Here is a 142,515-nt window from a genome sequence, read left to right on the forward strand (position 1 = left end):
AATATTAAAAATCTTCAACTTACAACTGGAACTGATCTTGGTAAATCAACGAAAGGTTAAAACATATACTGGGAAAAGATATATAAATTAGATTAGTGATTTTAATCATCAATCCATATGTTTTTTAATGGTGTTGCCAAATAAATGGCGAACAACTATAGGTGCCCAAATTCACAATCATTATACTAATGCTATTTTATGGTGGAGCAGTGGAAGACATATCACAGGTGGATAATCTGTTATGATAATCTGATCAATTCAAAACTGTGAGTTCATTTCTGCCATTAAATGAAAATGTAAAACTGATTACTACCCAAATATCACTGGTCAAAAAAGAGAGTTAAAAACAGAGGGAAAGAAAAATGTGGTGTAAGGATCATGGTCCCCTTATATCTTGTGTGTAGATATAGCCTGTATGATCAACCATGGACCTTCTAATCAAACACTCTTCGCTTTCTAACGCAGAGCACGATCCATCATTGTTTATGCTTGGCTCCTACTGCGAAAACAGAAACAAAGACATTAACTTGCAATCTTCCATAGTAATAAGTCAAATTTACTTTTTTCTTCTTATGAGAGACTAGAAATACAAACTCACTGGTGATGATCCCATCGGAATGTATGAAAATGGTTCTTATGGTATAAATTCTGGTCTGGTGGTGGCTGAAATAGGCCAGGATTTTTGCAAATGAGAGTTGAGGAAATAGCACTATCATAAAGAAAGTAAGCTTCTTTGCTATTTTCTTGCTCAAGACAGGAAGAACTTGTGAAGATAAATAGAGGTGATGGAAAGGTTTGCTACCTGTCGTATGTAATTGTAGCAGTATATTGAGAAGTGAGACTGGCTTGGGATAGAGAGTAAATCTCCATAAATGAGCATTGAAATCATGCAGCGAAAAGTCAAAGCATTACGTTGCCATTTGCCGATGACCACCTGGGGTCAATGCTTTCTATTTCTTTTTCCTCCCTAGGGAACATCGCAATTTAGAGACATCGCTGAGGACTATGTTTTCCTCGTCCTTTCCTCTTTCTTTTCTGATGATGCGGTCAAGGGGTTGCCAAAGTGTGATGAGAAGCTAGTTAGCTAGCTGTACTTGCTGTGTCTGATAAGGATCATATGTTCCCTTACCTGTGATAGACACCTATCAATCTGGGGCATGGTTATCTAGCTGTGTTTGATAAGGGTCATATGTTCCTTTATCCGAACAACAATGCTCTCTTTATCTCCGGATCAGCCTATCTAATAATAGACAATCCTAATGATTTCAGGTGTTGGGCCAGTAGGTGTATGCTTATAGTCTGTTTTCTGAAGTCTTGTCAATGCATGCCGAGTACTCCGTTTTTACCTCTGAAATCTTGAATCATCTTAGGGAGTGAAGGAGTCGGCAACAGTTACTGCGTACAAGGGGCACAACTCGAATTTCCAAGCTATTCTGTGAAATGTTGCTGACATTTGAACAAGGACTAGCCAGCGACCAGTAGCTGTATGGATTATCGTTTTTTTTCACATGAGCAGTGCCTGGTTGCAAATTTGGATTGAAAGAGAAGAGGCACTCCGTCAACGGAGTAATTTTCACCGAGATAAGGTTGTTGTGCAGTTCTACTCGCTTTTTGAAAAGAATGAATTGACAACATTGTGGCACAGAGTAGAGGGGAGGAGGGGCAACTGGCAAGAGAGAAATGGCCGATGTTACATCCAATGAACCAAACACACACTACAGTAGCTTCATTTCATATACTGTGAGCTTGCGGTTTTTGCTTTGTATGTATAAACGTTGTACAAATGCACATGTGCTTGTGATTTGAGCAATGCTCCGATGAGTAACATTGTTTTTTATGGCTGTTAACAGAATGAGATCATTTCTTGAGTTTTATGGGATCGTTGAAAAACCAGAAGGAATCATGGCCATCTTTATATTCTAAATCAAATATTATTCTCCAAGCAGAAATTAACCAGGGTCATCTTTAGTTATGCAACAGCCTAAAATATTCTAAATACCCTATAACCCAATCCGATGCCAGAATTATTGCTAACAACTAACAAAAGGAAGCACAAAAACATTTGCAGTTTGAAAGTTTTGTTATGGGAACTAAACATTTATGATCAAAATGTGCTGCAAATTCCTTAGAGAGAGGGAGAGAAGAAGAAGTTGGATAGAGATAGTGTTTATCTGTGCGTCTAGAATGTGTTTTTAAAATTTTTAAATTTTTTTATTTTAAATTAATATTTTTTATGTTATGGTTTTAACATGTTTATATTAAAAATAAAAAATATATATTTTTAATATATTTTTAAATAAAAAGATTACTTTAAGAAACTAATCCATACCACAATTTAAAAAAAAAAAAAAAGCTTAGAGCTTGCATCAATGCCATAAATTTGGTCAAGAAGATGGATGGAGGAGGTAATAAGCCCTGGGAAATAATGGAGTGCACAGAGGACAGAAGTGACATTATCACTGTGGATGAGGAGACATGTTCCATCCTCCGAGTTCCTAGAAAATGTGTCTAAAGATTTTATCTCCTGATAATAAGATACCAAGTAACCACCAAACATCTGCTGCGGGATATGTTCTGATTGTCTTGCAGCTTTCATTGGTTCTACGGGTATTTGATATTTGATAGTGTGGTTAAAATATATTTTTTTAATTTAAAATTTTATTTATTTTAAATTGTTTTTTTTAGTTTTTTTAGATTATTTTATACTATTAATATAAAAAATAAATTTTAAAAATATTACTTTAATATATTTTCAAACAACAAATTTCAAAACTTTCAAACATATTTCGTTGACTCATTATCCAAAGTTTTTTTTTAAAAAAAACCCTATTTTAGTGGTAAATCCTGGTTTTTTAAATTTCCTTTCCTTTGCCATCATGGTGGGGCACTATCACGGCTATATATTGTTCGTTTTTTGCATGTGTGCGAGAAAGTTGTTCTTATTTCCTTGCCGTCGTGATATTGTTTCTTTTTTTTATATAATTAATTAGGGTATGTTTGTAATTATAATAATATTTGTGATTTAAAATATTTTTTATTTAAAAATATATTAAAATAATATTTTTTTATTTTTAAAAATTATTTTTAATATTAACACATTAAAACAATTTGAAAATATAAAATTTAAGAGAATATAGTTTCTATAGTATTTCTAAACAGATTCTTACACTGTTGAGATATGAAATGAGAGTAATAAAAGATTCAAAGCTATAATTTTACAAATTTTAGTGCTTTCCAATTTGTTTTTATTATTGGAGTTTCTATGTCTCCATTGTTTTCTTAATTAATTATCTCTATTTTTATTTTTATTTTTATTTTTATTTTTATTTTTATTTTTTATTTTGAGTGTTCTTTTTTCAATTAAGTATTTAAATTATTAATTTTTTTATTATCCGTATGAGAGAAATGGAAACATATCATATTTATTAATTACTACGAAACCTACCACTCACAAAAATGAGTAAAAATGAAAAAAAAAAGAAATTTTTTTTTTTTGGGAGGAGAAACGACCATAATTCCAGGTTGATTCTGGAAAGAAAAAAAATGATACTTAAAAAAAAAAAACTTTGTTGTCAAGAAAAAAAAAAGAAATAAAAGAAAACCTTTCAGCTCCAAACTCCAAAAATAAGAGAAACAAGGCCCAAATGGATCCATATGAGACCCGTAGATAATTCATTCAAAAAGGGCCAACACTGCCACTACACTACAGACTGCATCGGGCCCTTCTTCTTCAAAAATCTGGATTGAGTCACGCATCATCATCATCATCATGTGTCAAAAACTTTCGCAATTCCCAAAAAAAAAAAGCGTTTCCTTTTATAAATTGGATACAGATCTCAGTTTCTTTTACGAAATTCATTCAACCATTTCCCTCATTTTTCTCGGGGTTCTTTGCAAAGTAGACGAATACTACTGAAGACAGAGAAGAAGATGGTGCTGCCGATGGGATTGAGTGTGCAGTGCATAATGGATTTGGTGGTGGCAGGGATTTCCTTGGTGATTGGTTTGGGTTTTTTCGCTTTCATTGCTTCCATTCTTTGTTCTGCTGTTTTCATTTACAACGTCAAGCATGTCTCTTGATTCGTCTCTCCACCATCCAATGGTACTATTACCCCCACCCCCACCCCCACCTCTCTGTTCATCCATTAGGGCTTTTCCTTTTCTCAATTCCTCTGGGTTTTAGACTTCTAATTTCATGGATTTTATTACTTTATTTTGTTCCAATCACATCATGCAAGATAAATAAATAAACCCAGATGGCAGATAGCATAGCACTGCACTTTAATTTAGTTAAAAGCCATAGAATTAGCAGTAGTTAGCATCCTGAGGATTATCGTCCTCGGTTACACAACTCCAAATAATCTAAAATTAGGCTGCCTAAGCATAAGAGAAGACTGGAGTGGGAGATCCTGATTTTTGGGGTTTGTTATTAATAATATTTCAAGTTTAATTTGTTATTTATTTCTTGATTTCTTGAGTTTGGGTTGCATTCATTTTCAAAAATGTTATTTTCATTTATTCTATATGGGACAAACTATATAAGCCCCCTTCCTTCTCTCTCTCTCTCTGTTTTTTTTTTTTTTTCCCGAGATCACCTTTTACGTACATTTTTTCCTAACAGCATAATTTTAAACATATTGATGAAAATAAATTACTTAAATTTTTTACCTTCTATTGTTTAGGTGTTTCTACTTTCTAATGAAGCGTTGCGGATACAATGTTGATGACTTGTTTCTTGCTGAAGCTGCTGCTTTGTGACTGTTGTAGGCATGAGCGGCACAGCGACAGAGTGCAGTTGTGTTCTTGCCTTGACGCACTTGTATTTATCAAAGATTTCTGTAATTCCTCGTGTTTAATAATAAAGGATAAATTTGGTTAATTCCCTCTTCAACTGTTGTGTTCATCTTGTTTACTGCCAATTTGTTTGGTATATGCATTTTCTGCCCAGCATGTTCTTGAAAACGGAAGGGCATAGCTGTGCTTTTTGCATGGATCAGACTTGTGATCTGATTTTTATTTTTATTTTTTTGAACTCCCTACTTTAATGGCTTGTCTTATGCTCAAACCATGTCAAAACACTTTTCATTATAAATAATACGGTCTCTGGCCAAATTACCTTATCTCTTCTGTTAAGATATAGGGTTACAATTTCATGTATCATATATGATATACCCTCAACCCCAGAAGAAAAGGGATCAGGTTTGGTCGATCAAGAATCAAAGTCAAGCAGATTGCAATCTCAAAGACAAGCTAAGCTAGCATAACCTGAGCTAAGCATAACTCACCTGGACTTGCCTCGTTTCTGATTTTTGCTTTACCTTGTCCAGCAGTGTTATGACGAACCGCGTTTATTTCAACCCCAGCATTGACTGTTCCTTCCTTTGCCTTCAGTTCAAATTTTGTGATTAATAGCAAAAGGCAGTGAAAATCTGGAATTGCGCTATTGACTACATGAATTCACATCCATAGACAAACTCTGCACTGACTCCTTTATGTTCAGTCACAGGTTGTTCTACTTATAAGCTGAGGATTTGGTCCAAATTTGAGCTTTGAGATTTCTCTTTCCAGAACAATCATCGTATATATGCCTCTCCACTATAGGGAGATGTAATACTAGCAAAACCTTCAACTCAAAATGGAACACAGATCATCATCACTATCACCAGAACAAAATCAACCCAAAAAATAAACACTCTAGAACGACAATAGCAAAGTGAATTGAATTAAAATTATCTCTTGCTATTCTTTTTTCTTGAGTACACCATCCCTTTAATCCCATCAGGATCTGCCACAAACCCCAAAGGCCTGTAAAACCCGAGAACCCGAGGCTCCGAATACAAAGCGATATTAATAATACCCTTCTCTAACAACTCCTCCATCAACCTCTCCATTACAGCTTTCCCTAACCCAATCCCTTGAAAAGATGGGTCAACCACAACATCCCAAATAATAGCATTGAAAACACCATCACCGGTTGCTCTAGCAAATGCAACTGGCTTCTGGGTCTTCTTGTACTCCACCCACAAAAGAGAGTTTGTGTTCTCCAACGCCAGCCTGATCTTTTGCGGGTCCCGTCTGGGGAATCCAACCGCTACGAAGACCTTGTTGAGGTGGTCCAAATTGAGGTCTGCAATCTTGCGGTGGAGGTTGAAGCCTCGGGATTCCAGGTCCTCGTCGGAGATGGAGAATTTGTTGGTTATGGCGGTTGAAATGGTGGCATTTAGTGGAGGGAGGGGATGGGAGGTTTTGAGATGGAGAGGAGGGAGTGGAGTGGAGGTTAGGCCCCGTAAAGGAAACATTTTATTTCTTTCTTTTGTTTCAATTTGGAGTATTCTTTCGAGATTTTGCAGCTCAGGGAGGGTTTCTCCGGCTTCCGTTTTTTATTAAAAGGATGTTGAATTTTGGTGTGTTGGGTGGAATATGTGGTTGTTATTGACCGTTATCTTCCTAGTAGTTTGCGCGGGATAATATCGTCAGTCCGGTGCGGTAAAATCTTAACGGGTGAGGTTTAACCCAAAAGTGCTTTGGGCTTTGAAGAAGTTCGGAGCCTAATCCTATATCACCTTGAGCCCAAGTATACTCCTGAAGTTCACAGCTGTCTCTTTCTGAAGAAAAACATTTTAAGCAAAATGCATTCTCTTGGTTTATATAGTTAGTTGAGGATGGAACTTTCTCCACTGCAAGATAGAGGAAGTTAACCTTCATATCTATTCTTTTTTTAAAAATAATTGTACATATTATTTTAATCTATTTTTAAATAAAAAATACTTTAAAAAATAACCGCAACCACATTTCCAAACACGCATATCCTAAAATAATAATTAGTAAACTAAATTTTAGCGGGTATTTAAGAGTAAGGTAGTGATTATTTTTCAGAGTGTTTTTCATTCGGAAATATATCAAAATGATATTTTTTTATTTTTAATATTAAAATATTAAAATAATTTAAAAAAATAATTTTAAATCTTAATTTTTGCCCTACCCGTTTGTCTGAAACGCAATACCAAAGATTAGTCAGTGGAAAGTCGAAGGTTAAGAAGCATCGTTTTTTTCGCCCAACCATCTCAACTACCAATCGGTTGTCTCTAATATGCTTGACGACACACACCTGCTCTCTGTGATGGTTTTGTGTGGAATGAAAATATTATATAATATGATTGCTAATGTGACAAACTATAGTATAAAGTATCTACCAAGAAAAACACTTATATTCTATAGCATAAAGTGGTGTGCTCAGAAGTTGGAAGTGTGTTTAGTATTGCGGTTCCTATTGTGGTTGTGGTTTGAAAAAAATTATTTTATAAAAAGTATTTTTAGTTGAAGTTGATTTGAAAAAATATATATTTGGTTAAAACTGTGGTTGAAATTGAGGTTGAGTAAAAAGTAATTTTAATGTGTTTGATTAATAATATTTTTGAAATTAAAGTTATAAAATAATTTTAAAAATATATATATCAATATTGATGGTTTTTAATTTAAATATTGTAGATTTAACTATTCTTATTACATCATGAAATAAATAATATTTTATATAAAATATTTTTTATTATTCCATTAAACTATCTACAATTCCATTACGTATGAAATACATCCGACAAGAACTACAGTTTCCATGATTTTTTGAGCGTGCAATAAAATTAGGTAAAATATTATCAGGAATAAAATTGAGATTACAGTACGAGTAAATTTAATTCACCTTAAACTAATTTTTTAAAAAAACAAAAAAAAATATTGTTCACGTTCATGTGAACAGTGCGAGTGAAATCAATTAACTGCATTGGTTTTTCGGAAAAAAAAACTATTCACGTGAATAGTGCGAGTGAATTAAATTCACTCGTACTGTTCACTTTAATGAACAGTGCGACAGTAGAGCATTGCTCCACTGTTCAGTGGTTCTCCCCTACGAGAAGCAGCAAAATGTTGTTTCTACAAAACCTGCAGCACAACTGCAAAATTGATGGATCCTACCATCATAAATCACTTTTTTTAAACCAAATAATAATATATATGGCTACATTTGAACTTCAATCACAATCACACTACCAAACAACCTCGTTTGCCAAAACTACTTATCGTTCTAGCAATATTTGCCTATTTCGTCACATTATTTCTAGGTTCTAACATGTTTGCATTCGTAACCTCGTATGTCACTGACATTGAGTTATAAAGGACATAACACAACAACAAACGTGTTAATAATCATGGGTTATTCTTTATGTTATAATTTTTATGTGATCATGTACCATTAATTTTCCAAGAAGAAAGAAATTGTTTCATGTTCAAGAATTTATTCCCCAATCAATCTTTAATTGATTGATATTTGAGATCAAACATTAGTTCTTCGTGCTTAATATTCGATTAAATTGGACTAATAAAAAAATGGTTTCTTAGAAACTTTCTGAAACACCACCATACATTTCTTTCATTAAATGCTTGCAACATCAAATGGGTTCCCCTCATAGACAATAAGTATTTATTTTTGTATCAAGTTGAGCATAAAAATGGAAAGCTCATCACACTCGAAGCAAGACCAAGATGTACAAAACAAAGAAACTGAGGAGGTTAAATGCAAATATGAAAGAGTTCATCCATTTGAAAATCAAGCCAACTAACCAGTCCACCCCACAGGTAAGAAAGACCGAACCGAAGCCTCCATGCTAGGAGCTATAAGAATTAAGAAAGATACCCAAATTTGATCCAATTCTTTCGTTTGGTGCTTCCAAACAAACAGCCGCGCTCCATTTTTCTGGGTTTCTTCTTGTCATTTTCAAGGTATATTTACTCCCACTTCTGAAAGTTTTCTTTCTGTAATTTATTTATCTTCGGATTTGATCATATCCATCTGGGTTTTCTTTCTTATGCCTTGCTGCTTTCTTCTTCTTTTTTTAATTGCCCTGTGTAGTTTTGCGAGATGTAACATCCTTCTTGTTGAATCTGTTTTATGCACTCACTCAACATTAATTGCCCATGTTGTTGTGCGAGACTTAGTTTTCGACCGTTGCATGTGTTGTTATGCAAAACTTGTTGAAATCTGGTTGGCTTCATTTAGGTTGCAAGTTCATGAGTAAGTTTACATTTATCTGGCTGAACTTCGTGGAGTAGCGGTCTTTTTAGTAATATCCGAAGGCACAAAGTTTTTTTTATTTTGTTGTTACTAAAGGTATAATTTTGAGAATGTAGGTAGTTGTCCTTTTTAATAATCGCATTTAGCCTTTTACCATCAATTTTTTATATGTTTTCTTCTAAGCTTTCTGGATATTTTTTCTTATGCAAACCAATTTTGAAAGTATGATTAAAGGTTTCCATCTGCCGAAACTGAATCCAATGTTTGAGCAGGAAACTTGATATGGCTCCCCTGACCAGAATTGGCCTAGCTGGCCTTGCTGTCATGGGTCAAAATCTTGCCCTCAATATTGCTGAGAAAGGATTTCCTATTTCTGTGTATAATCGGACCACCTTAAAAGTTGATGAGACAGTTGAACGAGCCAAGCAGGAGGGAGATCTTCCCTTATATGGTTTCCATGATCCTGAATCCTTTGTTAAGTCAATCCAAAAACCTCGTGTGATAATCATACTTGTTAAGGCCGGTGCCCCTGTCGACCAAACCATCAAAACACTGTCAGTTTACATGGAGAAAGGGGATTGTATCATAGATGGTGGTAATGAATGGTATGAGAACACTGAGAGGAGGGAGAAAGCCTTGGCTGAATTAGGTTTGCTTTATCTTGGAATGGGAGTTTCAGGTGGTGAAGATGGTGCTCGGCATGGACCATCTTTAATGCCAGGTGGTTCCTTTGAGGCCTACAAACACATAGAAGATATCCTTCTTAAGGTGGCTGCTCAAGTTCCTGATAGTGGTCCTTGTGTCACTTATATTGGCAAAGGAGGATCTGGCAATTTTGTTAAGATGGTTCACAATGGGATAGAATATGGTGATATGCAGCTGATTGCAGAGGCCTATGATGTTCTGAAATCAGTTGGGAAGCTCACCAACGAGGAACTATGCCAGGTTTTCTCTGAATGGAACAAGGGGGAGCTGCTGAGTTTCTTGATTGAGATCACTGCAGATATATTTGGAATTAAGGATGACAAGGGAGAAGGATATTTGGTCGACAAGGTATTGGATAAAACTGGCATGAAGGGTACTGGTAAGTGGACGGTTCAGCAAGCTGCTGAGTTGTCAGTTGCTGCTCCCACTATAGCGTCATCCTTGGATGGAAGATTCCTCAGTGGCCTGAAGGAAGAAAGAGTTGAAGCTGCAAAAGTCTTCAAATCAAGCGGCATCATAGACATGCTAGCTGACCAAGTCGTGGATAAGGAAAAATTGATCTATGATGTGAGACAAGCACTATATGTGTCCAAAATATGCAGCTATGCCCAGGGTATGAACTTGATACGTGCAAAGAGTGCTGAAAAGGGATGGGATTTGAAACTGGGGCAGTTAACAAGGATTTGGAAGGGTGGTTGCATTATCCGTGCTGTCTTCTTGGACCGTATTAAGAAGGCTTATGATAGAAACCCAAACCTGCCTAATCTTCTTGTGGATCCAGAATTTGCAAAAGAAATTATTGAGAGACAATCTGCTTGGAGAAGAGTTGTATCCATTGCTATCAACTCTGGTATCAGCACCCCTGGTATGTCTTCTAGCCTTGCGTATTTTGACACATACAGGAGGTCCAGGCTGCCTGCTAATTTAGTCCAAGCTCAACGAGATTATTTTGGAGCACATACATATGAGAGGATTGATATAGATGGATCCTTCCATACTGAGTGGTTTAAAATTGCTAAACAGTCAAAGATCTAAGTTTAGTTTTCTCTCAGTGGTAATGTAGTAATATGCCTTGGTGACTTGTTGTCATAAAACCTAATAATATTGCCTTTGTGGCTTAAAATGAGTATGTTTATTTTGTTGTCTTGCACCGATATTGTTTGGAACTCGGCTAGCAGGTTCAGCAGCCTTCCTGATTATTTTTTAAAGGATTCAACCTTCTACATAGATGACACTTCTGCAATATAATAAGATCATTCTATTTTCCTTTGGCTTCAAAATAGCTGTATTCCATTTGAATTATATGGTACATATCGCAGAATGCAAGCCTATACCAATTCATACACCTTGTGTCGATGCTTTTTCATTGATCATCCTTTTCTTTTAAAAAAGTTTAACTAAAATCGGTAGACCTTTGTATTTCTCTACGTTCTCAAAACACACAGGATTTTCTATATGTTCTGTCACTTGCGTCCTAGTAATGCAATTATGTCACAGCTGGGTTACTATGTCCTAGATGCCCTTAAAGTCCATTGGGTTAAAATACTGACTTTTGATTAGATTCATAGCTGCTACAAAGAGTGGTGAATTCCAGGGTGCACCCGCTCTTTCTTAAACCCAACGTAGATAGAGTACTACTCATACAATAATGGGTGGATTTTCATGAGACTACTGGTTTGTTGGCTTTAGGTGGCATTGTTTGCGACAGATTCCCTCGTGATATTTTTCATTGAGGTCTGAGGATTGCCACTTACCCCTTTGCCAAAAAAAAGCTTGTGAAAGGAGGAATTGAATCTAGTATCCTTCGATGCTTGGCAAATATTGTCAGCCATGTCATTCATTTGTCTGGCTATTTCGATTATCAATCATGAAGTACTAACTTAACTTCCTCCGGGAAGAATTTCTCTACGTCATTAAATCTTTTGGGTCGGAAGGTGGGGGTCACTGTTCTACTTTGTTTTCTTTACTTCTTCCCCTTGAAAAATAAAATAAAAAAATACATCGTGTTTGCTCATTTCTCGCCTCACAGGTTTTAAATCTGGAACTTCCTTTTTGTTGGCATTCCTTTTCTCCATTTCGTTATTTTAAGGATTAAATTCTTCTTTATTCTCAGTTCTTTTACCTCTAGTCTTGGTATGGAATCATGACACCCTCAATACTTGAACCAGTCTTGGTAAAACTATGTCTTAGTTTTACAACATGAACTTTCCTTTTCGTTATGCTATAAATAGAGTTAAATTTAATCTTTTTATTATTATTATTAACATGAATGTCTGGGTCGGCTTGCACGCACCTCAACCAATTCCACGGACCCTGAAGTTAACGACCATGTAAGCCTCCAGTAACCCTGAGGTTTGTGGGATTCGAACTGGTGACCTCTTGGGAGCAAACCTAGAGCCTAACCAGTTGAGCTATACCCCTCATGATTTAAATTTAATCTATTTTTGCAAATATTGCTTGTGGTTGCAATTCCATAGGGGGGTAGATTTTTGGTTCTTATGTTCCGGGGAGCTAAACTCGAACTTTCTGTTTGGGAACCGTTACATGTAGATATGGTAAGAGTTTTTGTGGGAACCATGTTCTTTGATCCCTAGGATCAGTAAGGGCTCCCTGCTGCTCTGTTACTATGTATACTACACCCAGAGAGAGACACGGCCGCACTCGGCACTTAGGCTGTGTGCGTGCCCTGAATCTTATTCTTCCTGGAGGAAGAAGTGAGTAATAAAGTCTTCGTGCATATATGTTACCCACGCAACAACACATTTGCATATTTCTAAAATCTACCTCAGCTTTGTAAACACCATTTACATTTCCAAGAGTCGAAGTTCACCTTTCTAGGAAAAGGGAGAGGGAGGGAGAGAGACCAACTTCACAGTGGAATTCTGGAATTCCGAAACAAAGTTAAAAAAGCATGGAGCGTGCTTTACTTGTAGCCATCTGAAGAACATCAGCGCATAAAAATTTGCTACATTTCTTGGAAAAATAAAAGACAGACACACACACGGGGAGAGAAAGAGAGGAAAACTAGAGTATATCTCTTATTCTAATGGTTCAAGTAGTTGATTTTCTTACCTTGGTTCCACTTTGCACATGATCATGACTAGCAGCACTGTTTGCCTTCAGCACTGATACTTCCTTTTTTACTGTGGTCCTTGCTCCATCTCTTCGCTTCACTTGCCTGTGAAGTTTTTCTTTCGATGAATATTTGGTAGTTGCATTCTTAAAAGGACCTTTGTTAATGCTTCCCTCGTTGATCCTGCATGGAAGTTCAGGATGACTTGGACCAGAAGAGGCATCTGAGGCCATAGAGTCATCACTCTCATAATTACCTTCTCTGCAATCACCTTGTTTATTCTTGCTATCATCATTATCATCATCGAAGTTGTTTTCTTTGATGGGGGAGGCAATATAGCTTGTCCACCCAGACTCACTGCCACTAGTCCCACTACACTCCTCTTCGCGTCCTAGGGTTTGGGAAAACTCCATTAGTATAGCTATCTGGAGGAGTAGAATGGAAAAGAATAGCACAACACAACAAACTTTGAAGAAGAGGTTGCAAGCAAGTGGCTAGAGAAGTGGTTATCGCATTCAATAACCAATATCACTTGGAAAATCACTTATATCTTTATCTCTCTGGCCCATAAACGATCAACCAAACGCAGCTTTCCACGCATAGAACAAAAGAGATCCCTCTCACAGGTACATCAAACCTTCATTGTTGAATTGTCAAGCAACTTTCACCACCTGTCAATCCTAGCATCATTATTTCTCTGCCTTGAATTACTAGAATACAGGTTAGGGAGATAAACAATGGGAATCAGTCTGATAAAATAGAGCAAAAATCCAAGTTCTTAAATTGATGAAGTGGGCAGGACTCTTGCTTATCAGACCTTTCTCCTGAGAAAATACCCCTTCCTTGTTTCCCTGACCATTTCATAAATAAAGAGCAGCTCTCAAGCTGGGCAATATAGATGTGCCCCACTCCACAAACACAAAGAGTGAATATGAGACCCATTTTAATAAATAGGCTATAACAGTCCCTGTTACTATGCCTATAAGTTCCACAACTTCAATCCTATGTCTTGTCATAGGCAACGAGGAGCAGCCTTTTCTTGTGTAAAATGCAGAGAACCCAACTATGTTTCGGCAGTTTGTATCAAGATGGATGGGATCAGGTTGGCAAAAGGTCTTTTTGATTTAGCTTCTCCTATCCTTATATTGCCATCACCAGTCTCTGCAAAAGTAGATTTATGTCTCTTGTCTTACTGGCTGACAATCCTAGGAGAATGTGACAGTAATTATTCTACTATGATTTGAGCATTGGTTTCGCCGATGGTCATCGAGCCTCTCGATTTGAATAATAAAAAAAAAAAAAGCAAATCAAACGGCCCTGATGACTATCGTTGTATCGATTCTAAAGTATCAGCATTGTAGCGACCACATGATGTACAGTGACATGGAAAGAAGCACAAGCAACAGCAGTCCTGCTAGTTGAAGAGTGCCTATTACTGTTTTGATTGACCCTGTTCCCTTCCCTTTGTCATTTTCGCAATTTCACCTTCCTGAATATGTGGCTGATGTAAGACACGCTATGGTTTTTCACTCTTGTTTCTCTCCTGTGTAATTATACTGATTAAGTGTGGCCGGCCCCTGCGTTATTTTCTCGTTGCTTCTCTTTATGGGGATTGCAATTTGACTCCTTCTGATTTTCGGGTTCCATGTGATAATATATACTTGGAAGTTTTCTTTGTAATAACAAGACAACATGGCTTTAGAGATTCATCCCTTTATCTGCATCATCTTTACTTGCACTGAAATACACTTCCGAGATTCCTATGAGACAAGGGTAGATAATGTATGGTTTATAACTTGCTCTGTGGTTTTGCTATCCTGGGATCATCATCTTGAATTCACAATTTTCTTGCTGGGCATTAAATGTATCGAGTTTAAGATTTCTTAACCTGTGGTGTTGGTTCTGATAGTGATTTAGGGAGAGGAGCAAGATCAATATGCTGCTGCGGTAGAAATGAGAATATTAGATTAGTAATTTCTCAGAAAATAACATTACTTGATATTCTGAGAGTGTATTCTACTTGAGGATGCTATTTCTGAAAAAGAAAAGGAAAACAATCCCTGCGTGTAATTTCTATCTAGCACATCATGCCTGGTGGACTTGATTTAACACAACGTTGAATCTAGAAATTTTGTCGGAGAAAACAAGTGCTGAGTTCAATTATAATCACATGATATGCTCCATGCTTTTATTATGAAATGCCAACTATCCGCGACCTGAAAATAATGTGTCTTCCATTTCATTTTAAAGCAGATTTGACATTTCTTTTCAATATGTTACATGATGTGATTCATCTTTGGGAAAACTGCCAGAACGGATTGTCAGACGTGGTTTTGATCGAAACAACCTATGATTGAATAGGATAGCAAGGATTAGACAAGCATTAATAGTTCAGACATAAAGTAGGTATTGTTTACAATGGTTTTGGAATCGCTTTTTAAAATGTATTTTGTTTAAGAATGTTTTAAAAAAATTATTTTTAAAAATTATTTTTAATATTAAAATGATTAATTATAAAATTTTAATTTTTTAAAAAATTAAAAATATTTTTTAAATGAAAAAAACAAACATATTTTTATATGATGATGAGTGTGATAAGGAGAGGAGTACCATCATCTTTCTTTCTTTCTTTCTTTTATTTTTGTATCGGAGAAATGAGATTTTTATTTAGTTTCGGACTAGTTTATTTGTCTGTGCTTTGTCACAAACCAAATCTTATTTTTTAAAAAAATTTATTAAAAGCACGAAGATTTTTTTGCAATGCTATAAACCCAAGCAATAAAATAAATCTTTTATCTTGGATCTTTCCCTGGTGTGAGTTTCCAATAAAATATATAAGAGAAACTTAAATGATCATTTTTTATTTAAAAAAAACTAATGTTGAACGATAAAATAAAAAAAATAAGGCAAAAAATAAAAGAGAATGTCAAGTCATGTAAACTTTTCAAACCAGTAACTCGGGATATGAGATCGAAAATATCATACATGAAAAAGCAGTGAAACTCAATTCTTAACAAATCTGACATTGAATGATGAATTATCACTATTATTATTCTCATCGTTATTATGATCGCCGCTACTAGTGTCACTATCATTACAACTATCATCATCACTACTATTATCAATAAGTAATATTATCATTATTATTATTATTATCATTAGTAGTAGTACTATTATCGTGATCACTATCATTATCATTATTACCATGATTATTATTATTATTATTATTATTATTATTATTATTATTATTATTGCTAATATTATTGTTATAGTTATTATTAGCACCACAACAACTAATATTATCGTTATTTTTATTCTTATCATTATTATTATTACTGTTACAACTATAATTAATATTATTGTTGTTGTTGTTGCTGCTATTGTTATCACTATCACAATCACTATTATTATTATTATTATTATTACTATTGCTATTAATAACATTAATATTATTATTATTATTACTATTACTATTATTGTTGTTATTACCTTTAATATCATTATTATTAATATTATTATCACAATTATTATTATCATCACCACAATTATTGATATCGTAACCACTACAACTATCATAATAAACTAACAGCATTACTATTATTATCATTAATATCATTCCTATTATTATTATTACTATTATTATTAAAACTATTATTATTATTATTATTGAAATAAAAAAATCATAAACTTGATTTGAAGGTTAAAATTAAAAACCATAAAAATTTTGACAAAAGAAAAAATGAAACAAATAAAAAATCAAAAGAAAAGGGATCAAACTGAAATAAATATTATAATATTATAAAAAAAAATCATAAATTTGATTTGAAGGGTAAAATTAAAAACTATAAAACCTTTGACAAAAAAATCAAGTGAAAAAATAAGAAATCAAAAGTAGAATGATTGAATTGAAAAACATCATATAAATCAAAATTGAAGGACTAAATTGAAAAGAAAAAAAAATAAGAATGAAACAAGAAATTAAAAGTATGGGACTCGAATGAAAAAAATAAAGCATATGAGAAATTATAATTGAAGGACTAAATTGAAAAAAAACTTCTATAAAAAGAATAAGAATGAAATAAGACTTAAAATGATGAGGACTAAAATTGAATATCAAACAACAAAGAGGACAATGATGTACTTCAGTTGTCAAGAGAGAGAGAAAAAAGAAAAACAAAAACAAATAACCACCGACGATAATCCGATCACCACACGGCTACACGTGCCACTCACGTAGAAGAGGAGACGGTTGTGCATCCAATGAGATGGCAGATGATCAAATTAGGTCACCGAGTGACGTTACACATGCCACCTGAATGACGCGAACGCTCCAAACTCACTAGCTCGTTTGGAAGATGCGCCAACAGATCTCTAAATAAACAGTTGAAAAGAAACGTAAAAATACCAAAACACCCCTTATGAACCCGCTAGTTACACAAAATACTAGTGTGAAAAATACTAAAATACTCCCAAAGACAAAGCTTTTTTTTTTTTTTTAATCTTTTCTAATGTTAAAAACGTGCTTTCACTGTGCATGAATCATGAAAAAACCATAAACACCCTTGCCTAGTAGCTCAATGAATTTTTGATTTCGATGACAAAGAAGTATTTTTACTGTTAAAAAACTTTTGAAAGTCAAGAACGCCTTTGGTGAATAGTTATAAATTTTGTTGATTATGAAAGTAAGAAAATATTTTTACTGTATAAAAAACAGAAAAGATATATACATCTCTAAATAATTTTTTAATGATTAATTAGCCAATAGAAAAGACGAACAACCCTCTGTTTCAAGACATCAATGTTTTTTTAGAAAATAAAAAATTAATTTTACTTTAGCAATACACACTGAAACTATGTGTATAGTTACTGCGAAACTCCCACGCCGGTTTTCTTTTAATCCAACTGTGGAGAGACCTGCTCAGGCAAGGCAGCATCCGTGTTATGTTTTTCATGTCCTGTCAGCTTGATTTGTTATTCTCGCCGCCATAACAGTTTTTTTTCGTTTTTCTTTTATTAGAGTTTAACATATGTAAGACTCCAGCATGAGATAATTTGACAGAGTTATAAGTTCACTGGTATGCTGTTTTGTGCTTGATTAGTTTTTCTTTATTTCAATGCTTGGAAACCCCAGAATCCCTAATTAATTCTGGTTTGGCTCCATGTAAAATCCTCAAAGTGCATCACCCGCCTAGGCGGGCAATTCACCTATTGATGCAAGTTTATGAACTGGGAATGAATGGAGTCAAGAGATTTGTTAAGAACAGCCGATTGGGGTCAAGGATTCTTCTGAAAGGATTAATCAGAAAGCGGGGGTTTGTGCCTAATTGCAGTTCATAATTTGAATTTCTTGGAGATATAATATCCTGTTTGTTTTTGCGTTTTAAAAATGCTTTTGAAAAAAATTATTTTTATTTTTATTTTTTTTTGTTTCAAATTAATATATTTTGATGTTTTTAGATCATTTTAATGCACTAATATCAAAAATAATTTTTTAAAAATAAAAAAATATATTATTTTAATATATTTCTGAGTAAAAAATACTTTAAAAAATAATCATAATCACACTCCCAAACATATTCTTCTTGAATTGGGGTTGTCTTCTTGCTTGATTCTTTGTTTCTGTTCTTTTCTCTCTCTCTCTCTACATGCTTAGTCACCTTTTTTTTTTCCCCTTTTTTTTTTGGTTATGAATCAACCAAATAAATGATTTTTAGGTTTCATTTGGATTTTGATAATGAAAAACGTGACTTTCCCGTGTTTTTTTTCACAGATTTTCTACATGTATTTGGACACGATACCTTTAAGGAAAAGACTAGTTACATGCCCCGCGCGATGTCGCGGGTCAATTATTTTTTGCATTTCATAAAAATTTAAGATTTAAAAGTATTAGGTTTTTTTGCAAAGTTATACCCAAGAGTTTTAGGTTTAGTTGCAACGCCTAATCCAATAGTAATATTTATAATATTAATAATAACATTAAACTTGCATGGTCTAAATGTAAGTGGGTTTGACTGTAATACTAGACCCAATAGCATTGGATGTGGGTCTAGCTGCAAGGTCGTGTAATAAATGTGTGATAATTAAATAGATTAGTTAAAAAAAAAACAAAGAAAAAAAACCAACAGGAAAATAAAAACTAATGAAGAAAAATAAAAAAAAAATATGAATTAACTGGGTTAACCCTTCAAACCAGGTTAACCCGTCATACCTTGAATTCGCATCGTGAAAGTTTGATAATTAAGAAGGAAAAAAAAAACAAACTAATGGGTTAACCCAGAATTAACTGGGCTAACTCGTCAAATCAGGTTAACCTGTCAAACCCGGAATCCGTGTCATGAAAGTTTGATAACTAAATAGAAAAAAAATTAATATTAACAATTTAAATTAAACAAAAAAAATTAATTAAAAAAAACAAAAGGATGAGCCTTTTCACTGTGGACTGCACTGTGCAGTCCACAATCAAATGCATAAAAACAACAACAAAAAAAACTTAAGGCATCAGCCGAGAACTAATTAGAAAAAAAATTTAATATTAATAAACTAAATTAATTAAAAAGAAAAAAAAACCTCTAAGAAGAAAAAAAACTAAATAGAAAGAAATTTAACATTAACAAACTAAACTAAACGAAAAAAAATAATTAAAAAGAAAAAAAAAAGCAAAAAAAAAAAATTCAGGTTAACTCGTCAAACCAGGTTAACCCGTTAAACCCGGGATCCGTGTCGTGAATGTCTGGTAACTAAATAAAAAAAAGTGAACATTAACAAACTAAACTAAACAAAAAAAATTAATCAAAAAAAATTAAAAAAAAATCCGGGTTAACTCGTCAAACCATATTAACCCGTTAAACCTAGGATCTGTGTCATGAAAATCTGATAACTAAATAAAAAAAATTTAAAATTAACAAACTAAATTAATCAAAAAAAAATTATGAAAATAAAAAACAAAAAAAAAATTGACGGGTCAACTCAGAATTAACTGGGTTCACCCGTGAAACCAGGTTAACCCGTGAAACTCGAGATATGTGTCATGAAAGTTTGATAACTAAATAGAAAGAAATTTAATATTAACAAACTAAACTAAATGAAAAAAATTAATTAAAAATAAAAAAAAGCAAAAAAAATATATTTCTGGGTTAACTTGTCAAATCAGGTTAACCCGTTAAATCCGGAAAACGTGTCATGAAAGTCTGATAACTAAATAAAAAAAATTAAACATTAATAAACCAAATTAAACAAAAAACTTTTGTTAGAAGAAAAAAAATAAAGAAAGAAGCAAAAAAAAATCCCGAAAGGTATAAAAAACAGCTAAAAAAATAAGACAACTTAAAAAAAAAACCAAAAACGGATCAGTCCACAGTAAAACACTGATCCGTTTTAGTATATGTTACAATTAATTAAAAAGAAAAGAAAAAAAAATCGGGTTAACTCGTCAAATCAGGTTAACCCGTTAAACCCGGGATCCGTGTTATGAAAAGTTGATAACTAAATAAAAAAATTAACATTAACAAACTAAATTAAACAAAAAAATTCATTAAAAGAAAAATACAAAGAAAAAAGCAAAAAAAAAAACCCATAAAAGCTATAGAAAACCAAAAAAAAAATAAAAACAGAAAAAAATAAAAAATAAAAACAGAAAAACAGAAAAAAATGGGAAAAAAATAAAAACAGAAAAAAAAGAAAAAGAAGAAGACAAAAAAAATGGAAAAAAATAAAAACAGAAAAAAAAAGAAAAAAAAAAAGAGAGGACTGCTCAACGTTTCACTGTGGACTTGCATAGTGAAATACTGAGCAGTTTTAGTTTTTTTTTTAATTTATAAATTTAAATTTTTAATATAAAAAAAGGTCTTTCTGACCTTGTCTTAACCTTCATTTTCATTGAAGTTAATTTTTAACCCTCCGGTGTTTTCTCTTCATTTAATATAATAGCGTGTTAGGTTTTTTTTTTTTTCTTTTGAGTTTTTTAAGCTATCTCACTCTTCAATAATTAATTTGAACAAAATAAATAGATAAATAGACAAAAGTTCGTATTTAATTGTTTAAATTTTAATGATAACAGCATGCTCGAGTGGGTTTCTTCTATATACTAAAAAAAATTGACGGGTCAACCCATAATTAACTGGGTTCACCCGTGAAACCAGGTTAACCCGTGAAACTCAAGATATGTGTCATGAAAGTCTGATAACTAAATAGAAAGAAATTTAATATTAACAAACTAAACTAAATGAAAAAATTAATTAAAAAGAAAAAAAGCAAAAAAAATATATTTCTGGGTTAACTTGTCAAATCAGGTTAACCCGTTAAATCCGGAAAACGTGTCATGAAAGTCTGATAACTAAATAAAAAAATTAAACATTAATAAACCAAATTAAACAAAAAACTTTTGTTAGAAGAAAAAAAAATAAAGAAAGAAGCAAAAAAAATCCCGAAAGGCATAAAAAACAGCTAAAAAAATAAGACAACTTAAAAAAAAAAACCAAAAACGGATCAGTGTTTTACTGTGGATTGCACTGTGCAGTCCACAGTAAAACATTGATCCGTTTTAGTATATGTTACAATTAATTAAAAAGAAAAGAAAAAAAATTCGGGTTAACTCGTCAAATCAGGTTAACCCATCAAACCCGGGATCCGTGTTATGAAAAGTTGATAACTAAATAAAAAAATTAACATTAACAAACTAAATTAAACAAAAAAATTCATTAAAAGAAAAATACAAAGAAAAAAGCAAAAAAAAACCCATAAAAGCAATAGAAAACCAAAAAAAAATAAAAAATAAAAACAGAAAAAAATGGGAAAAAATAAAAAAGAAAAAGAAAAAAAAGAAGACAAAAAAAATGGGAAAAAAATAAAAACAGAAAAAAATGAGAAAAAAAAAGAGGAGAGGACTGCTCAGCGTTTCACTGTGGACTTGCATAGTAAAACACTGAGCAGTTTTAGTTTTTTTTTAATTTATAAATTTAAATTTTTAATATAAAAAAAGAGGCCTTTCTGACCTTCGTCTTAACCTTCATTTTCATTGAAGTTAATTTTTAACCCTCCGGTGTTTTCTCTTCATTTAATATAATAGCGTGTTAGGTTTTTTTTTTTTCTTTTGAGTTTTTTAAGCTATCTCACTCTTCAATAATTAATTTGAACAAAATAAATAGATAAATAGACAAAAGTTCGTATTTAATTGTTTAAATTTTAATGATAACAGCATGCTCGAGTGGGTTTCTTCTATATACTAATAATAAATCCTTAAGCAAAACATCAATATCTGAGTAAATATATTCAAATTAAAATAAACTTTCCCCATCATTCTCTAATTATCAACTAACTAGTTAATAATATTAATACCCACCAAAGCAATTCGAGAAAGAGAGAGTCAACGTCAAGGTCAGGTGACTAACAAAAACCGGGCTCAGAGTTTCTCTCTTCTTTTTTGGTTCCTTTGATTTTTTATACTTTAGTTCCTCAATTTATTTTTCTTCTTATCTAGTCCTCTTAACATATCTTTGGTTTGCGATTGGTTCTGGTGAATTATTTTTCATACTTATGGGATATGAGGTTATCGATGAAATGTTTCATCGCTTAGTTAATTTTATTTTTTTCTAATTTTATTTTGTGTTGTTTCATTTTGATAAGATAACTCAGACACGAGTTAGGTTTTTTATGTTATTTTTTTTAATTTTATCTCTTAATATTTGATTTGTTGGGAATCGAGTTTCATATATTTTTTTATTTTGCTTTTTAAGAGTTTATCACATTTTTATTTAATTTTTGTTTTATTATCAGATAAGATCATAAAGATTTTTTAGGAATACCAAGAGAATATTCATCTATAATATTAGCAAACTTTCATTTAGTACACTTAATCATTATTATTATTTTTTTGTTTAATTTATTTATTATCATTATTTTTTTAAATCATGTTATTAAATTAATTAAATTTATTCTGAGCTAATAATCCAAGTCTCTTTTATTTTATTAAAAAAAAAACCTAGGATTGTATGAATTTCTTTACGTTGAAAAAAAGGCTACTAATAGGGGTGAGCAAAAAAACCGGAAAACCGATTAAACCGAGAAAACCGGAAAAAAAATAACCGAAAAAACCGAACAAAAAAAAAACCGATTAAACCGATTAAATTTTTGAAAAAACCGGCTGGTCGGTTCGGTTTCGGTTTTATAACCAAAAAACCGAAAAAACCGAACCGAACCGAAACCAACAAAAAACCGGAAAAAACCGAGCCAAACCGAGCCAAAACCGGAAAAACCGAGAAAACCGAGCCAAAACTGGAAAAACCGAGCCAAACCGGTTTGAACCGGTTTTACCTTAAAAAACCGAACCGAAACCGGTCGGTTTGACTCGGTTTCGGTTTTTTTTTTCAAAAAAAAAATTCGGTTTGGTTACTTTTTTTAATAAAAACCGAACCGAACCGAAAATGATCACCCCTAGCTACTAATCAAGTGAGGCAGACTATATATCGTCGTAGATCGATTTCAAGAGATGAGCATATCAGCAATTTATGTGCATATTGCATAGGTTATGACATTTTAGTGTACTAACAAGTAACAACTACTATACAAAAGTAGCAACTACCGGATTTTACATGCTCGGCAAAGGCGAAGTACACTGTTCAAAACTTGTGCCTACGATGCCTTCTGGTATATCCTGTGGTCCTCGGCTTAAAAAGATGCTGCATTTACTTACAGACACACGAAATTTAATTTAAAGATTGGAATGTTGGGGATATAATTGGCTAGGTTTTATTAATGTCTCTTGCCACCTTGAATGAACTGACGTTTCACCCTGCACTTTTTTTTCCTGCTTCATTTAACCATAAACCCTCTAATGAAAAGTTTTAGGCCAATCATTGTCAATAAATCTTACATTATGCTGAAGTAATTATAGGAGAGATTTACTTTAATGAGAGACAAAGAGAAGTACAAGTATGCAAAGAATATTATAATATGTTTTATTAAAAATAATATGATATTTTCATGTAGGATTGAATGTCAAAAAATCATATCTAATCGAAAATAAATATGGACAGTCACCTCCGGGATCACATGCACCCTGCTGTTTCCCGACTAAACCATGTCGAACTTCTATCCAACCAAACGGTCACTTTCCTCGAATTAAAGCCGACAAATCCAACACTCTCGAGGGTAATTTCGTCCAACGAAATCAAAACCATGTCCATTTTAGAGAGTACAGTAAAATATAAGGACCAAAATGAAACCCCAAATCGCCAACTTGTAGGATATAATTATATAACCTAAATTGATTGTTTTGGGGGACTTATATGAGGTTGCCTCTATTCTAGAAAGAAACCGAATAGGAGGAGGACACCGAGAAATAAACAAGGATAGAAAAAAAAAAGTCCTTTGCCTTACTGGCGTTTTTGTGCATGTGATTTACTAAAAGCTAAGAAAAATCCTATCTTGGATCAATCGAAGGGAAGAAAAGGAAAAAAAAATCTGAGATGGGTTTCATGGAATACGTGAAATCAATAGAATGGGAACATGAATCTTATCCAGGTTATGAAGATTGCATTGTCCTTCCTCTTTTTGCTCTCTTTTTCCCCTTTGTTCGATTCTTTCTTGACAGATTTGTCTTCCAGGTACTTTGTTTGAAACATTCTTCCATTGTTTTTGTTTCCTTTTAGTTGGTTTAGTTCAAGTCTTGGTCTTCACTGGTTCGGTTTGTTTGATTGTTAGCTTGTGTCCCCCCCCCCCCCCACTTTTTTTTTAGTTACTTGATTGAATCATATTGGATTTAAGTTCTTCTTTAGTGGGTTGTATATAGTTTGGTGAGGTGTTTTGTTTTTTGTGAATAATTGAATTTTGCAATCATTTATTGATCAAAGAGAGAATTTGAGTGAAAATGATAACGATAACTACAACGTTTTAAATTTTGGCGATTTATATAATTGCACGACTTCTGAGAAACAGTTAGCTGATCGAATGTTTTATAGAACTCCATGTTTCCCACTCCTCGAATTTATCTTTTCTTTTTTTGTTTCAATTTGTAATCCTGGGTTTTGAACCAGTAAAAAACGCTATATGAGACATAGGTCTCTATACATTGACAAGCCTTTATGTAAAGCCTTTGAAGTTTTATTTGACAATATGCATTTTTCATTGAAACTTGAAAATTCATCTTGTTTTCTTTAATGGCTGTCCACTTCGGGCCAAGCTTGAACAAAGCTTAGCTTGCATCCTGGAGTTTATCGAACTTTGAAGCTTGGTTTAGTGTAAGTGGCTACTTCTGTCCATTCCAAACTCTTATACCTTGCATGACATTCAGTGTTCTCGGGAAATTCATGACTCTTGTCACTGTTTCTTGAGTAGCATGATAGGATCGGAAAAGTCTTTTATAGAGTGGTTTATATAGCTGCTGCTGGAAAGAACATGTCACTGGATGCCAAGATGATCCAGTTGCATAATTATCCTGGCATAAGTTATTGTTGATGGAGCTTACTCCCAGTTCTATCGCTTGTTCATTTCTTATAAATCATGCTTCCAAACACCTGGATTCCAGAGAACTTTAGAAATCTTTTCAGGTGTTGGGGGTTCTTCTGAGTTGTAAACATTTCTCCCTAATGTCCACCTCTTCCTTTAATACCACAGTGGCATTGTATGACAAATTACTCATGAAAATAGCAATATCTGGTAGTGTTGCCAGGTTCTACCTCATTTACTAATACAACTTAGAAACGCAAACCTGAGCTACTTTTCCATTTGGAAATTGCCCTTTTCTCTTACTTGCATTACCAATATTGTGCTGTGTTCCCAGCTCTTTGTTTCTCCTTGTTCACCTAAGTATTTTGTTAGCTTAGGCTGAAGTGAATGTGCATGTTGCAGAAAGTAGCACAAGACTTGATTTTTGGAAAGGAGCATCAGACGCTGGATGTTCAATCAGATGAGAGAAGGAAGAAGATAAGAAAATTCAAGGAGTCAGCTTGGAAATGCATATATTTTCTTTCATCTGAAATTCTTGTTTTGTGTGTTACTTATGATGAGCCTTGGTTAGTTAATACAAAATATTTTTGGGTAGGGCCAGGAAGCCAGGCCTGGCCAGACCAAAAAATGAAGTAAGATTTGTGAACTATCTTAGTCAGTTATTTGTTGGCCCAAACTTTTGTTTATAGATTTGTACTTTGAGTGGGATAAAGATGGCAGCTTAATGAACTAAAATGATGATTTTTATATGAATTTCAGGTTAAAATTGAAAGCAGTATATATGTATGCTGCTGGATTTTATACTTACTCCATATTTGCTCTGATTTTTTGGGAGACAAGGCGCTCGGATTTTGGTGTGTCTATGAGTCATCATGTCGCCACTGTCATTCTTATTGTGCTGTCCTACATATTAAGGTATTGTGGTCCAGGTTTAATTGTAGTTCGGTAAGATTTTGTTAATTACAATTCACCGAGGAACTTCTGCGAGTCATTTTTCTAGAAAAAATTGTGAAAGTCATAACTGTGTTGCCCATATACAAGTATGATACTTGTGCAGAAGCTGCATGGAACCCAGTGGTCGCAATGACACCGTCAAAGGTTCATAAAGTTTTCTCATTTCTGTTCCAATTTTTCTGTTCCTTGCAGGTTTGGCCGTGTTGGCTCAGTTGTTTTAGCTATTCATGATGCTAGTGATGTATTTTTGGAGGTGGGAAAGATGTCCAAATACAGCGGCGCAGAAGGGGTTGCTAGCTTTGCATTTATTCTTTTTGTTTTGTCTTGGATCTTGCTGCGGCTCATTTACTATCCATTCTGGGTGCTTTGGAGTACAAGGTTGGTATAGATTGATTCCTTAGTTATATCAACTGCTGAATTTTCTTAGTCCTACTTTCACGCTTATCTTTTTGTGGGGTCATAATGCTGAACAATTGTGCAATGAATGTGCTGCTTCTGGAAGTATTTCATATTACTGGTCATTGGCTTCATAATTCAGGCCTGTAAACCACGAGTCATTCCATAGATTAGTCTACTTTATGGACAACTTTGCTTATCATGAAAGAACAATGATTTTGCGTTCATCTCCAGAGAATAAAGACCAACATATAAATTCATGTTAATAGTATATCTACATGTATGGCTAGTGTTTTGAAGAATTATTTTCCACCATCTTCTTCTTTATCAACGGTCTTTGTTTGTTGTTTGTTAATTTATTGGTATATGTAAACTTTTTAATACTTAACAGAAGAATTCATGTATTTTCTTCCTTTGATACAGCTATGAAGTTCTCCTGATCTTGGACAAGGAAAAACACCCGGTGGATGGTCCAATCTATTATTATGTGTTCAATACTCTCCTTTACTGCTTACTTTTTCTTCATGTATATTGGTGGGTCTTGATATATCAGATGCTTGCTAAGCAAATCCAAGCAAGGGGTCATCTTAGTGATGATGTTCGATCTGGTATGGAAGAAAAACATGTCGATTGCATGGTTTTGTATTATAATGTGTGTATGTCTATAGTTGCACCATAAAAATGGGAATGAGGAAACACATTTAATGTAATTTTTTGGCGAGGAATATATTATCCAGCATGAGAATTTGGCCAAGAAAATTCAGAGCCCATGTCACTAATCAATGATGTGTAGGACTTTGCAAATCATTTTAGGATGACCTATTTTAAGGAAATTTTTTATTTTACTTTTCTACTTGGCCTCTTTATTTTGGTGGTTTGTCTTGAATTGCTTCTCCCACCATCATGCAGATTCTGAGGGCGAAGATGAACATGAAGATTGATCAAACAGTAAACCAGTGATACTTAGAAATAGTCTGGTAAGCTCTCTCTCTTGCCTTCTCTTGGGAAAGTGTAATGTATTGGTATAATTCATTCCCATGGGTTCCAAATCCAAAGGCACATAAAATTCAACTGTGCCTTGTCTAGTTTTTTTCTAACCAAAAGTGAGAGGGAATATCAATTTCTGGCTTTTGTTTTTCCGCAGATGAAGCACAACCGTGGTTTCATATGCTGGAGTTCTTTTCCAGAGATGGAACGTGATAAATAAAAAATTTCTCCCAATCAAGGGTCTGTATAGATTTGAGATTAGATGTCAAAGCAGAAGGGAAATATAGGGTAGGAAAATAGTTTCGATTATTCATTTGCCACCTCTGATTTGATTTTTCTCGCCAATGATTTATTGTAAGAGAACTTGCTGCAATTTCATACCGGTGGTGCCATGGCTGCAAGACTCGAGCCTGCTGCCATTTTTCAAGGTTTATTGTTGATCTTTGTATTCTGTCCATGTAAGTTTAGATTCTGATGGAGTCGTTGTTATGCGGCATTAACCAGAATCCGAGTTCCCTAAACCCCCCCCCCCCCCCCCCCCCCCCCCTCCTGAATTCATATAGAAATCAGCCGTTGCGACGTATGCCTTGATGGGCGACATTCGGACCCTGCTCTTTTGCACACAAAAAATCTGATCTTCAGCGTAACCTTCTTGTTTTATGTGGTCAGTGAAAAGACATGGGAGAATAAATTTGGAGTCCCAAACGAACAGTTTGAGCAAGGCAATGCCATTGAACTGGATTGGCTGCAATTCAACAAGCTTGTAAGAGTATTTACAGGTGTCATTTGTCAATGACCCGTATTCTGTATACGCTGTCGGGCCAGAACAAGACTATATATAATAGTAAAAGAAAAAAAAGTTGACGAGGCATGTTAATTGTTGCTGTAGACTGCAGTCTCTTCTTACATGGGGTCCAATTTGTTGCTTAACTGTTCTCGGATCCCGGATCACTCATTTGGATCATGATGCTGCAGTCTTTGTAAAATACTTCAATTAAAAGCTCTTTTTTTCCTCATGCAAGGACCTTAATCATTTGGTAGGGTTAAAATTTGTGACAGAAACTTTAAAAAGACATGGAATAAAATCGAAATTTTTAATAGAGAAATCCGACTCATCTCAAATCTCATATGGGTAAATCGAAATTAATTTTTAAAATTTTGATAAAGAAATAAAGCTCAAACCTAAGACCTCACCCTACCCAATCACACCACGCAAGAATACACTATTTCATTGACATGGGGTTGATGATAAATTAATCTTAGTATTATCTATAATGTTATAAAATTACTTCATCTTAGTGGAGTTTATAACCTGAATTGTGGGGTTAACATGTTGATTAAATATCACTGAAAGAATTTGATAGAGATTTTTCAAGTTTAAATTATTGTACCGAGTTTAATGATAATATCAAAAAGTTTTAGACGATCTAACCATGTTTTTTTTATGTTTTAAAAAACTTATCTTTGACGCGCAACGAAAACATAGACAAATAAACTAGTATAGTCTAAATGGATGGCATGGATTGATTTTTCTTAATAAAGGGTAAAAATTCATCAAATATTTTTCTACTAGTTTATTTAACTGGTACAAACATAAAGGCTATGTTGAGGGTTTTTCCGGTTGAGAGAAACGAGCGGACTGCATGGTGCGTGTATATAAAAAAAAAAAAAACATATACTGTATAGTGTATACTGTATACACACCAAAATGCTCCTGGAGTGGAAGAGAGGCTGGAATATCAACAACCTTTTATTACGAGCTGGGCCTTATTTCCAATTGGGCCTTTCAGAAACTGATTGAGGGGGGGTATACAAGTACGGGCCTCTCGTGCAGTATACGCGCTCTTATTAGTTGTAAAATATAGGCCCATCTAGCCTAATTTTGGATCAGCGTCGAAACCCCGCTCTACTCTGGAGAGGCGTGGGAGTTACGCTGGGATTGTCCAAGTAACGGCTATAAAAATATATGGGAAAAGTCCTTCCAGATTGTTGGATCCAAGGATAGCAAATAAAGAAAGAAAAGACAACAAGAAGAGGGGAGGTCATAAACCTGAATAGTCCTACAAGTATGTGATGTGCTTCTAGGCTCATTCATAAGCTCTCATGTCATGAATTTTGGGTCATCTTTGTAATTAATTCCAGCAATATCTTCTTTTTGAGACGGGATAATCTTATAGAATGCAAACCGAAACAAATTATAAAGTCTAATTCATAATTAAACCAATATGAAATAATGAAATTGAGAAAAAAAACAGAGTCATTTAGATAATAAGGGAAAAAAACTCGAGTTGGCTCGTCAAGATCACGATTTGAGTAATGACATTAAGATAACTTCATAAAAAGTAAGTTGAAAAAAATTATGAAACTCAATTCCCAATAAATTTAATGTTGAAGGATGAAATTGAAATTAAAAAATCTATTAAAAAAAAATATAAAAAATTAACTTGAGTCAACTCGTAACATGAGTCATGAGATGTGGATATCCTCATAAAAAGCAAAACGAAACAAATCACGAAGCCTAATTAATAATTATCTCAATATTGAAGGATGAAATTTTAAAAAAAATCAATTAAAAAAAAAGAAAAAAATCGAGCCAACCGATTTATTAACCCGTCAAACCTGCGAGCCGAGTCATAAATTTAAGATAACCTCATAAAAAAATAAATTATAAGAAAATTTATGAAAGTCAATTCTCAATAAATTTAATATTGAGAGATAAAATTAAAATTTTAAAAAAAAACATAAATTATATAAAAAAAAGAAAAAATCAACATTATTCTAGCTAATAGTATTTTATGAGGAGATTTACAGCAAAATCTTCTCTTCCTTTAGTTTTTTATTAATTTTTATTTATATGATTTATAATTATAATTTCAATAAGACACTGAAACATGAAAACCTATTGACGGGGGGAATTTACAGCAAATCTTGGAATTCTGGTTCTTCTTCTTCTTCTTCTTGTAAGTATTTGTGTGAAAATTGGATGGTACGGTATTAAAGAGCTTCTGGAGCTCTGTATCCCTAAATTGTCATTCTCGTCCAGTCCACTGTCTTTCAACGCCCATCGTTCTTTCTACACATTATCTTGTACCTCTTTTTTTTAACCATGTTTTTCTCTTACATTTTTTATGCAGCAGCTATATATCCCCAAAGAAGACCTCGAAGATGGTGAAATCAATGGCATCAACTTTAGAGCCAGAGACTGCAGAAAGAGTGTTCCTTGGTTTTGTTTCACTCTTCGTCTGTCCATAACCCTGCACCAAAAATCTTTAGGAATGCCTATGAACATGGCCCTTTGTTATTACAACTGTTGGGTACTCGTTCATCCTCAATTATATTGCCATCCCTTCTGAAGGTTTTAATCAATGATTTTATTTCAATCATTTTTTTAAATCAAGAGGAGAGGCGTGACCTCAGAGGAATTGAAGAGGAATAAAAGGATGGAAACGATTAACGAGGTCATGCTGCGTAGAAACAATCATAAGTGGATATGCAACGCAAGGTCGTCCATGGATGAGTAGGCCTAGTTTCAAATACAAAGTTTTATTTCTCTAACGCAAGTGCCTTACATTCAGATGCATCAATGGCCCTTGATCAGTAAGATAGGGTTTTTGTTACACAATATTGAATTAAAAGCTAAAACGTACTGAAATTAGATAGCATGGGACTAACTATATATTAACTTATTCACCCCACAGCTGATGCATTTGACAATTAGCTTAGTGCTTTCCTGATTTGTTTCGTTTTCCCTGCACAGAACTCAACTTGTGTCATTAAGTAATTAACTACAACGAATACAAAGAGAGAGGATTCCTGTACTCTTAGTCTATTACCAGCTTCTTCTTGGCTTCTTGAGGCTTTTGTGCAGCCTTCTTGGAGGCCGGCTTTGATGCCGTTGTTTTGGAGGTGCTGTCATTAAGCTTGGCAGGCTCTTTCTTGGCCTGCCCGGAGAGCTGATCAGTGCCAATAGATTTCTCAGCCTTCAATGATGCCATTAATCTGTAATGCTTCACTGACTGATGGGGAGATAGAATGTTTATGTCTCGGTAAGCTGGCCTCTACGACCTGCCATTTTCTCTTATATATACGGCGGAGTACGCATGCATGTTGAAGAGGAATGAGAATCACAAAGGCAAAGTTAACAATAAAAGATGACAAGGGGATGGTGGAAATCGGAAAGAATTGGAATAATTGATTTGGATAGCACTCGAAGGATATATACGCAGAGCATTTGATCCTCTGTTTATTTTTTAAAGTTTTTTTTATTTAAAAATATATTAAAATAATATATTTTTTATTTTAAAAAAATTATTTTTAACATAGCATATAAAAAATCCAGAAATATCAAAAAAATATTAATTTTAAAAAAAATATTTTTAAAACACAAACAAATAAATCTTTAGACTCTACTATGATATTCTGGGTGTCCAGTTGCACATATATATATATATATATATATATATTTTAGTTTAACGTGGGTGTCCGGGCCAGCTTGCGCGCACCTCGACTAATTCCACGGGCCCTGAAGTTAACGACCATGTAAGTCTCCAGTGGCCATCATATGAGCAATCACAGGACTCGAACCTGAAATCATAAAGGGAGCAAGTATATCTTTAATATTTGTGATGGGTGCTAAATTTAATCTTCTATATATTCGAAGGTACTCTTTATGAAGAAAAAACTGAAAAGCATGAACAAGTTCTAATTCGGCACGATTGCATGTCATGGATGCTGCCATCCCATCAATATCAATTCAGAAATTCCTCGCCATGTCTTCTTTGATAGCTTTATTAGAATAGTGGCAAAATGAATGTACTCGTCGTCATCGAATTTGTTAATATGATATTTCAATATTAGTCAAAATATTTAAATTGCTGATTATCATGTATGAGACTCGACAATATCGATATGCTGACGTGTCTGGTATTGATATTGTTTTATTACAACGATCGTTAGCCATTTTAATTATTAACTTTCAAGAATAAATAAAAATAACTTATAGAAATTTATAAAATATAAAATAAGCTCTGGAAAGGGAACTTTTAAATATTGGTTGTTTAAACAATATATTTATATTGTAAATAATATTGTCTAAATAAATATTAAAATAAATACGTACAATCAATTTATATGTACAATTGTTTAATTACGCACCGTCCTCAAGTATAGTAAAATTAAAATTATGAACTATCCTGGATTATTGATACTTGTAAATAAATAATCTCAAATTATAATATGTTAACTTTTTATTAGTTTATTTTTTTTTTAATCAGTTGCCTTATCTCTCTGTGTACTGAAAATGGAGGACAAGAACACGATGATAGTTTATTTGAGTTTCATGTAGGATTGTATACCCTCCAGTGACGTTTATTTACGGTCATTAATACATTTATTTGTATATAGATACAACTTACAAGAGAATTGAACATAAATTTTAAAAGGAAAAAAGTGTCTTGAATCTAGCTAGGGCATTAATAAATCCAATTTAACTTGAAAGATAATTTCAACATTGTATGTGGATGCAACTTAGTACAAATTTGAACATGAACTTTTAAATTAATTAATAAATTTTCTGTATATTAAAAGTTTCTTGATTCTAGCATCATATGAAAGAATAACCTGGATTTGTTGGATTCCCAGAGGGTTTAATTACTTGCAAGGTACTTCCTTATACTTTCAATTACAGCTGCAAGCCTTCTAGGATACTTGCTGATAAATCTGAAGTGGAGCACCAAGTTTTTTCTTTCCAACAAAACAGCTTGTCTTTGTGGAGTACCTATGTGTGTTTTCTTCTCATGCAATCGCATGTTTACACTAACAAAATGCTGTTCAACAGGTACCTCACTAGCTCTTTCAATTCCATGCACACGATTTAGTTTAATCACAAATGTCATTGATGGAATAGTCGAGTTCTAGTATTACTAATTGTCTGCAGGCATAATGCTGTCTAAGACGTGATATTCGAACAAATATTATGCCCTTCAACGGATTTATTTCTTGATTTCTCAAAATCTTTCACAATAATATGAGCAAATTAATGGAAAGAAAAATCCAGCAACGGCAAACAAGTCCTCTAATTAATATGTATTTTATTTATTAGGCGAAAAGCCTGAAAGAGGCACATGGATGGGAGAGAGAAATAATGGAGATATCACCATGAATATACATATAACTATTTCATGGGGTTCTTCACATGCCTTCCTACTTGTTTTTCTTATCCTCATTTAGCTGTTGGTTTACAGCTGGATCCGGATGCCTGTAATAACCGATAAAAAACTTCAATTAGACAACGCACGCGATTAGCAATTTCATGATGAATATGTTGAGACCATTTTGTATAATATGTTTATGACAACCTTATAATGCATTAAGGTTACAAGTGGATAATTATGAACCCGTTTGGTATAACGATCAGTGCAGTGAAGATGCAAAATGCATTAATTTGGTGTTTTTTTTTTAAACTCAACCATATCTTCAACCTTATTATCAAACACCTACATGATATAAGGAAAGTTTTGCGTACCTTCTTTTTAGGCTCCCGGGGCTTCTGCTCAACCTTTTTAGGGGCTGGTTTTGATGCCGGAGTTTTGGGTGCACTGCTGCTGGGTTTAGCTGCAGGCTCTTTCTTGACAGGCTCGATTGGCTTAGTGCCAACAGGTTTCATTGCTTTGAGTGATGCCATTCTTCTTCGGTACCCTGTCGAATTAAGAGGTTGCACAAACACTTGCTGGCCTGAGTAATACGTCCTTCAGATAGTCCTATTTATAGCCAGGTTGCTTAATTATAACATGGAATCCGAAGAAGTAATCACATCAGATGAATGGATAGATAGGTGTGGCTGTTTGAAGGAATAGAATAACTTGAAATGGAGGCCTTTTGAGGGATACTGCATCGGATGCTTGGGCATATTTTAACGACATTATTGGATGCTTATTCTAATATAGAGGCAGTTATTTTTCAGGGAATAAGCTTGAATGCAAGTGCATTCAATGAGCTACAGATAAATCCGATGTTTAATTATCTTGATTAATAGTCAGATCATGTCACCCTTGTAGTTACAATTAGACTAATTGCGATTAATTTGAAAGGATTTTCTATAATGACAAGGACCACATGTATTCAATGCATACTTCCTAGTTATGATAAAACAAGAGCTTTTATCTACAAAATAGCATTCTGCAGAATTTGCAGATATCTGTTTCTGTTTCGGCCACTGATCTACGCAATCTCATGGAACTGATGCCAAATACTTGACTGTAGTTCACATTGAAAAGATGTAGGATTTCAAAATAAGAGTAAATTTACATCACAAAACTCTCTGCAGAACAGACCTCTACTTGCCTGGTAGAGATAAGAGGGACGGCAGTAGATGAAGTGGAGGATGAAAGGATGAAGTCAGGAATTTATATACTATTATAAAGCTAGTGAAATCGTTCAGTATAAGCTTTCCCTTTCCCTCCCAGAAGATTTGTTATGCAGTTCTGTTAGTATAATTATTGTAGCAATACCAAAATGAAAAAACCAGCTTGATTACCTGGCCTTCCATGATAAATTGGCCTTGTAACAGAGAATTTCAAAGTCTATTATAACATCTTGGTACAGGAAACTGAAAACAAATTCCTAACTCATTCTTTTAAATAAGGCAGAACTTCTTTGGATAATCTCTTCGGCATATATTTGATTTTCGTGCTCTCTTGTTATTCCAGACAAAAGTCTTCATCACCATATTTGGACTGGAACTACTACACAAATACTGAAGGGAATTTTTATAAATCATAATTAGCCTCCTGTCTGGTCACAGGTTGATGTAATTGGATAACACATGATGTTGCTGGTGTGCGGCGTCGTGACGATCATCTTTCTAGATCAGGATGGTTGGGAATTATATAGGTGGAAAACACAAAGAATTCTTGTCCTTTATCAGCAGAAAAAGAAAAAAAAATGGAGAGTCGCTACCTAGTAGTTTAGTCACTAAGAACCTTAATTGGTTTCAAAATCTAGAAAAGAGAACTGAGTGCGTAAAGAGAAGGTATTAACACTTCTAATACGTCTTATTTGAGGTAAGCTTCATTGTTTATTTGTTGATATAAACAAAGAAAAAGTTGTGTTTCTTTTTTCTTTTTTCTTTTTTTTCAGCCTCTATTCTTGATTTTGAAGAGGTATTTATAGGATTTTATTAGGATTTTGGGATGTCTTGAATCTATTTATGACCTCTTAATCTTGAGGAGAGTGTTGTGAACCCTTGATAAGAACCTATTGAGAAGCTTTTGTGTATGAATACTCGAAAACCCTTGATAAAAATCCATATTTAAAATAAAAAAATTACTAGAAAAACATTAGCAACGTCTAGATGTTTCTTTTATATGTTAAAAAAAAAATTGATCCAATACACAATGTAACATAGGTCAATAATCTAGTATACACTAAAAATGTTTGGCTTTTCACTACAATAATAAACAGTGAAAAGCTAAGCACTTTATCACTTTGATCCTCAAAATTTTTTAGGACATTTTTTTCTTTTTTTTTTTCAATCTAATCCTCCAACATTGGGTTTACTGGGTATAAAGCTTTATAATTTATTTCAATTTACTTTCTATGTTACTCCGGTCTTATGATCCAGGTCACGAATTTTATGAGTTAACCGTGTTAACTTAAATTATCTGTCTATTTTTTAATTTTTTTTAATTCCATCCTTCAATATTTGGTTGATTGGGAATCAGAATTTATAAAAAAAAAATTATTTAATTTCTATGGAGTTATCTCGAGCTCATGACCTGGGTTGCTAGTTTTGCGGGTTAGCTGTGTTAACTCATGTTATTTTTTTTTGTTTATTTTTTAATTAATTTTTTTCAATTTCTTCCTTCAACATTGAGTTTATTGGGAATCAAACTTCATAATTTTTTTCTATTAGTTTTCTATGGAGTTATTTTGGTCTTCTGACCCGGGTTTTTCAAGTTAACCCAATTTGACTCGTATTATTTTTTTGTCCTTTTTTTATTTGATTTTTTTTTCAATTTAGTCCTTTAAAATTGGGTTGATTGAGAATTGAGATTTTTATATTTTTTAAATTTTTATGATGTTATCACAGTTTTATAGCTTAAGTCGTGGATTAGGTCGATTGACTTGGGTTTTTTTTTTTGTCTTTTTAGTTTATTTTTTTAATATCATCCTTCAATATTAGATTGGTTGAAAATTATGTTTCATAATTATTTCGGTTTGCATTTTATGAAATTATCATAATCTCATGACTCGAGTCACGAGTTTGGTAGGTTGACTCATGTGGTTTTGTGTTCTTTTTTAAATTTCACCATTCAATATTAGGTTGATTTGAGTTTTGTGATTTGTTTTAACTTGCTTTTCAAGGGATTATCTCAGTCTTGTAAGCTATATTTGACAGATTAACCGAAGTTGACTTGACTTGTTTATTTAGTTGAATTTTATTTTCAATTTTATCATTCAACATTAGGTTGATCGAGAATTAAGTCTAATATTTTTTTATTTGTTTTTATATGATTATTAGGGTCTCTTGACTTGGTTAATGGATTTAACAAATTAATTCAAGTTGATATAATATATTATCATTTCAATATTAAAAAAAATATATTGTTTTAATTTTTTTTTAAGTCAAAACTATATTTTTATACGTTGTTCGGGTTGTCTTTAAAGTCGATTAGGTCAAATAAGTTCAATCTCCATATAATTTAACTTTAAAAAATATATATTAATAATATCTAAATATTTTTTTATATTAAAAAAATTAATCGGACCGGTATTAATAATTTAGTTTCATGCTAAAATTAAATAAGAAAGTAAATGGTGAACACATCTAAAATTCAATTTAAAACGAACCTCGATGTTTGCAGCATCCAGGTTGCTGAAATAAATAAATATCAAGCTGTTCGGGAAAAAAAGCAAATATATGTTTTTTTTAATTATTATTGTTCCTTCTCTCTTTATTCAGAATCCTTTGTCTTGAAGGTGAACTTCCTTCTTCTTCTATTCCTTGTAATTTCTAAATCTAACCTAAAAACGTCTCCTTGCTAAAAAGAGAGTTGCTCCCGTGAAACTCCTACAAAAAAAAACTCTAGCACGCAATATTTTTTTTTTTATTATTTTTATATAATAAAATTTATGATATATTGAATTTTTTTTTCTTTTAATTTGTTAGTTTTAATTTCTTACTGGTGGTTGTCTTTTACTTTCTTGAAACCAAGGGTTGCACAGCAAAACAAAGCCAGCCCAGATATGGCCCAGAACCTGTCTTTTTAAGCCCAATGACAGATCTCTCCCTCCTCCTCCTCCTAATAGTTCTTCTCCTTTCAGATCTCTCCGTCCTCTCCTTCTCCAAGGAGTAAGATCTGACCCAGCTACGCTAGTCTGGCAGAGTTTATTGATGAACAAGAAGACAATTGCAAGTGAGCATACAAAGTTTGAGTCATTTCCATAATTTACAAAATCGGTCGAAAGAGAATTAAGTGATTTGCATTTCAAGAAACGAAATCCACTTAATTGTATTATTATTATCCGCATTAACATTTCATAAGAACTTCATCTCTTAGACGGATACCATACTCCCAACCAGGCCATCAAATGATAGCCCTAAAAAGTAAAAAAGAAGAGAACAGGGAAAAGAAGAGAACATAGGAAAAGCCATAATATAATTGGCCGAGTTGTAAAATCATAAAGCTGCAAAGATTTTTGTCAGCCCGTGTTCCTCATACCAGCAGCAATACCATTTATAGTAATAAGCAGTGCATCTCTGAGTTTATGATTGTCATCATCGCTTCTCAACCTCTTTAGAATCTCAACCTGCAACATATTAATTGGATTGAGATAAGGGAGCCTGCTCTCAATGAGCCTCCTCAAGCTCCGGTTGTTTTCTGATAGCCTCTCATGCCCACTAACCACCAATACAAACTTCTCCGTTGTTAAGAGTTCTCTTCTTAGTGCAGCACCAAGTTCTCTCCTGCTCTTATCAGATACAAGGACTTCATCGTAGTGCTTCGCTATAGGAACGTCTGCCTTCCCCAAAACCATCTCTATAAGATCTATAGTAGATTGGAAGAAAGGCCATTCTTTGTACATTGCTTTCAAATCTTGGGTGTGTCCCTTCTCACAAACACCCTTCAAACCTGCCCCAACTCCAAGCCATGCTGGAAGAACAAATCTTGTTTGGGTCCAGGCAAATACCCATGGAATGGCACGAAGATGTCCAATTCCCGTTGAGCTCTTTCTTCTTGTGGGTCGGCTTCCTATGTTAAGGAAACCAAGCTCCGCTTGTGGAGTAGCCTCATGAAAGTAGGCAAGAAACTCTGGGTTTTCATATACCGTGCTCCGGTAACTTTGGCAGCTGATTTTTGAAATCTCGTCCATGAGATTACGCCATTTTTCTTCTCGAGGTCGTTCTGGGGGTTTTAACGTTGCAAGTAGAACTGCAGTTGTGTATATCTCCAACTGTCTGACAGCCGTGTGTGGCAGCCCAAATTTGGCTTGCACCATTTCTCCTTGCTCAGTAGACCTAAGAGTACCCTGCCGATTGAAAGGACATCGGACGTTAAACATCAGAAGCCTAAACACTTAAAACAGTCTACAAGTTCAGATATGAGAATTGGTTATACGTGTTCTGGTCTTAAAAGATGGAGCATAGCAATATCAACATTTACAAATTTCAACAGAAAAAAGAAGATAGAATGGGAAAATAGAATATGTTATGAGACCAAACTTACTGATTACTGGCATCCAGGATGCACAGATAGGTAACTTACCATTACTGAACCTGGTGGCTGGGATTGAATGGCAAGATATGTTGGTCCACCACCACGGCCAATACTCCCTCCTCGTCCATGGAATAGAGTTACTTTAATCTGATTATCTTTGCATGCTGCCACAACATCCTCTTGGGCTTTGTAAAGTTCCCATGCAGCAGTGAAGCGTCCAGCATCTTTACCAGAATCAGAATATCCAACCATCACCTGTTCATGGGAAGTATACGAGCGATTAGAGTTTCATTAAGAATCTACTAAAATCAATTTGAAAATGGCTTTTAAAATGAATACCTCCTGATGCCCGCTATGGTTCTTTATAATGTGCTCTGAGTACCAATCAATTGATAATAATTTCCTGATAACCAAACCAGCCCCTCTAAGATCTTTCACAGTTTCAAACAAAGGAACCACCCGCAGCCTATTCCAAGACAAGTGTAGATCTTGTGAGAATGTTTATTGTCAATACTGTGTAAACTTTTTATTTCATTACCCAAAGTACCATGCCAAAAGGGTCACAGAACTCTCTATTTCCTACTTCCTATAAACTCAGTGGATTATGAAATGAGAATTGAGTGATCTACCCTCAGGTCAAACATAGAACTTAACCAAATAGTCAAACCTCAGGTCCAGGAAAATATTAGCAGGCTCGCAGAATCAGCAACAAAAAGATCAAAGCACAAAGGAAGCTGTTTAGGAAAAACTGGTGTATGTGACTGAGAAATTATCTCAAATACTCTCAAAAGAACATACTTGGAAAAAAATTTGTTGTACCAGCAATGGACAAACACTTATGTCACTAAATCACAATTGCAAATGACACCGTTATATAATAACAGGACATCACTTTATTCTAAGAATCAAAACTGTAAATAAACATGTTGCACAAATTCAATTGTTTAGGTAAATAAAAGAATGCCTTCTTCTTAGCGAGCATGCTAGCATTTACACATTACCATATCAAATAAATTAAATGAAACAATATAATATAAAAAAATTGCTGATCTTGTTTCCATGCTGTAACCATACATTCATATGAACAAATGACAGAATAAACAAGGAAATGCATTTTACAGAGCAATATATGAACATATAAGAAGCATAAACTCACGTTCCTCCAGGACATGGTTTCCCTAGCTCACCACTAACAGCAAGACGGGCATCTTTTTGTAAAAGCTCCACAGCAAGGACATCGCTGGCCTGTCAAGAAAAAAAATGCAAGACAATGTTAATGTTTATTCGCATATTCTGCTATTAAACCCAAATATGACAGTAATATTATCTTAGAATGTATATAAAAATAAATGATTGGGTAGCAGCAGTTTTTCATACATTGGATGCCATAGAGATCACATATGCTCCAAGCGAATCACTCCCTAGCTCAGCAGCAACGCGGAATGTATCCAAAACTTCTTTGACATCAGGAGTGACCTGCCAAAAACCAAAAGATAGACAAACGGAGCGTGCATAAAATGCATCCATTGCAAGGCTTTCTGAAAAGAAAATATCATATTCTCAACTCAACAAAAGGCCATGAATTCTATGGTAATTTCAATTACTTAACAAATGCTTTATACAATCCAACCACACTGACAGGCTAATGCAAAAATAATCCAAAAGAGTTAGTTCAAAATTATCGAGGATCAAAAAGATACTTTCACTTAATATTTGTACAGAAAATGACAAAGCTGAAATACAAGAATACATCATTTTCACAAAGAAATAAGTTGCATTGCATTTTTCCCATACACCTTTTAAGATCATGATATTTCACCAAAAGAATTTAATATCAACGCAGTAATCAATTTGGAAATTAATGTTTGTTCACAAGAGCAAATTTAGGAATTTCCTCCACAGCTTTTTAGGGCTTAACCCTGTCAAATGCATTTGTCTGGTGAATGTACATGTTTGTACAGGGTAGATCTATTTTTACATTAACATCTTTTATCACTTGTATGCTCCATTAAATTATACCTGCAGAATTTATGAACAAAGGTTATGCTAGTCTTAAGCAGGGATGCATTTGTAAGTCTCTTCACAAATTTGTTTCTAAGAGATTCACAATTGTTTCGAATTTATATTATTTTTAACTTTTGACATCGGACTTGACAGATTTCACTTTGATTGTGCTGGAAAACATTACACATTAAATAGATAAAAAAAGATGATTTCCCCTACCTGAAAAAAGACATGAACAACAAATGCAAGCGTGTTATGTTTAGCCCCTGTTTGGAAGTGCGGCCCAGATATAGGTTTGCTGAAATTCAAATTGTTTTTTGCTTCTTTTTTTGTGTTTTCAAATCGTTTTGATATGTTGATATCAAATTGAATTTTAAAAAATAAAAACATTATTTTGATGCATTTCTCAGCGAAAAGCACTTTGAAAAGCAACCATAATTACACTCTCAAACACCCCCCTTAGTTACCTGTAAAGAAATCAAAAGGCTGAATGTGGTTACTCGAAAAGATTTGAAGAAGAAAGTAATGCAAACAGTAGTCAACGAATGTCATACAATTCCAAACTTTCATCCTGCTCAGCCACATTATTGATCCCAAAAAAGATTGCACAATTTGCAAAATTACCACCTTGGGTAACCCGCACTCACCTCCAAAAAAATAGAAATAAAAATATCTCCATGCTACTTTTATACCTCAAAACTAATGTGGTATAAAGCGATTGAACTATACATAATTCCAAAAATTAAAACCAATGAAAAACATTGTTTATTCAATTCTTGTCATCATTTCTTTTTCCAATAGAGAAGTTTAAATAGATAAGCTTTCCTCATCACAATATTATTAGAAAACTTTCAAAAAGACCATTATTCAATTATGGTCCCATCAAAATAGGATCCTAGAGAACAAAAGACACCCTTCTGAGTTTGCATAAAGTGGCTACTCACAGGCCTCAAGCTGACGACCTATTGGTTAAGCCCAATAGACCTGCCATTGCACTTTTGCAGTAGATTATGCCCATTAAAATTATTGCTCAGGTTTTAATGCTATCATGATATTTAAACACGTTACCTGGATGGTGGAAGGAACTAGTGGCCTCTTGCTTTTGAGCTCTCTTGTTAGGAATTCCAGTTTCTTTTCTTCATCCCACTCACTATACGTTCCCATATCCAAATATTTGGTGATTGCATCCAGTGCTTCAGAATGTCTACCAGATTCCTGTTGCATTCCAAAAGTCCAGTTAAATCACATTACATGAGCACATTGTTACCTTGCTACCTATAACCTGAATCAAATCCCACCTGTCGCAAGTCAAGCTTCATTAATACCATTCCAAAAGTCGCAACTCTTCTTATCAGGTCAGCCAGCCTGCCATCTGCTAGCACCCCAGCTCCACAAGATTGCTGCAAAAATCAGTAAATGAAGAATAAAGTAAAGTAAAGCCGGTGATATTTTCATTCTTTTCAGTTATAACTCAAAAAGAGAGGAACTAGAATGGTATAATAATGCAGAAGTTATTACCAGAGACTCGTAGCATAGAAGCAGTGGTTCTAACAATTGGTCTGTTGTCTCATAGTAATCCCAAGGCTCATATTCACAGGGAAGATCCTCGAGAAGAAGTTCCAGCCGTCTTCTAGTCTTCGTAAGCTGAGATCACCACACATAGTATACCGATGTTTATAATGATATAGCATGACTGAAATTTTTAAAAAACTGAAGCCTTGCTCAGTTAAAAATGGGTAAAAGACCTTAGCAGATTAAAGAGAATCACCGCCAAAGTCATTGGAAAATAAAAATAAACCCATGAATATGTTGATTAGTAACCATTATGACACTTCCTTTATCCATAAGCTCTTTCTTAAATGAATGGTATATTGATTAGCAGCTATTTCATACTGACCCCACAATATTAATTCACCCAACGCTAGAAGTCGCATCAGATATCAAAAACACAATTAGGATGCCGAATTGTCAATCTACTCATCAATCCCTACATTTAAGAATTTGAGAAATAGCTACTCATCAATCCCTATCTCATATTTTAACAATTTGAGAAACTCCGTCCGAGAAGGAAGCTTAATGAAGCATGAGTTATTCAGTAAAGTTTATGCTATTGATTTCACAAGGTTAACTCAGAGTAATCATAAAAAAGTATCTGCTTAACAAAATAATTGTTTGGCTGAGAATATCTTCATTGATCTACTTCTTTATGAATTAACAAATGCAAATATCTTGAAAACTCAGGGCCCAATCAAATTCTATTGACTTAAAATCAATACAACTACACCTGTATTTTATATCCCCTCCTCCATACCCTCTTATGTTGATTATTCAAAAAAATTGACTCCAAGCTATTGACTGCTTAGAGAACATGTGGGGTGTTGCCTAAAAATAACTCCATTAAGCTCAAATCACAGTTTGTTTGTATTTTTCCCTTTTTTCTTCATCTGAAATTTAAGGGGAAAGAAATAATCATATTAACTTTGAACTCCTGAACTGAAATTGCAGTAATCAGACTGCACCTTTTGAAAGTCTGCCATTCACTTCATTCAACAAGACACTGGATTTTCGATATTTGTTATAACATTTACAGATATTATGTGTTTTACGGTTTTACATGTACTACACTTCAAGTATTTGACAAATTTGAAGCTGCAGAAAGTAATAATACCTTATCTTTCACATGACCAAGAACAATTCTATAAGGAGCGATTCCAGGACGTTGAGGCAGACTTGGCTCTAGAAGCTTCTGGAAGCTGGATCTTACTATCTTAGATTCCGCGAGAAGTTTTCTCTGAGCAAGGAGTTGACTGGAGGTGAAAGATCCTCGTGGGCTTGGAGCTGATTGATGGCTGTCAGAATTAGCAGTACTTCCATTTGTAATTGATTTGCAACAGCCATGGCTAGAATCTTGGAATGAAGATTCTGAGTTTGAAGAATCCTGAACATCCTGAAAAAAAAAAAAAAAAAAAAAACAAGAAAAGAAAAGGAAACATACTATTTTAGTTCAAAATACTATTGAAAATGATAAAGGAGAAATATCTATACAAAATCGCTACCAGATAGGTGAGTTTACCTGACAATTCAACGGCAAGTAATCAGTCCCTGGAAGTTGTAGTTTGGGATACTGTGATCCACCATTATTGCCACATTCTACATGAAGAGATAAATTGAAGTTATGAACCTTTGTTATTGATAGTTGAAATTACAATACATGACTTGACTAAGTTTGGTTATCACTCTAAAAAAAGAAGCAATGATAGTGATTCTAATGAATAAAAAGGGACTTGGCATAAGATATCACTATTAATGAAAATTGCAGGGAAAGCATGACTATAAATGATTAGTGAGACAGCTTTTCTTTACCAGTGCAGGAGGGAAGATCAGCTGTAGCTGGAAGTTGCGTAGGAAGTGATGGAGTTTGTTGGCCATGATGCTTTGTTTGGTTTCTGCTCATCAGTTGATTCCAACCCTCATGCCGATCCTCTGGAGAAGTTTCTGCATGCAATATTCACCAACCATCAGAAATTATAACTGGAACAAAACACCTGATGATTGCCATAAAAATCATGTGACATGAACCATACATGATTGACATGGAAGACTTGTTTTTATCAATCTTGAATTTAACTCTCTCTCTCTCTCACACACACACACTCAAATATAAACAGTATTTATTACTAATCTTGAACCTGGAACAAATCCCTCAACCACAAAGGAACTACTCTGTATCAAGTTTCTGTTAAAACTTTTAGAAACTTTACCACCGAGCATGACCGGTGACTTTAAAAAACCAAGAGTCATTTTCCAGGTGTATTTACCCTCTCACGGATAGGCATTGAGCCAAAGAGATACTGAAAAACACAAATTTTCATTGCAAAAGCTAACAGTTCAATGAAACCAAAAAATCAAGTTCTATGTGAATTGAAGATAACCACAGAAAGGCAGAAAATTTTCCATGAGCCATCATCCCTGATAACCTTATCATGAGAAAAGGACCAGTGATGGAATAAAAATTTTCAAAGTTGACAACGTAGCATTGGCAACAAATAGAATCTAATATAGAAAAATATCATAGGAAGAAATGAAAGGAAAGACACCGAGCAACTTGACAATTTGTCTTTCTGCACAAGGAACAACACCAACTTTAACTCAGATGAACAATTCTTTTACCATGAAAAATTTCTAGCAGTCATAATTGAAATAGAGAAGGCATCAACAAATGTTAGCATGGAACCATCATTCATGCTGACCATCCTCAGTAAATATCCTCTGTCACATAACAATTCTCTCAAGTATAATTTCTATTGAACAGCTTCTGTTACTCATTGAAACTCAAGAGGTGATTCAGTTGAGTATTGTCTCTCACTTCACATATTAAGTCTTAATAACAAACATTCAAGATAAAATATTCTCAAATCAAGCTAAATTATCGCTATTTTATATCTTTAGAAACTGAACAGTGCACCTAACAATTACATGTCAAGCTATCAGGGCAGGCCCCTTTTTTTTATCTAATTAGACAGTTACTTGTCAGATTGTCCACAGAGGAAATTTTTTACATAATTTAAGTAAATTTCCAGTGAATTGAACCTTGTTCTAGAATGTCATGTGCCTCTCTTGACAACTTATCACTGCAGCGAGACATGGATAGTTCAAATCTGAGACTATCAGCTTCTCTAATGTAAAGGTCAATAGCCATCCACCTTGATAAAAGAGAGACATCTCGTGTGACCTGGAACAATAAAAACAAAATCTATTAACAACTTTATATACCTGATAGAAACGGTACAGTATAACAGGAAAAGATTAGGAATTCTTCTACTAGCACTCCAGCGTGTGTGGAACCCCACTTTCTCCCGTTATAAAGGTGAAGTGCCACTATGAATTGGTAGAGTGCTAATAGCCACATCGAAAATCAGTCCTTGTCAATTACTAAGCTTTTCCCATGAAATGATGCAATGGTTGACTACACAAACACACAATCTGGCAACAAACAACAAAGTATCCCAACTATAAAGTCTTCTGGGGCACAGAAAAATATTGCAACCCTTCAATTTTAAGAGCATGTCTGCTGATGCAAGGGTCATTTCAATATGTGGATATGTCATGCGATAGTTTAAATCAAGAACTGAACTCTGAAGTGCAGATGCTAATAAACAACAAGGACAGTGATAATATGCAAAATAAACACAAGATAACTTTAATGGCACAAAAATGCCATAGGTTTTAAAGCAAAGCCATGATATTGTCACTCAATAACCTTGGATCTTAGGCATTCATCAGGACATTTAATTGTAACTAGAAAGAAGCAGCAAGCAACTTCCTTTTTCATTTTTGTTCTAAGGAAAACAGATGGATTTCCTAAATAGACATTACCATACTACAACATGATTAAAGGGATCATTCTTTGCACGTGCCTGTTAGATAAATTAATGAACCAACTTCTGTCATACACAACCCATGAGTGGGAATATTTTCTTCAATTAAATTAGTTTCTTCCCAGATAAATACCAGAGAACCCAATCATGAATTTGAAAGGCTCACCTTTGCTGTTACATTTGGATTTCCATCTCTATCACCCCCCATCCAAGACCCAAACTTTATTGGCGTGCAGGTTAATGGAAGTGGCTTTCCTGTATGCTAAGGGGAAAAGAAACGCAGCGATCAAATCCACATACAAGAACAAGAAGTCAACCAACTTCTCACAATCATTTGAAAGAAAACACTATCATGTGACAGCAAACCTTCTTCAGCGCAGTGCTGACACGACGTAAATAATGAGGTACTGCTTTCCATAGAGACTGCTCCACAATGTGCAAGCCTGAGTTTATCAAAATATGATCCCATCAGGCATCACCAAGTAACAGAAACTTCCAAAGAACCAAAGGTAAGTTATTTCAATCAGATTTAGAAGTAACTTGGCTTACCAGACCTGGCTTCATCTGCTGGCGTGGGTTTGTGGCGCCTAAGCTCGTCTGTCTGCCATATTGAAGTAATCTCTCTTACCTACAAAAGCAAAAATAATATAAACCACCAAAAAAAAAAAGAAGAAAGAGATAATTTGACACCGGATCATTATGCTCTAACTGTAACGTTGATTGTGACTCTTAAGCAGAATTATTGAGGTTTGAGACTATACCAGATCTTCGATAAGCATTTCTCTATCTTCCTGTGTAAGATCAGGTCGATCGTTGTAATCTAAAAGATGCTGCAAATAGAGCAAGTTCACATCCAAAATGTTACACTTGACATTGTTGCAATATCTAATATTATCATATATAACATAACAATCGGTGTCCAAGCCATTAACAACTTACAGCAATTCTAACGTGCTTATATTGCAAGGTACGACGATTAATTTGAGTAGGATGTGCAGTAAGAACGATTTCAACCTCCTGCATGAACAAGATTTGGACAAGAACATGATATAAGAACTGTTAGCAACTACTTAGCAGGATCGCATTTAAAATTTGCAATTATATAATACTGATATGCTCCATTTAGTAGCTAAGATATTCAGGGAAATAAAAGAATTCGTAGTCATGGTAGTAGTTATTAGTCCTTATAGATCATGCAAAAAAAGTTCCACTGAATGAAGCCGGTAAAATTCTTTAGGCTGATCGAGTTGATGCGTCCCCTAAACTTGTAAGAATTTCCAAAAACACAAATTGCGATTTGAAAACTTCTTCTGCTTTCTTAATTGTCAGTTTCAGTGACCAACCCAACTGTCAGAGAAAACTCGAAAGAAAAATACCAGTACAGACAAACCTGCTTGCAAACAGAGTCATAAAGTTCGTCAGCCGATGTTCCACCCTGCAACAGCTGATTAAAGACTTCATCACAAGATTTTGATAGATGCGCCAAATCCCGTGTCTTACGTACCCTGCATGAAAGGAATACATTATGCAGTGTCAACATGCTCAATTTCAAAAGTTATCTGAAACTTGTACGTACCTGTGATGGGTCTCAGCAATTCCCATCAAATTAAGATAATGGCTGAAAGCACGAGCAAGTGTCAATGCTTCCTCTAATGTCATCTTTGATATCTCTGATGCCAGCTGCTTCTCCAGCAACTCAGCTGTGTCTTCTATCCCCGCCAATCTCAAATTACAAGCACTCTATACACGCGTACACACACCCAAAATATATATATATAACTTCCCTTAATATTTTCTCCCAATAAATGAATATTACTCGATGAAAATGCAGGAAAAATATCCCAGTAAAAAATAATAAATAAATAACTGATTCTTCTTGTCATCACAATCTGCAAGACTGCAACAGCTTTGAGGCTAAACGAAGTAAAACAGTATAAAATAAATGCTATTTCAAAAAAATAAAATTTACCTTTAATTAGCAAATATATAATAAAAGAACATAATTTTTTTAGCTTTTTTTTTTCTTTGATTGCAGCTATTACTTCTTAGTATAACATGCAAAATTAAAAAAAAAATAGAAAAACACATAAGACGTAGTAAGAAAAAATAAGTAATCACCGAAAGAATATTTATCAAAAAGCTAGCAATCACAAAAATAAACAAACAAGTAAATAATAATAATAATAATGTTAATACTAACTAATTTTGCTTCCACTGTTTTCACCTCAACAAAACAAAACCATGCAAAAACACAATACGCGAAACTAGCAAAAACAATGATGACAACATCCGCACACCAAAAAATATCCAATGAACACCAAAAAAAATAATCAAGACCAGTTTAAAGTTACGATCATCGATCACAGTAACTTCTCTCTAAGAAAAAGAAGGAGAAGTAGAAGAAAAAAGAAGAAGACCTGAGCGAGAGTGCGATTGCGTTCAAGTTTCTCGACGAAATCAGTACCAACTTCTCTCTGCAACACATCGTTTAATAAATTCTTAAGCAGTTTGCAGTAATCATCAAAGCCTTGAAAGGAGATTTCCTCTGCTATATCATCTGTTGTGTCCGTCATTTTCAGCAAGAACAAAAATAGATCTGTATCAAGAGATGAGAAGGGAGAGAAAGAGATATTTGAAGATGTACAGAGTGAAGATAGACTGTGTGAAGTAGAGGAGGAAGGGAATGGTGGAGAGTTTTTAGAGAGGGAGAGGGAGGGAGAGGGAGTCCTTGATTTGTTTTCGGTGGGGCCTTTTATTAGTTTATTTATTTATTTATTTACAGATGGTGGGACCTGAGCTTGATGACGTGCCGGTGAATTATTTTTTTTTTATCTGGGTAAACCTTAAATCAGTGTCCAGCGAAGACTTCCAAACTTATTTGTTTTTTTTTTTCTTTAATTAGGTCTTGAATGCCTTAAAAAACGAAAACTTGTATCAAGATTTTAAAGAGTTTTCCATGTAAATTAACTGCTTTTTGTAATAACTTGTTGAGATAATTAAAAAGTTTCCTGTCGAGATTTTACATTGATTTCAGACAGAAGCACTTGACTGAATTTTTTCATAGGATGGGGATTCTAGACCAGTTGAGAGATGGATTAGTAGGTTCGGTACTGCATGTTTGTTTCTGTGTTTTAAAAGTGTTCCTGATAAAATTTAAAAAAATTTATTTTTTTATTAACTTCAAATTAATATGTTTTTAGTGTTTTCAAATTATTTTGATGTGCTGATGTCAAAAATAATTTTAAAAAAATAAAAAATATCATTAATATATATTTTAACATAAAAATTATTTAAAAAACAACTGCAATCACACTGTCAAATAAACTCATACATGAGATTACCACATTTAATCTTGCAACTCGTGTAATTCAAATAAAAAATCCCATAAAAATCGTTGGCCTTTTTTTTTTCTTAATTAGCTTTTTAGGTCTTAGATTTATAGGGAATCATTCTCGGTAGATTCCTTGGACAAAACGGACAGGTTCCGATCTTTTTTTACTGTTTGAGTCTTATTGTTAAAAAGCGATGCCCGGCGGCTCTACCTGCTTTTGAAGATTTGTACTATTGAAGTGATTATCTCTACAAAATAAAATGGGATGCGGGCTATGCTATCAAATATCAATGATGTATTGCACTTGAGGGTATGTGGTAAACAGGTGAGGTTTGTCTTGCCCTCATCCCGAGTTTAGTTTTTTATATGCATGTTTGTTACTCTTGTGATACTTTATTTATTTATTGGGCTTGCAGGATGTTCAATAGACCCGGAAAATAATCGTGGTACGCGCAAGCTGGTCCGGACACCCCGAATTATCAAAAAATATATATATATATCAATGATGAATTATTTTGATTTATATAGCTTGTCATTTCAATATATATGTGTGTGTGTGACAACCAATGTAAGCCGTGTGGACATTTACATGAAAAGATAAAGGATATTAATTCTCGTTGCCATTTAAATCAATGGCCACAAAAAAAATAAAGAATTAAACTTCAAAGTTTTCTTCACCTGTGTTCTCGTGGCAAATTAAGAAAAATCGTTATTATTTTTGTAATATGCCGTTTTATTTAGCTTGATGTCTTACTCGGTGTTTTAGCAATACTTTGTTGTGTAGAATAAGCGAGCGGTGGTTATTTAGGGTTTTTAAATTGCGATAATGGTTGTTTTTTTTTTAAATGTATTAAAATAATATTTTTTTTATTTTTAAAAATTATTTTTAAAAACAGTACATAAAAAAAATCTAAAAATATAAAAAAAAACAATTTTTAATAAAAAAAGTTAAAATTTATAAAAATATAATTCCAACCCAGTTTCCAAACAGAGCTCTTGATAAGCTGGATGCAGTTGCGCAGGAGATTTTGCGACTCAACTCCTAGTGTCTGTCTGTGTGGTGGAGTCATCATACCCGTGAAGGAAGAGGGTCCCTTGTGACCTCGATTGCCTTTTTTTTTTTTATGGACTTGGCTAAGGGGTGCTTGGAAATTTTATATTTTTTAAATAAATTATTTAAAAATATTTTTAAAAAAATATTTCTAATTTCAGTATACCAAAAGAATTAAAAAAACTAAAGAAATTAATTTAAAATTAAAAAAATAAAATTTTTATAAAAAATAAATTTAACCGCAACTCCAAAAACAAAAACACTAATATCGACTCATTGTCGTAGTTTTTAACGCAGATACAAGTGTATTTGTAAAGGTATATTACGGTTGAAAGATGATTGATTTAACGGGGGTTTTTATTTTGATATATTTATATTGATATCATTCAATGCAAAGGCATAATCAACCGTCGCTTTAATATTTTATTGTCGAAGAAGGGGTTGTTTTAGAGTGCTATGTTATTTTTTAAAATAATTTTTATTTAAAATATATTAAAACAATATTTTAAAAAAAAAATATTTTTAATATAAACATATTAAAATAATAAATAAATAAAATAAAATTTTACCTAATATTTTTTTGAAACACAGTACAAAAAATGCCAAAGATGTAGCATGCTTAGAGCATCTGCAAGTGTGCTAAATGAAAAACTAAATATCTCTTTTATGTTTATTTTGCACACTCCAAAGGAAGTGTTAAACAAAATTCTAAAATGTTTTTTCTCTTACACAAATGTTATTTCTATATATCTCTCAAAAAAACCAAAACCAATAAAATGGAGCCACTAAAAAAATAAACCAATTAAATATAATCATGTGGAAAAAAAATATCAAACTTATTAAGAAATAATAAAACATTTGTTTCTTTCACTCCAATATAATTGGCTTTTCACTCCAATATAATTGACTCTTCAAATAGTTTTTTTTTCATTGGAGTGAATATGGTAAAAAAATCATATTCATACTATTTAAAATATCTTTTTATTAATTTAGCTATTCAAAATTTTTTTTTTTTTTCAAGAGATAATCTTACACGACTCTTTGTACACAACTGCTTCTTTGCTGATAAAAAAAAAATAGTGGTTCTTCGTTAACATTTTAGGACATGCTCGATATAATAAACTGTCAATGATTGATCATGCCACTCAAGAATTGGTCAAGTGGCAAATGATATAATAAGATGTATTTGTTTTTGTGTTTTTTAAAAGTATTTTTTAAAAATATATAAATTTATTTTTTTATTTTAAATTAATATTTTTTTTATATTTTTGAATCATTTTAATTTACTAATTTTAAAAAAAATATTATTTTAATATATTTTTAAATATAATATACTTTAAAAAATAATCATATTTATACTCTCAATCACGCGGTAAAGAAGAGGAATGGAAGCAGGGAGCGTTCAATTTCTCCGGAGCCTCACTCTTGAATTATCAAAATACGAAAATTAATGGCATGGTAATCGTGTATTCGCTTATTCGTGGCTGAGCTAACTGATCATGTCCTGGTGAATTTTCTTCAGAGAATACCATTTCCTATTCCTCCACGTAAGCAGAAAAAAAATGGTCTAAGTAGCTTAGAGTTGGAAAGATGTACGGCAAAAATATCTAGATAGAAAGAAGTCCAGCAGACAGTGTCCCTATAAAAAAAAATTTCAGAACACGTGAAATGATTTTATATTGTTATTAAAGTTGACGAATCATATTAATCTTGCAATTTATTAAAATACTTCCTTGTTAAATCTGAATTTAAAATTAATACGTTTGAATTTAAAATTATTATACCTGTGAGTTGTCCTGAGCATTTGTGGGAGCCTAGTTACAAATATTTTTCACTCGAAAATATATTAAAATGATATTTTTTTATTTTTAAAAAATTATTTTTGATATCAACACATCGAAATGATATGAAAATATCAAAAAAAATATTAATTTGAAGCGAAGCGAAGAAAAAAATAAAAAATTTTAATTAATTTTAAAAACGTTTTTTAAATGTAAAAACAAACAGGGATACAAAGCAGTTGACCCATGCTCTATGGCTAAATTTGCTAAATCCCCTATACTCACGACATATATCATGTATTCTATTGAGTTTGATAATTTTATTTTTTAAATTTTTTTTAACTTAATGATATTATTACAAAAATAAACACTCGTAGAATGAAAATCAATAAAAAATTAAGATATTTGTTAGAGACTGCGGTAACCTCATAAAAAACAAATCGAAATAAATTATGGATACAGGTTCAAAATCAACTAAATATTGAATGATGAAATTGAAAAAAATATATAAAAAAGACTCTCTCTGGATAAAATTTTTGAAGAGGGATTTTTTTTTTAAAAAAAATAATCAACCCAGTAGGTCACCCTTAAAACTTCTCGACCTAGCTCATTTCTTAGCCTGAGTTTAAAATTAACTTGCTTGGGAGTTGTCATTGCATGATTTAGTCGACTTGACAAAACTAAAAGAAAAGTAGATAGCCATTAAAATACATGCTTTTAGCTTTAAAGAAAATTTCAAAATATTTTTTTTTAATATTGAGATTTTGATATGCTAGATCATTTCGGACATCACGATTTAACCCACCAAACTCACGATCCAGAACATGAACTTTACTAGGTTTAAAGACTTTTTTTGTTAACTATTTTTTACAGTGACATAACAATAAAAATAGACACTCGTGAAATTAAGTATCGACTAATATCAAGATATTTATCTGATACTATGATAACCTCGTAAAAAACATATAAAAATTAAATTAAAATCAATATAAGTTGAAAGATAGGATAAAAAAAACTTAAAATATCCAATAAAAATAATAGAAGATGGAATTTTCTTAAAAAAATATAGGCAACTCCTTCGGTATTCATATAAACAATATGAGGTTTTACCCCAATTCTTTTAGCATAGTAGATAATTTACCCAAATCAAGCTACGTGTTACAAAATGCAGCCCAGCATGAACAAAATATCACAGCATCTTGTACGTGTGTGTAAAAGAAGGCTAGACTGGATCTTGCATCACCTGGCTGGAAACAAAATCAATGATCTTGGGTTTTACACGGCGGCGTTGAATAATAATTCACCTCGAGAAATCATAATTAACAGAGAACTACAAGCTTGGTGAATTCATTTTGCTAGGATCGATATGTAACAATGCATTACAGGCTACTATAAATACAAGGATGCATAAGGATATGTGACGATAAATAACAAGCAATAAAAACACTGTGCAAAACCCATGCAATAACACAAAAATGGTACACGAAAAATACTTTGTATTTATACAAATGATTATTCATATATTTAGTTAAATACTTGATTTTTCAATATAAACTTTAATAATTATCAATTTATTTAGCATGTATACTCATTTTTTTTTAAAAAATAACCACAACATAGCATGAGTTGACAGTGTTTGACACTACGGTTGGAAAGTATTTTTGAAAAAATTTAAATTTATTTTATTTTAAATTAATATATTTTTAGATTATTTTAATGTGTTAATATTTAAAATATTTTTTTAATATATTTTAAAATAAAAAATATTTTAAAAATCAACGAGTACGTTACTTTCAATACATGAAAGACCAGTCTCTTCGTGAAATAGCGTTGCTGTTGCAAATTATGTGACCTTGCATACTAGTAAAGCCATCTTGACAAATGGCATCCCACGGGTAACTTCTCTAAATTTTCTAGTAGGCAATCCTCTCGATGCTGTCTGTCACATCAAGGTTCAAGACCCAAAAGCCAATCATATGTCGCCAGCTTCCACCCTTTTATTTTGTTCCTTTATGCACATTACAGTATAAAAGTAACAAAAACAGTGTATTTTTTTGGACAGACATTATAAGATTAGACCCAAAATTGTACATTTTAACATGGACCACGTAAGCAGTCCGAGATTAATCTAGAAGCGGGGTCCATTAGGTTTATGATTCGCCGGGAACATTTCGTTCTCACCATAATATTCATGTCTTCTATATCGGTCCTTGCATAATACGGATGTGATGTGATTGGTTCTGGATGCTGGCTTTAGGCTTGCATGTAGAGCCGTTTTATATGACTCGCCCTTCCTCAGCAAGGCTAGTAGCTTATCTTCACTAGCCCCTTTTTTTTTTTTTTAATTAATTCATCTACACAAAATTAGCACCGGATTGGTTATAGATTTTTATTTTTTAAACTCTCTCAGTCTTTTGTGAAGAAATAACCAATCACTTGAAATGATTTCACAGACATTATCTATTATATTCCTTGGAATCTAAGAAAATCAGAATATAATTATCTTGAAAAAGGGTGATGGGTAGTTTTTACTTTTTACTCGCGCGTTTGTCATTTATTGACGTCATTAATGCAGTGAGAGTATATTCCAAAAGAATATGTGAACAATCCACCCAACATCAAATCGAATCTTATCGCGAAAAAGTAAGGATGTTTGTATGACTCGGAAAGCACTGCCTAGCTACTAGCTAGATATTAAAAATTATTAACGCTTGCAGTTTGCACTGCCACTTCTTTATGTGGTCATCGTTAAATACGAGCTCATATGTTGCATGATTTATGTCGCATGGAGGAGCATATGTTTGTACGTGATTTTTTTAATTAGAATTTATTTGTTTTTGTATTTTTAAAGTATTTTTTTAAATGATTTTTTTTTAATTTTTTAATTTCAAATTTTTTTTATGTTTTTATATTATTGTAATGTATTGATATAAAAATAAATTTTAAAAAATAAAAAAATATATGTTTAATTTAAAAATATTTTTTTAAAAAAGTCACTATCATAAATAATTAGTGAAGAGGAAAATATTGCAGGCAGCCCATGGAGATCGAGTAGAGTGGCCTACATCTTGTTTTTGGGATCAATTTTCACCTAACGAAGCGAATCCCTTCCCATTGCGATTACACGGCAATCAGATCCCAGGAAAAAAAAAGAAACTCATCAGTATACCGCTATCTAATTCAATCGCGAGCTTAATCAGATTCTCTGTTATGAAGATATACTTATCTTATTTAATATGGATGTTTAAACATATACTTTTCAATCACCCCCTCTGTACGGTGGTTCGTTTTTATTTTCTCCCATTATATTAAGAAAAATATAAATATACTTAAAATATAATAATAATAATAAAAAATCCAGAACTGTTGTAATAATATTTACTACAAATATAAGGTTTTACCGTATTTATCTGCAATATTACAGCGGCTCTGTGAAAATATAAATAATGAACATACACGTTCACTGTAAAATGGGTATGTGTTGTCTATATAAATGAGGTTTCATCTTAATAAATATCTAGATTTTTAGAGATTTTTTTTGTCGTGCATACTAAATATAAAAGCTTTTCGTTCAGTTCTATTTTTTCTTCATTGAGCCTGTGTTCAGCAATTGAAATAAAAAATAGCACAAGTATTATTGTAGATACTATTGTAGTTTTTTTTAAAAAAAAGTTGTTTTTTTTTGGAAAACAAATTCATAAAAAATAAATTATTTTTCAATATTGGAAAATATTATGAAAAATAAATTGAAAAACACTTTTCAGTTTTTTGTTATGTCATAAAAAATGAGCTGAAAAATAAATTGTTAATATTGTTTTTCAAGTTTATTAAAATAATGAGGAATAAATCTTACAAATTAAAAAGCTGAATGAGAATAAAATAAAAAAAATATTTCATAAATTATTTCAAATAAAATAAATAACAATCAAATTAATAAAGATCAAATCTAACAGATAAAAAAGTTAAAATATAATGAAATTAAAAAAAATTACAATTTCATAGATTATTTCAAATAAAATAAATAACAATCAAAAGAATAAGGATCAAAATTGATAGATAAAAAATTTTAAGTTGAAAAATAATAAAAGAAAAGCAAATAACAATTATAAAAATTAAAATTAAAATTGATATAAAAATCAAATTAAATTAAATTTTAAAGGAAGAAATTGAAAAAAAAATTCAAAATAAATTATATTTCAATTAAAAATTTAAAGACTAAATTTAATATAATAAAAAATAACATGATATTTTTAAATATTTTATTTAGTGATATAATCACGGCATTGAGATAGATTAGATAAAGATAAACTAAATAAAAAAGATATATTTTCATATAATTATTCTAAAAATAAATTTACCTTTCACCTTTATCTATTCAACCACATATATTTGTATGATTGTATAAGTTGTTTTGGAGGGAGAGGCAATAATGTTCTTGACCACATGGAATATGGTCCGAGCTCAGTGCTCGCGGCCCAAGCACAGATAAGCTTTACAAACAACAAAAGGAACCAGAAAAGAAAAGCAGAGAATACAAATCTCGGCATGCCACGCCACCAGGAAGCCAGATTTGCCCCGGCCAATCCCTCCCCACAAAAGAATTATATTGTCACTTCAACCCCATTTGAATGGCGTGGCTCAATCTCATTTGATAGATAATTAATCGGCCATCCATACCAGAAGCAGCATATTAATCCCCTCTTTCCGGGGCGGGAAAAACTTAGAAAAAGCAGCAATTGCGAAGTGGCCAAAACGGCTCCGCTGCCCTCCATTATAAAAATGAAAAAGGCGATTTCCATCCTCTTTGACCACTACTAGAAAATGGAACAAAACGCAGCGAAACCACCGGCGCCTAGAGTGGCCGTGGTATTGTTCTTGTTGAAGGACGAATCCGTCTTGCTGGGGCGGCGCTGTTCCTCCGTCGGTGACTCCACGTTCGCCCTGCCCGGTGGCCACCTAGAGTTCGGTAAGTAATAATAATAATAATAATAATAATAAAATTACCCCTAATTCTAGAACTAAAATACTATAGCTAATTACAAACCATCAATTTGTTTGCTCTTTAGGGGAAAGTTTCGAGGAGTGTGCGGCAAGGGAATTGAAGGAGGAAACGGGTCTGGAGATTAACAAAACGGAGCTCCTAACAGTTACAAATAATGTCTTTCTCGAGGAACCAAAGCCGTGCCACTATGTTACTGTTTTTCTTCGAGCAAATTTGGCCGATCCAGAGCAGGTGCCGCAAAATCTCGAGCCTGAGAAATGTTATGGTTGGGATTGGTATGCTTGGGATAATCTGCCAAACCCGTTGTTTTTGCCCTTGGAGAAGATGGTAAAAAGTGGGTTCAACCCATTTCCAGATCACTAGATTTCTTTCTGCTCATGTTTATGTATCCTGTTATAATTAGTTTTACGTGCATCATATTAACTATTAAGAAGTCAGATGTTAGCAATTACAAGTATATGTACTGTTGCCTGATGGTGCCTTTCGAGTTTAATTATCGCTGGAAACGAATTAACCCACCTGCCTCCTCTCTTTCTTCTTCTTCTTTATGATCTTAGTAGTTTTATGTATAAATTGTATCCTAGTTAGATCATCAGATTTGAACCTGATTATTCAATTAAAATCTAATTCGCATTTTATTCATCTTATCCGTACAAATATTCTTAGACTCGGCCTCTGTTAAAATCCCGAGGTGTTGGGCCATTGAGTTTATTGCCCGGAACTTGCGTTGAAGTTTTCAATGCCAAGCTCTTGCACAGTCCAGATGTCTAAACTCTCAAAAGCCTTGTAAAGTCGAGTCCCGAGAATTGTAATGGGCTCAGGCCTTTTTTAAATGCAATAGATACCATTCCCATTTCAGAAAATGAAGAAAAAGCATTGAATGCAAGCATAGACTTAGGGGCAACAACAACTTGGCGGTCCTGCAGTGAACATAACAGACTTTTTTGGGGTGCGTGAGAATATCATAATGTTTTTTTGTTTGCAGATTTATAAAAATAATATATTTTTTTTAAAAAATATTTTAATGTTAGTACTTCAAAGTGAAAACATAAAAAAATTTCAAAATTTACCCAGCTAAAACGCCAAGTATCTACTGTACCAAACCAGGATTGAGTACAGTTTTGGTGAAAGCAACCTTGTAACCATCGGTTTTACACGTGACAGTATGGTTTTTGTACGCCAGTGGCCTAACTTTTGTCGCACAGTTTTTTGTGTTTAAAGTTCTAAACATGGTATAGCATGTTTTTCTTGAGAACAAAAAAATTATAGATTGCAGCAGTGAAGCTCTTTTGCGCGTCGTTCATTTGAACACTTCTAATCTTTCGATTACTGGGAAGCTTGGGCTAACAAATCAAATGGCCTCCATTTTCCATGGGCTGGGGGGTCAAAGATCCTTAACAACATCAAACAAGTTTCAGTTCCCATCTTGCAAAACCCTGTCAGCTGGTTCTGCACTATCCTTTTCTCAATTGTCTTCAATACTTCATCCTCCAACAAGCTTTGGTGACCGAAATATTTTCAAGAAACAAGTGAACGGAGAAAGCAAGAGGGTCGGTCATTTGAGACCTGTAATTTGCGGCGTGGAAAAGGAGGCTGGACGTGTGGAGGCACCAGTGCCAAGAGTTGGGGTAGTGGTGTTCGTTTTGAAGGGAAAATCTGTGCTCTTGGGCTGGCGGCGCGCCACCATTTGCAACTCTGCTTTCGCTCTCCCTGGTGGCCACCTCGAGTTTGGTTTGTCTTTCCATGAGTTGCAGATTTCTTTAAATTTGTCTTGTTGAATCTTGATTAATTGTTTTACTTCTTCATATAAATCATATGCTATCACTTAAAAATAAATTAGATGACCAAGGAGAAAGATAAACCTTTAAAAAAAAAAACAAAAAGAAAAAAGAAAATGTAATACTGGTTATTTTTTTTTAATATTTGTTTTTGCTTACCTACCCCCACTAGGTTTTTTTCTTCCCTTACCTACCCCGAATGGGGTGAGTGGTTGCGAGAGCAGATTGGTTGCAAGGGGAAAATTACAGGGTTATGTCATTGAAAACTAGCAAGTTAATTCACAAATAATCAGTGAAAATCACCCAGTCAGCTCATCTTTTGGGTCATATGGAAATACTTTTAGTTTTTCATACTGTAATCGACCCGCAAATCCATTTTCTTTTAGAATATCAATGCGTGGAATTTTTTAGTAATAGAATCTTTTACACTACCAATTCGTATGGTTTTCAGGTGAGAGCTTTGAAGCTTGTGCTGCAAGAGAAGTGAAGGAGGAAACGGGTCTGGACATTGACAACATAGAGGTCCTTAAAGTTACCAACAACCTCTTCCATGAGGGAGCAGAGCCATCCCATTATATTATGATCCTTTTGCGAGCAGTCCTGGCCAATCCTAACCAGCTGCCTCAAAATCTCGAGCCTGACAAGTGTGATGGCTGGGATTGGTACGAGTGGGACAGCCTCCCAAGGCCATTGTTTTGGCCATTAGAAAAGCTGTTGCAAGATGGCTTCCATCCATTTCTGATCGTGTAGTTGCTGCTAGAGACTTTCTGCTTGCTATACATTGTTTACTTTCTCAAATGATTGGCTAAGAGATCTAGACTTGAATCCGTCATCGCGTATTATTATTTTTGTTAAATCTTTTGAAAGACCGCGTGTCATTCGAGAGATCGACACAGTAGATGGATTCAAGATGGTCGTTTAGATGTTTAATTGTTGAATTTGAGTGCCACCCGTTAAGCACCAGTTGGACTTGAATCTGCTCGTTGCACTACCTTGTAGTTGTTGCAAAACACCAAAACAATAAAATAAAAAATGGGGTTAGATTGATCTCTATATTTGTACACAATCCGAGTTGTTGTATGGTTTTATAATCTCTGGGTTGTTTTGAATTTTGACCTAATCGACGATTAAAGTAATTATTGGTTTCCATGATTATGCGCATGCATCGATAAAAGTTTCAATTCTTAAGAATTACGTAGATCAATTAATGAATCACAGTTATTTCATCGATTTTAAACTTGATGTATGTGATCGTTTGTTCAAACAATTAATTGTGAATAAATAAAGCAGAAAATCACTTTGATCTTCACAAACACTATTTTGTTGTTCTTTTTCCTAGTTTAAAAAATTATGTTTTACTTTATATACACTACAGAATAAGACTGGCACGAAATCAGTCAATAAAAATGTTTAAATTTTCTTTAAAAATTATCATTATAATTAATCTAATGTTTAGAGTACCCTTATAAGTGATTTAATATCTGAAAAAACTAGTCCAATTCACGGTGTATTGTGTCTGTGCAGACAATGTTTTCCTGGGTTTTTTTTTTTTTGTTAATATTAATGCTGTATGTGTCTCCTGTCTCATACTGGGAAAAGCTAAGTTTCAAGCTATGTTACTTGGTTCGGTTCTTCTCCCTATACATAATGTTTAATCAGATCTGGAAGACAGGATTTAATTAAAAGATGGGAACCAAATTAACCTTCTGGGATCAAGATACGCACTGATGGAATACCTGCAGGAGACCAGAACAGGACATCTATTAAATGACACGCCCTAATACGCATTCATTCCAGACAATCCTCTGATGAACAAATCAACAAGCAAGTCAACTTGATCCTAAGCAGTTTTCACCTCAGGCCACTAATATGAGCAAGAGTGTTCAAGGGAGGGTAATAATTAAATGGAACATGGAAATGGTGGGTCGCCAGATTACGGAAAACTAAGTTTGTCCCGCCGTGATTGATTACTCGCACAGACCAACACGTAAAATTCCAACACCAGGCAGCACGAGTTTTGAAAGGTCTCTTCCTGATAAATTGAGTGGTCCTTCATGATGCACAGAGTTTTCCTTTTCATGGTTATCATGGCTTTAAGCCATGCTCACGTTTTCTTTCATTCGTTGTAGTTCTATTGAAGCCGCTAGCGAAGCCTGGATCTGTGAAAATCCAAAATTGTTCGAGTGAACTGTTATTCAGTCCCCTCCTCTAAACTAAATAATTAGCTAACCCCTTTCTATTTAAAACCTCACATTGTGTCTCTATATTAGTATATTTTTATTTTTTTCTAGCAAGTTTTTCCAAACCTACCCACTACAAATAAAACTAGAAGGGCATTTTGAAAGGGTGGGCATGGGAGTTCTGAAAAAAGATTGATGATCAGTTTCAATCAATGACTGATTTGTGATCTTCGAAATAAAAAATACCAGCATGCTAGATAATAAAAAAATACAGGGACTAAATTATAATTTGCTCCAAATTATTCAAGCGAGCACGGACACAGACTAAACCACCAGTGGGATAGCATCTCACCAGTTTACGACACAAGTAGTCGTTCAGTTCTTACCACAATTCCATCTGAATTTGGTATAATTGATACATATAGAATATTTGATCAAAAAAAGTCAAGAACTATCCAATCAGAATGAACTATGGACATTTGTCTCAGTAGCGTTTTGGTGGTTTAGCTATTTCTTTCACTCAAGTCCATCTTGTGGCGACCAAACCCTCCTTTTTTTTTTGTTTTATTCCATGATGAGGTCCTTTTTCGAGTGATAGCTAGATAGTTGTCCAAGGAAATTGTGACTAAGTATCTAAATCTGGACCGCATTAAAGTTGTTGGGTTATAGATCATAGTTAGTTGATCCGTGGTTTGGTCGGTACCATGGAATCAAACAAAAGAAAGGGTTAGATTTTACTAAATGAAACCATGAATTTGAAGGTTCATGAGTAAGGTTATTTTTTATTTTAAAAAAAAACAGAAGATTCGAGGTCTAATGTTATTTATCCAGTAAATAAATAAATAATCAAGGCACTGTGGCATCTGTCTCTGCAACATGTTTCATGTGGATGATCGGTGGACTAATAATGCAAACAGAAAATTTATCAAGATTGGACTTTGAAGATACTGTCCATCACATGTAGAACATATAATTCAAGCATGTGAGACAAAATTCTCAGATGTCTTTATGCAGCACCTAGGGATCTTTTCTTTTTACTCCCTGAAATTCAACACAGGAAGATAATCATGGAAGCCACCCTATCTAGCCATCACATCCTTTTCTAGTAAATACTGACCACGTAAAAAAAAATTTGGATAAAAAAATAAAGAGTAAATATATCAATTTTTTAAATTTATTTTTTAAAAAATTCTAATTAAAAATTAAAAATTCTATAAGAACTATTTGTGTTAATAAATACAAAAAAAACAAAGTGTTAATGCATCTATTCAACACGTCTAACTGCAGGTTGAATAATTTTTTTTTTCAACACAAAAAAATAATGTATAGTTGTTATTAACTCGTTTTTTTCATCAAGTAAAATATATAACCATGAATCATAAAGTTGGCGCTTATATGTAATAAAATATAATAAAGATAATATGTATTAATAAAAATATATGAGATCTGAAATTAATTTTTAACGTAGCTGAAAAAATAAACAATGTTGCAATTATTTTATTAAAACACAATTTTCTTAGTCTGCGTAGAATAAATTTTTAAAAACAAAAGTGTAAAGGAAAAAAAACATTAAAAAATTACAAAAGAATATAAAAAAAATGAACACATCATAAAAATATAATAAATGGACACCTGCTAATATGATGGAAACATATAAAAAAAGATAAAAAAAAAACCTCTAGTGAACTCGGCAGCTAACCCGGGTGACAAATCAAACACATGACCTAGGACATGAAATTGAGATGACCCCATAAATAGCAAAGCAAAAACAATTACCAGCAAAAAAAATATTTGAAAAAAAAATGCTTTAAAAATAAACCAAAGTCGACCCGAACTAATCTTTAAGATGTATGATCCGGGTCATGAGGTTAAAGTGGCCTTATTAAATGCAGGCTTGAAAAAATAAAAAAACAAGATTTATAATCAAATAAAATATTGAGTGATGAAATTGAAAGAAAAAAATCAATATAAAATAAAATAAATAGCAATTAAAAGAATTATAAATAAATTTAATATAGAAACCAATTGAAATTAAATGTTAGAAAAAAATTTAAATGAAGCTAAATGTTTAGGGATGTAAACAAATTAATTGAAAAAATAATAATTCGTACAGAACTTGCCATGAAAATTCAAAATGATGGAACGGAAGAAAAACAAATAAATCTAGCTCCTGGTGATGACAGGATCACTTTGACAATGATACTTAATAACGCAAGCTCCTGGTGAGTGGACTCATAATCATCAACATCATGTGAAGGTTCTCGGTAGATTCTTTTTGGATTTTTTTTTTTTAACTCGGGGTGTCTGGGTTAACTTACGCGCACCATAACTAATTTCCGGATCCACTGAACACTCTGCAAACCCAGTAAGCTGGTAAAACACTGTGAGGATATCAGACGTACATATTAAGGCCCGAACTCAAGTGACAAAGATAAGGAAATCTTATTTCTGACGCTCGGCCATAAACCTTGATGCTTCTTTTTGGATCTTATCATGAAGTCTGTGCGCATAAAAAGCTGAATTTGTGATTTATTTATGTTACCTTCTTCCGTCTCCAGTATTTGTCAATTATCTACAGAACACATGTGAGCTATCATTGACTCATCTGCAGTTTTGCAGATAATGTAGAATTAAATCTTCCAGATTATCTAATCTTTTTCTTAAAAAGAAAAAGAAAAAGAAAAGTATGGGCTGAAATGGTAGAATTAGAGTTCTGACATTGTTGTTTCATTGGTTTCCAAACTTGCAAAATCAAACGTGTTTGGTGATATGTTTCTGGTGCTACTGTGAGTGATTTTTCAAAATATTCTTGTATTGAAGAATATTTTTTTAAAAATTATGTGAAGTTATTTAAAAATACATGATAAACATGAATTTAACTGAAAAGCACTTATTTAGCATTGAAAACATAATGTCAAAGCAATATTACCAGGGCGAGTAAATTAACCAACTATCTGAAATATTCCTTAAAATTAATTTGATTTTTTTTATTTGAATGATCTACTGAGTTTTTTTTATAATTTTAATTAATGTTTTAAAAAATAATTTGGTTTTTTTTTTTAAAAATACAAACATGAACCAAACTAAACTGAGAAAATCCATTGTAAATTAAAAACTCATTTACCTATACAAAGTAATAGAACTGAAAAACTCACAAATTAAATTAAATTAAATCTTTTCAATGAGGTTGAATTTTTCACCTTTCGAACCGCTGATCACCTTATCCCTGAATATGGCTGCACATGCCAGTACTCCTTGGTTTTATAGGCAGTATTCAAGAGAATTGATATCAGCGTAGGAAGATCATAGGCTTTATGACACCTTAGAAACTCTTGTTACAACTACACATCGGGATAATAATCATTCCCGCAGCACGAAAAGTAAGAGTTCTTTGGGATTCTAACATAATAAAAAAAATTAATAAGATAATATTCTGTAAAAAATATTTTAAAAATAAACAGTATAAAAAGTAGCATAAGACATATGATTATTGCTTTGACACTATGTGAGAGAGGTAAGAGAAGAAAACAGAGAAAAAAAGGAAAAAAAATTGGAGACATCCGAACTCTAATGATAATACTGTGATATTGATGAAAAGATTTTGATAAGATAAATTTAATAATATCAAAGAAGATTTTTATAGGTGATTAGAGTAGGTTACACGAGCACCATGAAAGAAATCGAGTTTAGATATTTTTTGACGACTTGTGTGGTCCATTCTGTTCAATGTTTGTAATATATTTTAGTATTATTGGATTCATCTTGTCAAGATCTTTCCAACGACATCAATGATGTCGTCATCAGAGCTTTGATGTGCCTTCGAAGTCATTTTTTTCTTTGTTTTCTCTCTTCTTCCCCTTGTAATTTGTGAAGAAACAAGAGAGAAAATAAAATAAAATAACTCAAAAGACACACAAAAACTTTAGAATTTCTTTTACATGAGCACATCAAAAGTTTTGAGGATTGCTTTCCTTTTGGCCGCTCGTGTAGCTCATTTCAATCATTGTTGATAATTTTTTTTGATATTGTTGGATCTGTCTCGTCAAAATCTTCTCAATGATACCAATAATATTTTCATTGAAGTTTTGGTATGTTTATGATTTTTTTTTTCTATCTTACTATTTTTTTTATTGAATCTTATATATGTCCATAAATGTTACCATTTAATAGAATAGCATATAACAATTATAACTCACGAATCATAAACATCTTCTATAACTCAATAAATCGTCTTATTTCCTTGAATATTTTTTTAAATTGGGTTATTTTATCTTCTTTTTTTTTACTATTCTATAATTCCGATGCTGGCTCTCATGGGTACATGTGCATCGTGCTTTGGAGCGAGTTGTAGGAGGATGAAAGCACTACAAGCCCCCATGGTTGGGACCTGGGATGGCCATGGTGGGTACGGTTGGTGTCGCTTTACCTTGTCCTTAAAACTGTTTCCAATGCAAGTCAGAGTAATCAGTCAAGCGACTCAAGCCTCCCTCTCTTTCTATCCCACACCCCCGACTTATCTCTAGCTTCAACATCCACGCATTGAAGAAGTAACACCACCCATCGTCTCCATAAGGCTCCACTATCCCCCCCCACCAATTAAAAAAATCTCCTCTTATGTCTATTTCCACCTTCCTTTTCTCCCTGTTCTTGTCTCCATTCTCTACCAATTCTTTCTTTCCTGTTCTAGTTAGGTGGGGCTGTTCACCTTCCTTTTGTCAGGATTCTCTTCTCTCTAGTCCCGCAAGGCTGACAAAAATAAAGAAATAGAAGTAAACAATAAGAGAACTCACCCTACATAACCACTAGATAAAAGCAAATATGCTAAAATCTGTTCTCTATCATTTTATCTTGATTACCTCTTTCTCTCCATAGTATTCTTCCGTTGTTCTTTAGCTTTTCTTTCCCATATGAAGACAATAATGGCCAAGAATCCTCATGACTCTTCTTTCTCTTTCTCCAGGAGATACTTCAACAGGGGAAAGAAAGTTGTCGAGGATGAAGAAGATGATGATGAGGAAATCTTGACTTTCAACTCCTTCTCACATTGTTCGGAAGAGTTGAAAGATGATCAGGAGCTTAGAATCACATTGCCTGCTGGTGCAATTCAACCTGCTCCAAGGAAAAAAACCCTTCCGATTGTGGCAGTTTCTAAGCTCAGATCAGCTCTTACTGTTTTGAGTGGCCGGTCAGGCTATCACTCAGGTACCAGAGTGATAGGTACCCTTTTCGGGTATCGTCGTGGACATGTTCATTTTTCATTTCAAGAAGATGCAAAACAGAATCCAGCTTTCTTGATTGAGCTTGCAACACCAACAAGTATACTAGTCCGAGAAATGGCTTCTGGGTTAGTTAGAATTGCACTAGAGTGTGAAAAGAAGGCAGGTAAAAAAGCAGGGAAGTTGCTAGAGGAGCCTTTATGGAGGACTTACTGTAATGGTAAGAAATGTGGGCATGCAACGAGACGTGAATGTAGGCCTGAAGATTGGAAAGTCTTGAAGGCTGTGGAGCCAGTTTCAATGGGAGCTGGTGTTTTACCAGGGAATGGGGCAACAGGGTCCGAAATAGGGGAGATCATGTACATGAGAGCCAGGTATGAGAGAGTTGTAGGGTCAAAAGATTCAGAGGCATTTTACATGATGAATCCTGATGGGCCTGGAGGTCCTGAACTTAGTATTTATTTGCTTAGAGTTTGATGAGGCCGTGTGCCATGTTGGACGTAATTTGTAGTATCAGGCTATCAGCATCTACTTGATAGCTGCCTTGTGCTCTCTCTCTCGTTTTAATTTATAGATATCAGCAAAAAAAAGGGACGGTTTCTCGCATTCTAGCTAGTCTCTGCTCCTTTTTTTCTTTTTCTTTTCTTGCAGTTATTTACTACATTTTGGGAAGGGGAACTGTGGAATCGAGAGTTATAAATTTTTTTGTTTTACATGAAACTAATTAATTTATAATTTTTCACCTTGAGGTTATGCTTTTGAAATTTAGGGAATGAGAGCAAGGTGGTGGCATGACAGGTGGTGCTAAGTATATCTACGCAAGATATTTTGTCTCTTCTTGACCTTTTTAGTGGTGGCGGAAACGAGCTGCAAATGAAGGTTATGTTTTTCCCTCTTTTAAACTATGACCATTCCAAAGCTAAGCCCTTTTGGATGACATCCAAGTTCACCTGTGGGATGTCACATCTAATTTATTTCGTTCGCTATTAATGCAAGACATTAGGTAATATCGGTTGGTTATATTCGATACAATTAAAGATGAAGTTTTGAAATTGCAACTCCATGTCCTGTTTCTTTAGCCAAACGGAAAACGACGCTAATTAATGGGCAGCATAACAACTTTGCTTGTATCAAATGATCTTGTTTCAATTTTGAGGTTTAAAAATTATCAGTTTAAATCCTATAAATTTTAAGGTTATTGAAAGTTTACATGATCATTAATTTCAGGACTCGAAATTTATATTAATAATAAAAAAACACTTATTTCACCAAAAAAAAAAAAAAAAAAGGTGTGGAGAGCTTGAACATAGCTTAGAACAAAAAAGAATCGGTGTTCTGGTGTGCCCGATTTTGAATTAAAATATCATCCTTGCTTGGGATTGGATCAATAAAGCGAAGGTCTTGCATACAAATTTCTGACCCATATATATGTCATCACGTAAAAGTCTCCATCTTGTAGTTTCGCTTCACATTTGCAAAACATTTCTCCTCGCCATGGGCGCTGCAACATATTCTGAAACAGCTACTGCAAGAATTGACTGTTTGCTTTGTATTGCTCGCTACTCCCTTTTAGTCCTATCAAACATACATGACTAATTTGCTCTCTCCCTCCCTCCCTCCCTCCCTCTCTCTCTCTAATTCACAGGAGCGACAATCCAAGATACACAAGTCAATGAAAAGCCTTCCTTCAAATCTACTGGCTTGTGAATTTTGAGCCATACTAGCTCGAGACTCATTGAGAGAATAGAGTAGCATATTTGAATCCACGTATTCATAGGTTGTGTTTTTCAAGGAGGAAATGCTAGACTGCCAACGTAATAACAGATATCTTTATTTCACCCAATGTAATGTGATTTATTGGTAGATAATATTTTTTAATTAAAAATTTATTAAAATATTTTTTTTTATTTTTGATATTAAAATTATAAAAATCCATCTAAAAAATCAAAATAGAATAAACCACGAAAATAAACAGGCGAAATCAATACCAAACCAAAGCACTTACATTGGAAACCATGCCTGGAATTTTGGAAATGTAGAAAAGGGTGTGAAGCTCGCAAGAACTTGTTTTCCTACCCGGCTATTTGTTCAATTTAAGTTGGTGTTTTTTTTTCAAAAAAAAAAACAAATCGGTTTTTCGAAACATTGTACAATTTCAAATTCTCTTCTCCATATTTAAAAACAGCAAATAAAATTCTAGAGAGTTGATATGATGTTTAAGAAAATATGATTCAAAAGAACGCTTAATTCTTAGAGAGTTAATTTGATGGTAAGAAAGTATGATTTATTTTTAATTGAAATCTAGAAATCGGCATTTAAGAGACTGATACTATACACCATTAAAATTATTTTTAATGTTTCTTAATTTTAATCAATGTATAAACTAATCCAAAAATATTCATTACCGTAGGGGAAAAAAACAGTCAAGAAAGAGCTTGGACATGGATTCTTGCTAAGCCCAGAGATACTTGAAACTTAGAATGAAGCCCTTATGTCATGGCTTATGTCACATCTTTTCAGATTGTTCGGGCCTTATACTCTAGAGTCCATGCAGATTACAACAGTGTTGGCGCGTGTGATCTTGAGCTACCAAAAATTTCTCACTCTGTGCTGGTTTTCATAACTCTACTTAGCCTCGGCTATGTTTATTGTATTATGAACCAACCACGTTAAGATGTTTAACAATAAGATATTTTGTTACGATTTTAACTAATGATGATTTACTATAAATATTTTCCTTAAGAAATTAGTTTTTTAAAAAAACTAAATGAATTGCTTAAATACAGGATTTTGTCTTTGAAAAACACTTAAATATAATAACAAAAATAACCAAAAGATAAACAACGATCAAGACATCGTATGCTTTTCATATACTTTTTAAGTAAATAGAACTATTAAAAAAATTAATTAAGATTGATTCAAGTTGGAAACTAATATATTTAAAATAAAACAACTGAGTTTAGTTAATCTTAAAACACATAAGGTTATTAACTATATAATTAAATTTTAGCTAATTACCATGTATAAAATAAAAGAGGTCAAGGTTAGTTAATTTAAAAATATTCAAAGTTATTTTTTAAAATAAAATAAGCAGTCTTTAATCTTTAAGAAATAATCCCTCTTGATTTTAATTTTAAATGAAAATTAATATACCTATAAAGTACTTTTTTTTTATAAAAATTACCTTCCACTCAAGAAACATTAAGCAATTGATTTTTAAAATCCTTATCAAATAAATTTTTTGACGTGTTACTCTAAAGCAAAACGGTAAAAGCTAGAAAAACAAGAAATTAATCAGGTTCTAAGACCATCATATCAACTGGATTTTTTTCAAAACAATTCCTTAGTTTATCAATTATATTTTTTCCCAGGGTGTTGGTCCAGCGCACCCTGACATGGCGAAATGTTGGCCATTTTTCAAGGCATTTGTGTTTGTCCCCCCCCCCCCCCCCCCGCATATATTTACAGAAAAAAGAATTTGTTGGGTTCTTGCAGATATTTACATTTAATTATATTTTTCAAAAATATAACTGATTAAGCAAACCCTTACCTACCTCTCATGACGATCTTGGAGAGCCTATTGTCCGAAAGAACTTTTCGCTTGTTTTTGCTAAAATAAAAAAGAATTAATTTTTATATTGCCAGAAAGAAATCTTCAAGGAATATGTATTAGCGGAGAAATCACGGATAGGCAGCCTAACTTTGATATAAAAAAACTAGTTCAAAAATATCCTAACTATTAAGAATTAAAAAGAAGCGCAATTCATTATTAATTTATAATTAGTACATGTTATCTAAATTTAAAAATAAAGAAATACATAAATAAATATCAATTGATCATCTTGACCTAGTAATTTAAATTTTTAAATGAAGTTCAAGAATAATTTTATATAATTCTTTAACACTTGTTCTTAAATAAATACCCTTTAAACCCAAAATTAACTTATATACATCTATTACTACATTATGTTTAATTTTATCAATTTAATGAAGACAGTGACATTGTTGAAAAAATACACCTTATATCAATAAAAAAAAATTGAAATTGTTAATTTTTAACTTGAAAATTCATTACTTTTAAAGTGTAATCGACCCCCCTAACTACAAAGTAGTTGTTATGGGATTCAAAGCAAATATACTCTTAGGACTAGTACTATAAAGACATCATATATAAATCTTAGATATGTAGAAAAACAAAAGACTCTTCCAACAACCAAGTTCAGAATCTAACATCCAGTTAAGTTTTAAACTCCATGTTACAAACATGTGGTTAGGAGTTCAACATGATACTGTGTTCTTTTAAAATATTGTTCTTTCAGCAAAACCTGTCAATCTTTTAATCAAATGTTCTACATGCATGTATGTTAAATACTTTAGCCGTATGTTGTTTGTTAGACAAAGCTTTAACAGATGGCTCGCCAAACTTTTTATTTATTTATTTATTTGGATCTCAAATTAAATTCTCTTAGTATTATAATCAAATCCTTAATTAATTAATTGATTTAAATAACTATTTTAATCCAAGAACTTAATCTAATGAACTATAAAGTATGCTTGTTTTTTGATTTATTGGGATGTTCAAAAGATTTTGAACTGCACAAAATGGACAATCCTTTCTCATTTACTCTATTCAAGAAAGCTACCAAAGCCATAATACATGATTATATCAATTGCTAAACGGTAACCATGCGATGCTTCTTTAAAATTAATTAATTTTTTTTATCCTTTTTCTTTGTTACGTTTTGTCTTCACAACTTAAGAAAGCAAAAGATGTTTGTTCCCACAACCCAAATTGCAAAGTGACTTTGCTTGTAAAAGCTGTAATTAACCAGCACGTGTATCTTATAACAACTGTCCAATGCGAAGCCAGTAGTGTTTACTCACAGCAAGTTGATAGGGTTTCATTTAATAATATTCTTTAATTTTTCGAATATATAGTATAAGTAACTTAGGTCCAGTCAATGTAGTGTAATCGAGCTAGAGGTGTAGCATGTGCAGTCAACTTTGAAAATTTACTTACAACTGGAGACAGGGGAACTTATGTCGCCATCGCGGATGCTCGTGACAAGAATGGAATCACCATCTCACAGACAACTTGGCACATCGTTTGGCTTTTATTTTCCAAAATCCATGATTGTGATGATCCTCAATTTCAATAAATAGGGGCTAATGCCAGCTCCGGTCTTCTTGTAAACAGGTTTCCGTACAAAAAACCCCATGTGAGGAAGGGAAATTGAGTTCATATTTTACCACAAATCACTCATGCTGTCATGACTAATTAATTTACTAGCCAGTACCAATTAAATCTGGCTGTGACCGCGTTTGCACCACCACACTAGGGGAATATAACTTAGCTGGAAAGAAATAGGGGGAAAAAAATTTGGTTGGAATTCGGTTTTGCATATTCAATGGTACATGGAGATTTGGAATTTGCTTCAAAACTGTTAAAAGTGCAGACAATTTCCCAATGTCAAGAAGAACCACGTAAAGATTCTGTTTCTTTAGTCTAGCAGCGAGCCCTTTTTTCACTTGTGATTATGATACATGTTTCATTCCTTAATTAATTAATGTTAGTGGTCAAGTGTAGTACTATAGCTATTTCTTGAACCCGAAGGTAGCTAGAACATATATTTTATGATCAATCCCTGATCTAAACCATTGCACAATTCCTATATCCAATACCATTAATTAGCTTTAAAAACTATTCTCATATTGATAATAATTAAATATTTATGAAACGTACAGCATTGTAATAGTTATATTGTCAAGAGTCTTGGTACGTAGCCCTCCATTTGTTAGTTGTCTGTAAGGAACAGCCTAATATTGTATATGTAATATACGTACGCAACCTACACAAGAGATTAGAGATCATCAGAAAAATAATGCTAAATCACTTTTCACAGAAATCACAACTAGCAAAGTGAAAGTTGGATACATGCATATGGTTTTACTATAATAAGAAATATCTAAGATATTTAAATATAAATATCTCAAATATTTATAGAAATATTTATAGAGATGTGTATATTATGTAAGATATTTGTGTAGTTTTTTTATGTAGCATCAGAGTCCCTAAGTTTGATAAACATATATGTTTTGAAGGCTTCACATAGCAAGAATGGGGGAAGAAATATTTATAGTAGATAATATTAACTTTTATGCATCATCAGAGTCTCCAAGTTCTGGTGACACTTTTTATGTGTACAATCCACCATAAAAGTAGTTTGTGGGTGTAGCCATGGGCATAATTATGGGCGTCACCATGGGTGTCACTGTGTATAGCCGCTGGCATAGCCACGTGGGGCGTAATCAAGGTATAATCATTGGCTTAGCCGCCAACATGTCATTAGTGTAGCCGTAGACATAGCTGCTCACATAGTTGTCGTTGCGTTGAGGTTTCGTCATCCATGAAAGGAGCTTTTGAAAAAAATAAATGAACTAACTTTTTACTCAGTTCTCCACTGACGACGCCAATGATGAGGCTGAAAAATATCTTGAATAGAAAGATTGGAAACACTTTTCATGGGCTAGTAAAACTAGATTTGAAGAACTTAGTGGGCCTAGCGATACCCGTAAAAAAATCACTATGAAGCTTAAGTCAATATAATGTTTGTACATGTGACGGAGATAATAAATATTCTCTTGGTTTAAATGTTCATTAAGCTTTGTTTAAGTCTTATATTAGAATTATGTTATGTTAGACTTGAAGTCTATAGCAATAAACTATAGAGAGATGAGCTATGACCTTCTAGTCTAAAGACATGAAGGTATGTTTGTATAGATTTTTTAAGATAAGTATCTTAAGAAATATTTAACATATTTAATATAAATATTTTATAAATATCTAGAACATTTATAAAAATATATACTTTATATAAAATATTTGTGTAAATTTTTCATATATCATCACCAACCATGCAAATTTCCACGGTTATCTTATTAATTCTGGTCATATATATTGTAGTGGGACACTACAATTGTGGAAACAAACTGAAGTCAGGAAAATAAGTTCATTTGATAGTGGCCTCCCTCCCTCCCATTCCATTTTTCGTATTTGGGTTTACATGGCAAATTATGGCTTGATACATGTTTTATTTGGATGGCCATGGATATCGCAATGCTATATGGATTGATATTCGGAACAGGAAGTGGCTTCTTGTCTCCTACTTCTATTTTACTACTATCTTTTTTGGGTCTAAGATTTTAACATCATGGGACGCAGAGGTAGCATTCCGTGCAATAATTTACATATCTAATCTTTATTTTAAATAGAGTTAGTTAGGGATTTAAATACCAATATATGTATATAAGGTGACATAACATTTATGCCATGGGAGGACTTTTATATTCGTTAGAATAGGATTATTGGTTTCGAAGATTGAATTTCAAGGCCATGCCTTGCACGAGACATTTTAATGTGAGGACTTTAAGGCGAAAGAATCTGATTGCATAATTAAAAACAATCACCACTTGATCCTGTCATTGACATTGTTAGCTCGGCATTTTCAAGGATATCGCATTGCATCACATTTCTATTCATACGATAATGATGGCTTTCCATTTGGAGAAAACGCAATCAAAGCCAGAAACATGACATCAAAACGCAAGAGATTGATTTATAGCTAAATATAAGCCCAACATTGTGATTTCTTACCCCAACAATACAGTTTCCTTGCTAAAATTAATTAGTAGCTAAACTTTGTTAAGAAAATACTTTAAGGAGCTTAGTTTCCCACGTTGAACAGGGGAAACAAGAGGTGGGGGCTATGCCACGAGGTCTAATCTTAAAGGATTTTTTTTCCCTTAAGAGAATAACATAGGCAAATTATGAAATACTTTTAGATAGGGTTTGAGGACTTAATCTGCAGTAATCAAGTTACTAAATTAAAGTAGCTAGCTCAGATGGGAAAAATAAATTAAGTAGCTAGATCCAGTTTCTGACTTTTGTGAATAAGTGAGAGAGAGAGAGAGAGAGAGAGAGATACTTTGATCCAGAAAACGTAACAATATCTATAAAAAAAAAAAAGGTTTTAAAGCAAATAAAATCAACATAAAAAACACGAGCTAGCATACCAATTTGATAAAGTATGAAACTAACAAACTTAAAAAGAATAATCATAATAATAAGGTAAACAGTTTCGTTGATTTTATTAAAATGAACACTACATGTCAACAAATAAGTAATGCTCATCTATAATACCTATCCTATACAGTATAGAATAATCATAATAATAATAAAAAAAAGGGCAGAGAAAATCAGCTCCTTATGGCCTAATTAATCTAATTAGGCTTCCGATCCCATTCAACAACCTTTGCAACCCTCTAGACAAGACAATTTCAAGAACTCAAAACTGGAAAAAAAACGAAAAAAAGAGGTATATATGATCTATAAGAATAAAAAATCAAGGGCTACAGGTTGCTCAATTTTCTATTGAGTTGTGTTTCTTGGACGGACCAGAAGGTGGAATAGGGGCCCCTTTTGGCAAGAAGTTGAATATGTGGTTCTGGTGTCGAAAACTTGTCTCGTACAATCTCCGGTGAGGCTTTATATACTCCGATTTCTTTGACATATCTTCGTCCCTCATTAGAGTAGCACCCGGTCTTGTGGCAGAACAAGAATTAACAAGAAGGAATATGATAAAGAGAACACCTGTGATGTTAATGAACGAAAGGAGTTTAGCTTGAAAAGAGGAAGAAAAGGTAGCCATTGAAGACTGTGTTTTGAAAGGAAACTGCGTAGGGTTTTAGCTTAGAAAGGAAAAATGAGTTGTGATATTTTTTTACCAAGATTGGATTATATATAGAGAGAGAGATTTCTCTTTGCCTGTATGTGTGTGTGTTATATATGCATGGGATAAAAAAGGCCATGGGAAGTGGGAACGAGAAATTTAGGAAAGAGAGCTTAGGTAGCTCGACGGGAGAAGTAAAATGCACGCTAACGAGTAACGACCATGGGACTTTTCACTTTGATTTTTGAATGTCAACGGTTCCAAATAAATATTCCAAAATATTTGGTGCTGGCAATAGACTTTATAATTCGATAAACTACAATTTCTTCCCCCACAAAAAACTAGTGGTGAATCATGACATTTATCTTCTTTAATTTATTTCTCACATAAAATTAAAACTCTCTATTTTAATACTCATTTTAAGGGATGCATGCCAGTTGGAAAAAGTAAATTTGTCCGTGCAGCAAATACGGTTAACATCGGTATACATATAGATATATGAGATTATGAGTTATTAATTCATCATTCAATTTTATTAAATAAATTAATAAATTGTCGATACACAGTATTATGTAATCTTTTGCGTGCGAAGCTCTTGTAAGAAAACAAGCTAAATGGGGTCCATTAATTCTAATTTTCCAGTAAACAATATATAATCTGAAAATGATAGACATCTATATATATATTTTTTTTATTTAAGATCTCAGTGCTAGATAGCCAGAATAATTTAAAACCGTTAATTAAATAACTGTTAGGGTTTAAGTCCTATGGGACACAAGTTGGGTTCTGTTAACTTGTTTTGATCAAATTAAAACCTTAGCTGATCATCAAGCAACAAGTCATCTGGGGAACTAAATTAAGTATGTAATTAGCCCATGAATTTTATAACAAGAAGTGCTACTTGTTAGCATATGGCAAGATATATATTGTCAAGTCTCAAGAAGGTGCGTACCGAGCTCAAAATTAGAGATGTCCTAATTCTAATTCTAATATCGAATGTCAACGTGATTAGGTTGATCTCGCCTGTCAAATTATGCTGAATCAGAAAATAAAATTTAGGTAAGAAAAAACTAGGAAATATAAATACATGAGCGACTGAGACCGACACATAGAGCAGGTAAACGTTAACGTTGAATAAGATTATGGGTATAGAGTTGTCGGATACTGAAATGGTCTCAATTAGAGTCAAGTTCTTATGGTTTGGTCAGTGATTTATGGTGACCTTTCAAGGCAGCTGCCTTGCTTTTTTCTTGTACGTGAAGCACACGGATGGTCTTATAGATGTCACATGAAGGCAGTCATATGTGGCATTGATTTCGCTTTTTTTTTTTGGTTTTATGAATATTCTCAAACAAGTTTTTATATATCCTATTTTCTATCTGATTGTTAAAAAAATAGATTATTCGTTAAAAATAGAAAGATCTTATAATAATTTTATTTTAAAAAACAAGCTAGAGTTTGAAATATGGCGTGGCTGGGGAAAGAAATATACCTCCTTACCAGTCTTCTTCTCAGGATGCTGACTTCAGAGATCTAATTGTGATAACTCAGGCGTCCATTATGCCATGGTTGCCGCTTTTATTCCATTTCAAGCCTGGGCTAGACGTCGGTGAAGGTCTAGCAAGGTAAAGTGGGCAGATCATTATCAATCTTGTGACGTGTTTGTGCATGTTAGGGCCCTTCCTATCTCCACAAGTTTCAGTCAGGAATGACCGTTCGCGTTCTACAAGGGTATCCTCTTTGAGACCAAATTTCCTGGAAGAATGAAGAACTCTCAATGCCTAGTTTCCAAGAAAGCATGGACAGATTAGCATAATTTCGGCGTTGGTACATCTGCGTTTTTTCCTGTTAATTGACAAGGGCGATTAATGAGAGCAGCAACGATGGAGAATTGGTATCGATTGTCGCTGATAAATTAGAGAAGTCTAATTGTGTATGGCTACATCTTCGGGCTATAATTCCATACCTACCGCATGTCTTAAGGCTTGATTTATATATAGAATATAGTCTGCAATGTGTCATATTTTTAATTTACACCGACTAATATGTCTGCACAAGCGATTGTTTCCTACATATAAAATAAATATAAAACAAGTCTTTATTAATAGAAACAATATATTATTTTAACTTCTTTAAAATCAAGATTTAAAATCCAATTACATTGAAGATCTACTGCAGATAAAAGACAAGCTATTAAATAATTTTTTATATCAATAATAGGATAAAAAACAGAGATTAGCTCAATACCAAGTCTCTCTCCAGCTTGTGCTGAGAAAACGATAAAGGAGGAATAGTCAGACTTGATTTCGGACCCTGGAATTAATTTGTTGGTTGCGTGGATGAGGGGTCGCATGAAAAGCAAGTTTCTATGCAACTTCACCTGCTCTGCTCTCCCATCACGGTTTCATCTTTGACTTTTGATTTCAACAAATTAATTTATAATAGCTAAGCAATTAATTTCATCGGAGATACTTCTCTCATGCACGAGACAATTGACATTCTCATATTTCAACTTCTCTGTTTTTTTTTTACTCTTTATTTTATTTTAGACGGCAATTGCCAAGTGAAGTACGATGTAAAAAGTCTATCCCCTAATTTTAGCAAGGACACAAGCTCAACTCGGTGGTGTTTTTGCTTGCAGGATAAGTCGGTGGAATTAAAATCGATACCATTGGAACTAGACAAAAAGCATTAAAAAAACTAGAAGTGCTTTTTGGAGTGCTGAGACAATTGTTCGAAATTTATATTATGAAAACTGCTCAACATTTTTTTTTATGTATATCGAATAGTTTCATTATGAAAATGTATAAACATTGATATATTTTCATGAACGAGAAGTGCCTTTTAGAGTGCTGAGACAATTGTTCGAAATTATAAAGGATATTGTGAAGTAATTAAAAAACTTTAGCAACCTAAACTATATGACCTCGTCGCGTACCGAAGAAAGCCACGAAGCACTTTGAACTGATTTAAAATGTAAGATTTGGTCTATGAATTGAGGTGTAAATGGGCCAAGCTACAAGTTGCATTTTCCCCTAAAATTTTAATTATTCTCATTCTAATGACCTCATGTTGTAGGAAAATGAATCAGGATTTACTAAGCTGGTGGTTCGAGTCAAAGTTGGATGGACTCCAAATGGGGAATAAAAAAAAAAGGGATAGCTTTGAAGCTTTGAATTTAGCAGGAATCAATTTGATACAATTTCAATATGAGATTGCCTTGAAAAAGAAGAGAAAAAAAAAAGGATTCGATGCTCAGCGATGTCTTGGTGGTTAATGCCATATGGATCGATTTAACTAAGATTAAGATATCTAGCAATAACTTGCAAATCAAATCAAATCTACAGCATAGAAAATGGCCATAGTTGTCGTCTCCAGTAATGCTTTCTCCCTGCATTGGCATGTCACATCCACTTGATTGGTTGAAACATAGCACAAACCATCGAATTATGCCTCGAAAGGTAGGAAATAAAACTAATGGCCGCAGCGCGGCTCTGTCAATGGAACGATTAGCTCAAACACAGTTACTGGACTCGGTGACAACAATTTCACGATCAATCTTTAGCATACACTACCTTTCTGTTACGTCATTGCAAGATTGTAAATAAAAATTACGAAAATAAAATCAATGTTTATACACAAAACACTTATCTTTAGATAACTAATTACCTGTTTCTGGCAACTGAAACTGACGCGTGGTGACTTTGGTTGGGTGGCTGACAAATTCAAAAAACTCGGATTGAAAAACCTATTATTTTTTTAATCTGGACAAAGAAAAGTCTTTAAGAGAGTGGAGAACATTCAATTTCTTCTGCAGGCGTCAGAGTTCAGAGCTTATTAATGCCCCGATCACAAGAAACCAACCTAGAAGAAAGAGAACACGGATCTGCTGACAGAACTTGCACATTGTTCTCTTGTCCTTCAATGGACCCTAGTCTCAGCTCTATGCTCAAGGTTCATAAAGCACTGTACACATTAAGATGCAAGCCTAGCAACACTATCAAAAGTACAGCACGCACTGGCTGCTGCAAATCCAATTACATGTCCTGCGTGCTAATTAATGTAAAGGCTGTCCATGCCCTAAAAAGGCCAGCGAGTAAAATACCAAAATCCCCAGATCCCGAATTAAGTTGCAAACATTCCATAGCTTTGAAAGGACAAAACGCTGCTGGTTAAGTGAGATTGGGACAAGCAAAATCAATATTACAGGTCATGTCTTGAATCTTGAAAAGATTTAATTAACATAAAAATCGGGCACTTGTCAAAGCTTCCTATGTAATATGGAGGTTATGTCTCGAATGGGAGACACGTTCATTAAAGTATATATAGTATCTAACCACATAAACTCAATCAACATCTTCATAAAATAAAATAACTCAATCAACATTTGGATACAAAAGAAAGATCTGTGATTCTGTATAGCAGGCAAGGCCATTAGCTCCACTTTAGGTGACAACTAGGTAAAAGATAAGCTGATAAAGGGAAGAAAAAGAAAACTAATTTACTTTGGTTACATTTAAAAGGGGTTTACTTTCTAGGCTTAGCATCATCACAAACTTGGGCCTATAGGGACAAATTCAACAGTTGAACCATCATAAATACCTGTACTAAATAAAACCTCCAAAACCCATCAATGACGTAGCTTGGGAATCCCAAAGAGGCCATTAAACGGGAATTCTTATTAAAATTGCCATCACCTAACTTGGAATTTGTGCTGGCTTCAACTAAGGAGACCTCTTGCTGGCATGGTTTCACCCCATATGGAGCATGGCCTGTTGACATTAACCCAACCGGGTAACACAGATTTGGATTATTCCAAGCCCCAAAACGCCTACCCATTTTCCCATAAAACCATCCAGAAAACTTGAGCTCTCCTGTCAGATTGTTTCCATCCAGATAGAGTGCACTAACACATGGCAAAGTTGCTAGCTTTGGGGAGAGATTTCCTGTGAGCCTGTTGCCTCTAAGACCCAAAAATCTCAGCCTCTTCAATTCAGCAATGGACTCGGGAATCTCACCTGTTAAGCCCATATTGGAGAGGTCCAGGACCACCAAATTCTGTAGGCTATGCCACTCTAGGCCCTGAAGGTCTCCTCCAATCGGGTTGTTAGACAAGGCCATTTCTTCCAAAGAATACATCTCTTGCAGTGACTTGGTCAATCCACCAGAAAACCTGTTGTTTCTCAGGTCTAAAAGTGTCAAATTCTTCATGTAACACATCACTGTTGGCAGGCTGCCTACAAGCTGATTGTTGCTCAAATCAAGTTTTAGAAGTGAATTGAGACCCCCAAGAGTCAAAGGCAGAGACCCAGATAGTAAATTCCTACTTAAATCCAAGATTAATAGCTCATTTAACCCACCGAAATTATCTGGAATCCTCCCATAAAACCAGTTTGCAGCAAGGACTAGCCTCTTCAACTTGGTCAAGTTACCAACATTTCTTGGTAATTCACCAGTCAATCCATTTTCTAGTAGTACTAAAGACTGGAGCCTAATTAGGCTACCAAAGCTTGATGGAACTTTTCCAATGAGACCAGGGTTTGATCGAAACTCTAATGTTTCCAAGTCGCCAGCAAGTTTTTCCCAGTTCTTGCTAGGGATAATGATTGGATGTTCGTGGGGAGACACAAAGCAACTGAAGAAAGTTAGAGACTTTAGGTGCTTGAGCTCAAACAATTGTGGTCTAAACTCCACAATTGGAGCACAATCAAGATAATTGTCCAGAATGGGTCCAATGCTTAAAGCAGTGACATACCAAAGCCCATCAAATAGATCACAGGAGACTCCCTGTGAAAGAAAAAAAATTGCATCACATTTTTTTGAGACTTTAAACTAAAAATGCACATGGTTAATACTGAATCCTATCCCAAAAATTATGATAATGATGACAGGAGTGATAATTGCGTATCTCTCGTATTAAAAATCCCTACTTGTACATGAACGATAAACTTCTTGTGCAAGACAGTTCAGATGAGAAGGAAATGTAGCTTTTACAAAGGAGTGCCTTCAGGATCTATGATGTTAAATTATTCTCTAATGTCACTAAATTGCAGTATTCAGGATTTTAGCAGATGAAAACAGTATTTAAACTTCCAGGTGGGATTTCCAGGGAAGATGGATCACTTGGTACATTGTCAATGAAAAATGTTAGTGAGAGATTGTTGTTTCACTTCAAATCAGGTCATAGAAATTCCACAAAAGTAAATTTGGATAACGGAAATTTTACAATTTATGGTCTTAGCTAGGACATGGCCATGAATCTATCTATAATCACACCGAACCATACTGCTAAATCAAGGAGTAGGGTGGTGTTTCGCTTTGAGAACATGACCAAAAGTTAATCGGTACCCCCTCAACCTATACTAGTGGACAATTTTACTTCAGCAGGCTTGCATCATAATGGCACAACCTAATTCAGAATATCAGAAAAGAATAGTAAATGCGTCTAAAATGGCAATATTTTAATCTCATCTCTATATAGTTTTTTAATAAACTTCTGATGATCACGTACTGTAAAGGAAACAGAAAATCAGGTGGTGATCCTTGGGATAATATATTGCGCAATGTAACAGTAAAGATTCATGGGGTCATTCAAAAAAAAAAAAAAGATTCATGGGGATAAAAGGTGTATATGTACCTGAACAGGAGTCCACCCACAAGGATCTGGATAGAGATCTGAGCCATTCCACCAATTACCTACAAAGCCTTGAATGGCAGAGTATAGAGCTGTCTTCTCACCTTCCTCCATTGGAACTGCATCATTATAATCGTCTTCCCCATAGCACCAAACACCTAAACTCATTATGCATAGGACCAAAATGACACGACTGTTTATGTTAAAAGTCTTCATCATGGGTAAAAAGAGAATTAAGCAGAAACAATAATATAAGACTGGTTGAGTTAAAACAGAACATTAACAGAAGACATTGGCAGAGATAAGAAACTTGGCCTGAACCCAGGTGAGCATTTTAAGATGGAAAAAGAAGAGAAACAGAAGAAAGCAAAGGGAGTAGAGGTGTTGAGGGACATCGACATGGTATCCTCTTGATAGCCATTGACTTTTACACTCTATAGAAGTCACCAAGGTATCTCGGAGAGAGACATCTAAAGAGAAGTGGAAACCAAAGCAGAACAAATTAAGAAAACACTAGAAAGAAAACGAAACTTTGAGCATGCACTTGTTTTTTCTTCTGTTCATAGAAGAGGAAAGGTGAGTAATATAGTAGTGGAGCAAGACAGGAGAAGGATCCAAGCACAACTTTCAAAGCTGTGATGGCAATAATAGTAATGACAATAATATAAAGGATCAGAACAGGAGTAAGTAAAGGGGCCTTGAACAGTGTATTTCAGAAAGCGAAAGGGAAGATAGGTGACATCCTTTGATATTCTTCCTGGCTGGATTTAAGTTATGTTTAGTGTTTATAAAAATTTTGAATTTTTTTTTTGATTTTTTTTTTTGTTTAACGTGGGTGTCCGGGCCAGTTTGCGCGCACCTCGACTAATTTCACGGGCCCTGAAGTTAACGACAATGTAAGCTTCCAGTGGCCTTCATATGAGTAACAACAGGGCTCGAACCTGAGACCACAGAGGAAGCAAACCTCTTGGTCCCAAGCTTTTACCATTGGGCCACCACCTAGATGGTTAAACGTATTTATTGTTAAAAATAACTTTTAAAAAATAAAAAAAAATTATTTTAATACATTTTTAAATAACAAGTATTTTAAATCATCATTACTATCATAATCTCAAATAAACCCTTAAAAAAAACCTAATTACAGCCTCCAACATCTTATTTCGTTATAAAATTGAGTCCAGTTTCATCTTAAATATAATCATTTGTTAATGTTATTTAAAAGATCTCGTTTAATTTGCGCACTACTGTTTAATGCCATTCAAGGCCTAATATATCATAAAGAGCTATTTTAGTGCGAAATGAGTTTTTTATATTTCCTTTTTTTATACAAAATAGTGAAGTAGAGCGAATATTTATTTATTATGATTCGATGGTAAAATTATCCTTCAAGATAGACAAAGGATTTTTTCTATGTCTTGAATGAAAACCCTTGATGGTTACATGTGAATTGAAAGAGGATATTTTAACTGTAACTCGCAACAAAAGAATTGAGGGGGAGGGGTGATATTGCTCGGTATCGAGTACATTCGAGACAGAATGGATAAGAGTAAAAGACTTGAAACTTCATGTATTTAAATGGAGGTTTATCCGTATATTTGAGTTAATTTCCATTAATAACAGTGCGAGGAACTATGATTATTTATCCTCATTGATTTTCCTACTAGAGAGGGTTAAAGGGGGGGTTGGTAGTTGGGGAATTTATGGTAGAGATAGGTGGCTAAAGAGAAGAGAATAAGTTAAGGCTTAGGGTTTTTGACAGCGCTAGCTGAGGTGGGGGGGGGCCATTGATTGTTTTTGTACATGCAAAAACAAGAGATCCAGCATGCACATGCAAGACAAAGTTGGGTTTTATGACTTGCTTTTCTGTTCTTTCTTTTCGAGCTGCTGCGGTAACAGTCCTCTGCGGAGAGACATATGGTTAAGGACAAGGGAGCGTTGATGTTATAAAAAGTGGGATAATAGGCTTGTAGACGGGTTAGTAGTCGGGGCTTTTTCCTTGGAGTAAATGCCTGCCTTTTTAGCTGCCCATCCTTCTTCTTTCATAGCTCCAGCTCCCTTCAAATAAACAAAAGCTTGCCCTTTTCACGTGGTATCCAGATTCATATCGGTGCAATTCATCGGTTTCATTTTCTTCTTCTGTTTGGAGCTCTGTTTACTTGCGTTTTCATCTTCCTGGAGACATAAAAGTTAATAAAAGATAGAATATAATTACTGTAAAAAAAGAGTTTTTTTTTTTTAGAATGATGAGTATTTTCATACCATCTTGTACGAGACTAGATTTCAGCATCTAATAAACTCTTCCAAGTACTTGTTCTAAAATTTGAAGTTTGAATCCAAGAAATGCAGGGGAAAAGCATACACCCTTCACTGCCCGGCCAACTTCTTAGAATTAAAAAGCTATCAGTTACCTTGGGAAAGAAAATAATCGGTAACACGCCATTAGAAATGACTAATAATGATTATTTATTTTGACTTATTTATCACAGTTTTTCCCACCTCTTTGCAAATCAACTAATTGATTCGCAATTATGATTTTTAATTACTTGATTGTATTGCAAGTCCCATCTTTAATATATAACTCTCAAGGAACCAACCTGAAACCACTAGTTTGCAGCCGCTAATAATAATTAATGGCACATATATGCTGCTGGGATAAAAAAACAAACTATAAATGGTCCTGAAGATCACACCAAGTGTTCTTATTATCGAGCATTAACAAAAAAAGAAAAAAATTAATGAGAGATTAAAAAAAGAAATGCATTTTGTCTACTCTACGATCAAGAAATGAAAGAGTTAAAAGATAAAACTCAAAGACCCCCCCCCCCCAGGTCCACAACACACTCAAATTCGCAAGCAAGCCTCTTAATTTACAACAAAAAGTTTAATGACAACATACAGATCCTAACAGGCAGTGGCTTAAACAAGAATGGTTCTCTCAATTTTTGCTCAAAACTCATACAAAGAGCTTAATTATCTCTTCAAGTGCTCTCTATTAATAATGTATATGATGATTGCAGAGGCTTTTAAAAAGAACTTATCTCGTTCTATTCATACCAAGAAAAACACTAAACAAGTGAGCTAATTATAATGTGAGATCAAGGGTGCCAAAATAACCATTCAATTTCTATTTGGCTCAAAACACACCGCACAGTAAATACTAATAACAAAGATAATGATGAGAATAGAGTGCTTGACAACATCATTAAAACGAAAGTGACAAGACGAGCCTCCCTAACTGCTATAAGATTTGGAACTTAAAGGACAAGACATAAATCTAGTTGGGCCCATGTGGTGAATAAAGCTACAGAAACCATCTAGGTAATTCAGTTAAGGTGTTTCCTAGAGAACAAGAGATACAGGGCGGAGGAAGCGATGACAGAACACAAGGTCCAGAAACAACAGTAACTGCAACCGGAGCCTTGGCGGTGTGGTTGGAGCATGGACCACGGCATCTAGTTGGGGTTAGGGAGGTGGGAGGTAAGAAGGCATAGCCCACTCTCTACTTGATTGTTTTGGCAGGCCTATTAACAGGTTGAAAGGTCCTTTTCTACACTGCCTTTTTAGTGGTTGCCTCTTTCTAGACAAAAAGTAAGCGAGCTCGGGGGTGAGAGATGAAGGCAAAGTACCTTAGCTTTCACATTAAATTAAATCAAATAAATTACTGATATTAATCGCCATCACTTTAATCCATTGTAGCAGTTCTAATCCGTCAGTGAAGGCTCAAGGCCTGTTGTCTGTACTTTATAATTAAGCGAACTCGACCTGTGCAAGAAAACAGGAAAAGACGTTGACAATGAGCGACCGATAAACCCAAAAAAGATCCGAATTGATTTGATTTCCCTGGGAGCGGAAGAGGAGTTTCCATCAATAAGGGCGTCCTTGCAAGGAGGTTACGTTTTTAGCTAGATTTCAACAATTACGAGAATTACTGAATTAGAATACCGAGCATCTGTTATGATTTATTCGGTACAAGAATTTAATTTTCAGTTATTTAATTTATCATGACCATCTACTTATTTCTCCCAATCGAAAAGGTCAGTTAAGAGGGCACCATTTGCAAGCAATTTCCTGATCACAGACGTATGTGTTCTTAGCATAAACGTCTTAAGAGACCTAACCATCCTCAAAATATCAAGGACGAAAACCAGCAATACGGTTCTTCACGTACAGGTTTCCATCAAATTGTGTCACAACATGCAACAAACTTCTGCAATCTGGATGAAGCTTTTCATAACCGAACAGCCACCGGTCACCCAAGTTTTGTGTCCCGAGGAGCAATCTCGTGAGGAGCCTAGATCAACGGAGACACTGATTGTTCCAGAACAAATAACGAACCAGAGCATGAAATTAATTCGCTGGACAGCTGTTGGACAAAAGAAAGCTCAGGGCACTTATTTCAGAAATACATGATTAGTAAAAACACAATCTGGATGTTGCAAATTGAACCACCAAATTACTGCCAGGACTTGCCATCTAGACGAAACCCTTAAATTCCCAACAAATACGCAGGGAAAGGAGAAAGTGCATGAGGATTTTAATGAGAACCTATGATTTCCAACTACATCACTATCCAGGCATTGATGAGAGAGCGATAGCAACAAACACTATGTAGTGAAGAAGGTCCAGATCTTCTTTCCCATTGAAACTTCACCAGGATGCTGCAACTCATCTTCATCATAGTCATCTTCATCCTCATGCACTGTGCTGCCATTTTCAGCTTCATCCTCGAAATCTGGTATCCCATTTACTTCCTCACTCAACTCTGTAATTCCAACTGATTTCGCTGCCTCAGCTTGGTAATCAACATCTGTTGTTTGGAACTGCAATACAATAATTGAAAAAAAAAATATTTACTACAGCTGCAGGAAAGAATATTTAAATAAGAATCCTAACCTAACTACTAGCCAGCTTCACAAGAGCAGTAGGATATTACCCTGACCACCTTGTCCTGTGATAACTCCACACTTTTTAGTGTAGTAACCTGCACCACGTCGGTGGATTTGTTATTCTCACTAGTGACTCCAAGTGACAGCCCAGAAGCAGTTTCTGGGTTTCGAATCGGTTCCACAGCAGCAGCACCATCAGCTGTTTTCTCGCCCTTCATCAAGTCAGATGATGCTTGGGTGGCTGCGGTCAAGCCTGCACTGCTCACAGTTGAAATAAAATCTTTAGAACTAGCAGCAGTATTATTCTTCCTCGCTGCTGCGTTTCTTATAATATAACACGTTATTCCTATGTAAGATAAATCGCACAAAAATGCAATAATCAATATCACTTAATGTTATTTATTATAATATGCAAATAGTTCTGTAAAGAAATAATAAATAATGTGCAAATGCTAATATTGACCATCTTCCATAAGAAAGGTTGTATTTATATTTCAGATTAGCAACCATATCTGCTCAAAGAAACCCCAAATTGACACCTGGATCACTTCCAATTTTACAGTAAAAACAATGAAGTGTTTAATAACATTCCCAATGCCTTTCAATATAAGAAAAGAAAAATGCACCTTAAAGCATTAGCAAACTCGGCTACTCCAACTTTGTAAAATTCATTGATCTTTTAAGCACAAAAAGATAAACCGCATCTGAACGAGAAATGAACTGGTGATCGAGAAATAGCATATGCAGCTGCAAATATTCCTACCAATATAGAATGTAATGTACCATTCCTTTTATTCAGAAATGACCTTGTATGGATTATTTGCACCAAAACAGAATTTCATGATAAAATGGGATGGATTGCAACTCTCATATAATACACAAGCAAATCATTTTTTACACATCCGACACATGAACTGACGACATTTCAGAATGAACTTGCCCAGGGGGTAATCTTTCTCCTCATGGGCAGAATTGAACTAGGGCAGGCAGTTAAAAACTTCAAACCCAAAAACACGATGATAAATAACTCGACAATTTTCACTCAAAAATAAATCAGACAGCCATCTCAAATACAGTTCTGATTTCTCAAACACAGAAGCTTTGACAGCACAGTAGTTATTTGCTTGGCGTTTTAAAATTTTGATATTTGAAAACCAAATGAAACGATTGACCAAGTGAAATTATATATAAAACAAACATCCACATTCTCTCACTAAAACTCCCAAAATGCACTCATCGCACCATGTTTAAAGCTATTAAATTGCTGTCATCACAGTACATAAATTCTCGCACAAAAACTTACATCTTGTGGCGTCGAAGATTGTATCGTTTTTGCCCTGGAGTAGGCTCTTCTGGAGCCACTATTTGTTGCCTCTTCCTGCGCCCACCAGTAGTGACACTCTCAGAGTGTCCTTCGCTGTCACCGGCATCCTGCTCTCTTTCTGTAGGTAGACGTTGCCGCTTTCTTGCAACGTCTGATTTCTTAGTAACATTTATACCCCGACTTTCATCACTGTTACGAGAAATATCATTAGGCTGAACACTTGAATTATATTCAGTTTCTTTGAGGCTTTCCCCAAGAAACAACTTTGCATCCTCAACCACTGCCTTTATTGACCTTGTTCTGCCTGGTCCAGACTTCTGTCTCCTCCCAGGTTTATGCCTTCTGTTCTTCAGCTCTGACAGCTCAGAATCTTCTGGCAGGTCCTGTGTCTTACTATCCATATAGCTTTGATCATCAACAGACACAGAATACCCACCACCTGCATCTCTTTTTATTCCATCAGATTGGGGATGCTGAATGTCAACAGTATCATCTGCAGTACCAAAGGACACTTGTGCTTGATCTACAGGAATAGAACTGGATGTGATAGCTTTTTGCACAGCAGATCCCTCAACTCTTTCTTCCATATCAGCACGCACAGGTGATGAAGGGAACCCTCCCTCAAATGCTGGAGCAGAAACATGCTGAATCTTTCTAGTAGGAGAAATGCTGAAAATCTTTGAGGTGCATTTGCGGAGCCACGACATGCGTCCCTGAGAGTTGGATCCCAAATCTTCACTGAGGGGTCTCTTGATATTCAGAATATCAGAAGCATCTGCACCACCTTCATTATTCCTGAAAAATTCATCAGATATTTTTGGTGAAGGAAGGGTCTCTCTTTCTTCCATCTCCGGTGGCTGGAGATCAGAAAGTACAAACTCCCTAGTAACATCTCCACAATTCGTGCAACTCTTGTGCTTCTCAACAAATGAAAGAAAGTAGTTTCTTTCTCTGATAACCTGCTCTCTTTGTTTCCGAAGCTTATTGCTAAGCATCCCAAGCTCATCAATGTCCTTCTTAATTCCATATTGTTGTTCTTCTAGCTTCTCCTTGTTTTTTACAACTTCTTGTCTTTCCTTGTCCATTGCACGTCTTTCAGACTCTATTTCTTCCCTTTCCCTGCGTGCAACTTCTTTTAAGTTGTTAATGGTGTTAAGTTCTCTCTCCTTCAGCACCTCAAACGCCCTTTCCCTTCCTCGCAGTGCTTTCTCCATTTCTTCCTGCCTATTTATTAAGCCAGTCTCAAAATTACATCTCTCTGATTCAAAGTCTTGAACCATTTGAATGTGCACATTTTCAGCCTTTTCAGATAAAACCAATTGTTCATGCCTCTTTCTGGCTTCAAACGATTCTTTCTCTAGTCTAATAGCCTCCAACTCTCTCTGAGCATACTCCTGCATGTCATTTTCCTCTTTTTTCAGGCTTTCCCCTCCAGCATACTTCATCTTTTCTAATCTCTCTCTCTCTTCAACAATGTCCTTCTGCTCCTTGTTAATTTGAGCTCTTTTCTCTTCCAGCACTTCCCTCTCCTTCTCAGACCTCTCCCTTTCCTGTTCCAACTCTTCAGCTTCTTTCAAAAGAAACTCTGCCTGGCGCCGGCACTTCTCTAGTTCCTGTTTCAGTTCAGCCTGCAAGCGAAGGTATTCTAACCTCTCGTTATTAGTTATTTTAATGCTTTCACTCTCTTCCCCAATCTGCAACTCCTGCTGAGCAATCTCGGCCCTCAGCTTCTCGCAGTCATCCTCAAGGAGTTGCACACTTACTTCATCAGAAAGCAATTGCTTCTTCTGCAGCTCCAACTGTTTCTGCTCAGCCTTCATAGACTTATCTTTCTCCTTTACAACCTTCAATTTTGCATCAAGGTCCTTCTCTTTATCCTTCATCCTATCAGACTTCCTATCCAAAGCTAGCTCTCGCTTTCCCAACTTTTCTTCTCTGTGAAAGATTTCTGTTTCCAGCAGCCTCACTCCATCAGCCTTGCTTCTCAATTCTTCTTCAAGATTCTTCCTTTTCTCTGTCAATTCCAAGTCAGCCTCCTGAATTTTAGCATCAAGAATGGTCCTATGCTCATCAAGGAGCTCTTGGACTTCCACCTGTAGAAAATCCCAGAAACATAAATTATCAGCTAACATTTCATTTAACTAAAATCATATCAACATTGTTGCTTAAAGGATAAAACCCCGCCAAAAGATGTCTGCTAGCTATTTAAAATAACATTAATTAATAAAATAATCATGCAGTGATACATGGGGCTTGAGTACCTTTCCATCAAAGATATTTAAACATATGTATTGAAAGAGTACTCAAGAAAGAATCTAGTACTTGAAATTATAACTGTAACTAAAAACTCTACTCATTTCTCACTGCAGGAAAAAGGTTGCAACTTGTATTGTAAAAAGTGTCAAGTGGTAACTATTTTGGGATTTAACACACAATTCAAACACAGATTTCTTACCAGACAATTTTTATTGTTCAAGATTAGGCCCAGACCTTAAGGATTTAAGTTTCCAGTATTTAATTGTAACAGTTCACATGAATGAAAACATGAGTAAAAATCCAATGTTGAGGAGTCTTCACAAGAAACAAATGACGGAGACCTCTCTTCGAATCTTTTCCCCACATAGCATAATTAAATTTCATTGATTTAAGAGAAGCACCATAATCTATAAAAGAGTGTAGTGTGCATACTTGAAATTCAAAGATAAAGAAACTCTAGATGTACAAAGTACATAAACAACTGAATGCGATACACAAAGTCTAACTTCTAAAACAGTCATACAATTTCCCTATCAAATAAAAGGTTCACATCTTCAAGTTCGCAAAAGAACATCTTGCATGCAAAAGGAATCTCAAGACTCCATTGATCGAAAGTTGGTGCTTACTATTTTCACTTTAAGGAAAAAGAACGGGTAGGAGCTTGACACTGATCTAATTTAGAAGATATAGTTCATTGCTCATACTCAGAAAAACAAGATGCCTTTTCGTGGTTCTCATAATACCTGCTTAAAAGGCATTGGATTCTCTGTATATCCTATCTTACTCAACAGTTATAAATCAGGTTTTGCAACTCACTCTTTCTCTAGCACTGAGCTTGTCTTCCAAAGCAAGCAATTCCTTCTCTTTAATCTCTAGGGTGCTTCTCAGAGAATCAGCTTCCTGGAACAAATAATAGAATATACAAATTATGCAGAAATTCATTGGCAATCAACTTAGATAAAAAGCTGTTAAGAATCACCTTCTCTTTTGTAACCAAGCCCAACAGCCGATTATTTACATCAACTTCCCTCTCCTTCAACTTAGCAAATGATATATCAATCTTCTTTTCTGCCTCTTCAAGATCCCTCTCCTTCTTCTTAAGAACCCTCTCATCTTCACTTGCCTTTTCCTCTCTCTGGTTAAGGGTCCTCCGGAGCTCACATAAGCTCTCTTCCCCTTGACGTAGTTTCTTCTCCCATTCTTGCAAGTCTTCTCTCTGTTTATAGAAAGTTGCCTTGTGTGCTTCTCGTCTAAAGAAAATCAATGAGATAAGCACTAAAAGTCACATATCATCCTTAATATATACAAAAGAGAGAAGTAAAGTGAAGTGCAGTATAGAATACTCTGTATTAAAGGAGAGGCGCTCCCTCTGAAGCAAGTTTTCACGAGCTTCTAACTGATTTAATTTCATATCCAGCTCTGAGCTTTTCATGTTAACTTCAGCAAGCTTGGATTCAGCAACGCGCATCTTTTCTTCTACCTCCAGAGATTTCTCCTCATTTCCAGCAGCCAAAGCTTTTGCATCAGCCAACTTTGAGTCAGAAACTTTCTTGATTAGAACATGCTCCTCTTGCAAGTCGTGCAAAGCCTTTTCAAGCTGTAATAAATAGAGGTGTAATCAATGAGTGTCAACAAAAAAATTTCCATAAAGAGATCCGATAAAAACTGAAGTAACTAGAAAGTTCACAGTGAGGAACCATACCAGATACCAAGAAATAGTCCAAAAAAAATCCATCATAACCAAACAAGTTTAAAGATTGCCCATGCCTCTTTTAACATTATATTTAACTCAACACGGGAAAAAAGATAAATGATAGAGAAGCAATGCTTGTGTGACTTTCAGCCATTTGATTTAAGGTTCTCTTGGATATCAGTGGTGCATAACCACCAGATTCAATAGTAATTGAAGAGACAGATTGCAAAGTTACCGGCTTTAACTATATTTTCTGACAACTACAGCACACTATCGCTGTGCATAACAAAGGTCTATTGGATCACATATATGAAACCAAAGGACATCCAAGCACCAAAAGAATGAATAGTAGGCTACATCAGTAAGAAAAAAACAATATGACAAGCAAAAACCATGAGGTTGCTTCAAAAAATGATATGTAATTTTTATGCAAACAAGTGGTATCTTTTCGATAAAAAACTTCAAAAAAAATGAATGAAAAAGGAGATGCCTGTGAATCAAATGTATTAATCCAAGTTTAAAACCTATGAATAGGCCCATGAACATGAGTGCGCAGCATATGCAAAATCAGGTTGCTTCTAACTACCAACATGGACCATTAAGACATAGCAATGGTGTACAAAATTTCCCTCCCTTCCACATATCTTGCTCCATAACTTTTGCATGACCCAAACAGGTTATAAATTTATTAGCATTTTTCATTCAATTTTCATCTTCTCTCTGCAAGTCAAACAGAGCATAAAAAGAAGCAAACAGTATATTAATATGAAGATTCAAACGAGACCAATGGCAAGAAACAACATACTTCACCCACACACTGCTTCTCAACACTCAATGCTTTTCTTAAGTTTTCCTGTCGTTTCTCAACTTCAGATAAAGCAATTAAGTGCGCTGCCTGTTCACGTTTGAGAATTTCTTCAGTTTCTGCCCATGCTTGCCTTAGTTCTTCATACTTTGAAGTCCACTCTTTTTTCTCAATAAGGAGGAGGCCCATGTTATATTGATAATCAAAAAGCTGCGCCACAAAATAAGTAAGGAAAGACAATCAAAATAATGGTACAGCTTTCTTAAATTTAGATTCTGGATTTTTCACCAGTAATTTTGTAATATATGATAGGAAAGAAAAAAGAATTGCATAACATAAGAAATTAAAAATTAAAACTTTTCAAACAAATTTAGTTACAGTTGCTCCATTTTATTTCCTTTAAGGTATTGTAGTAATCCAAAAGAGGGATTGAGAATACATTGGCATCTTTCTCAGAATAATGAAAACAGAAAATGTGAAAGTTCAGTGAAGTATTTCAAAAGGTGGAAGAATGAGCAGGAAAATCTTCACCATTCACCAAGGGTGTGCACTGGTGCAAAACCAGTGACTCAATTAGCCCAATAGTGATCTTTAAATCTCATTCATATTCTTTGCAGTCCAGATCAATATTCACCCATCTTCAAATTCCTTGTCTTTCTATACAACATATAAAAAGCGAGAAAAACCAACTTCAAATTACAAATGGTGGTAAAACCTATCAAATGGCAAAATTAAAATGGAGGCCTTTTGAAATACTAGATGAGATGCAGACAACAAAAAATAGAAGTAAAAAAAAGTTGAAGAGTCGGACCTATAGACTAAAACTGATTGACATCAAAGGCACTATACCACATTGGACCACTGTTAAACTAATGCACTGGTTCGGCTTATATATACAGAGTTTATGATAAATAAAAAGCCCCCTCTCTGATAACACCTAATAGAATCTCATTCTTAGGTCTAGCAAACTTAATTAATTGCTAGTTCAGTATCCTAAGAATTATAAGGATTAATAAAATAAGCATAAAAAGTGTGCATTACAAGCATCAGATTTAAATGACTATTTTTAACACTTGATTTATGGACATTTACCCTAGTAAAAGTGGTGAACTCTGCCTTTTTCATGTGCCTATTTCATTCCAGCCTTTAGAGAAATAATGGAACACTCTCGGATTTAATGAAGCGAGTAATACTTCAGAGAACATCACAAAAACATTATAATGCAAATTTATTCAAATTCAGTGGTGAATTTGAATTCAAAACAAAACACAAATAATTAGTCCCGAGATAAAATTACAATAAAAACATATTAAAAGCAGTTTGTCAAACCCTAAAAACCCTACCTTTAATCAATTTAATCCTATAGAAAAATTCTTCCAAACAAAACCAAAAAAAAAAATTAAAAAAAAATCCCCAAATTCCCAAAAAAACAAAACCCACAAACAGAAAACCCTAACTAACCTCCTTTTCAAGCCTCGATGCCTTCTCTAGAAGCGCCTCACGGTCCCTTCTCTCCATAGCAGCCTCATCCAACAAACCCACCTCTCTAAACCTCCTCCAAGCCTCCACATCTTCCGTATCCAGCTCCCCTGCATTCACACTCAGCGATCCCACTGGCGGTGGAGGCGGGAGCGCCCCGTCAATTAACGCCAACGCCTTGCCCTTTGCCCCAATTCCAGTGCTAGTGGCCCCCGCATTGGCCCCGCCACTTCTGTGCATCTCACTCCGAGGAGTTAGCGTGATTGCCGGCGACGGCCTCCTCTGTGGCGTAAACATCGAAAAGCTTGATTGCTAAACCCCAAAAAAAAGAAATTAGACCCAAGAAAGACGGGCCAAATTATGGTTTTTCTCCGTCTGAAGAAGAGTTAACGGATTCGAACTGGAAATGAGATCGTTAACGGAGTTGGTGGAACGGAAAACCTTCTTCTTGAAATTTGGTTTTTTTTTTTTCTGGGTTTAATTTTCAGAGACGAGAAGAGAATGTTAAGGGCGAAGTACACTCGCTTTCGTTGATAATGTTATTTTCTGCTCTTCTTCTGTCGGGCTTTTTGTATTGACAGTTTTGCCCTCGTAGTTTCTGGCGTGCTGCGTTTTTCAGGAAAGGGCAGTTGCGTTAACATCTGTTTTGCGGTACAAAATTATTTTTGAAAAAACAATATTTTTTATATATATTTAATGTATTAATATTAAAAATAAATTTTAAAAAATAAAAAAATATTATTTTAATATATTTTAAAATAAAAAAAAACACTTTTAAAATTAACTGTTATAACATATGCAAATTACACTCATCCTAACCGTTTGGAGCGGAGCGTGGTGTGCGGGGGTCCTCTTTGTTTCTATGATCCTATCATCAACATCATGCCCCCAAATTATGCTGTTTTAATCACTATTTGCTACTGCGCTAATTCACAGTCCCTTTTGGTGTCAGTGTCCAATTTTTTATTTACTAGCTATTTGTTTCGCCGCGTCTTGGAAAAAAAAATTTCCAAAAAAAAATATAAATATACAAGGGTTTTTAATATTTTTTTATAAAACAAATCTAAATATAAATTAAAAAATTTATACATGTGTCTAGTTAAATAAATCAAGAACTATATATATAAATAAACAAATAAAACCTTTGATGATAATTAAAAATAAAACTAAAAAAATCAAGAGACATATGTAAATGAAGATATTTGATCTCACAATATGCGTCATTTAATCAGTTATGTTTAATAAATTTGCTTATTAAAATAAATATTTGTATTCAATCAAATGATAATAGAAATAAGCACACATGAAATTAATTGAATAAAATAAAATGGGAAATAATCATTATGCAATACTGCACATATTAGAAATATTATTCTAAAAATAAATATTTTTTATTTTTAAAAATAAAGTTCATCTACTTGAAACATAAAAAACATTCATACATGAATCATATCTTTAGAAATTAAATACGTATAGGGTAATTTAAAAAAACAAGTAATGATATAACATATAATTTAAAAAAAAATTCACGGTGACCTGGGAAAAATATTTGAAAGTGCGAAACTAGAAAAAAAATACAAAAATAGTCAACCCGAGATAATGTAATAGACATGTAACCTGGATAATAAAGGACGAGCTAATTTGGGTTAACATACAGAACTCGTAGCCTAGGTAATGAGATTGGAATAGCGAGATAGAAAAAAAAAACCACAAAGTCAATTTTTTTAATATATATATATATATCAACCAATGTTAACTTTCAAACCCGTGACCTGAGTCATTAGAATGGAAGTATCATACATGGAAAAAAAAAAAGCTAAAAAGCCTAATCCCCGACAAATAAAGTGTTGAATGATGAAATCTGAAAAAAATCAATTACAAAAAAAATGATATAAAATAAAACATGGTAATTAAAAGAGCAAGGGAGAAAATCGAAATAAAAAATAAATTAAAGAGCAAGAAATTTTTTTTGATTGAAGGGTTAAATTGAAAAGAAAAATAACTTTAACAAGTGAAAATAAATCAAGAGAATAATGACCAAGCCAACAGAACTTAGATTAAATGATGAAATTGAAAATCAACAAAACTTTATAAGAGGGCCAGAGACAAACACTAGAGATAAAAACGAATAAGGACCAAATTGAAAAAAAAAATAGATGAGAAATTGTAATTTAAGAACTAAATTAAAAACAAACAAAACTTTTATAAAAGGGTCATCGACAAAAATTAGAAATAAAAAGAATAAGAAAGAGGATCAACTTGCACTTTTTAGTGGATGAGGAAGAAAAGAACAAGAAAAAAGAAAGGATCATTGAAGATAAGTCATTTGTCTCTTGTCATCGCATGCTATATTGTTGGGAAAAGGACATTGTCACGCTTCTATAATTGTTGTGAAAGGCAACATTTTACAGTCAGACATCGCAGCGCACGCTATCCAAAGGGCGCAGACAACATCCACTCGTTGGCGCGAGCTTGTCACGCCCCACCAACTTTTTCTTTTTTAAAAAGAATAATGTATATTACTGAAAGACCAAGATGCATTTGAGCCTATCTGAAAATAACAAATAAGATTATATACAATGATAAAAATGTCCTTGCAGTGGAGTTCTATAATTATTTGATTCTGATGACACTCAAGTCTTTTTACTGTTCATTTAAAAATAAATGACCACAAACCCTTAACAAAAGTTCATTTTTTTTTTTGCATGTGAGGTTATTTTGATAATTACATTTTTTAAAAAGTACATTTGTGCCCCCCACTAAATGTTTAAATGACGAATGTGTGCTTGTGAAAGGACCACAATACCCCATAACTAGACTTTATTTTCATGTGGCCAAGACAAGATGGAAAAAATGGTTCAGGGTTTACTAGATAGGTGGCTCGTGCTTGGTTACGGGGCAGGCTAAATTTTCTACAATGTAAAAAAACTATGTTGAAGCGTTGTCAATATATTTTAAACAAGGGAAAAAATCCATGACTTGACATTATAAAAAAACATAAAAAAAAACATCATTGTCAATCTAAATAAAATCCAGACATATAAGGATAAAAAAAATAACAAAAAGAAATCTACAGAAACAAAACATCGGTAAATTTAAGTGAGGTCGTCAAAACTCACGAACTGGATCATACAAACGAGATAATCAAATATAAGACATTGAGTATAGTTTTAAAAGAAATTTGAGGATAATTGACTTTTGTGTAAAATGATAAGAAAAAAAAACACATGGGTTGGCCCATAACTTGGTCAACCCGTGGCAAACTCGGTCAAGAACGGGTCACAAATCATTGATATTATCCTTTATTTTGTTTTTTTTTCAAAATCATGTCTTTCCTACTTTTTATAAAATAAAAAATTTAATTTGACTTGGGTTAAATCAAGTCAACCCACCTAACACATGACCTGATACTTGTATCAGATCGTCTCTGAAAAAATGAGAAGACAACCTAAAGTTTTGAATTAAATAGAAGATTTGAAAAGAAATATCCAAAGAGCAAAAGAACCCAAAACAAAAAATAAAAACCAAGAGAATGAAGACTAAATGTGAAAAAAAAAATCAGAATCATGAATCTAATAATAAAATTGAAAACAAATAAAAAATTGATAAAAGAGTTAAGGATCAAAATCTAAAATGAAAACAATGAGGGCTTAACCTTGAATATTATTAAACTCTGAATTAAGGGGTAAAATTAAAAAGAAAAATGAAATAAACAAAAGAATCCAAAACAAAAAAATAAAAAATCAAGAGAACAATAATCAAATTTGAAATAATAATAAAAAACCAATATTATGAATCTAAGGATGAAATTGTAAACAAGTTAAGATTTGATTAAAAGGATAGGAATCAAAAGATTGAGAACCTAATCTTAAATATCATCAAACTTTGAATTGAATAGTAGAATTGAAAACAAAAATCAAACTCAGATGAGACTTTAGACTTTAGACCAAAAATAAAAATCAAAAGAATGAGGACCGAGCTTGAAGAAATTAAAAATTAAGACTATGGATCCAATGATAAAATTGAAAATAAATTAAAATTTTATAAAAATAATAAGAATCAAACTTAGAAATTAAAACATCGAGGGCCAAGTATGAAATGTAAAAAATAAGAGGATAATGTTGATTTTTTTAATGGCCAACATGAAATTCAATATAGATGGGAAAGAGAACAGGAAAGGAAAAAAAAAGGTGGCTTGTGCCAAACCACCACGCGAGAAGCCACACGTGGAATAGGGCTTTGTGGTGCTTCAAATGTCACGGCGAAAGCTGGCTTTATTCCACCGAATGACAGCTCATGCCACACATTAATAATTTTTTTTATATTTTTTATATATAAAAAGAAGAAGATCAAATCACCACGAACCCAACTTAATAATAACATCAAAACATAATGAGATCAAGTATTTTTAACTTTTAAGGAAATTAAATGGAAATAACTTTTAAGGTTGGTTAAGTATTTTTGTTGTAACATTTAATAATGAGATTACTATAGCAACCCTCATGAAATTGGTAATTATATTTAAATCATCATGAAATGACAGAACTATCCTCGTAGCAAAACAAGTAAGCTCGTTCTGGTAAAAATATAAAATATTAATTTTATTATGTAAAATGCAGTAAAACACTAATTTCTTTTATCTAAATATATAATTTTAATAAGCAAAGTAATGAAACGACTACAACTACGAATCTAACATGTTTAGCTATCTTTACCAGGAGGAATTAGACATTGTCATAAATGTCTTGGTTTTTGGTGTGGCCATTTACACGCATTTAAACATGGTTTTATGATTTCATGATTTACAAGAGATTTGTTTGTAAAAGGTGTACGTGGATTATTAAACATGCTTATTTAATTTTTATTTATGATTTTTAAGGGAGTTGTGGGTATGAATGCTGTTTATTTTTGTTTTAATTTAACCATTATCAAGAAGAGTCTTATTGCATTTATAGAATTGCATATTATATAGAATGTTGTTAATGCTATAAAGATCCATAATAAAAAGTAAAGAAAACACTAAATCCTATTAGTCTTTTACTGTATGGTTATATTTATTATACTATGAATTGCTACAATGCAATGACGTATTTACTTTTCATTTCAAAAATTAAACGGCTTTTATATAAAGCAAAATTGATTTTTATTTATGAGATTTATTTGTTATTATAAAACTAATAAGAGGGAATAATGGTCTATCAATTTTTTTGCCTAGTTAAATAATATGAATACCCTTAAAGTAAACCGAACAAAGGTTAGAAGGGGCTTCTGTGTCATTTTTTTAAATAGTAAATTTACTTCATTATCTTTCAAGACATTGGAATCAAATATAGAGTCAAGGGGTATTTTAGTATTTTATTTGTGTTTATATATATATATATATATAAACCATGATCTATTTGAGTTAGGAGCAAATTAGAATTTTAACAAATAAAAAAAAATGGCTGGCGTGTGCTACCTCTTACGACAACAAAAAAGGTCCAACCTCTAAGTCTTTTGAAGCATCCAGTGGCAGCGTAGCTGATGGGGCGGCTCGTGTAGTGAGATTCACGATATTCCAGTGGCAATGAGATTTTTTCTCCACCTCTATTTTCTCTCTCATTTCATTGAAATTTGTTATGGGTCAGTCAAGATTAAAAGTTGTCATTCCATTAATTTTTTTCTTCTAATCGTGACTCTCCTTCTTTTGATTATCTTTATTTCTTTTGGATTACTTTTATTTTTTAATTTCATCCATTTCAATATGGTTTTTTTTTTATATATATATATAACACTTATTCTTTTTATTATTCTTTTTTTTTTCTATCCTTTTCTTGGTTTGTTATTGTTTTCAATTTTGTCTCTCGACATTTTATTTATTTTTTCCAAACTTGGTCCTCGTTCTTTTAATTATTATTTTATCAATTATCTTGATTTGTTGTTTTTTAAAAAATTGTCCCTTGATATTTATTTCATTTATTTTTATCCAATTTTGGTTCATGTTCTTTTAATTTCTATGTTTTTCATTCTTTCTTATCTTATAGGGTTATCCTGGGTAGCGGGCTAGTCAAGTTAAATCGGGTTATTTCATATTTTTTTTCAATGTTTTTTTTTAATTTCATCCTTCAATGTTAGGCTATTAGATCTCGAGCTTTCTGATTTTTTTATTATTTTCCTTTCCAAGTGGTTATCCCAGGTCGCAAGTTAATCAAGTTAACCCGGGATGACTCGAGTTTTTTTAAATGTTTTTTTATTTATTTAACTTTGATCTTTTTTTTCTATGTTAATTTTTTAAAAAATAACTTTTTAATCCCAATTTCATGTCTCAGGTGGCGAGTTGGTATAGTGAACTCGAGTTGACTTGGGTTTTTTCTTTAATATTTTATTTTAAATTTTTTTTTCAATTTCATCATTTGTGATTATGTTATGGGCCTTTAGCTATGTGGTTTTTTCTGCTTTCCATTCTACGAGGTATCCTCTTTTTTGTGAGAGGATAGAGAAAGGATTTCCACATTCTAGCGTAGAAAAACAAATTCATCATTGAGGACAATTTCAGCCATAAAAAATATTCATTTTTGTGTCGATGAGTTCCATGTCATGATGGGAGTTTGACCCATATGTTTTTTTCATTCTCCTTGCATGAGGAGGTAAATCTATCTGCATGAATAATTTTAGCTTAGATTAATTTTGGTTTATTGATCTATTTGTTGAGGTTTTGTGATCATTGATAAGTTTATCAAGGTGTTTAAAGTGTTTTATGAGTGTCTTGAGTTAAAAAATAGGTTGAAAAACATGTCATCTACTATCTTTATAAAAAAAGAAATGGGGCAGAAGACAAGTCATCTTCCACGTTAAGAAAAAAAAAATAATAAGACAAGCCCAGGTGCTCGGGCTGAACTATTTTTTTTTAATGAACAAGTCTTCGCGACTGGGCTCCTTGTTTTGTAATTATATATTTGGTTAAAAAACAGATAAAATAAATATTTGAATCCAAATGAATCCATTATCTAGATAGCACATTCAACAGGTTTATTCACAATATCTAGGTTATTGTTTGCTTTTTTTTTAAATGCTTTATTTGTCCCTCAATTTAAGAAAAATACAATTTCAATATTTGTTATCCATGACCTATTTTTTTTATTTAACTCAAATCTAAAAGAATGCAATTTCACCCCTTGTTGTCAATTATCTACCTTTGCTATCTTGGCCCTACATGCCTATCATGTTATTTTTTTTTGTGCTTTAAAAAATATGTTGTTTCATACAAAAAAATATCATATTCTTTATTGTCGTAATTGAATAAAAAAACCTATGAGATAAATTTTTTTATTGAATCCGATGATATGCATGATTTTTGTTGCGAGTTTGCTTGGTTGATTCGAGTTTATTTTTTTAATCAGATGTTGTTTTTTACAGATTCTATCTTTTAACATTGAGTTCTTTTAATTAAGATTATTCTCATGATTTTCGCAGGCTAGCCTAGGTTAATCCAAGTGAATCAAATGTTTTTCCATTTTAATATTAGATTACAATATTGTTCAATTCAATGTTAAAATCTATTTTTTCTATAAGATATATTATCAATGATTAGATTTTTTTTAGCTCATTTTCTTTACTATGAGCCGTGACAGAGCACGAACCAATGGGTTTGTTAACAAAAAAACTAAAGGGGAGGTTTTTTATTGTGCCCCTTTTCACATAATACTACTCACTCAAATATTTTTTTATTTTAATTTCATTATTTAACATTAGGTTAATTGAGGATTGAACTTTATAATTTTTTTCAATCTATTTTTTTCAAGATCATCCCATATTTATGACCCAAATTGCGAGCTCACAAGTTTGTCATAACCCAATTCTGGGTTATTCCTCAAAATTCACTTTTTTTCAAAATAAAAATCAAAAAATAAAATAAAGGCTGGCAAGGTGGAGAAAGCAGACCAGGGAATCAATCTGTAATTTTTTGGAGGAAATTCAAGACCTAATTGGACCCTATCATGCCCAAAAATTGAGAAAAAAATACAAATTCAAGATCAAATTAAATGATTATTGGACGAGTTTGCATAAAAATTAAGCCCAATGACATAATTAAATTTTTAATAGGCCAATTTGATTTAATCATGGGCCAAATTATATTTTAATTATGTTTGAGAATTAATTTGGGTCCAATTGAAGGATTTAATTAAGTGCAAGGACTTAATTATACTTTAAATGGGCCAAATTAATTTTATTTGGGGCTTAATTGGTGAAAAATTAAGTTTGAGGGCCTAATTTGGACTTAATTGAGAAGATTGGAATTTTAAAAGACCAAATTTATTTTTTACCAAGTTAATTGATTGAAATTAGGGGCCAAATTGCAAGAAAATTGAAGTTTCGGGGTCAATTAGGGGTTAAATTGAAGAAATCCGAGACCAGGGACCAATTTGTAAAAGGCACCGGACTATAAGGGCCTAATTGACAAAAATCGGGGACTAAATTGAAGAAATTGAAAGTTTAATTGTCAATTAGGGGTTAAATTGCAAAAATCCGAGACCAGGGACTAATGTGCAAAAGGCGCGTAAATCCAGGGTTCCAATTGAAATTCAGCAAGGGTGTAATTGCATTAAATCAAAAGTTTAGGTCAATTAGGGGTACAATTGCATAAAAGTGAACGTTGGAGGACTGCTTTGAACTTCAGAGAAATCCCTAATTTAAACCTAAAAAAGTGGGGGGACCAGGCAACGCGTCGTCTGGTCACTATTCATTATCTTTTTTTATTTTTTCAGAAAAACTGGTTCAGTCACCTCCTTTGCAGGTGCATTTAATGCACCTAACGTCCACCAAATTTGCCAAAACTTGCACGAAATTGATCACCAGACATCCCCCTACGTCGGGGTATGGTCTTCATCAGCTCACTGGCAAATAAACGGACGTGGCACCACCCCAAAGAGGCCAACTCAGGCAGCCTACGGCTGCAGATTTGACAATTTGACAGTGCACCATGCCTACTTTGAGCCAACGGTTGAGATCTTTCCCATCTGAATCAAGGGCTGAAATTTTTCTCCATTGTAGACAAGATTGCCCTCTTCCACCGCCTATAAATAGAGGTGGATTTGATGGCCTGAGGGAGGAGAAAATTGGGTCCAAAATCGAAGAAAAACCAGCCACCTCCCCTGTTTTTCTTCTTTTTCTGCCGCCTCTCTCTCTCTCCTTTCTCCTTCTCAGCCGTGCCTTCAGCCACCACCACCACTCTCATCGTCGACTGGACAACCATCCTCTCCACCATGCTTCTCCCTCTCCACTGATGCTTCTCCCTTTTTCTCCACAGCGGCAGCAGCTCATCAGCACCACCATTTTCGTTTTCTTCCTTCTCCAGCACCGGCGGCAGCAACATCAGCACCGACCTCCACCTCCACAACCGGCTTTACCACCATAATTTCCATCAACCTAGCTCCTCATCAGTGGCAGAGCAGCCACCGTGACCTTCTCTCTCTTCTCCATCCAGCTTTTCTCTCTCCTCTGCAACCTTTTCTTCTTCCTCCCACAGCTGACTCCAGCCACCGTCACCTCAGCCGAAGCCTCCTGAGCCACCGGCCAGACATCCCCAGCACAACCAAAGACCCTCACCACCTCAGGTGGTTCTCCTCCCTGCATTGCCTCCTTCTTCTTCGTCGAGGCCTCTGCATGCAGAATCCATTTCTGCATGCAACGACAGAATAATTTAACATGCCTTTGGGCTGGGCTGATCCGGCCCGGCCCCCTTTTAAAAACAAAAACAAAAACAAAAAAAATCTAAAAAATTTCAAAAATCTTTTGAAAAAAATTTGTGATTTTTCTCACATATTTTTCTACCACTTTTGTATAATATCGGGTTGTATATTTACACTGTAAAATACAAATCCGGTATTAAAATACCTGGTTTTCTCCGAAATATTTTTTTTAAAAAAATAATAATAATTCAAACATTTTCAAAAAGAAAAAAATATTTTATTGCATACGGCCAAATCCTAAAATTTTTCCAAGCATATTTTTTATAAAAAAAAACAAAAAAAAATTGCATTTTTTTCATGTTTTAAAAAATGGATATCGTAACCAGTTTATGATTATCCATTAGGATTTGACCAACGTGTCAAAAATCTTTTTCCAATCCTTTTTTAGGATTCAGATGTAGACTTTAATATTTTCAGGGTGTAAAATTACACGATAAAGTACACCCTCAGATATTAAAGATACAAGGTATATAAATGCGATGCTAAAATTCAGACTTTAGAACGGTTAGGATTTAACCCAATAAGGTAGAGACTTTCTCATGAAAAGAGATCTACCTTGAGCCTTAGAAAAGACCAACGAATAAAAACCCAACTTAGAAAAAAAATAATCAAATAACAATGCAGCTTACCATAGGGAGGGTGCACTGGGGGTGATGCGTCTTCCCCTTGCACAATCAGTCCCTTACTCAGACTCTCGCAGACCATAGGTTCCTAGTGACCATAATACTAGGTGACGACTCCTGAACCTTAATCATAATTTTATGATTAAATCCCAAAAAAATCTTCCTAACACACAACACCCCTCATCAGGAGGCACGACACGAGCCTCCGCCGTCGCGCCCCCCGCGACAAAGTTAATTCGGCTGACTCAAGTTTTTTTTCATTTCCCTAATTGATTCCCCCCGGTTTCATCATTCAACATTAGATTGATTAAGAATTAGATTTCGTAATTTGTTTCGGTTTGTTTTTTATGAGGTTACTCCTATCTTATTACTTAGATCACAAATTTATGGGATTAACCGTGGTAGATTTAATTCGTTTTTTGTGTTTTTTTTAATCATTTTTTTCAATTTAATAATTTAAAACCGAGTTGATTGAATTTGAATTCCATAATGTTTTAATTTGGTTTTTATTAGATCATCTTGGTTTTATGATCTAGATCCGTGAGTCTAATATGTTAATTCGAGTTGACTCAAATTATTTTTTGAATTTTTTTTTAGTTTCATCATTTAACATTGAATTTTATATTTTGTTTTGATTTATTTTACATGAAATTATTATGATCTCATTATTTGATATATATATATATATATATATATATAAACAAATTAATTCAGGTTACTTCGAGTTGATTTCCTATGTTCTTATTTTAATAAATTAATTTTATATATTTATTTTGATCATATTCATGTTTTTTACTAATTAGCATATTAACTTTGGATATACCAAGGTGATTAAGTTATATAATATCAGTTTTTATATTGTTTTTTTTTTTCAATTATAAAAAACAACACCCAGAAATATTTTTTCTACAATACAAAAAAAATCTAAATGATCTAAGTTATTACTACTAGTATTATTACTATAGATCTTCTCCTTGAACGAATCAGATTATTATCACAATCAAAACCTCAAAACCCTAGCCCCTCTCTCCTCTCCCCTCTATCTCGACTTAAAAAATTGGGGCTTTCTCTCAAAGAGATAGATAGATACTTGTGCGGGTGTATGTTTGCGTAGGTTGGAACTGTAAGAAATAGAGAGATTGGGTCGATTAGATCATGGCAGCAGGTGAGAACAGTATGAATACGGCGTCAACTTCAAGATCGAATTCGACAGCGGATTCGTATATCGGAAGCTTGATTAGCTTGACATCAAAGAGTGAGATCAGATACGAGGGTATTCTTTATAATATCAACACTGAAGAGTCCAGTATTGGATTGAAAAACGGTACCGTTTTTTTGTTGTCCGCCGAGATTTTTTGGGGTCTTTCTCTTCTTTTTATTTCAGTGATTCTTTGACGTGGGTTTTGAATATTCTGCTGATTTGGTAACTGGTTTGACTTAGTTTCACTGTTTGACTTTTTTTTTTTTGCATTGGATGCAAAAAACTGAGTTCTTACAGTTTCTTTATTGACTTTATAGTATGTTAGTAGCGGTACTTCGATCAATTAAATTCATCTAGCAGTTATTATCTTTGATGAGTCTTTGTTAGTCTAGAAAAAAAGAAACCGAAGCTTGCAATTTGATGGGTTTTTGTGTCATGTAGTTTTTTGTGAATCTTGCATTAAAGCACAAATTTTTGATGTTTGTTACTCAAAATGATGTGAATGTTAGGCTACAGAGTTCTCGTGTACACCAGAGTTACATGGTAACAGTGTATATTAGTATGTTGTTTTCTTAAGTTTACCGTGGAGATATGTTTTTGAGTGATCAATTTGATGTTGCATCTTGTTTAGTTTATCTCTGGTTATTTTGAAGTTGCTATGTTGTGGTAAATGTAAATTGTTTTGTTTTAATGTTGGCAGTGCGGTCGTTTGGAACAGAAGGGCGGAAAAAGGATGGTCCACAAATCCTTCCTAGTGATAAAGTTTATGAATACATATTGTTCCGTGGAAGTGACATCAAGGTATCTAATTTTGTAAATACATACTGTGAGAGTGGCCATTGAAAAATTCCAATCAAGTTTGAGAAAGAAACTTAACATTTTCTTGTTTGTGGCTGTCATTTAATATATCTGCCTATACTCTTGGTAAATTAAAATCAAGGCAGCAAAGTGCACCAAATCTTTATGCTTTGATTATCCATCTGGTGACTGTTCAAACCAAGCAGTTCTGCTTCCTGGGTTTTTGGTGATACCTGCATATAATGAAAAACTCAGGCTCGTGTTGAATGACTATTATTGTAAGCATCGTTGCACCTTGACCCGGTCACTGATGGCACTAGCAGTTCATGGTGCTTTGTGCTTGCTATTTCTACCTCAAGTAATATGGCTTGATCATGGGGGACATGTAATAATTGATGGGTTGGAGTGGGATTTCAAGTTGGCATCTCATGTATTAGGAATTGATAATGGATTGAAGGAGGATGCTAAGGTCAGTAGGTACTCAATTTTCTTATGAGTTGGTTGCCCAATTCTGTTCCACTGAGACTGATTCTTCATCCATAATTACTGCTGAGTCAAGATCCTTACTGACTCAAATAGTTACTATCAGATGAATTGCGAAAGCTTTCTGTATTTCAAGTGTATCATGCTCAGTCCTTGTAATTCTGGGGTTGATATGTGGGTTTCCCTTTCACGAAAAGAGCATGTTACTCAAAGATTTTCAGTTATCTCTCCCGTTGCTATTCACAACTGGCCGTCTCTGCAATTCAGGGAAATATAAAAAACATGGTTTTACATTAGCTTATCCTTTATAGATTTGTGGATCACTTAAAGGTGCACATGTTTCTTTGATTCGATAGCTTCTGTATCCCTACATACTGCATTTTAGCTCTTGATGAACAATGTTTTGCCATTTTTAATCCTGGATATTGTGTTTTTTACTTCCATCACAGGACTTGCAGGTTAAGTCTTCTCCACCAGTCCAGTCTTTTCCACCTATAAACAATGACCCAGCAATCATACAGGTAAATGGAAGTGCAATTTTATGTTCTGTGATGCATCAATCCTTTCTACCCTCACTCTTGAAAAGCCTTATATCTCTCATGCAGTCTCATTATCCTCGCCCAGTTGCCACCTCCACCAGCTTGCCTTCTGCTGTCAGTGGGTCGTTGACTGACCTTGGATCCAACAATGGACCAGGGGGGCTCCCTGGGTCAAATTTCCAAGGTGGGCTGCCTTTATATCAACCTGGAGGGAGCTTAGGAGCATGGGGAGTTTCACCTCCCCCCCCAAATGCAAATGGTAATGGCCTTGCAATGCCAATGTACTGGCAAAGCTACTATGGCCCCCCTAATGGGATTCCACATTTACACCAATCTTTGCTTCGACCGCCACCTGGACTTGCAATGCCTCCTTCCATGCAGCAACCCATGCAATACCCCAATTTCAATACTTCTTTGCCCACTGGTGCCTTAAATTTAGCCAGTTCAACCTTGCCCCCTTTGAACCTGCCGGCTTCAACCTTGCCCCCTTTGAACCTGCCGGCTTCAACCTTGCCCCCATCAAACCTGCTGGTGTCAACCTTGCCAGCTTCCTTGCCAGATGTCCCGCTTCCTCTATTTCCTGGCATCACTAGTTCCCTTAATTTCACTTCCCATTCCTCAGTGCCATCAACTTTGCCTTCAACTGTACCCTTAATACCCGCTGCTTCTCTGCCTTCTGAAACATTACCAAGTCTGATACCTAATAAGGTTACTATTTCTGCACTTCCTACAACCAATTTAGGTGTTACTTTTCCAGTGCTATCTCCTGTGTCAACTTCCAGCTCAGATTTAAACACCATTGTACCGCCAATCTCCAACAAACCTAGTTCAATTTCTGGCCCAACAATGCCTTATCAAAGCGTGACACAATCTGCATCCTCTGCTGTTTTAGCATCCAATTCTCTTCGCACGGAAACACCAACTCCAACTCCTTCTTTGGTAACCCCTGACCAGTTATTGCAATCAGGACCAACGATAGTTCCTTCTCCTCAGCCTGTGCAAACAGCCCATAAAGATGTTGAGGTTGTTAAAGTATCACCAGCAGCAGCAGCAGCAGCACCATCACCAGAACCATCAGTGCCAGTTGCCACACAAGCGCAGCCACCCATACTCCCATTGCCTGTTCCTTCACGGGCTAGCCATAAGGTGTGCCTCCCATACATGCACGCACACACACACACACATCTTTAACTATAGATATTAATATACCTTTTGTCCTACACGTGCCTGCATGCTGATAATCTTTATATGCTTCCTAGTGGATATCTGTGTGTGGTTCCACTCTGAAGTTTCTAGTTATTCTTGTTATTCTGGACAGTGATCTCAATGCATTTATTTATGGATACTCAAATGAGATCAACTTACCATAAGGAAGGATTTGCTGCAACAGTTCAAAGTGCTATAACCAAACAACTTACTGGAACAAGTTTTTTTTTATTGACCCCATAGTTTTGAGTCAGTCGAGTTAATGAGCACTGAAGGATAATTTTCTTATTCATACATCAGCAGTAAAGAACCCTCCAAAGCGCCTCATCTCATTGAATTCATTTATTATCTTCACAGTTTACAAATGTTTTTCAGCAGGCTAGATGTTTTACCTGTTATGTTAGAATTCTATTAATCTTTTTCTATGGAGACCTAACTGTGTGCTTGATCATTACGTGTTGGGTTGACTGTTTTTTGGGAGTATGCGCTTTCCTTTGGAGGCAATAGCTTAACTACATGATTGGGGTTCTGAACGTCTGTTCTCTGTTCTCTGTTTTCTTTTTAAGCCAAATGGAGCTACTTTTCATGCTCGCCATGGTTACCGTGGACGTGAAAGAGGAAGAGGATCTGGGGTAATTCTTGATGTTTATTTCTATTTCATTTCTTAATAGATAGCTGTCCAGATTTTTGTGGTCATGGTATAATCTCTTTTATATGATTGTGGAGCAGATTGACTTGCTTTTGGGAGGACAATGCTTTTATCGTCATAGCAAATTTGTAGTTGATGTCATCAAATATAGCAAGAGTTTGACTACTTTCAATTTGAATATTTCTTGTGCAGAGCTCACGACCGGTGACAAAATTCACTGAGGATTTTGATTTTATAGCAATGAATGAGAAGTTCAAGAAGGATGAAGTTTGGGGTCATCTTGGCAAGAACAACAAATCTCATTCGAAGGATAGAGAAGATGGAAATGCCAGTGGTGAAGATGATTCTCAAGATGAAGATGAAAATGAACTAGCTAAGATTGAGGTTAAGGCAATACTGCAATCTTGTGTGTTCTGTTTTGCTGAATATAACTTTTGTTTTAAGTTATTACAGGCTCCGTGCATTTGATTATACTCTGTTTCTGCAGCCTGTTTATAACAAGGATGACTTTTTTGATACCATCTCATGTAACGCGCTTGGTAATGACTCACAAAATGGAAGGACTAGATTCTCAGAGCAAATGAAATTAGACACAGAGGTAAATTGATTTTCGTTCCTGACCCTTGCAAAAATTTGTGGAGTCTTATTCAAAGTTTTTTGCTTGTTCGATTATGCAGACCTTTGGGGACTTTACAAGGTACCGGGGCGGACGAGGTGGTCGTGGTCCTCCACGTGGTGGTCGTTCTCGTGGATCTTATTACGGAAGGGGGTATGGATATGGCTATGTTGGGAGGGGCCGGGGCCGGGGCGCGCCTAATCATGTTTCTTAGGTAGTATTTGGGTATTCTGAAGTGTTATAGTGAGGTAAACATGGAGCCTCATGCTCATGAAGCAACAAACTAATTGAGGGCTGTGCATGTTTGTTGTTTTTCTTTTTGATTGTCTAGATAATAAAAGGATAGGATGCGTCATCATTGGAGTTCCCTTTGCCTAACAGTCCTTTTAGTGAAGCTAATGAAGCAGCAGTGTATTAATTTAAAGATATCATGTGCATCTTTTGGGGATTTGTTCCGCTTGTCTGTTTTGCATTTGCGTTATTAGTGGTCCTCCAATGGAGTTAATTGATGAGCCTCTCTTTTTTCCTTCATCAAAGTCTACATGTTTATCAATCGGGTTTAGCGTATAGATCAGTTTGGTGAGCATTAGCGATGAGCAGAATAATGAACAAAAGAGGTGAGAAGTGGAAGTTTGACGGGGAGAAGCAAATAACGAGTGGAAGAGCTTTTGTGATTGACAGAGGTGATCAAAAGGAGGGCCAGAAATTTACATGTTTGAAGAGTGAGCAGCAGTAAGATACCTTTTAATTTCGTTAATGTGAGTGGCATTTTTTATAAGCTGGTGAGATCCGAAGATTTAGAAGAACGAGCATTGGAGCTGGAGTTTACATGATAGTTCAGGCATGATTCAGGGCGGACAACATTATACTTTTGTGGGACTCCTCGTATAGTTCTGTTGGAGGTTTGGTTTTGCAAGCTGCATATATAATTTGCTTCAGCGAGTCATTTGCTGCTAAGACAGGACAAGACAGCCTCCTTACTTTCGTCCAAGATAGCAAAATCCTCCCTTTGTACTTGAAAATTCAGTTTCTGTTGCAGTGACGAAGCGAGCAAGCACCCCCAGGTATTTCGAGGTGTCGTCTTCCATGCCTTGAAAAGTGTGGAGAAGGCATGGAGTGGTTTGCACACATATGGTTGAGCTAAACCAGATGTGAAACATATCCTATCAAACAGCAGCAAGGTCAACCGCTTATAATAAGGGTAGTAGCATTTGAGCTTGATAGAGCTGTGCTTTATTTAGTCACAGACATTCCGTTTTCTTTTCTAATGAAAACGGTTGCCATTAACTAATCTCCTCTGACGCATCCCAAGGCCTGGCTGCGGCCCGCTCGTTGGTTAGCAGGTTTTTTTGGTTTTTTTTTATTTAAAAAAAACACACAAAAAAACATCATTTTTTTTCCTGCTTTAGAGCTGAGACTAGTGACTCTGTGTCACTCTTGTTCTGTTCTGGGGGTTGCGGCACTAGTGGCATGGTTTCACCATCCACCACCTTCTGGCCTGCACATGTTCCGACCTTGAAGTTCTTGTAAGAGATTTCCATTTCCCCCCCTCTTCTCCTGTTCCTTGTTAAGTTGCTTCCTTTAATTTTCCCTTGACAATGGGGCTGTTATATATAAGCATCATGCTGGAGTTGTATTAATCGCCACGTTATACAAGGGAAAACCATCGGAGATTCTTTCATGTCGTTTTCAAGTGAAAGCTATCTGAACAGAGGGAAAAACCAATGGCTGTAGTCCTACGCGAATTATTTAAAAAAACCCGGGAGATAAATATATCTTTTATGAAAGCCCGTCACCAAAACTATGACGAAAATCTTGATCACTGATTGGAGATTTCAAACCGAACCGATTGGTTTTGGAAACAAGTGGTATGAAGAAAGAAATTAAGCCTGGTAATCAGTGATCACTGATTGTTATAGAATTCAAATGCTGGAAATAACATCAGCATCCTCTCTAGATTTACACAAGCAATATTCGGTATAAGATTATTACTATGCGTCTGCGTTGAATATGTTGGAGGGGGTGATGTTACCTGGCAATATATTCATCAATTAGTGGCAAAGGAAAGTAAGTGTGTGTTCGGTACAAGGTAAATGAAATACCTGGGACATGTGATTACCAAGGAGGGAGTGGCAACAGACCCGCACAAAGTTGAAGCTATATTGCAGTGGCCTGTACCTACAACCATCAAGCAGCTTAGGAGTTTCTTGGGGTTAACAGGGTATTAGAGAATGTTTGTGAAAGGATATGGTGCTATTTGCAGACCTCTTACTCAATTATTGCAGAAGGACTCCTTCATATGGACAGACACAACTACCATGGCCTTCAAGCAACTCAAACACGCGATGTCTCAACCCCCTATGCTAGCCTTGCCTAACTTTGACAAAACATTTGTAGTAGAGACAGGCGCTTCAGGAGTGGGTATAGGGGTAGTTCTGATGCAAGAGGGGCACCCCATTGCATTTGTGAGCAAAGCATTAGGATCCCGACAGTTAGCCTTATCGACATATGAGAGGGAGTTGTTGGCTATTGTATATGCTGTCACAAAATGAAAGCACTATTTATGGGGCAGACGGTTTCTCATCAGAACAGACCACTCCAGCCTCAAATTCCTATTACACAAGAAGACTACCCATGTTGCACAACAGGTATGGCTAACTAAACTTTTGGGTTTTGATTATGAAATTGAATACAGAAGGGGCCAAGATAACCTGGCTGCAGACGCCCTCTCCAGGGTTTCTCACAATGAGTTATGTGCCTTAACCCTTTCTTCAATTTCCACCAATATCATGGAGGAAAGTAGAAAGACTTGGGAAACTGATCAGAACCTGCGACAGTTAATAACAGAATTAAGCAAGGATGTTAACTCACATCCCAACTACTCATGGGTCAATGACACTCTTATTCAAAAAAGGAAGGTGATAGTGGGTCAAGCTCCGAACCTGCAGAACCAGCTCATCAGCCTCTATCATGACTCTGCAGTAGGGGGCATTCAGGAGCTACAGTGACTTCAAAAAGATTGGGGCAAGTGTTCTATTGGAAAAAAATCAAGAAGTTAGTGAGGCAATATGTTAGGGAATGCTCAATTTATCAACAAAACAATGCTGAAAATGTTAAGCTCTCAGGTCTGCTACAACCATTACCAGTGCCCTATGCTCCTTTTATAGATATCAACATGAACTTTATTGATGGGCTACCTAAATCAGAAGGAAAAGAAGTAATCTTTGTGGTGGTCGATAGGTTTAACAAGTATGCCCATCTTATGGCCCTAGCTCATCCCTACTCTGCCATTACAGTAGCCAAGGTTTTTATGGAAAATGTTTATAAGTTGTATGGAATGCCAACAACAATTGTGAGTGACAGAGACAACATCTTTCTCAGCCAGTTTTGGAAAGAATTATTCAAGCAACAGGGGGTCAACTTGCAGTATTCCACTGCCTATCATCCTCAGTCTGATGGACAGACGGAGGTGGTCAACAAATGTATAGAGGGATACCTAAGGTGCATGACAGGAACCATACCTGCACAATGGGGAAGATGGCTGAGCTCCTACGAATGGTGGTACAATACGAACTATCACACTTTTACAAGGAAGACACCCTACGAGATACTATATGGAGTTGTGCCTCCAATTCACATTCCCTATACTCCTAAGGACTCACCAGTAGAGGTTGTGGACCATTATTTAACTCAAAGGGAAGATATGTTCAAGCTCATCAGGAGCAATCTAATGCAATCTCAAAACAGAATGGCACAGCAAGCAAACAAGAAAAGGAGCGAGAGAATGTTCTCTGAGGGCGACTTAGTTTATTTGAAACTACAACCATATCGACAACAATCGGTTCACAAGCAAAATTCTTATAAGTTATCAGCGAAGTCCCTACACGATCATCAAGAAAATTGGAACAGTTGCCTACAAACTACAATTACCTGCTGCTGTTGTGGTACATCCTATATTTCATGTGTCCCAGTTGAAGAAACATGTAGGAAATCATGTTGTGCATTCTGATCTTCCCACTCTTTCGGAGAAGCCCCTGCTGCAACCATAAAAAAATATTGAGAGGAGAATGGTTAAACGAGACAATACTGCAACAACCCAGTTTTTGGTTCTATGGAAGAACTTACCATTGACAGAAGCGACCTGGGAGAATGCAGAAGAGTTTGGCTGGAGATTTCCTCAATTTCACCTTGAGGATAAGGTTGAAGTCATGGAAGGGGCAATGTCACAAACAGAAAAGAAGAAGGCGAAAACTAACAAGGGGGGAAGCTGAAGCAGGATTTGAATTTTAAATACAAGTAACATTACGACTGCGTTTTGTGCAACTTCGTTTTAAATAACATTAGCTAAGCTGGAATGGCCATGTGTGTGATGCCACGCTGGCAATAGAATTATTGTCTTTAAATTCCCTAATGATTGGAACAGAATGTGTGTAGAAAAATATAACAGAATTATTAGATTCTCTCCTCTATCCTTTCTCTCAACACGCCTTGAACACGGCTAATACCAAATAATATAGGTGTTGATTTATGTTTTCAAAAAAAAATCTTTGAATAAATATTTAGAACAAAGTAATAATTAAATATAAATCTTTTAATTACAAATTGAAATTTAACAACACATGAAAAAAAACCTTCAATCATCATAGTTATTATAATCGGACTGGATTTGACCTAAAAAAAGATTTGAATCACTAAGTTTTAGATCCTATTTGTTTTTACGTTACAAAAGCGTTTTTTTTAAAAATTAAATTTTATTTATTTTTTTCTTTGTTTGAAATTAATATTTTTTTGGTATTTTTAGATCATTTTAATGCGCTAATATTAAAAATAATTTTTTAAAAATAAAAAAATATTATTTTAATACATTTTTAAATAAAAATTACTTTAAAAAATAATTACATCCGCACTTTCACTTTCAAGATTTACGGGTCTCAATTCACGGCTGCTAGGCAACCCAAAAGTGTCATGTCACTGAATTTTAGTAGTTTAATTTTAAAACTGTTTAAAATAATCCGAGATGTCCTTTTATGTGTGTGTTTTTGGTATTGTTCGGCACAAGCTAGCTTGATTAAATAACTTGACAAGAAATAAAGAACATTTAAGGAAAAAACAGTCAAATTATCGTGAAAAAAATAAAGGAATGAGGGCTGCGTTACAAGAAAATATAAATACATGGATTCAATATTTACTTTTAAAACTAAAGGGATCAATTAAAATTTTTTTTCTAAACCAACATGAATTAAATAATAGTTTAATCTTATCTAGAACGGCGAAGAAGGTTTCGAAGCAAAAAATTCCCAGCTTTTGCCCTTAGTACTTTAGATAGACCTTCAACTTGGTGGATAGTTAAGGTAGACACGAGTCCATGATTACCATCGAGGGCTGAAAATGTTCTATGATGGATAGACATAAAAATCAAGTCACATTTAAATATCATCACGTGAGTTTGATTTTTTGATGTAAGGATTTTTTAAAAGTTTATTTTTTCTTGAAATTATATATATATATGAAGAAATTTAGAATTGAAGAGGGTATTATTATTTGATAATTTAATATATGTGTCATATTCAACTTATATAGAAATTATAAGACATATAAAAAAATTAAAATAAAATAAATTATATAAAATATACTTGATCATCTTGATTGAAATAATATCTTGATTGCCTATAATTGTTTAATTTTTTGACCTTTTTCTTTTTATTGATTAGGAAATAATTAATAATATTTAACTTGATTATTTCCTTAACATAATCTCTTAATCTCATGATAATTTTATTTTTAACAGCTTGACATACACCACTTTTACTTATTTCCTTATCTTTATCAATTGTATTTTTCTAAATATGGCTACTCTTTAGCCATTTTTTCTCTTATAGTTGTTACATTATTTCTCTAGCTAAACATCTTTTTTAAAAATTTAGCTTTTTAAGTGGCCATTTTATTTTGGCTCATTATTTATTGTATTGATGTTTTCTTCTTGTTAAGATTTCTTGGTCATTTTCCATCTTTTTTTTCAGGTAAAACTCTTTCTCTTTCTATGAATGATCTTTTTTGTAACATCTTATCTCTTGTATAAGAACTTATCAACTTGCACTTGGTCTTTTTTATTTTTGTTTTTATATTTTTTTTCTTGTTGGACTTCGTTATCTTGCACCTTTATTTTTATGTTATTTTTAATTGTTTGGATGTCATTTTATCATCTTAAGATTTCTTATTATAAGTTGATTTATCATTGAAAAGGACAATAAATAAAATATTCGGTAGATAATAAAGAAGACTAAAAAATAATAATTGGAAGGCACGTATAAGAAATGTACGTAAGAATATATTGCCAGGACACCAGACTACTTAGGTGAAGAAGATGAGCTGAACTAGACTTCAGCTTCAAATTTACAAATGGAATTAAGACAATTCGCATAACCTCTTACTGTGACAAAATACAAACTTACTATACATATATTGAAGGGAAATGATATATCCATTCCTCCCTCTTCTATTCTTAAACAATCATACAAATTCAAAGACGAAGAAGCATTCTCAGGGTATAGAGCTGCAAATCAGGAACCAATTTCTTCAAGACTTTTGCAACCTATTTGTTTATAGTATAGATGTATTCATCATCAATAAGAATCCTGTGAAGAATCACTTGAAGGGTATCCAATTCCATGGCGCTTGTTAGGGAACAACATGAAAACCGTACCCGAAACTGCACCAATGGCAGGAGGCAACACCATGAGCAACACCTTCTCAGTGGACTCGAAAGAAGGATTAAAGCACTTGACTGTGTTCCTATCCAACAGGGACAACACAGCAAACACGATCAAGGAAAAGAAAGCATGAGCAAAGTCACCAACTCGAAGCTTGTAACTTGACAAGTCCACGGACGACCCAGCAGACGAATCTGAAGATGGCCTAAGCCCTTTCATGGTTGCAATTCCATAGTGAGTCCAGCCATCACTGCCCCTGTAACTGTCGGTGAAACAAGAGAAACAGCAAGAGAAGCCACAGAGGCCCATGAGAATGCCACTCAGGTACTTGTTAACGGTGTGACACTGGCCGTTGTTGGTCAAGACAGGGTTAAGGAATTGGAACATAAAAACTGTTCCTGTTGGGAGGAGCTTTACGAGGTTTCCGACTCCTGAAAATGTCTTGTCCTGGATGGAGCTTTCCTTGGTTTTAGTGGCCATTTGTCTATCTATGTGCTTCTGTTTTGTGCTTAATCTTTCTGTTCGACGGATAATTTTATGTTGTCCTTCCAATTATTTTAAAACACTTTGTTTGTAGTATTCTTCATTGTCTACCGAATATTTTATTTATTGTCCTTTTTCAATGATAAATCAACTTATAATAATAAAAAATCTTAAGATCAAGTAGATAATCAAATGACATCCAAATAATTAAAAATAACATAAAAATAGAGGTACATGATAACAAAGTCCAACAAGAAAAAAGATATAAAAACAAAAATAAAAGAGACCGAGTGCAAGTTGATAAGTTCTTGCACAAGAGATAAGGTATTATAAAATAGATTACTCGTAGAAAGAGAAAGAGAAAGAGAGAGAGTTTTAACTAAAAAAAGATAGAAAATAAACAAGAAGAATACATCAATACAATCAATAATGAGCCAAAATAAAATAGCTACTTGAAAAGCTAATTTTTTTAAAAAAATGTTTAGCTAGAGAAATAATGCAGCAACTATAAAAGAAAAATAATGGCTAAGAGTAGCCATATTTTAAAAAATACAATTGATGAAGATAAGGAAGCAAGTAAAAGTGGTGTTTGTCGAGCTCGGTAAAAAACAAATTATCATAAGATTAAGATGGTATGTTAAGGAAATAATCAAGTTAAATATTATTGATTATTTCCTAATTAATAAAAGAAAGAGGTCAAGAAATTAAACAGGCAATCAAGATATTATTTCAATCAAGATGATCAAGTATATTTTCTGTAATTTATTTTATTTTAATTTTTTTATATGTCTTATAATCTCTATATAAGTTGAATATGACACATATATTAAATTATCAAATAATAATACCCTCTTCAATTCTAAATTTCTTCATATATATATATATATATATATATATATAATTTCAAGAAAAAAATAAACTTTTAAAAAATACTTGCATCAAAAAATCAAACTCACGTGATGATATTTAAATGTGAGTTGATTTTTGTGTCTATCTATCATAGAACATTTTCACCCCTTGACAGTAGTTATGGACTCGTGTCTGTCTATCTTAACTATCCACCAAGTTGAAGGTCCACCTAAAGCACTCAGGGCAAAAGCCAGAGCGGGAATTTCTTGCTTCGAAACCTTCTTCCCCGTTCTAGATAAGATTAAACTATTATTTAATCCATGTTGTTTTAGAAAGAAAAAAAATTGATCCCTTTAGTTTTAAAAGTAAATATTGAATCCATGTATTTATATTTACTTGTAACTTAGCCCTTATTCCTTTATTTTTTCATGATAATTTGACTGTTTTTTCCTTGAATGTTCTTTATTTCTTGTCAAGTTATTTAATCAAGCTTGTGCCAAACAATACCAAAAATTTTAAAAGGACATCTCGGATTATTTTTTAAAAAAATTAACCATTAATCTTGGTTAAGGGACTAATCTACAATTTTAAAAAACAAAAAGAATGTCACAAGATCACGGGGATAGATTAATTATTTTTTTTCCTTTGTTCATCATGGTTCAAGACTATAGTTCCTAATCCCTATCTCCAATTTCTTTTAAAATTTCCATCAAAGTCAGATTTCTAGTTAAAAAAATAAATGATCGAATAATATTTTAGTCAAATTTAAGAGTTGATGATTAGCTTTTAATTAGAGAAGTTAGTAATGAGATTAAAAGGAAAGAGATGCTATATTTTAAAATTCAAATCTCGAAAAAAAAGAGAGTAGCAGAGCCATAAATTTCAGTAGGTTTCGATTGTTGAATCTGAAAAAAAGATTGTAGTTAATATTTAATTTTGTGCGAAGTAGAAAGAGTGCCCGCAAATAGATGCAGACCGTTGACTTAACTGACATGACGAAAACAAACGGCGTTGATTGCTTGGCAAGTCCAGGAACCCGAGGAACGAGACAATTCTAAAGTCAGCAGGCCCTTAATGCTGCTCGCCTCGCATGTCCGTTACTCCGCATGATTCCCCGTTAAGCATGGAACAAGTAAAGGAAGATATTTGAGAGATGAGAATTGAGAAACGTTGTTCTCTAGACTGTCATTATCGTAATTATTAAAATCTTCCTTTCTCGGCGAGTTTACCTATGAATTCATAATTCAAGTTCTTATTTGAAACAGTTTTAAAATTAAACTACTAAAATTCAGTGATATGACACTTTTGGGTTGCCTAGCAGCCGCGAATTCATACAGGAAACCTGTTTGAAAATATAACTGTCATTATTTTTTAAAATATTTTTTATTTAAAAATATATTAAAATAAATTTTTTTATTTTTTAAAAATTATTTTTAATATTAGCGTATCAAAATGATATAAAAATACAAAAAAATATTAATTTAAAGCAAAAAAAAAAATTTAATTTTTTTTAAATTACTTTTAAAACGTAAAAATAAATAATAAAAAATAAAACTTAATGATTCAAATTTTTTTTAGTTCAAATCCTGTTTCATTTTAATAACTATGATGATTAAAGGTTTTTTTTTTTTCGTGTTGTTAAATTTCAATTTGTAATTAAAAGATTTATATTTAATTATTACTTTGTTCTAAATATTTATTCAAAGAGTTTTTTGAAAACATAAATCAACACCTATATTATTGAAAAAAAAAAAAAAAACAGAACTTGCTGCATGGGCACGATCATACATTGTTGCCCCGTGGTGTGGCGGTACCAACATGAGATATGTCAACAGGTTTAGTTATTTGACATTGAACAAATAAACATAATGATAACCATTTTTATAAATATGCTGACAAGATAAACAATGGCAACATTCTCTTGAGGAAGCTATTGAGCTATGGGGCAGGGAACCCGGGACCCGACAATGGAGACAAAGCAACACTGAAACGAAGGGTGAAGATAACCCGTGCAATAAATGACAGAAGTTAGCTGGGGAAAAGATGAGGAAATCAAAACTATGAGAGGGGGAGGACATCTAGGACATGATTGTTTTTTGAAAAATAATTTTTTAAATTTTTCTGTGTTTGTTTACCATTAGAAAAGTTGGTAAACGAAAAACATTTTCCAGTCAACGGAAATCACTTTCCAGTCAAAGCAAAATTTGGTTTGGTTTACAGGAAAGTGTTTTCCCTTTTGACTGTGTTTATTTTTCGGAAAGTGGTTTCCGGGAAATCACTTTCCAAACTTTCCTGTGTTTGTTTGCCATTAGAAAAGTTGGTCAACGGAAAACACTTTCTAGTCAAAGAAAAATTTGGTTTGGTTTTCAGAAAAGTGTTTTCCTGAAAAATTTGGGCGGAAAACACTTTCCGGAAGTTGTTAAAAATTTAGAAATGTCATTATTTGCTGATTATATCAAATTTGATCCTCAAACTTTTGATTGCTATATATAATTTGTTTTGAATATTTATTTTTCAATTTCATCTCTTAAAATTTAATTTTTATATTAACTTTGGTCCTTATTTTTATAATTGCTATTTGCTTTTTCCTTATCATTTTTTTATTGAAATTTTTTATCTATCAAATTTGGTCCTCATTCTTTTGATTGTTACTTATTTTATTTGAAACAATTTATGAAATGTTAATTATTATTATTTTAATTTCTTCATTTTTTTTTTAATTTTTTAGATTTGATCTCTATTATTTTGATTATTATTTATTTTATTTGAGATAACTTATGAAATTATATTTTTTTTCAATTTCATTGTCATTCAACTTTTTAATTTGTAAGATTTGTTCTTCATTATTTTAATAAACTTGAGAAAAATAAAACATTAATAAGTTATTTTTCAGCTCATTCTATGGCATAACCAAACACTGGAAATTGTTTTCCAACTTATTTTCCATTACACTACCAAACATCGGAAAATACTTTCCCCGGAATTCACTTTCCAAAATGAAACTACTTTCCAGCAAACAAACGGGGCCCTAATATCTCCTATAATAGTCAAGTTACGAAGAATCAATTAGAAAAAAAAAATATTCATGACTTCAATTTTATCATTTGCATTTCAAACTCGAATGTAAGTGTCTGATCAGTTCAAAATCTTGAGTTAACTGGATCTCTCCCGTGATTTGACTTTTGAGAGCGGTCATTTACCTATAAATCGTGTTCGAGAGTATGTTTATGATATTAAAAAAAACTAGGTTTGGGATCTAATGAGGACCAAAATGCCAGGAAAAAACACACGGTGGAAGAAATTTGAAAAAAAAATGATCATAGACAAAATAAAAAAATTAGCAATATAAAAACCAAATTTAAAATATTAAAACATCTTAGGGATTGAAATAAAAAATATTTATAATCTGATAGATTATATATATTAAAAATGATAGGGGTTAAACTGAAAAAAAATATAGGAGGCAACTCAATAAAAAACAAACCACAAAAAATAATAAAACAACCCTCCTTCCCCCACAAAATAAATAAATAAGACAAGTTTATCTAATCTCTATATGTTTTGTTTTTAAATTATTTTGATTTGTTGATATTAAAAATAAAAATTATTATTTTAATATATTTATAAATAAAAATTACTTTTAAAAGTAATTGCAACATAACAGAGGAGAATCCAAATTACTTTCAAACGTTTTTTTTTCTCTCTCCAGTATCATGTCCAAATTTTGTAAAAAAACAGGAGGAGAATCCAAGCAAGACATCCCTTTGGCCTTTCCTAAGAAAGAACTAAAAAAGGCATGTCAGTAACCCTATAGATCTGGTACATCAAGCGTCGGCAGAGACTCCCAAAATGGCAACCCCAGTCTCTCCTTCACTAGCCCCACTTCTCCTCTTTGCAAGAATCTCAGGTCTTTTAGCAGCAGCTTTAGTCATTTCTTGGGCTCTTGTTTTCAAGTCTAGCTTTCTGCCTCAATCTACCTCTCAAGAAGACCTCATTTACGCTGTATGTACTTTCCTCTCTTTCCCCTGTCTCACATTTTACTAAAACCAGAAAAAACAAAAAGAAGAAAAACCTGCATTTCTTGAACTTAAATTTTATGGTTCTCTTTCTTTTCCTTTTTTTTTAAACAGGTTCTCCATCCCTTGCTAATGGTGAATGGTTTCATTCTCATCAGTGGAGAAGGTAATTTTGACATTAATTAACCCAAGAAATGTACTCATGGATAGTAGCTTAATTAGCTTGCTCTATTATAACATGGTAGTGGTTTACAAAATGGAGGTTGATTCTTGCTCTTGTTGTTTCCGTTTTCTTTTTCTTTGTTTTGGCGATCTCAGCAATTTTGGTACATAAATGGTTGCCTGGTTCAAGGGGTTTCAAGAAATCAGTGCATTTGTGTCTTCAAGGACTGGCTCTGGCTTGTGGGATTTTTGGGATTTGGACAAAGTTTCATGGTAACGATGGGATTGTGGCAAATTTCTTCAGTTTGCATTCTTGGATGGGTTTAATCTGCATTTCCTTGTTTGGAGCTCAGGTTTTCTTCACTCCTGGTTTTATTTTACTCGTATTTACTATAGTTTGCCGTTTATTTATATTTACTGGGTTTTTTGCTTTCTTGTTCATTTGGAAATGAATTATTAGTGATCTTGATGCGGTGGGGCATGGCCATCATTTTCAAGTAACATCCTAGATAATGCCATTGCCACTGTGGACCCTTACGTGTACATTCTCTTAATTAAAATGGAGAAGGCAACACAACTATATTATTGATGATTCAATTATTTATCAGTCCAGATATAACCACCATTGTTAATCTTTTACTAACCAATGACAAAGCATTGTTTAATTCCTTTTTGGATTTGGATGCTCTTTCAGGGAGAAGCACGTGTGGAATTATCATCTTTTTTTCAGGGCTAGGAGGGAGTGATTTTTGTTTTTGCGTTTAAAAAATGTATTTTAATTTTTTTTTGTTTCAATTTTATTTTTTTATTTTAAAATCATTTTAATATGTGGTGTCAAAAATAATATTTTTTAAAAAATATTATTTTAATATATTTTCAATCAAAAAATAACTATAATTATGGACTCCAAGGCAGCCCAATTAATTTACTTTCTAGGTTTGTTTATTTAATGGTCCCAGCAAGACAGCAAACAGAAACAAATTAGTGGTGTGTGTTTTTCTTGTGATCTTTGAACTTTTTCCTAATTTTCGTTAAAATCATAGGTCATGACCTGAAAGTGGATTGAAATTTGGGGAAATAGTTTCAAGTTTTGACCAGTTTTTTCTCAGAAAATATTAATAATGCATAAAAAAAATAGACCAATGATTCTTAAGAACAATTGATTAGGGATTGTTTGCCGTTGTTGTCTCCATTTCTTCAAAAATGTTGTCAATGGAACCATTGAGGACCCCTTTGCAGGTATTGGAAAAACCATTAGTTATTTGGCCATCTGTTGATCGATGTTCCTCTCATCTAGCGGGAGTGAGTCCCTCACAAATACAAGGATATCCTGCGTTCGAACTTGCTAACAGCACTACTGCTAAGGACAACTCGTTGACTATCTGACCATTGACCATGGGCTGCAAGGCTTGTATCCATGTAAAAAAGAAGTTGGCTATATATCGTGAAATAAACATTTTCTGCTCGTTTCAATGTGCAGTGGCTGATGGGTTTCATGAGCTTTTGGCATCGAGGCGAAATGCGGGCAGTGAGGATAACAGTGTTACCATGGCACATCTTTCTTGGTCTCTACACATATGGGTTAGCCGTGGCAACAGCAGAAACAGGACTGCTGGAAAAGATTACATTCTTGCAAACAAAGAAAGACGTGTCGAAACACAGTCCAGAATCCATGGTTGTTAATAGTTTAGGACTGAGCTTGGCTTTACTGAGTGGTATTATAATACTAGCTGCGGTCTCTCCCGGGTATCAAAGTTTTCGAAGTGAACTTACGTATTCTGAATCAAAGAAATTGATGACATGATATGCTGTGTGCTTTGTGATGTATTATGTATATAGAGCAGATTAAGAGCATGTTTTTAATAATTGTGAGGATAATGTGTTGCATCATTTTTCTAATTTTTTGTTCTGCTTTTTTGCTGGAATAGAGTGAAACAATTTGAGCACTTGATTTAAATCATGTAAACAAACAGATAGAAGACGGTTAAAGGGAGAGATCTGTGGGAATAGAGTGCAGAAATGCCCGATCTGAACTGCTAGATTTCGGTATAACAAAGAGTAAATTATTCTTAGTTTATGAGTTTTGAATTATAACTTCATTCTTCTTCCCTGACAGTCTATGATCTAATCCTTTAACTTTTGCTGACTAACAAGGGATGGGGTTGTAAAACCTCCACGAAAGATTAGGCTTCCTACGAGGCTCAAATGGACTGGATTCTACGGGGAGGGTGGTTCAATCAAGTCTAGCAAAACAACGAAAGTATTTTGGGATACTTTCAGTGTTTAAGTTAGCAAAAGTGGAGTAAAGAGAATATTAAAAGCCTTGTGTGTGCTGAGCTTAAAATAAATAAATGAATAACATCCTTTCAATGTAGGACAAACTGGACAGGTGGCCCGTGGTGAAGCTGATTTCTTTGCAACATAAAAAATATAATCTTGGTTCCTGCAAGGTTGTTTTAAAGAAAAACAAATTATGTTAATTTTATTATACGATAAAAAAGCAATGATAATAAAGAGATATATCAAATTTTAAAAGAAAATATGATAAAGATTACCATAAGAAAAAAAATGTTTGTCAAAAGAAAAAAAATTCACATAGTTGAATTTTAAAATAACATAATGTTAAAGAATAAAATAAAATAAAAAGATAAAAATAATCAATCAAAACTAGCATGTTAAACTCGCAATCCACGTTGTGAGCCCGAACCAACCTCATAAATTTTTTTTTTTTAAAAAATAAAGATGGCAAATCCTCAACAATCCAAATGAATAAGGCTGAAAAAAGAAGTTAACAAAAAAAAGCCTAAAAAATAGAACACTTACAAACCCGAGTAAAACCACTAAACCTCGCGAGCTGAATCATGCGAACAAGATAACTTAATAAAAAGCAAAACGTGAAAAATAACAAAGCTTAATTTTAAAAAAGAATTCAGTTTTGAAGGATGAAAAGAAAGATGTCAAAAAACAACCCAAAAAAATGGTTGGGTTAACCGGCCAATCCTGTTGTTCAGGTTATAAGACTGAGATAACTTGATTGAAAGGAAACCAAAGAAAATCATGGAACTCATTTTTCAAAATAAACAATGTTGATGAATGACATTGAAAAAAAATTAAGTGAAAAAAAATAATATCAACTCATGTTAACTTTTCAAACTCGTGATTCAAGTCACTAAACTGAAAGCATCCCATTTGAAAAAATCACGAAGTTTAATTTCTATCAAATCAAATATTGAATGGTGAAATAAAAAAAATCAATTATACAAAAGGATAAAAAAATAATAATTAAAAGAATGAGGATCAAATGTGACATAAAAATAAATGAGGGGACAACTTATGATCTTGAACTAAAGAGTGAAATTGAAGAAAAAATCAAATTCACAAAAGAATCCAAAAACAAAATAAAAAAAAGCAAGAATCATATTTAAAAACACTACAAATCAAAATTACAGATCCAATAATGGAATTAAAATAAATGAATTTTGACAGAAAAATTAATAACAAAAATTAGAAATAAGAAAAAGAGGATCGAAGTTGAAAAATTATTAATTAATAAAATAATTCTGAAATTTTGAAAGACCAACATGAATTTTAAAGGAAAAAGAAATAAAAGATAAAACAAAAAAAAATAAGTATGATTATACTTGCAGTTGTTTATATATGATTATTTATAGTTAAGATGAGTATAAATAATAAGGCAAAGCAGAATAAGAAAGTCCAACAATCAAAATCAAAATTATGATTATACTTTTTAGAAAGTGCAGTTGTTTATATATAGGTCTAGAGTCTATAACATCCATAAAAAAATTAAATAGAGAATTAAAGAGTGCGGTCAACTTTTAAAATATTGTTGTTAGGAAAATAATTGTTAAAGAAAATAAATATCTATCGGAAAAATATAGCTATTAGAAAAATAATTTGTAGGAGTTTAAAAAATTTATGATTTTAGTTTAAGAGCTAAAAAATAAATTATTATTGAAGATAAAAAGTTTAAAAAATATAGACGTTGTCTTGCGTACAAGAAGGGCAATGTAAGTTTTCCTCTTGGTTAACCTAATTTTTTACGCGCAAGTCTATCATCTTTTCCATTTGATTACAAGCCCATATTATAATTCACTATATAAACACCGGAAAAAAAGATCTTGTTTTTTTAATTTGAAATTAAAAATTTATTAGGTTTAAATACTTTAATTTTTTAAAATGAGAAGATGTTATCTTTTCAATGTGGAATAAAAATTTTATAAGATAACTTCTCAAAATATATTAAATTATATTATTTCCAGCATGATTTTCTCTAATTATAAACTTACCACTTACAAATAAGAGTATAAAGTCAATTTTAAAATCTTCATATAAGGCCCCGTTTGTTTGCTGAAAAGTAATTTTCTTTTGGAAAGTGAATTCTGGGAAAGTGAATTTCAGAAAAGTAAATTATTTTTCGATGTTTGGTATTGTAATGGAAAATAAGTTGGAAAACACTTTCCAGTGTTTGGTTATGTCATGAAAAATGAGCTGGAAAATAACTTATTAATGTTTTATTTTTTTCAAGTTTATTAAAATAATGAGGAACAAATCTTACAAATTAAAAAGTTGAATGAGAATGAAATTGAAAAAAAATATATTTTCATAAATTATCTCAAATAAAATAAATATTAATCAAAATAATAAGATCAAATCTAAAAAATAAAAAAAATTAAAAGATGAAGAAATTAAAATAATAATAATAAAAATTTCATAAATTATTTCAAATAAAATAAGTAACAATCAAAAGAATGAGGAACAAATTTGATAGATAACAAATTTCAATTAAAATATGATAAGGGAAAAGCAAAATAAAAATAAGAACAAAAGTTAATATAAAAATTAAATTCTAAGAGATGAAATTGAAAAACAAATATTTAAAACAAAATATATATAGCAATCAAAAGTTTGAGGACCAAATTTGATATAATCAGCAAATAATATAACATTTCTAAATTTTTCACAACTTCCGGAAAGTGTTTTCCGCAAAAAATAAAAGGAAAAACACTTTTCTGGAAACTAAGCCAAATTTTTCTTTGATTGGAAAGTATTTTTTGCTGACCAACTTTTTTAATGATAAATAAACATAAAAAAATTTAAAAAATAATTTTTTAAAAACTACTTTTCATAAAATGTTACACCATATAATAACAGAAAAGTTCCGAGCACACATTAGTTGTTGTTAAATGTCTACCGTATAAATAGAACTTAACTTCCGTCAATACCAACTTAACTTCTGAGCACACGTTAGTTGACGTTAGTTTTCCATTTTATTATTATTTGTTAATTAGATTCATCAAGCGCTACTTTGGCTTTATTTGAACGTTTATTTACATGCTTACTAAATTTTGACATCCTAGCATCACGTGCAAAGAAAAAATTACTCGAGAACCAAAAATTGCAATTTGTTCTCTCTTAGCTGATTATTATTTATATACTGGAGTAAATTATAAACCAGTCCTTGTATTTCTACTACATAAAACATTCAATCCTTTTAGTCTTGAAAATAATTAACCGATCTTTCCATCATACTCAACCGTCAAGTTGTTAACAAAAACTAACGGAAAGCTCTATTCCATCTCAACATTTCACAAACAAAAGATTATCAGATGGACTCAGTTATAAAAAAAATTGAACAATACAAAAGTTATTTAATTACTTTCACATTAACGGCTAGATTAATCTTGTTTGAGAGTGTAGTTGTGATTGTTTTTTAAAGTGTTTTTTATGTTGAAATACATCAAAATGATATTCTTTAAAAATTATTTTTAAGATCAGCACATCAAAATGATCCAAAATATAAAAAAATATTAATTTTTAGCAAAAAAAATTTTTCGAATTTTTTAAAAACGCAAGTTGGCCCGCGTTTCCAAATGATCTCAAGTGTTCATAGCATTACAATGGATTTTTTTTAAAATTTAAAATATATTTTTTTATTTAAAATTAATTTTTTAATTTTTTTTTAATGTATTGATGTTAAAAATAAATTTTAAAAATAAATAAATTATTTTAATATATTTAAAAATAAAAAAAATACTTTTCGAACGGCAACCAAGCGATGGGTTTGGTAAGAGATCCCTAGACGGTCAAGTCACCCGCCCGCCCACCCACTAAGGACTAAGAAGTAAATCCAGCTGGCTGCTATCGAAATAATAATGGAGCGGGCCGCCAATCCTATGAATCTGGATGATCGAAAAAAGTGACTGCAGAAAAAATGGATGTTCCGGTGATTAGGTTTCCGACTATAACTCTGATGGTGAGAGTAATCGGAGTGTTGGTGGCTGCTTTCGTTCTAATTTGGACCTTCCATTTCAGAGGAGGCTTGGCTCTTTCATCTGATAACAAAAGCCTCATCTTCAATGTAAAAAAAACCCTAAAATTCTATTCTCAATCAGCCATTGTCTTCTTAATTTTGGTATTCTAATAGCCTTGCTCCTCACAGGTGCATCCTGTTCTTCTGGTGATTGGTCTTGTTCTCTTGAATGGTGAAGGTAATTCCTTTTACTCATTTACTTTTTTCTTTTACTGAGAATAATTATTTCAATTCCATAGCTTGTAAATATTTAATGTAGAAATAGCTTGATTTGGATGAATATGTTCTCCTTTCTTTATGGATCTCACGGAATGGCGCGAAAGGATCTATATGCCGACCCAACTAGTGAAGGAATAAGGCTATGTTGAATCGTTGTCGTTGTTGTTGAACGTAAACAAATGCTGATAGATTTTAGGTGTTCTAGAAGTTAGAAATGGTAAGAATTGTTTGCTTGAATGTGGAAAAATAGGCAGTTGGAGAAATGTAACATGGCTAGCTTGTTCTGCTTGGTGCAGCGATGCTAGCTTACAAGACTGTATCAGGAACTAAAAGTTTCAGAAAGATAGTGCATCTGACAATGCAATCTATGGCATTTTGTTTAAGCACAATAGGAGTCTGGGCTGCTTATAAGTTCCACAGTGAGAAGGGTGTTGATCATTTCTACACTCTGCATTCATGGCTGGGCTTAACTTGTTTATTCCTCTTTGGTACTCAGGTTTGCGCTCTCTCTCTCTCTCTCCCTTCCCTCCCTTCTTTGTTTTTGAATAGCTTCATTGGTCATGCTGGACCAGTTATATATAGTAGCACAACCATTTGTGCATATATCCAGTGCCTTTTTTTTGTTCTTCTTGTTGAGTGTTAAGAACCCCGGACATAATTTTTTTTTTTATAACTTCTTATGATTTTGCTTGTCTCTGTACAGTGGGCTGCTGGCTTTTACACGTTTTGGTATCCTGGTGGTTCAATAAACAGTAGAGCTGCTCTACTTCCCTGGCATGTATTCTTCGGGATTTATATATATGCACTTGCTGTTGCCACTACTGCCACAGGAATTCTAGAGAAAGCTACATTCTTGCAAATGCACAACATAACATCGCCCTACTCCACTGAGGCATATTTGGTGAATTCCCTGGGTATGCTGGTTGTTGTTCTTGGTGGTTGTGTAATACTTGCCATAGTTACACCTATGAGTGCTAAAGGTGATGCTCTTAGAACACAAGAGTATCAAATGCAATATCCTTCTGTGTAATTACAGACAAGTGTTATTGTTGTAGAATGATTCTTTCAAGAGTGACTTTGGTCTGTTTAGCGGAGTATCTTTGTTGGCCAATCATTTGGGTGTGTTGGATGGAAGGTTGAATCTGAAAAATAAGAGCATGTTGATGAGGTTACTGAAAACGTTTATTGCAAAAGGTCTTCTAAGCCAATGATAAGCCAACTCTGACCCTGACTGGGAAGTCTCTGTGCAGACCATTAATGGCCTCTTCCTCCTAGTACAAGTTCAAGCAGTTGGAACAGGGGTCCCTTTGAAGGAGAGTTCAGTGGGTCATATACTTTGTTTTTTCCTACCTCACTGTTTGTCACTCATATTTTGTCACTTAAACTCGTTTACATAATGAATGGACGGTGTTACATGCTTGGGCAAACAACAAATATAGCACAGGTAAAAAAAAATTCTCTCTTTTTTTTTGTTATTTTTTTTAATCTCCCTGTCAATTGAATCACCCCTAAGTCGAGGCTACTGAGAAAAAACCATCAAGCAATTCCTTCATTACAATAACACCATTTGGCAATGTGGATGAACAAGTGCCCACCCCCGATGCAACCGAGGGAAGAGCGACAACAACAGCATAATTATCCTATAATCTATAATCTATATTATTATCATGTAATCCTTTTCTATACTATTAACTTCTCATTTTAGTGATATTTTCATTTCTTACGTCCCCGGCTATAGGACTAGTAGCAAGCTATTGTGTTGTCGGTTTTTTTTTTATATATATATTTATTAACTGTTAATAGTTAATTGATAAATTGCTAATTAATCTACAACCCAGAAAAAAAAAATCTACAAGATAGCAGATTTCAAAAAGATTTCAGAAAACACCTTCTGAGCCGCGATAAAAGATTTCAAAAAGACCTTCCAAACTACAATACCGCAAAAGGGGGAGTTTTTTCCAGCCATTTTAACTGCAATTGCAAAATGTTTTGAACTATACGAGTAGATCAAATTCAGAAAGTTTCAGAAATATGATAAAGACATTTGGAAAAATTGAAGGAATGGGGCATACTTGGTATAGCTTGATCTCTGACTTGTCAAAACCTGGTATGAAAAGAGTAATTGATTTTTTAGCTGTGTCGAACTTCACTGGTGGTGCCATGATATTGATGTGACTTGCTGGCACGGAAAACAGAGTTTTTGCATCTTGCCTGACCGCGTTTAGCATGATCGAATTCCTTTCTGGAGGGTAACCTATTGAGAGATGTGGAATGAGAGCAAAAGGCAAGGGTGAAAAGTTTTTCTTGGCTCCTTCCAATGATTCTTCATTCAAATGTGAAGAACAAATTCCAGTAGCACCAGAAACTTGCACACCAGCTTGTAGGGTACAGCCCCAATAACGTAATGCAGAATTTACAGATGTTGGAATGTTAGGGTCCATTACAAGATAGCAGCCAAACATAGATGGTTCAGACAAGGCAGAAGATCCTTGCTGCAGTATGATAAACAAAAAAAATCCTATCAGACTTGTGTAGAAATGGAGAAGCAAGGTGGGGGGTCACCTTTACCTCCAATACCCTTTCCAAACTGTCCCATATTTCAGTACTCATTTTTCCGTTCAAATTGTATTTGCTGCCACTTAAACTCAATGCTTCATCAACAAGTCTCAGGAGTGAAGGACCGGCCAATCTTCCAAGATCAGTCTTCTCAGCCAAGTTCCTCAGGTAAATTTACTGCAGAAATATAATCCATTGCAGGAAGCACACCAAGCTCTTCTCCGACCACCTTTCATATTATGATGAAAGATACAAAACATTCAATGGGAAGTGCACTATTTGATCACTATGATACAACACAAGCATACACTGAGAGCTATTAGATACCTACCCCTTCAAGAACTCCTTGAGTCATCTTAAGACGAGAATCAGCTTGCTTCAGCCGACCAAGAGGCTCAAGAAGCACCTGCAGATATCATGAGCAATTCAGAAAGTGCCCAGAGCATTTACATGAAAAAAAAATTAAGTTACATAAAACAAGAAAAAAGAAGAGAAAAATCACACTTTTAGTGGTTTCCAACCTAACAGCCGAAAGGTTGTCATTGCACTTGGTAGGAGAAGTTCCAATTTTACAGTTAAGTAGATATTCAGCAGAGGGATCTTGGGTCTGTACCACGAAGCATGTCCGAAGCCCGGAAAATTGCACAACGCTGGGAGAAAATTGGCAAAACAAAACAAAAAAAATAAAATTAAGATACCACCATAACTTGCACGAGTTACATATAAAATCAACAAAAAATGCAAAATAAATAACCAATGTTTAAATTTCTACATTCCCATTATAATATAATTAATGAAAGTAAAGCTCGTCGTTAATTCCTTGATAATTAATACTAATTAGAATTTGAAAAGGAAAATATAGATGCTTATCCTTCTTCTCCAGCCTAAACGATTAAGGCAAAATGATGTATTAACTATCATCAATCTAAGTTGTTGTTGATTAACATAACTTAAAAAGTAAACAGTGGCCAAAAGGAACTTCCATCTGGAAAAAGGTTTATTTTCCTTAAAAGTCTCCTAAATGTCATTCATCTACTGACTACTTCGATTTAATCTCATTACATTCCAGTCTCATGAGTAGGCATTTGGTTCAGACAGTTTAAAATCATAAATATACTGTCTCTTTGATAGATTATTAAAAACTCTGAACAAAGATCATAAGGCCATAGTTCCATCACAATGTCCTTCCTTTATCAATAAAAGTCTTTAAATTTCAGACCTCTAGCCCGTGATAAACTCTGTGTAAATGTAAACATAAATGGTTGGATACAACAAAAAAGACAGAAACAAATTGACATCATTTCTTAGGTTGGGTAACAAGAATTCATTGAAAGAAGAACCTGAGCAGCGAAAACTGCAGAAGTGGTCTTGCCAGAGCCACCTTTGCCTAAAAAAGTGAGCAACTTTGTTGAAGAATTTTGATTATCATCATCATTCAAAGAAGCAGCAGCAATGGAAAGAGGTGTAGCTGTTGTTCTTCTAAGCATCTTGATTTTACCACTACGTTTACAAAGAGAGAAACCAGAATCTGGGTTTGCGAGTAGCGAAGGAGAGGAAGAAAAAGAAACCATCTTTTGCAAATCTTGTGTAAGTTTTGTTGGAAACCAGTTGTTTTCGTTAGAATAAAGCTCCTGTCTTTCAGGAGCCAGTAAGTTAGTTTGTTAGTGCAAGTCAGTATAGTTTGTTAGTGCTGACTATGACTAAGTCATTGTTTTGTAATTTTTCTGTTGTTCTGTTACCACAATCTTCGGCTAAGAAGATGTGGTTTGTTTTTCCCTGATTCCAAGTTGTAATGGCTATTTAAGCCAAAGGAACACTACTGAATAAAGTGTATTTTCACAGTTAAATTGTGCAAGATCTTTGATATTATAACAATTGGTATCAGAGCCTCTTAACAAGGCCTGACTGTGAATACAAGAGTGAAAAGAAAGATTTGAGTGTTTCTTTAAAATGACAGAAGGAAGCAGTAACAGCTATGTGCCTAAGTTTGTGGGACACTATGATCATTGGGCTGAACTGATGGAAAATCTGCTTCGTTCCAAAGAGTATTGGAATGTTGTAGATTGTGGCATCATGGTGGATGTCACAGGAGAAGCAAGGTCTTTCTCCTCAGTCGTATCAGAAAGTCGTCCACTCACAGATGTTCAAAGGAAGGAGTATGAAGAAAACAAGCTAAAAGATTTAAAGGCAAAGAATCTTTTGTATCAAGCAATTGAACGAGACATGCTTGAAACCATTCTTGACAGAAGCTTTTCAAAGGCAATCTGGGACTCCATGAAACAAAAATTTCAAGGCTCAACAAGGGTTAAGAGAGCACAGTTACAATCATTACGCTGTGATTTTGAAATTCTTTGTATGAAGGAAGGAGAAACTGTAAATGCCTACTTTGCTAGAGTTTTATCCATAGCCAATAAAATGAAGGCTCATGGTGAAAATCTAAATGAAACAATGATCACAGAAAAGATTCTTCGATCAATGATCTCCAAATTCAACTATGTGGTCTGTTCAATTGAAGAATCTAACAACATGACTACAATGACTATAGATGAACTTCAGAGCAGTCTTCTGGTGCATGAGCAAAGGATGAAAAGTCAAGGAGAAGAAGAGCAAGTTCTTAAAGTTACTCATGAAGACAAAGCAGGCAGAGGAAGGGGACGAGGAGCTTGGAGAGGTGGACGTGGTAGAGGAAGACATAGTTTCAACAGAGCTACTGTGGAATGCTATAAATGTCACAAACTAGGACATTTTCAGAATGAGTGTCCTAGTTGGGAAAAGGGTGCACATTATGCCGAGATGGATGAAGAGGAAGAACTTCTACTAATGGCTTACGTTCAGGACAAGAAAACAAGCAAAGAAGAGGTCTGGTTTCTAGACTCAGGATGCTCTAATCACATGTCAGGAAATAAAGATTGGTTTATAGAAATGGATGAGCAGTTCAGACACTCAGTCAAGCTGGGCAATGGAGCAAAAATGATGGTGATGGGTAAAGGAAGTGTTAAACTTGTGACTGCAGGACTAACTCAAGTAGTAAGAGATGTATTTTTCATTCCTGAGCTTAAGAACAACCTATTAAGCATTGGACAGCTTCAAGAGAAGGGACTTGCTATTGTTATGAAGGATAAGGCTTGTAAAATATATCATCCTACGAGAGGCCTTATTATGCAAACTCTTATGGCAGCAAATAGGATGTTTATTTTACTAGCCACTATGATTACTCAACCTTCAAACTGTTTAATAGCAAGTATGGATGACTTATCAGACCTGTGGCATCGTCGCTATGGCCATGTGAACAACAAGAGTCTCAAAACCTTGGAGAGCAAGCAACTTGTCAAAGGCCTTCCAAAACTCTTATGGCAGCAAATAGGATGTTTATTTTACTAGCCACTATGATTACTCAACCTTCAAACTGTTTAATAGCAAGTATGGATGACTTATCAGACCTGTGGCATCGTCGCTATGGCCATGTGAACAACAAGAGTCTCAAAACCTTGGAGAGCAAGCAACTTGTCAAAGGCCTTCCAAAATTCAAAGCAACAAACACAGCATGCACAGTGTGTCATCGTGGCAAACAACATCGAGCAGTCATTCCTAAGAAGAGTCAGTGGAGAGCTTCAAGAAGACTTCAACTAGTGCATGCAGATTTGTGTGGTCCAATCACTCCAACTTTAAACAGTCTAAAAAGGTACTTATTGTGCTTTATAGATGATTTCAGCAGAAAAGCTTGGATTTATTTTTTAGCCGAGAAGAGTGAAACTTTTGCCATGTTTAAAGTATTTAAAAGCTTTGTGGAAAAAGAATCAGAATGTGATATATGCTGTTTGAGGACAGACAGGGGAGGAGAGTTTACTTCCAAAGAATTCAATGTGTTTTATGTTAATCATGGCATCAAGAGGCAACTTACTGCTGCCTACACTCCTCAACAGAATGGAGTGGCAGAACGTAAAAATCGAACTATATTAAACATGGTTCGATGCCTGCTTTCAGAGAAGGAAATGCCTAAACTGTTCTGGCCAGAAGCAGTTCGATGGGGACTGCATGTGTTAAATAGGAGTCTAACTGTGGCTGTCAAAGAAAAGACTCCTGAAGAGTGTTGGAGTGGAAACAAACCCAATGTTGAGTACTTTAGAATTTTCGGCTGTATTGCAAATGTGCATATTCCTGACAGAGGGAGGACAAAGTTAGATGAGAAGAGTCATAGATGTGTGTTTATAGGTGTTAGTGAAGAATCTAAAGCCTATCGGCTTTATGATCCTAAGACCAAAAAGGTGATTGTTAGTAGGGATGTAGTGTTTGATGAGAATGAGGGCTGGAATTGGAGGAAGAGTGATGATGGTGTGAGTGATATTTTTACTTGGGAAGATACAGATAATGATGGAGAAATTAGTGATTATGATGAGAAATCAGTAGAAGGAGATGATTTGGGTACAGAGGGAGTTGAAAATGATAATGAAATAGAAGGTGGAAATGATGATACTGTATTAGGGGAGAATGTTGAGGTACTGGAAGATGAAGATGGTGACACTTCAGGGGAAAATGGTCTTGCTGCACCAGAAAATGATACACCAGGGGAAAATAATTCTTCTATATCTCAAGGAAGAATTAAACGGACACCTAGATGGATGGATGATTATGTTCATGGAGCTGGTTTTCCTGACGACTCAATGTGTTTTATGGTACATGATGATCCAATATGCTTTGATGAAGCAGTAAAACAGAAGAAATGGAGGAAAGCCATGGATTTGGAAATGGAAGCTATAGTAAAGAACAAGACATGGGAGCTAGTGATTCCACCAGAAGGGATAAAGAGAATTGGTGTAAAATGGATTTTTCGAACCAAGCTGAATGAAAAGGGAGAGGTAGATAAATGCAAAGCACACTTGGTAGTAAAAGGATATGCTCAGAGACATGGGATCGACTACAGTGAAGTTTTTGCACCTGTGGCTCGTTGGGACACCATAAGGCTAATCTTAGCTTTAGCAGCATAGAAAGGATGGACTGTTTTCCAGCTAGACGTCAAGAGTGCATTTCTTCATGGGGAATTAGAGGAAGCTGTCTATGTGGAGCAGCCAGAAGGCTATGTTAGCAAAGGAGAAGAGCATAAAGTGTTGAAACTTAAAAAAGCTCTTTACGGCTTGAAACAGGCTCCAAGAGCCTGGTATAGTAGAATTGAAGGGTTCTTCATGAAGGAAGGCTTTGAGAAATGCAGTCATGAACACACACTGTTTCTTAAACATACAGATGGAGGTAAATGCTTAATTATTAGCCTTTATGTAGACGATTTAATTTATACAGGAAATGATGTGGAGCTATGTGAGAAATTCAAGGAATCAATGAAACTAGAATTTGATATGAGTGATTTGGGGAAAATGAAGTATTTCTTAGGAGTAGAGGTTCAACAGAGCTGTGAAGGAATACATTTATGTCAAATGAAGTATGCTGGGGAAATTTTAGAAAGATTTGGAATGGGAGGCTGCAATCCAGTAAAAAATCCTATCGTGCCAGGCACGAAATTAATAAAAGATGGTGGAGAAGATAGTGAGAATTCAACCTTGTTTAAGCAAATAATTGGCAGCTTAATGTATCTGTCAGTTACCAGACCTGACATAGCGTTTGTTGTCTGCATGTTAAGCAAATTCATGACTGATCCTAAAACATCACATATGGCAGCAGCAAAAAGGGTTCTCAGGTATGTGAAGGGAACTACCAGCTTAGGAGTGTTTTATAGAAGAAGTGCAGAGAATTCTGAAGATGATCTCAAAGTCTACACTGACAGTGACTATGCCGGCGATGTAGAGGATAGAAGAAGCACGTCTGGTTATGTTTTTTTTCTAAGTGAAGGTGCAGTTGCATGGAGCTCAAGAAAGCAACCAGTGGTGACTCTCTCCACAACAGAAGCAGAGTATGTAGCTGCTGCTGCATGTGCATGTCATAGTATTTGGATGAAAAGAGTGCTCAACAGTCTTGGTTTCTCTTCCTGCAAGTGTGTTAAGATTTTTTGCGACAACAGTTCCATTATAAAGTTATCAAAAAATCCAATTCTCCATGGAAGAACAAAACACATAGACGTGAAATTTCATTTTTTACGTGATCTGGTAAAGGAAGGTGCTGTAGAATTAATTCATTGTGGGACTTGTGAGCAAGTGGCAGACATCCTGACAAAACCTTTGAAGTTGGAATCATTTACAAGGCTACGTGATCTGTTGGGAATGCAGAGCATCAAAACTATAAACTGACTTGTTAGCAAGTGCAGTTTAGGGGAGGATATGTTGGAAACCAGTTGTTTTCGTTAGAATAAAGCTCCTGTCTTTCAGGAGCCAGTAAGTTAGTTTGTTAGTGCAAGTCAGTATAGTTTGTTAGTGCTGACTATGACTAAGTCATTGTTTTGTAATTTTTCTGTTGTTCTGTTACCACAATCTTCGGCTAAGAAGATGTGGTTTGTTTTTCCCTGATTCCAAGTTGTAATGGCTATTTAAGCCAAAGGAACACTACTGAATAAAGTGTATTTTCACAGTTAAATTGTGCAAGATCTTTGATATTATAACAAGTTTCAGTGGGTCGATAAAGAACGGGTCAGGCTCGGTGTGGAGCTGGCCTCTTGGCCTGTTGGGTTTGGTGGTTAATTAGTTAATCGATTAATCAATTAGTTCCCTGACTGGTTAATTGCCTGATTGTAAGATACCGTTCGCCGGTGCTCTGCATTTTGTTTTCTTTTGCGGAAAAAAAAAAACATTCGCCTAGTAATTTCACTCATCTACTCCGGAAACAACTCTGGTATTTTAGAATTTTCCATCATTTTTAATTATGTCCACTTAAATTAAGTAATTTTTATTAATTAGCAATCATATAAAAATTAGTATTTAAATGATTTTAAAAAAATGAAGACAATAAATGAAAGTTATATCAAATTTAATATATGATTTTAAATTAGTATATATGTCTCAATTTAAATAAATAAAGTGCAAAATAACAGTATTAATCTTATAACTTCACTCAATTTAAATAAATAAAGTGCAAAATAACAGTGCAAAATTCTTGTAATTAGCTTAGACCATTTTAGTGTTGATTCACGGATTTAACAATGCTGCTCGCCTGCGATATATAATATAGTCCAGACCGATAAACTCCTAAGACATGAATCTATATAAATTTATTTTATTTTTTTCAAAACTTAAGGGTAAGAGGTGGTCAATCCCTGAAGTGAACTTGTTACTATACGATTCAATTCGACTGACGAAGGAAGAGATCACATAATAACTTCACTCAATTAGTGATCTAAAATTTAACATACTTGAGATATTGGATAACCAGAGTAATTTACTTTCATGCCAGAGAAGATTAGTTTGTGGCTATATTTTATTTCTTTAGAAGGGGGACAGTGTACTGTTAGGCCTCTCATGATGATATGTTGAGAGCAGGACTCTACAAATGGTAAAGAATTGTCCAAGGATCACTGCTATATTAGACATGGTACAAGGTTAAAAGCCAATCATCCCTGTCTTGGCATTCCGATCAATGAAATTTGTCCGAGGATTACTGCTATATTAGACCCAAAAAGCACACAAAAAAAGTCCATTCAACAATCAACAGCCTCGTTGGATGCTTAATTATTATTTGCGAGACAATCATGAACCAAGATTTGTCCCCTAATTAAGCCCTCTCACCAACTGAATTGTGGTTCTGAGTGCGTTTATTGTAGGAAAAAAAAAAGAATTATAGTCTCTCAAATTCTAAAATTACAGCTAAATTATCTGGTGGGTAAATTCTAAATGTAAATGATCTTTGTCTTAAGAAAAATGACAAACAAAACTATTTAAAATAGTAGCTAAAACTGGCCTAATTAATAAAAACTCAATTTCAAATAGTATTTTGAAACCAAACTAGAAAAAGAATCTGAAAAATAACTAAGAATAGAAAAAAAATAATCTAAAATTGCAACTTCTATGCTTGATTTGAGCTTATTAATCTCGACCCCGACTAGTGCTAGTAGGTTGATCCTATAGTGCACTAGGCTTGTATAATGCACTGATTAAATTTTAACTTCATCTAATATTCAGTTGAAAATTATGTCTATTTTTGTTTTTTTTTTTAAACATCTCACTTAATTGTCTAAACTTCTTTTCATATTTGAAACTATAATATTTAAAAATTAGTGTATTAATACCCAATATACACGCATCCAAAACAACCGCAAAATACTTCAGTTTTCTTCAGCACTACTTGAATAGAGGGGGCAAATAATTTTATTTTTTTAAAAAAATATAATGACCATCTTATATATAGTTTAGTTTTTTCTATATTTACTTTTTATATTTTAAAAAATTATAATTAATATCTCAAACTTTGTTATGCGTGTAACCCATGATATACTAGATCATTATATCATTTAGTCTATTTTACATTCATGAAAAATATAAACTATAATTTTTTAAAATACAAGGGTAATTATAAAAACAATACCAGAAAAATGTTTTTTATTTTTTATAATCAGTGGAATAATTTAGTATTAAGTGAAAAATGGAGTAAGCCCACACATTGCAAGCACAATGACCAGAGGACAATACCCGGTGAACAAACAAAAAATACAAAAATGTCCAGTCCAATACTCAATAAAAGGATGGTAAAGGAAACATACTGGGCGTGCGTGCATTTCATGATCTTTCGTCCTTTTTTAACTTGGCTGTTTTGTCCATCTCAGGCGAAGGTTTTTGGCAGGCGATCTCGACTAAGAGACCACAGCATCGATCATTCCCTCAAGGCTCCAAAAATCCATTGCTTCTCCTTCTGTGATCGCCGAGGAGAGGTTGCGAGGGGCCGGTGACAATTTAGACTCGACAGAGACATCCCCCGCCCTCCACTGACCGAAAACAATATCTGGCTAGCTAGATCTGTCACCAAACTAACCTTCAGCATCTCAAAATCCCCTTTTTATTCAAATCACCAAGCATGTACATTCTGTTAATTGAAAAACCCTGCGAGGGACTGGATCCAGGTGACCTTGGCATCCGAGAAAGTTGATTCGCATGACCATCATATTCTCTCCCATCAAGATTATTTTTGCCGTACTTGATATCTAACTTGATGGCGTATCATCATCAACTTTAAAATTGGTTTTTTTTATAGTGTGTGAATTTGTCCTGTAAATATTTTTTCAATCATACTGAAAGTATTATCATTGAAGTTTTGATGTATCTTTAATATTTATTTATTTTTGTTTGTATGTCATCACAACTCTTATTCTAACTATTGGATTATTTATATTTTTTATGACAATTTGAATATTCATAACTATTGACTTTGGTATATTTAAATGCTTAGAGGGGAATTAATTTGAATGAAAATGGCTAGCTCGGCAGGTAATACTTGCGCGTATTGACTCGCACAGATATGACCTTTGCGAGTGCTGTAAGTACTGTGTTAATTTGAGAATATTTGTTTTGAACTGTTATATATAGATTGCGAAAATTCCCACTAAGCTAGTATGGGTAAAAACTTTTCCAAATCCCCCAGTACCTTCCTCTTTAGTTCCAATTTCTGGTGCCTCGATGTCTTGATCATCGTCACCAGCTTTTTTCTTGTGCATGAGGGGAATTGCCTTGTTACTAATTCTTGACCCAGGTTTCGTCTGTGATGCCAATGGTGATTTATTAGTTCCTCGACATTTGGAATTGCTACTTGCAGCACATGAGTACGCACGCTTTTGTTTGGTGCGGCCTATGTTATGTTCGGCACGCAGTGCCACAAGAACAGAACTGAAATAAAGAAGCCGGTTGCAAATGGTATGGACCTTTCTATATATGCGATGACCGACATGGGCTATGAGTATACGTACCACAATAAAAATGGCTGCAGCTAGCTAGCTAGCTAGATTTGTTGCATGTTCTCGTTGGTGATGATGATGGCCATATACATAGAGAGAGGTGAGTTAAGTAAACTTGTATATATGATTAGCCTGTGGAGGGTGAGGAGAGACGACTTTATAATATTTCTTAGTGCCGTAAATGTCTGTAAATGTACAAAGGTCTGTTTACGTGTTTGATGGGAGTGTTTGGCACACTGATTAAAATTATCTCAATATCCCATGGTTATTTGAGAACAAATCAATCTGATCATTCCATCTCTTCCATCTTTCTTGCTCCAACTAAACTAAGAGGTCAAAAGAATCGAGAAAAGCCAATCATTCAGATATATAATTTCATCATTGAATGATCGTCACCTTGTTGTATAATTTCAGTTCCTTCAAGTACTGTACCACCTATATGGCTCACGCGATGTCACGTACGATCAGTACTCTTCTCCTTTGATAGATATCAGATATTGTGGTGCTCCATACATTTATATCCTATAACATAAGCTACATGTATATATATATACGAACACTATCCGTGCACATGATTAAGGAAGTCATAAAAACATAGCAACATACGTATCTCCAAAAGAAATCTTTAATGTTTCAAGTTTCTAGATGAATGTTATGTGTGGACA

General features: G+C 33.9%; 14 protein-coding genes, 1 long non-coding RNA gene and 1 pseudogene across 22 annotated transcripts; 8 read left to right on the plus strand and 8 right to left on the minus strand.

Annotated features, from left to right (window-relative positions):
* The first annotated feature begins 3,668 nt into the window (after nt 1-3,668).
* Nucleotides 3,669-4,879, plus strand: LOC112328355 (uncharacterized). 2 transcript variants are annotated; one of them, XM_024606292.2, is made up of 2 exons: nt 3,669-4,102; nt 4,768-4,879. In XM_024606292.2, exon 1 carries the CDS (start codon nt 3,931-3,933, stop codon nt 4,078-4,080), a length of 150 nt encoding a protein of 49 aa, XP_024462060.1. In that variant the 5' UTR covers nt 3,669-3,930; the 3' UTR covers nt 4,081-4,102; nt 4,768-4,879. The 2 variants fall into 2 exon arrangements, with proteins under 2 accessions (XP_024462060.1, XP_024462059.1); XM_024606291.2 differs by having other exon boundaries at nt 3,685-4,102; nt 4,683-4,879.
* A 745-nt stretch (nt 4,880-5,624) lies between these two features.
* On the minus strand, nt 5,625-6,422 carry LOC7483916 (serotonin N-acetyltransferase 2, chloroplastic). The gene has a single exon (XM_002312331.4). The coding sequence runs from the start codon at nt 6,297-6,299 to the stop codon at nt 5,730-5,732; it is 570 nt and encodes a 189-aa protein (XP_002312367.2). The 5' UTR covers nt 6,300-6,422; the 3' UTR covers nt 5,625-5,729.
* A 2,065-nt stretch (nt 6,423-8,487) lies between these two features.
* LOC7485943 (6-phosphogluconate dehydrogenase, decarboxylating 1) lies at nt 8,488-11,057 on the plus strand. Its single transcript, XM_002311387.4, has 2 exons — nt 8,488-8,772; nt 9,337-11,057. The coding sequence occupies exon 2, from the start codon at nt 9,347-9,349 to the stop codon at nt 10,802-10,804; it is 1,458 nt and encodes a 485-aa protein (XP_002311423.3). The 5' UTR covers nt 8,488-8,772; nt 9,337-9,346; the 3' UTR covers nt 10,805-11,057.
* A 1,763-nt stretch (nt 11,058-12,820) lies between these two features.
* LOC7483917 (protein SOB FIVE-LIKE 1) lies at nt 12,821-13,255 on the minus strand. Its single transcript, XM_024607003.1, has one exon. It carries the CDS (start codon nt 13,253-13,255, stop codon nt 12,821-12,823), a length of 435 nt encoding a protein of 144 aa, XP_024462771.1.
* Nucleotides 13,256-24,106: 10,851 nt separating this feature from the next.
* On the plus strand, nt 24,107-28,047 carry LOC7485944 (ceramide synthase 1 LOH3). Of its 3 annotated transcripts, XM_002311388.4 has the most exons (7): nt 24,108-24,442; nt 25,686-25,915; nt 26,043-26,198; nt 26,430-26,615; nt 27,057-27,241; nt 27,543-27,610; nt 27,778-28,047. In XM_002311388.4, exons 1-6 carry the CDS (start codon nt 24,305-24,307, stop codon nt 27,572-27,574), a joined length of 927 nt encoding a protein of 308 aa, XP_002311424.1. In that variant the 5' UTR covers nt 24,108-24,304; the 3' UTR covers nt 27,575-27,610; nt 27,778-28,047. The 3 variants fall into 3 exon arrangements, 1 of the variants encoding a protein (XP_002311424.1); XR_002983535.2 differs by having other exon boundaries at nt 24,107-24,359; nt 27,057-27,610; XR_002983534.2 differs by having other exon boundaries at nt 27,057-27,610.
* A 3,097-nt stretch (nt 28,048-31,144) lies between these two features.
* Nucleotides 31,145-32,111, minus strand: LOC18101489 (uncharacterized). The gene is made up of 2 exons (XR_002983299.2): nt 31,454-32,111; nt 31,145-31,369 (listed from the first exon to the last, which is right to left on the minus strand). It is a non-coding gene; the product is annotated as an uncharacterized LOC18101489 (long non-coding RNA).
* A 5,971-nt stretch (nt 32,112-38,082) lies between these two features.
* LOC7485946 (phosphoenolpyruvate carboxylase 4) lies at nt 38,083-49,451 on the minus strand. Its single transcript, XM_024606789.2, has 20 exons — nt 49,137-49,451; nt 48,296-48,459; nt 48,110-48,224; nt 47,659-47,736; nt 47,481-47,549; nt 47,269-47,347; nt 47,086-47,162; nt 46,886-46,981; nt 45,932-46,073; nt 44,705-44,836; nt 44,415-44,491; nt 44,010-44,288; nt 42,860-42,985; nt 42,640-42,741; nt 42,410-42,556; nt 40,715-40,813; nt 40,494-40,582; nt 39,677-39,803; nt 39,386-39,592; nt 38,083-39,149 (listed from the first exon to the last, which is right to left on the minus strand). Exons 1-20 carry the CDS (start codon nt 49,290-49,292, stop codon nt 38,322-38,324), a joined length of 3,189 nt encoding a protein of 1,062 aa, XP_024462557.1. The 5' UTR covers nt 49,293-49,451; the 3' UTR covers nt 38,083-38,321.
* A 7,983-nt stretch (nt 49,452-57,434) lies between these two features.
* On the plus strand, nt 57,435-58,402 carry LOC7485948 (nudix hydrolase 1). The gene is made up of 2 exons (XM_002311389.4): nt 57,435-57,848; nt 57,949-58,402. Exons 1-2 carry the CDS (start codon nt 57,704-57,706, stop codon nt 58,245-58,247), a joined length of 444 nt encoding a protein of 147 aa, XP_002311425.3. The 5' UTR covers nt 57,435-57,703; the 3' UTR covers nt 58,248-58,402.
* Nucleotides 58,403-59,082: 680 nt separating this feature from the next.
* On the plus strand, nt 59,083-60,728 carry LOC7483919 (nudix hydrolase 1). The gene is made up of 2 exons (XM_002311390.4): nt 59,083-59,615; nt 60,114-60,728. Exons 1-2 carry the CDS (start codon nt 59,240-59,242, stop codon nt 60,410-60,412), a joined length of 675 nt encoding a protein of 224 aa, XP_002311426.1. The 5' UTR covers nt 59,083-59,239; the 3' UTR covers nt 60,413-60,728.
* Nucleotides 60,729-66,505: 5,777 nt separating this feature from the next.
* Nucleotides 66,506-67,664, plus strand: LOC7483920 (protein MIZU-KUSSEI 1). Its single transcript, XM_002311391.4, has one exon. The coding sequence runs from the start codon at nt 66,750-66,752 to the stop codon at nt 67,533-67,535; it is 786 nt and encodes a 261-aa protein (XP_002311427.4). The 5' UTR covers nt 66,506-66,749; the 3' UTR covers nt 67,536-67,664.
* A 12,456-nt stretch (nt 67,665-80,120) lies between these two features.
* Nucleotides 80,121-83,126, minus strand: LOC7483921 (piriformospora indica-insensitive protein 2). Its single transcript, XM_024606796.2, has 2 exons — nt 82,425-83,126; nt 80,121-81,574 (listed from the first exon to the last, which is right to left on the minus strand). The coding sequence occupies exons 1-2, from the start codon at nt 82,638-82,640 to the stop codon at nt 80,351-80,353; spliced, it is 1,440 nt and encodes a 479-aa protein (XP_024462564.2). The 5' UTR covers nt 82,641-83,126; the 3' UTR covers nt 80,121-80,350.
* A 3,661-nt stretch (nt 83,127-86,787) lies between these two features.
* Nucleotides 86,788-95,391, minus strand: LOC7485949 (nuclear matrix constituent protein 1). 2 transcript variants are annotated; one of them, XM_002312338.4, is made up of 8 exons: nt 94,847-95,387; nt 93,386-93,595; nt 92,231-92,484; nt 91,867-92,137; nt 91,704-91,787; nt 88,611-90,724; nt 87,355-87,565; nt 86,788-87,241 (listed from the first exon to the last, which is right to left on the minus strand). In XM_002312338.4, the coding sequence occupies exons 1-8, from the start codon at nt 95,159-95,161 to the stop codon at nt 87,026-87,028; spliced, it is 3,675 nt and encodes a 1,224-aa protein (XP_002312374.4). In that variant the 5' UTR covers nt 95,162-95,387; the 3' UTR covers nt 86,788-87,025. The 2 variants fall into 2 exon arrangements, 1 of the variants encoding a protein (XP_002312374.4); XR_002983157.2 differs by lacking the exons at nt 86,788-87,241; nt 87,355-87,565 and having other exon boundaries at nt 90,482-90,724; nt 91,631-91,787; nt 94,847-95,391.
* A 10,737-nt stretch (nt 95,392-106,128) lies between these two features.
* LOC7485951 (protein decapping 5) lies at nt 106,129-111,216 on the plus strand. 4 transcript variants are annotated; one of them, XM_052455179.1, is made up of 9 exons: nt 106,129-106,539; nt 107,117-107,217; nt 108,147-108,218; nt 108,303-108,731; nt 108,762-109,382; nt 110,009-110,074; nt 110,284-110,481; nt 110,579-110,689; nt 110,769-111,216. In XM_052455179.1, the coding sequence occupies exons 1-9, from the start codon at nt 106,371-106,373 to the stop codon at nt 110,919-110,921; spliced, it is 1,920 nt and encodes a 639-aa protein (XP_052311139.1). In that variant the 5' UTR covers nt 106,129-106,370; the 3' UTR covers nt 110,922-111,216. The 4 variants fall into 4 exon arrangements, with proteins under 4 accessions (XP_052311139.1, XP_024462869.1, XP_024462870.1 ...); XM_024607101.2 differs by having other exon boundaries at nt 106,130-106,539; nt 108,303-109,382; XM_024607102.2 differs by having other exon boundaries at nt 106,133-106,539; nt 108,303-109,382; nt 110,284-110,475.
* A 5,797-nt stretch (nt 111,217-117,013) lies between these two features.
* On the minus strand, nt 117,014-117,938 carry LOC7483922 (protein DMP2). The gene has a single exon (XM_002312340.4). It carries the CDS (start codon nt 117,895-117,897, stop codon nt 117,331-117,333), a length of 567 nt encoding a protein of 188 aa, XP_002312376.1. The 5' UTR covers nt 117,898-117,938; the 3' UTR covers nt 117,014-117,330.
* Nucleotides 117,939-122,466: 4,528 nt separating this feature from the next.
* Nucleotides 122,467-130,911, plus strand: LOC7483923 (uncharacterized). The gene is made up of 8 exons (XM_052455102.1): nt 122,467-122,751; nt 122,880-122,931; nt 123,084-123,280; nt 124,408-124,728; nt 129,136-129,306; nt 129,388-129,436; nt 129,774-129,973; nt 130,181-130,911. Exons 1-8 carry the CDS (start codon nt 122,599-122,601, stop codon nt 130,505-130,507), a joined length of 1,470 nt encoding a protein of 489 aa, XP_052311062.1. The 5' UTR covers nt 122,467-122,598; the 3' UTR covers nt 130,508-130,911.
* Nucleotides 130,912-131,386: 475 nt separating this feature from the next.
* On the minus strand, nt 131,387-133,622 carry LOC18101493 (uncharacterized protein At1g26090, chloroplastic-like; annotated as a pseudogene).
* Nucleotides 133,623-142,515: the final 8,893 nt, after the last annotated feature.

The sequence above is a fragment of the Populus trichocarpa genome, chromosome 8, assembly GCF_000002775.5.
Source record: "Populus trichocarpa isolate Nisqually-1 chromosome 8, P.trichocarpa_v4.1, whole genome shotgun sequence".
Taxonomy (NCBI): Eukaryota; Viridiplantae; Streptophyta; class Magnoliopsida; order Malpighiales; family Salicaceae; genus Populus; species Populus trichocarpa.

What these genes read in the sequence shown, in the direction of transcription:
- LOC112328355 (XM_024606292.2), top strand. Translation starts at nt 3,931, where the DNA reads ATGGTGCTGCCGATGGGATTGAGTGTGCAGTGCATAATGGATTTGGTG.
- LOC7483916 (XM_002312331.4), bottom strand. Translation starts at nt 6,299, where the DNA reads ATGTTTCCTTTACGGGGCCTAACCTCCACTCCACTCCCTCCTCTCCAT.
- LOC7485943 (XM_002311387.4), top strand. Translation starts at nt 9,347, where the DNA reads ATGGCTCCCCTGACCAGAATTGGCCTAGCTGGCCTTGCTGTCATGGGT.
- LOC7483917 (XM_024607003.1), bottom strand. Translation starts at nt 13,255, where the DNA reads ATGGAGTTTTCCCAAACCCTAGGACGCGAAGAGGAGTGTAGTGGGACT.
- LOC7485944 (XM_002311388.4), top strand. Translation starts at nt 24,305, where the DNA reads ATGGGTTTCATGGAATACGTGAAATCAATAGAATGGGAACATGAATCT. An exon ending in TTGACAGATTTGTCTTCCAG is followed by an intron (nt 24,443 to 25,685) that starts GTACTTTGTTTG and finishes TGCATGTTGCAG; the next exon opens with AAAGTAGCACAAGACTTGAT. An exon ending in TAGTGATGATGTTCGATCTG is followed by an intron (nt 27,242 to 27,542) that starts GTATGGAAGAAA and finishes ACCATCATGCAG; the next exon opens with ATTCTGAGGGCGAAGATGAA.
- LOC7485946 (XM_024606789.2), bottom strand. Translation starts at nt 49,292, where the DNA reads ATGACGGACACAACAGATGATATAGCAGAGGAAATCTCCTTTCAAGGC. An exon ending in AAATGCTTATCGAAGATCTG is followed by an intron (nt 47,348 to 47,480) that starts GTATAGTCTCAA and finishes TTGCTTTTGTAG; the next exon opens with GTAAGAGAGATTACTTCAAT. An exon ending in ACCATAGCGGGCATCAGGAG is followed by an intron (nt 39,593 to 39,676) that starts GTATTCATTTTA and finishes TCCCATGAACAG; the next exon opens with GTGATGGTTGGATATTCTGA.
- LOC7485948 (XM_002311389.4), top strand. Translation starts at nt 57,704, where the DNA reads ATGGAACAAAACGCAGCGAAACCACCGGCGCCTAGAGTGGCCGTGGTA. An exon ending in CGGTGGCCACCTAGAGTTCG is followed by an intron (nt 57,849 to 57,948) that starts GTAAGTAATAAT and finishes TTTGCTCTTTAG; the next exon opens with GGGAAAGTTTCGAGGAGTGT.
- LOC7483919 (XM_002311390.4), top strand. Translation starts at nt 59,240, where the DNA reads ATGGCCTCCATTTTCCATGGGCTGGGGGGTCAAAGATCCTTAACAACA. An exon ending in TGGTGGCCACCTCGAGTTTG is followed by an intron (nt 59,616 to 60,113) that starts GTTTGTCTTTCC and finishes TATGGTTTTCAG; the next exon opens with GTGAGAGCTTTGAAGCTTGT.
- LOC7483920 (XM_002311391.4), top strand. Translation starts at nt 66,750, where the DNA reads ATGAAGACAATAATGGCCAAGAATCCTCATGACTCTTCTTTCTCTTTC.
- LOC7483921 (XM_024606796.2), bottom strand. Translation starts at nt 82,640, where the DNA reads ATGATGAAGACTTTTAACATAAACAGTCGTGTCATTTTGGTCCTATGC. An exon ending in GTGGGTGGACTCCTGTTCAG is followed by an intron (nt 81,575 to 82,424) that starts GTACATATACAC and finishes TTTCTTTCACAG; the next exon opens with GGAGTCTCCTGTGATCTATT.
- LOC7485949 (XM_002312338.4), bottom strand. Translation starts at nt 95,161, where the DNA reads ATGTTTACGCCACAGAGGAGGCCGTCGCCGGCAATCACGCTAACTCCT. An exon ending in CATCGAGGCTTGAAAAGGAG is followed by an intron (nt 93,596 to 94,846) that starts GTTAGTTAGGGT and finishes TTTGTGGCGCAG; the next exon opens with CTTTTTGATTATCAATATAA. An exon ending in AATCTTCGACGCCACAAGAT is followed by an intron (nt 87,566 to 88,610) that starts GTAAGTTTTTGT and finishes AACTGTGAGCAG; the next exon opens with TGCAGGCTTGACCGCAGCCA.
- LOC7485951 (XM_024607101.2), top strand. Translation starts at nt 106,371, where the DNA reads ATGGCAGCAGGTGAGAACAGTATGAATACGGCGTCAACTTCAAGATCG. An exon ending in CAGTATTGGATTGAAAAACG is followed by an intron (nt 106,540 to 107,116) that starts GTACCGTTTTTT and finishes TAATGTTGGCAG; the next exon opens with TGCGGTCGTTTGGAACAGAA. An exon ending in TAGCTAAGATTGAGGTTAAG is followed by an intron (nt 110,482 to 110,578) that starts GCAATACTGCAA and finishes CTGTTTCTGCAG; the next exon opens with CCTGTTTATAACAAGGATGA.
- LOC7483922 (XM_002312340.4), bottom strand. Translation starts at nt 117,897, where the DNA reads ATGGCCACTAAAACCAAGGAAAGCTCCATCCAGGACAAGACATTTTCA.
- LOC7483923 (XM_052455102.1), top strand. Translation starts at nt 122,599, where the DNA reads ATGGCAACCCCAGTCTCTCCTTCACTAGCCCCACTTCTCCTCTTTGCA. An exon ending in TTTCCTTGTTTGGAGCTCAG is followed by an intron (nt 123,281 to 124,407) that starts GTTTTCTTCACT and finishes TTCAATGTGCAG; the next exon opens with TGGCTGATGGGTTTCATGAG. An exon ending in AATCAAAGAAATTGATGACA is followed by an intron (nt 124,729 to 129,135) that starts TGATATGCTGTG and finishes GAATCTGGATGA; the next exon opens with TCGAAAAAAGTGACTGCAGA.